The sequence below is a fragment of the Gorilla gorilla genome, chromosome 5 (assembly GCF_029281585.2).
Source record: "Gorilla gorilla gorilla isolate KB3781 chromosome 5, NHGRI_mGorGor1-v2.1_pri, whole genome shotgun sequence".
NCBI lineage: Eukaryota > Metazoa > Chordata > Mammalia > Primates > Hominidae > Gorilla > Gorilla gorilla.
In genome coordinates, this window is record NC_073229.2 from 3,762,436 (window position 1) to 3,906,614 (window position 144,179).

Consider the following 144,179-nt stretch of genomic DNA (forward strand, 5'->3'; position numbering starts at 1 on the left):
ATATGTATGAACATGGAAATATCTACACCGCTATCTGTATGAACATGGAAATATCTACACCGCTATCTGTATGAACATGGAAATATCTACACCGCTATCTGTATGAACATGGAAATATCTACACCGCTATCTGTTTGAACATGGAAATATCTACACCGCTGTCTGCATGGAAATGGAAATATCTACACAGCTATCTGCATATACATGGAAATATCTACACAGCTACCTCTTTACACATGGAAATAACTACACCGCTATCCCTATAAACTTGGAAATATCTACACCTCCATCTGTGTGCACATGGAAATATCTGCACCGCCATCTGTACGAACATATAAACATCTACACCGCCATCTGTATTAAGTAGGAGATATCTACACCGCTATCTGTATAAACATGGAAATATCTACACCGCTACCTGTATAAACATGGAAATATCACCACCGCTATCTGTATGAACATGGAAATATCTACACCGCTATCTCTATGAACATGGAAATATCTACACCGCTATCTGTTTGAACATGGAAATATCTAAACCGCTATCTGCATGAAAATGGAAATATGTAAACAGCTAACTGCATATATATGGAAATATCTACACAGCTATCTCTTTACACATGGAAATAACTACACCGCTATCTGTATGAACATGGAAATATCTTCACCGCCATCTGTATGAAGATGGATATATATACACAGCCATCTGGATTAACATGGTAATATCTACACCGCTATCTGTATGAACATGGAAATATCTACTCCGCTATCTGTGTAAACATGCATACATCTTCACCGCCATCTGTATAAACATGGAAATATCTACACTGCTATCTGCATGAACATGGAAATATCTACACCGCTATCTGTTTGAACATGGAAATATCTACACCGCTATCGGCATGAAAATGGAAATATCTACACAGCGATCTGCACATACATGGAAATATCTACACAGCTATCTCTTTACACATGGAAATAACTACAGCGCTATCTCTATAAACATGCAAATATCTACACAACCATCTGTATGAACATGGAAATATATGCACCGCCAACTGTATCAACATATAAATAACTACACCGCCATCTGTATTAAGATGGAGATATCTACACCGCTATCTGTATAAACATGGAAATATCTACACCGCTATCTGTATAAACATGGAAATATCTACACCTCTACCTGTATAAACAAGGAAATATCAGCACCGCTATATGTATGAATCTGGAAATATCTACACCGCTATCTGTATGAACATGGAAATATCTACACCGCTATCTGTATGAACATGGAAATATCTACACCGCTATCTGAAGGAACATGGAAATATCTACACCGCTATCTGTTTGAACATGGAAATATCTACACCGCTGTCTGCATGGAAATGGAAATATCAACACAGCTATCTGCATATACATGGAAATATCTACACAGCTACCTCTTTACACATGGAAATAACTACACCGCTATCCCTATAAACTTGGAAATATCTACACCGCCATCTGTATGCACATGGAAATATCTGCACCGCCATCTGTATGAACATATAAACATCTACACTGCCATCTGAATTAAGAAGGAGATATCTACACCGCTATCTGTATAAACATGGAAATATCTATACCGCTATCTGTATAAACATGGAAATTTCTACACCGCTATCTGTATAAACATGGAAATATCTACAACGCTACCTGTATAAACATGGAAATATCAGCACCGCTATCGGTATGAACATGGAAATATCTACACCGCTATCTGTATGAACATGGAAACATCAACACCGCTATCTGTATGAACATGGAAATATCTTCACCGTCATCTGTATGAACATGGATATATCTACACAGCCATCTGTATGAACATGGAAATATCTACACCGCTATCTGTATGAACATGGAAATATCTATACCGCTGTCTGTATGAACATGGAAATATCTTCACCGCCATCTGTATGAACATGGATATGTCTACACAGCCATCTGGATGAACATGGAAATGTCTTCACCGCGATCTGTATGAACATGGAAATATCTACACCGCTATCTGTTTGAACATGGAAATATCTAAACCCCTATCTGCATGAAAATAGAAATATCTACACAGCTATCTGCATATACATGGAAATATCTACAAAGCTATCTCTATACACATGGAAATAACTGCACCACTATCTCTATAAACATGGAAATATCTACTGCGCCATCTGTATGAACATGGAAATATCTGCACCGCCATCTGTATGAACATTAAAATATCTACACCGCCATTTGCTTTAAGATGGAGATATCTTCACCGCTATCTGTATAAACTTGGAAATATCTACACCGCTACCTGTATAAACATGGAAATATCAGCACCGCTATCTGTATGAACATGGAAATATCTACACCGCTATGTCTATGAACATGGAAATATCTACACCGCTATCTGTTTAAACATGGAAATATCTAAACCGCTATCTGCATGAAAATGGAAATATCTACACAGCTATCTGCATATACATGGAAATATCTACACAGCTATCTCTTTACACATGGAAATAACTACACCGCTATCTGTATGAACATGGAAATATCTTCACCGCCATCTGTGTGAACATGGATATATCTACACAGCCATCTGGATGAACATGGAAATATCTACACCGCTATCTGTATGAACATGGAAATATCTACACCGCTATCTGTGTAAATATGCATACATCTTCACCGCAATCTGTATAAACATGGAAATATCTACACCGCTATCTGTATTAACATGGAAATATCTACACCGCTGTTTGAACATGGAAATATCTACACCGCTATCTGTGTAAACATGCATACATCTTCACCGCTATCTGTATAAACATGGAAATATCTACACTGCTATCTGTATGAACATGGAAATATCTACACCGCTACCTGTATGAACATGGAAATATCTACACTGCTATCTGTTTGAACATGGAAATATCTACACCGCTATCTGCATGAAAATGGAAATATCTACACTGCTATCTGCATATTCATGGAAATATCTACACAGCTATCTCTTTACACATGGAAATAACTACAGCGCTATCTGTATGAACATGGAAATAACTACACCGCCATCTGTATGAACATGGAAATATCTGCACCGCCAACTGTATGAACATATAAATATCTACACCGCCATCTGTATTAAGATGGAGATATCTACACCGCTATCTGTATAAACATGGAAATATCTACACCGCTATCTGTATAAACATGGAAATATCTACACCGCTACCTGTATAAAGATGGAAATATCAGCACCGCTATCAGTATGAACATGGAAATATCTACACCGCTATCTGTATGAACATGGAAATATCTACACCGCTATCTGTATGAACATGGAAATAACTTCACCGCCATCAGTATGAACATGGATATATCTACACCGCTATCTGTATAAACATGGATATATCTACACCGCTCTCTGTATAAACATGAAAATATCTACACTGCTACCTGTATAAACATGGAAATATCTAAACCGCTACCTGTATAAACATGGAAATAGCACCGCTATCTGTATGAACATGGAAATATCAGCCCCTCTATCTGTATGAACATGGAAATATCTACACCGCTATCTCTATGAACATGTAAATATCTACACCGCTATCTGTTTGAACATGGAAATATCTAAACCGCTATCTGCATGAAAATGGAAATATCCACACAGCTATCTGCATATACATGGAAATATCTACACAGCTATCTCTTTACACATGGAAATAACTACACCGCTATCTGTATAAACATGGAAATATCTACACCGCTATCTGTATGAACATAGAAAAATCTACACCGCTACCTGTATGAACATGGAAATATCTAAACCGCTATCTGTATGAACATGGAAATATCTACACCGCTATCTGTATGAACATGGAAATATCTACACCGCTATCTGAACATGGAAATATCTACACCGCCATCTGTATGAACATGGAAATATCTGCACCGCCATCTGTATGAACATATAAATATCTATACCAACATCTGTTTTAAGATGGAGATATCTATACCGCTATCTGAATAAACATGGAAATATCTAGACCGCTATCTGTATAAACATGGAAATATCTGCACCGCCATCTGTATGAACATATAAATATCTACACCGCCATCTGTATTAAGAAGGAGATATCTACACCGCTATCTGTATAATCATGGAAATATCTACACCGCTGCCTGTATAAACATGGAAATATCAGCACCGCTATCTGTATGAACATGGAAATATCTACACCGCTACCTGTATGAACATGGAAATATCTACACCGCTATCTGTATGAACATGGAATTATCTACACCACTATCTGTATGAACATGGAAATATCTACACCGCTATCTGTATGAACATGGAAATATCTACACCGCTATCTGTATGAACAAGGATATAACTACACAGCCATCTGGATGAACATGGAAATATCTACACCGCTATCTGTATGAACATGGAAATATCTTCACCACCATCTGTATGAACATGGATATGTCTACACAGCCATCTGGATGAACATGGAAATATCTACACCGCTATCTGTATGAACATGGAAATATCTACACCGCTATCTGTGTAAACATGCATACATCTTCAACACTATCTGTATAAACATGGAAATATCTACACCGCTCTCTCTATGAACATGGAAATATCTACACCGCTATCTGTTTGAACATGGAAATATCTAAAACGCTATCTGCATGAAAATGGAAATATCTACACAGCTATCTGCATATACATGGAAATATCTACACAGCTATCTCTTTACACACGGAAATAACTACACCGCTATCTGTATGAACATGGAAATATCTTCACCGCCATCTGTATGAACATGGATATATCAACACAGCCATCTGGATGAACATGGAAATATCTACACCGCTATCTGTATAAACATGCATACATCTTCACCGCTATCTGTATAAACATGGAAATATCTACACTGCTACCTGCATGAACATGGAAATATCTACACCGCTATCTGAACATGGAAATATCTACACTGCTATCTGCATGAAAATGGAAATATCTACCCAGCGATCTGCATATACATGGAAATATCTACAAAGCTATCTCTTTACACATGGAAATAACTACAGCGCTATCTCTATATACATGCAAATATCTACACTGCCATCTGTATGAACATGGAAATATCTGCACCGACATCTGTATGAACATATAAATATCTACACCAACATCTGTATTAAGATGGAGATATCTACACCGCTATATGTATAAACATGGAAATATCTACACCGCTATCTGTATAAACATGGAAATATCTACACCGCTATCTGTATAAACATGGAAATATCTACACCGCTACCTGTATAAACATGGAAATATCAGCACCGCTATCTGTATGAACACGGAAATATCTACACCGCTATCTCTATGAACATGGAAATATCTACACCGCTATCTGTATGAACATGGAAATAGCTACACCGCTATCTGTATGAACATGGAAATATCTACACCACTACCTGTATGAACATGGAAATATCTACACCGCTATCTGTATGATCATGGATATATCTACACAGCCATCTGGATGACCATGGAAATATCTACACCGCTATCTGTATGAACATGGAAATATCTACACCGCTATCTGTGTAAATATGCATACATCTTCACCGCAATCTGTATAAACATGGAAATATCTTCACCGCTATCTGAATGAACATGGAAATGTCTACACCGCTATCTGTTTGAACATGGAAATATCTACACCGCTATCTGCATGAAAATGGAAATATCTACAGAGCTATCTGCATATACATGGAAATATCTACACAGCTATCTCTTTACACATTGAAATAACTACACCGCTATCTGTATGAACATGGAAATATCTACACCGCCATCTGTATGAACATGGAAATATCTGCACCGCCATCTGTATGAACATATAAATATCTACACGGCCATCTGTATTAAAATGGAGATATCTACACCGCTATCAGTATAAACATGGAAATTTCTACACCGCTATCTGTATAAACATGGAAATAACTACACCGCTATCTGTATAAACATGGAAATATCTACACCGCTACCTGTATAAACATGGAAATATCAGCACCGCTATCTGTATGAACATGGAAATATCAGCCCCTCTATCTGTAGGAACATGGAAATACCTACACCGCTATCTGTATGAACATGGAAATATCTACACCGCTATCCGTATGAACATGGAAATATCTACAATGCCATCTGTGTGAACATGGATATATCTACACAGCCATCTGGATGAACATGGAAATATCTACACCGCTATCTGTATGAACATGGAAATAGCTACACCGCTATCTGTATGAAAATGGAAATATCTACACCACTATCTGTATGAACATGGAAATATCTACACCGCTATCTGTATGAACATGGAATTATCTTCACCGCCATCTGTATGAACATGGATATATCTGTACAGCCATCTGGATGAACATGGATATATCCACACACCCATCTGGATGAACATGGAAATATCTACAACGCTATCTGTATGAACATAGAAATATCTACACCGCTACCTGTATAAACATGGAAATATCAGCACAGCTATCTGTATGAACATGGAAATATCTACACTGCCTTGTGTACGAAGATGGAAATATCTACAACGCTATCTGTATCAACATGGAAATAGCTACACCGCTATCTGTATGAACATGGAAATATCTACACCACTATGTGTGTAAACATGCGTACATCTTCACCGCTATCTGTATAAACATGGAAATATCTACACCGCTATCTGTTTGAACATGGAAATATCTAAACCGCTATCTGCATGAAAATGGAAATATCTACACAGCTATCTGCATATACATGGAAATATCTACACAGCTATCTCTTTACACATGGAAATAACTACACCGCTATCTGTATGAACATGGAAATATCTGCACGGCCATCTGTATGATCATATAAATATCTACACCGCCATCTGTATTAAGATGGAGATATCTACACCGCTATCTGTATAAACATGGAAATATCTACACCGCTATCTGTATAACCATGGAAATATCTTCACCGCTACCTGTATAAACATGGAAATAACAGCACCGCTACCTGTATAAACATGGAAATATCAGCACCACTATCTGTATGAACATGGATATATCTACACCACTATCTGTATGAACATGGAATTATCTACACCGCTAGATGTATAAACATGGAATTATCTTCACTGCCATCTGTATGAACATGGATATGTCTACACAGCCATCTGGATGAACATGGAAATATCTACACCGCTATCTGTATGAACATGGAAATAGCTACACCGCTATCTGTATGAACATGGAAATATCTGCACCGCCATCTTTATAAACATATAAATATCTACACCGCCATCTGTATTAACATGGAGATATCTACACCGCTATCTGTATAAACATGGAAATATCTACACCGCTATCTGTATAAACATGGAAATATCTACACCGCTATCTGTATAAACATGGAAATATCTACACCGCTACCTGTATAAACATGGAAATAACAGCACCGCTATCTGTATGAACATGGAAATATCTACACCGCTATCTGTATGAACATGGAAATATCTACACCGCTTTATGTATGAACATGGAAATATCTACTCCGCTATCTGTTTGAACATGGAAATATCTATACCGCTGTCTGCATGAAAATGGAAATATCTACACAGCTATCTGCATATACATGGAAATATCTACACAGCAATCTCTTTACACATGGATATAACCTCACCGCTATCTCTATAAACATGGAAATATCTACACCGCTATCTGTATGAACATGGAAATATCTGCACCGCCATCTGTATGAACATATAAATATCTACACCGCAATCTGTATTAAGAAGCAGATATCTACACCTCTATCTGTATAAACCTGGAAATATCTACACCGCTATCTGTATAAACATGGAAACATCTACACCGCTATCTGTATAAACATGGAAATATCTACACCGCTACCTGTATAAACATGGAAATATCAGCACAGCTATCTGTATGAACATGGAAATATATACACCGCTATCTGTACGAACATTGAAATATCTACACCGCTATCTTTATGAACATGGAAATAGCTACACCGCTATCTGTATGAACATGGAAATATCCACACCACTATCTGTACGAATATGGAAATAACTACACCGCTATCTGCATGAACATGGATATATCTACACAGCCATCTGGATGAACATGGAAATATCTACACCGCTATCTGTATGAACATGGAAATATCTACACTGATATCTGTTTGAACATGGAAATATCTAAACCGCTATCTGCATGAAAATTGAAATATCTACACAGCTATCTGCATATACATGGAAATATCTACACAGCTATCTCTTTACACATGGAAATAACTACACCGCTATCTGTATGAACATGGAAATATCTGCACCGCCATCTGCATGTACATAGAAATATCTACTCCGCCATCTGTATTAAGATGGAGATATCTACACCGCTATCTGTATAAACATGGAAATATCTACAACGCTATCTGTATAAACATGGAAATATCTACACCGCTATTTGTATAAACATGGAAATATCTACACCGCTACCTGTATAAACTTGGAAATATCAGCACCGCTATCTGTGTGAACATGGAAATATCTACACCGCAATCTGTATTAACATGGAAATATCTTCACCGCTATCTGTATGAACATGGATATATATACACCGCTATCTGTATGAACATGGAAATATCTACACCGCTATCTGTTTGAACATGGAAATATCTACACCGCTGTCTGCATGAAAATGGAAATATCTACTCAGCTATCTGCATATACATGGAAATATCTACACAGCTATCTCTTTACACATGGAAATAACTACACCGCTATCTCTATAAACATGGAAATATCTACACCGCCATCTGTATGAACCTGGAAATATCTTCACAGCCATCTGTATGAACATATAAATATGTACACCACCATCTGTATTAAGAAGGAGATATCTACACCGCTATCTGTATAAACATGGAAATATCTACATCGCTATCTGTATAAACATGGAAATATCAGCACCGCTATCTGTATGAACATGGAAATATCTACACCGCTATCTGTATGAACATGGAAATATCTACACCGCCATCTGTATGAACATGGAAATATATTCACCGCCATCTGTATGAACATGGATATATCTACACAGCCATCTGTATGAACATGGAAATATCTACACCGCTATCTGTATGAACATGGAAATATCTACACCGCTATCTGTATGAACATGGAAATATCTTCACCGCCATCTGTATGAACATGGATATGTCTACACAGCCATCTGGATGAACATGGAAATATCTACACCACGATCTGTATGAACATGGAAATATCTACACCGCTACCTGTGTAAACTTGCATACGTTTCACCGCTATCTGTATAAACATGGAAATATCCACACCGCTATCTGTATGAGCAAGGAAATATCTACACCGCTATCTGTTTGAACATGGAAATATCTAAACCGCTATCTGCATGAAAATAGAAATATCTACACAGCCATCTGTATATACATGGAAATATCAACAAACCTATCTCTTTACACATGGAAATAACTGAACCGCTATCTCTATAAACATGGAAATATCTGCACCGCCATCTGTATGAACATGGAAATATCTGCACTGCCATCTGTATGAACATATAAATAACTTCACCGCCATCTGTATTAAGATGGAGATATCTTCACTGCTATCTGTATAAACTTGAAAATATCTACACCGCTATCTTTATAAACCTGGAAATATCTACACCGCTATCTGTATAAACATGGAAATATCTACACCGCTACCTGTATAAACATGGATATATCAGCACCGCTATCTGTATGAACATGGAAATATCTACACCGCTATCTCTATGAACATGGAAGTATCTACACCGCTATCTGCATAAACATGGAAATAGCTACACCGCTATCTGTACGAACATGGAAATATCTACACTTCTATCTGTATGAACATGGAAATATCTACACCGCTCTCTGTATGAACATGGATATATCTACACAGCCATCTGGATGAACATGGAAATATCTACAGCGCTATCTGCATGAACATGGGAATATCTACACCGCTATCTGTGTAAACATGCATACATCTTCACTGCAATCTGTATAAGCATGGAAATATCTACAACGTTATCTGTATGAACATGGAAATATCTACACCGCTATATGTTTGAACATGAAAATATCTAAACCGCTATCAGCATGAAAATAGAAATATCTACACAGCTATCTGCATATACATGGAAATATCTACACAGCTATCTCTTTACACATGGAAATAACTACACCGCTATCTGTATGAACATGGAAATATCTACACCGCCATCTGTATGAACATGGAAATATCTACACCGCTATCTGTATGAACTTGGAAATATCTACACCGCTATCTGTTTGAACATGGAAATATCTACACCGCTGTATGCATGAAAATGGAAATATCTACACAGCTATCTGCATATACATGGAAATATCTACACAGCTATCTCTTTACACATGGAAATAACTACACCGCTATCTCTATTAACATGGAAGTATCTACACCGCCATCTGTATGAACATGGAAATATCTGCACCGCCATCTGTATGAACATATAAATATCTACACCGCCCTCTGTATTAAGAAGGAGATATCTACACCGCTATCTTTATAAACATATAAATATCAACACCGCTATCTGTATAAACATGGAAATATCTACACCGCTATCTGTATAAACATGGAAATATCTACACCGCTACCTGTATAAACATGGAAATATCAGCACCGCTCTCGGTATGAACATGGAAATATCAGCACCGCTATCTCTATGAACATGGAAATATCTACACCGCTATGTGTGAACATGGAAATATCTTCACCGCCATCCGTATGAACATGGAAATATCTACACCACTACCTGTATGAAAATGGAAGTATCTACACCGCTCTCTGTATGAACATGGATATATCTACACAGCCATCTGGATGAACATGGAAATATATACACCGCTATCTGTATGAACATGGAAATATCTACACCGCTATCTGTTTAAACATGGAAATATCTACACCGCTATCTGTGTAAACATGCATACATCTTCACCGCTATCTGTATAAACATGGAAGTATCTACACTGCTATCTGTATGCAAATGGATATATCTACACCGCTATCTGTATGAACATGGAAATATGTACACGGCTATCTATATGAACATGGAAATATCTACACCGCTATCTGTATGAACATGGATATATCTACACAGCCATCTGGATGAACATGGAAATATCTACACCGCTATCTGTATGAACATGGAAATATCTACACCGTTATCTGTATGAACATGGATATATCTACACAGCCATCTGGATGAACATGGAAATATCTACACCGCTATCTGTGTAAACATGCATACATCTTCACCGCTATCTGTATAAACATGGAAATATCTACACCACTACCTGTATGAACATGGAAATAACTACACCGCTATCTGTATGAACATGGAAATATCTACACTGCTATCTGTTTGAACATGGAAATATCTACACCACTATCTGCATGAAAATGGAAATATCTACACTGCTATCTGCATATACATGGAAATAACTACTCAGCTATCTCTTTACACATGGAAATAACTACACCGCTATCTGTATGAACATGGAAATATCTACACCGCCATCTGTATGAACATGGAAATATCTGCACCGCCAACTGTATGAACATATAACTATCTACACCGCCATCTTTATTAAGATGGAGATATCTACACCGCTATCTGTATAAACATGGAAATATCTACACCGCTATCTGTATAAACATGGAAATATCTACACCGCTATCTGTATAAACATGGAAATATCTACACCGCTACCTGTATAAACATGGAAATATCAGCACCGCTATCTGAATGAACATGGAAATATCTACACCGCTATCTGTATGAACATGGAAATATCTACACCGCTATCTGTATGAACATGGAAATATCTACACCGCTATCTGTGTAAATATGCATACATCTTCACCGCAATCTGTATAAAGATGGAAATATCTACACCGCTACCTGTATGAACATGGAAATATCTACACTGCTATCTGTTTGAACATGGAAATATCTACACCGCTATCTGTGTAAACATGCATACATCTTCACCGCTATCTGTATAAACATGGAAATATCTACACCGCTATCTGTATGAACGTGGAAATATCTACACCGCTATCTGTTTGAACATGGAAATATCTACACCGCTGTCTGCATGAAAATGGAAATATCTACACACCTATCTGCATATACATGGAAATATCTACACAGCTACCTCTTTACACATGCAAATAACTACACCGCAATCTCTATAAACTTGGAAATATCTACACTGCCATCTGTATGCACATGGAAATATCTGCACCGCCATCTGTATGAACATATAAACATCTACACAGCCATCTGTATTAAGGAGATATCTACACCGCTATCTGTATAAACATGGAATTATCTACACCGCTATCTGTATAAACATGGAAATATCTACACCGCTATCTGTGTAAACATGCATACATCTTCACCGCTATCTGTATAAACATGGAAATATCTACACTGCTATCTGTATGAAAATGGAAATATCTACACCGCTATCTGTATGAACATGGAAATATGTACACGGCTATCTGTATGAACATGGAAATATCTACACCGCTATCTGCATGAACATGGATATATCTACACAGCCATCTGGATGAACATGGAAATATCTACACCGCAATCTGTATGAACATGGAAATATCTACACCGTTATCTGTAAGAACATGGATATATCTACACAGCCATCTGGATGAACATGGAAATATCTACACCGCTATCTGTGTAAACATGCATACATCTTCACCGTTATCTGTATAAACATGGAAATATCTACACCGCTATCTGAACATGGAAATATCTACACCGCTATCTGTATGAACATGGAAATATCTACACTGCTATCTGTTTGAACATGTAAATATCTACACCGCTATCTGCATGAAAATGGAAATATCTATACTGCTATCTGCATATACATGGAAATATCTCCTCAGCTATCTCTTTGCACATGGAAATAACTACACCGCTATCTGTATGAACATGGAAATATCTACACCGCTATCTGTTTGAACATGGAAATATCTACACCGCTATCTGTATAAACATGGAAATATCTACACCGCTATCTGTATGAACATGGAAATAGCTTCACCGCTATCTGTATGAACATGGAAATATCTACACCATTACCTGTATGAAAATGGAAATATGTACACCGCTATCTGTATGATCATGGATATATCTACACAGCCATCTGGATGAACATGGAAATATCTACACCGCTATCTGTATGAACATGGAAATATCTACACCGCTATCTGTGTAAATATGCATACATCTTCACCGCAATCTGGATAAACATGGAAATATCTACACCGCTATCTGTATAAACATTGAAATATCTACACCGCTATCTGTATAAACATGGAAATATCTACACCGCTACCTGTATAAACATGGAAATATCAGCACCGCAATCTGTATGAACTTGGAAATATCTACACCGCTATCTGTATGAACATGGAAATATCTACACCGCTATCTGTATGAACATTGAAATATCTACACCGCTATCTGTGTAAATATGCATACATCTTCACCGCAATCTGTATAAACATGGAAATATCTACACCGCTACCTGTATGAACATGGAAATATCTACACTGCTATCTGTTTGAACATGGAAATATCTACACCGCTATCTGTGTAAACATGCATACATCTTCACCGCTATCTGTATAAACATGGAAATATCTACACTGCTATCTGTATGAAAATGGAAATATCTACACCGCTATCTGTATGAACATGGAAATATGTACACGGCTATCTGTATGAACATGGAAATATCTACACCGCTATCTATATGAACATGGATATATCTACACAGCCATCGGGATGAACATGGAAATATCTACACCGCCATCTGTATGAACATGGAAATATCTACACCGTTATCTGTAAGAACATGGATATATCTACACAGCCATCTGGATGAACATGGAAATATCTACACCGATATCTGCATGAAAATGGAAATATCTACACAGCGATCTGCATATACATGGAAATATCTACAAAGCTATCTCTTTGCACATGGAAATAACTATAGCGCTATCTCTATAAACATGGAAATATCTACACCGCCATCTGTATGAACATGGAAATATCTGCACCACCATCTGTATGAAGATATAAATATATACACCCCCATCTATATTAAGATGGAGATATCTACACCGCTATCTGTATAACTTGGAAATATCTACACCGCTATATGTATAAACATGGAAATATCTACACCGCTATCTGTATAAACATGGAAATATCTACACCGCTACCTGTATAAACATGGAAATATCAGCACCGCTATCTGTTTGAACATGGGAATATCTACACCGCTATCTCTATGAACATGGAAATATCTACACCGCTATCTGTATGAACATGGAAATAGCTACACCGCTATCTGTATGAACATGGAAATATCTACACCACTACCTGTATGAAAATGGAAATATGTACACCGCTATCTGTATGATCATGGATATATCTACACAGCCATCTGGATGAACATAGAAATATCTACACCGCTATCTGTATGAACATGGAAATATCTACACCGCTATCTGTGTAAATATGCATACATCTTCACCGCAATCTGTATAAACATGGAAATATCTACACCTTTATCTGTATGAACATGGAAATATCTACACCGCTATCTGTTTGAACATGGAAATATCTACACCGCTATCTGTGTAAACATGCATACATCTTCACCGCTATCTGTATAAACATGGAAATAGCTACACTGCTATCTGTATGAACATGGAGATATCTACACCGCTATCTGTATGAACGTGGAAATATCTACACCGCAATCTGTTTGAACATGGAAATATCTACACCGCTATCTGCATGAAAATGGAAATATCTACACTACTATCTGCATATAGATGGAAATATCTACACAGCTATATCTTTACACATGGAAATAACTACACCGCTATCTGTATGAACATGGAAATATCTACACCGCCATCTGTATGAACATGGAAATATATGCACTGCCAACTGTATGAACATATAAATAACTAAACCGCCATCTGTATTAAGATGGAGATATCTACACCGCTATCTGTATAAACATGGAAATATCTACACCGCTATCTGTATAAACATGGAAATATCTACACCGCTACCTGTATAAACAAGGAAATATCAGCACCGCTATATGTATGAACATGGAAATATCTACACCGCTATCTGTATGAACATGGAAATATCTGCACCGCCAACTGTATGAACATGGAAATATCTGCACCGCCAACTGTATGAACATATAACTATCTACACCGCCATCTTTATTAAGATGGAGATATCTACACCGCTATCTGTATAAACATGGAAATATCTACACCGCTATCTGTATAAACATGGAAATATCTACACCGCTATCTGTATAAACATGGAAATATCTACACCGCTACCTGTATAAACATGGAAATATCAGCACCGCAATCTGTATGAACATGGAAATATCTACACCGCTATCTGTATGAACATGGAAATATCTACACCGCTATCTGTATAAACATGGAAATATCTACACAGCTATCTCTTTACACATGGAAATAACTACACCGCTATCTGTATGAACATGGAAATATCTACACCGCTATCTGTATGAACATAGAAAAATATACACCGCTACCTGTATGAACATGGAATTATCTACACCGCTATCTGTATGAACATGGAAATATCTACACCGCTATCTGTATGAACATGGAAATGTCTACACCGCTATCTGAACATGGAAATATCTACACTGCCATCTGTATGAACATGGAAATATCTGCACCGCCATCTGTATGAACATATAAATATCTACAACAACATCTGTATTAAGATGGAGATATCTATACCGCTATCTGAATAAACATGGAAATATCTACACCGCTATCTGTATAAACATGGAAATATCTACACCGCTAACTGTATAAACATGGAAATATCTACACCGCTACCTGTATAAACATGGAAATATCAGCACCGCTATCTGTATGAACATGGAAATATCTACACCGCTATCTCTATGAACATGGAAATATCTGCACCGCTATCTGTATGAAAATGGAAATAGCTACACCGCTATCTGTATGAACATGGAAATATCTACACCACTAAATGTATGAAAATGGAAGTATCTACACCGCTATCTGTATGAATATGGATATATCTACACAGCCATCTGGATGAACATGGAAATATAAACACCGCTATCTGTATGAACATGGAAATATCTACACCGCTATCTGTGTAAATATGCATACATCTTCACCGCAATCTGTATAAACATGGAAATATCTACACCGCTATCTGTATGAACATGGAAATATCTACACCGCTATCTGTTTAAACATGGAAATATCTACACCGCTATCTGTGTAAACATGCATACATCTTCACCGCTATCTGTATAAAAATGGAAATATCTACACTGCTATCTGTATGCAAATGGAAATATCTACACCGCTATCTGTGTGAACATGGAAATATGTACACGGTTATCTGTATGAACATGGAAATATCTACACCGCTATCTGTATGATAATGGATATATCTACACAGCCATCTGGATGAACATGGAAATATCTACACCGCTATCTGTATGAACATGGAAATATCTACACCGTTATCTGTATGAACATGGATATATCTACACAGCCATCTGGATGAACATGGAAATATCTACACCGCTATCTGTGTAAACATGCATACATCTTCACCGCTATCTGTATAAACATGGAAATATCTACACCGCTATCTGTATGAACATGGAAATAACCACACCGCTATCTGTATGAACATGGAAATATCTACACTGCTATCTGTTTGAACATGGAAATATCTACACCGCTATCTGCATGAAAATGTAAATATCTACACTGCTATCTGCATATACATGGAAATAACTACTCAGCTATCTCTTTACACATGGAAATAACTACACCGCTATCTGTATGAACATGGAAATATCTACACCGCCATCTGTATGAACATGGAAATATCTGCACCGCCAACTGTAAGAACATATAACTATCTACACCGCCATCTTTATTAAGATGGAGATATCTACACCGCTATCTGTATAAACATGGAAATATCTACACCGCTATCTGTATAAACATGGAAATATCTACACCGCTATCTGTATAAACATGGAAATATCTACACCGCTACCTGTATAAACATGGCAGTATCAGCACCGCAATCTGTATGAACATGGAAATATCTACACCGCTATCTGTATGAACATGGAAATATCTACACCGCTATCTGTATGAACATGGAAATATCTACACCGCTATCTGTGTAAATATGCATACATCTTCACCGCAATCTGTATAAACATGGAAATATCTACACCGCTACCTGTATGAACATGGAAATATCTACACCACTATCTGTTTGAACATGGAAATATCTACACCGCTATCTGTGTAAACATGCATACATCTTCACTGCTATCTGTATAAAAATGGAAATATCTACACTGCTATCTGTATGAAAATGGAAATATCTACACCGCTATCTGTATGAACATGGAAATACGTACACGGCTATCTGTATGAACATGGAAATATCTACACCGCTTTCTGTATGAACATGGATATATCTACGCAGCCATCTGGATGAACATGGAATTATCTACAACGCTATCTGTATGAACATGGAAATATCTACACCGTTATCTGTAAGAACATGGATATATCTACACAGCCATCTGGATGAACATGGAAATATCTACACCGCTATCTGTGTAAACATGCATACATCTTCACCGCTATCTGTATAAACATTTAAATATCTACACCGCTATCTGAACATGGAAATATCTACACCGCTATCTGTATGAACATGGAAATATCTACACTGCTATCTGTTTGAACATGGAAATATCTACACCGCTATCTGCATGAAAATGGAAATATCTATAATGCTATCTGCATATACATGGAAATATCTACTCAGCTATCTCTTTGCACTTGGAAATAACTACACAGCTATCTGTATGAACATGGAAATATCTACACCGCCATCTGTATGAACATGGAAATATCTGCACCGCCAACTGTATGAACATATAACTATCTACACCGCCATCTTTATTAAGATGGAGATATCTACACCGCTATCTGTATAAACATGAAAATATCTACACCGCTATCTGTATAAACATGGAAATATCTACACCGCTATCTGTATAAACATGGAAATATCTACACCGCTACCTGTATAAACATGGAAATATCAGCACCGCAATCTGTATGAACATGGAAATATCTACACCACTATCTGTATGAACATGGAAATATCTACACCGCTATCTGTATGAACATGGAAATATCTACACCGCTATCCGTGTAAATATGCATACATCTTCACCGCAATCTGTATAAACATGGAAATATCTACACCGCTACCTGTATGAACATGGAAATATCTACACCGCTATCTGTTTGAAGATGGAAATATCTATACCGCTATCTGTTTAAACATGCATACATCTTCACCGCTATCTGTATAAACATGGAAATATCTACACTGCTATCTGTATGAAAATGGAAATATCTACACCGCTATCTGTATGAACATGGAAATATGTACACGGCTATCTGTATGAACATGGAAATATCTACACCGCTATCTGTATGAACATGGATATATCTACACAGCCATCTGGATGAACATGGAAATATCTACACCGCTATCTGCATGAACATCGAAATATCTACACCACTATTTGTGTAAACATGCATACATCTTCAACGCAATCTGCAAAAGCATGGAAATAGCTACACCGCTATCTAAATGAACATGGAAATATCTACACCGCTATCTGTATGAACATGGAAATATATACACGGCTATCTGTATGAACATGGAAATATCTACACCGCTATCTGTATGAACATGGATATATCTACACAGCCATCTGGATGAACATGGAAATATCTACACCGCTATCTGTATGAACATGGAAATATCTACACCGTTATCTGTAAGAACATGGATATATCTACACAGCCATCTGGATGAACATGGAAATATCTACACCGCTATCTGTGTAAACATGCAAACACCTTCACCGCTACCTGTATAAACATGGAAATATCTACACCGCTATCTGAACATGGAAATATCTACACCGCTATCTGTATGAACATGGAAATACCTACACTGCTATCTGTTTGAACATGGAAATATCTACACCGCTATCTGCATGAAAATGGAAATATCTATACTGCTATCTGCATATACATGGAAATATCTACTCAGCTATCTCTTTGCACATGGAAATAACTACACTGCTATCTGTATGAACATGGAAATATCTACACCGCCATCTGTATGAACATGGAAATATCTGCACCGCCAACTTTATGAACATATAAATAACTACACCGCCATCTTTATTAACATGGAGATATCTACACCGCTATCTGTATAAACATTTAAATATCTACACCGCTATCTGTATAAACATGGAAATATCTACACCGCTATCTGTATAAACATGGAAATATCTACACCACTACCTGTATAAACATGGAAATATCAGCACCGCTATCTGTATGAACATGGAAATATCTTCACCGCTATCTGAATGAACGTGGAAATATCTACACCGCTATCTGTTTGAACATGGAAATATCTACACCGCTGTCTGCATGAAAATGGAAATATCTACACACCTATCTGCATATACATGGAAATATCTACACAGATACCTCTTTACACATGCAAATAACTACACCGCAATCTCTATAAACTTGGAAATATCTACACTGCCATCTGTATGCACATGGAAATATCTGCACCGCCATCTGTATGAACATATAAACATCTACACAGCCATCTGTATTAAGAAGGAGATATCTACACCGCTATCTGTATAAACATGGAAATATCTACACCGCTATCTGTATAAACATGGAAATATCTACACCGCTATCTGTGTAAACATGCATACATCTTCACCGCTATCTGTATAAACATGGAAATATCTACACTGCTATCTGTATGAAAATGGAAATATCTACACCGCTATCTGTATGAACATGGAAATATCTACACCGCTATCTGCATGAACATGGATATATCTACACAGCCATCTGGATGAACATGGAAATATCCACACCGCTATCTGTATGAACATGGAAATATCTACACCGTTATCTGCAAGAACATGGATGTATCTACACAGCCATCTGGATGAACATGGAAATATCTACACCGCTATCTGTGTAAACATGCATACATCTTCACCGCTATCTGTATAAACATGGAAATATCTACACCGCTATCTGAACATGGAAATATCTACACCGCTATCTGTATGAACATGGAAATATTTACACTGCTATCTGTTTGAACATGGAAATATCTACACCGCTATCTGCATGAAAATGGAAATATCTATACTTCTATCTGCATATACATGGAAATATCTACTCAGCTATCTCTTTGCACATGGAAATAACTACACCGCTATCTGTATGAACATGGAAATATCTACACCGCCATCTGTATGAACATGGAAATATCTGCACCGCCAACTGTATGAACATATAACTATCTACACCGCCATCTTTATTAAGATGGAGATATCTACACCGCTATCTGTATAAACATGGAAATATCTACACCGCTATCTGTATAAACATGGAAATATCTACACCGCTATCTGTATAAACATGGAAATATCTACACCGCTACCTGTATAAACATGGAAATAGCAGCACCGCAATCTGTATGAACATGGAAATATCTACACCGCTATCTGTATGAACATGGAAATACCTACACCGCTATCTGTATGAACATGGAAATATCTACACCGCTATCTGTGTAAATATGCATACATCTTCACCGCAATCTGTATAAACATGGAAATATCTACACCGCTACCTGTATGAACATGGAAATATCTACACCGCTATCTGTTTGAACATGGAAATATCTACACCGCTATCTGTGTAAACATGCATACATCTTCACCGCTATCTGTATAAACATGGAAATATCTACACTGCTATCTGTATGAAAATGGAAATATCTACACCGCTATCTGTATGAACATGGAAATATGTACACGGCTATCTGTATGAACATAGAAATATCTACACCGCTATCTGTATGAACATGGATATATCTACACAGCCATCTGGATGAACATGGAAATATCTACACCGCCACCTGTATGAACATGGAAATATCTACACCGTTATCTGTAAGAACATGGATATATCTACACAGCCATCTGGATGAACATGGAAATATCTACACCGATATCTGCATGAAAATGGAAATATCTACACAGCGATCTGCATATACATGGAAATATCTACAAAGCTATCTCTTTGCACATGGAAATAACTATAGCGCTATCTCTATAAACATGGAAATATCTACACCGCCATCTGTATGAACATGGAAATATCTGCACCACCATCTGTATGAAGATATAAATATCTACACCCCCATCTATATTAAGATGGAGATATCTACACCGCTATCTGTATAACTTGGAAATATCTACACCGCTACCTGTATAAACATGGAAATATCAGCACCGCTATCTGTTATAACATGGGAATATCTACACCGCTATCTCTATGAACATGGAAACATCTACACCGCTATCTGTATGAACATGGAAATAGCTACACCGCTATCTGTATGAACATGGAAATAACTACACCACTACCTGTATGAAAATGGAAATATGTACACCGCTATCTGTATGATCATTGATATATCTACACAGCCATCTGGATGAACATGGAAATATCTACACCGCTATCTGTATGAACATGGAAATATCTACACCGCTATCTGTATAAACATGGAAATATCTACACCGCTACCTGTATAAACATGGAAATATCAGCACCGCTATCTGTTATAACATGGGAATATCTACACCGCTATCTCTATGAACATGGAAACATCTACACCGCTATCTGTATGAACATGGAAATAGCTACACCGCTATCTGTATGAACATGGAAATAACTACACCACTACCTGTATGAAAATGGAAATATGTACACCGCTATCTGTATGATCATGGATATATCTACACAGCCATCTGGATGAACATGGAAATATCTACACCGCTATCTGTATGAACATGGAAATATCTACACCGCTATCTGTGTAAATATGCATACATCTTCACCGCAATCTGTATAAACATGGAAATATGTACACCTCTATCTGTATGAACATGAAAATATCTACACCGCTATCTGTTTGAACATGGAAATATCTACACCGCTATCTGTGTAAACATGCATACATCTTCACCGCTATCTGTATAAACATGGAAAAATCTACACTGCTATCTGTATGAACATGGAAATATCTACACCGCTATCTGTATGAAGGTGGAAATATCTACACCGCTATCTGTTTGAACATGTAAATATCTACACCGCTATCTGCATGAAAATGGAAATATCTACACTGCTATCTGCATATACATGGAAATATCTACACAGCTATCTCTTTACACATGGAAATAACTACACCGCTATCTCTATGAACATGGAAATATCTACACCGCCATCTGTATGAACATGGAAATATATGCACCGCCAACTGTATGAACATATAAATAACTAAACCACCATCTGTATTAAGATGGAGATATCTACACCGCTATCTGTATAAACATGGAAATATCTACACCGCTATCTGTATAAACATGGAAATATCTACACCGCTACCTGTATAAACAAGGAAATATCAGCACCGCTATATGTATGAACATGGAAATATCTACACCGCTATCTGTATGAACATGGAAATATCTACACCGCTATCTGTATGAACATGGAAATATCTACACCGCTATCTGTATGAACATGGAAATATCTACACCGCTATCTGTTTGAACATGGAAATATCTACACCGCTGTCTGCATGGAAATGGAAATATCTACACAGCTATCTGCATATACATGGAAATATCTACACAGCTACCTCTTTACACATGGAAATAACTACACTGCTTTCCCTATAAACTTGGAAATATCTACACCGCTATCTGTATGAACATGGAAATATCTACACCGCCATCTGTATGAACATGGAAATATCTGCACCGCCATCTGTATGAACATATAAATATCTGCACCGCCATCTGTATTAAGAAGGAGATATCTACACCGCTATCTGTATAAACATGGATATATCTACACCGCTCTCTGTATAAACATGGAAATATCTACACTGCTACCTGTATAAACATGGAAATATCTAAACCGCTACCTGTATAAACATGGAAATAGCACCGCTATCTGTATGAACATGGAAATAACAGCCCCTCTATCTGTATGAACATGGAAATATCTACACCGCTATCTCTATGAACATGGAAATAACTACACCGCTATCTGTTTGAACATGGAAATATCTAAACCGCTATCTGCATGAAAATGGAAATATCCACACAGCTATCTGCATATACATGGAAATATCTACACAGCTATCTCTTTACACATGGAAATAACTACACCGCTATCTGTATGAACATGGAAATATCTACACCGCTATCTGTATGAACATAGAAAAATATACACCGCTACCTGTAAGAACATGGAATTATCTACACCGCTATCTGTATGAACATGGAAATATCTACACCGCTATCTGTATGAACATGGAAATATCTACACCGCTATCTGAACATGGAAATATCTACACTGCCATCTGTATGAACATGGAAATATCTGCACCGCCATCTGTATGAACATATAAATATCTACACCAACATCTGTATTAAGATGGAGATATCTATACCGCTATCTGAATAAACATGGAAATATCTACACCGCTATCTGTATAAACATGGAAATATCTACACCGCTAACTGTATAAACATGGAAATATCTACACCGCTACCTGTATAAACATGGAAATATCAGCACCGCTATCTGTATGAACATGGAAATATCTACACCGCTATCTCTATGAACATGGAAATATCTGCACCTCTATCTGTATGAACATGGAAATAGCTACACCGCTATCTGTATGAACATGGAAATATCTACACCGCTATCTGTATGAACATGGAAATAACTTCACCGCCATCTGTATGAACATGGATATATCTACACAGCCATCTGTATCATCATGGAAATATCTACACCGCTATATGTATGAACATGGAAATATCTACACCGCTATCTGTATGAACATGGAAATATCTTCACCGCCATCTGTATGAACATGGATATGTCTACACAGCCTTCTGGATGAACATCTAAATATCTACACCGCCATCTGTATGAACATGGAAATATCTGCACTGCCATCTGTATGAACATATAAATATCTACACCGCCATCTGTATTAAGATGGAGATACCTTCCCCGCTATCTGTATAAACTTGGAAATATCTACACCGCTATCTGTATAAACATGGAAATACCTACACCGCTACCTTTATAAACATGGAAATATCTACACCGCTGTCTGTATGAACATGGAAATATCTACACCGCTATCTGTATGAACATGGATATATCTACACAGCCATCTGGATGAACATGCAAATATCTACACCGCTATCTGCATGAACATGGAAATATCTACACCGCTATTTGTGTAAACATGCATACATCTTCAGCGCAATCTGCAAAAGCATGGAAATAGCTACACCGCTATCTGAATGAACATGGAAATATCTACACCGCTATCTGTTTGATCATGGAAATATCTAAACCGCTATCAGCATGAAAATGGAAATATCTACACCGCTATCTGCATATACATGGAAATATCTACACAGCTATCTCTTTACACATGGAAATAACTACACCGCTATCTGTATGAACATGGAAATATCTACACAGCCATCTGTATGAACATGGAAATATCTGCACTGCCATCTGTATGAACATATAAATACCTACACCGCCATCTGTATTAAGAAGGAGATATCTACAAAGCTATCTGTATAAACATGGATATATCTACACCGCTCTCTGTATTAACATGGAAATATCTACACTGCTACCTGTATAAACATGGAAATATCTAAACCGCTACCTGTATAAACATGGAAATAGCACCGCTATCTGTATGAACATGGAAATAACAGCCCCTCTATCTTTATGAACATGGAAATATCTACACCGCTATCTCTATGAACATGGAAATAACTACACCGCTATCTGTTTGAACATGGAAATATCTAAACCGCTATCTGCATGAAAATGGAAATATCCACACAGCTATCTGCATATAAATGGAAATATCTACACAGCTATCTCTTTACACATGGAAATAACTACACCGCTATCTGTATGAACATGGAAATATCTACACCGCTATCTGTATGAACATAGAAAAATATACACCGCTACCTGTATGAACATGGAATTATCTACACCGCTATCTGTATGAACATGGAAATATCTACACCGCTATCTGTATGAACATGGAAATGTCTACACCGCTATCTGAACATGGAAATATCTACACTGCCATCTGTATGAACATGGAAATATCTGCACCGCCATCTGTATGAACATATAAATATCTACACCAACATCTGTATTAAGATGGAGATATCTATACCGCTATCTGAATAAACATGGAAATATCTACACCGCTATCTGTATAAACATGGAAATATCTACACCGCTAACTGTATAAACATGGAAATATCTACACCGCTACCTGTATAAACATGGAAATATCAGCACCGCTATCTGTATTAACATGGAAATATCTACACCGCTATCTCTATGAACATGGAAATATCTGCACCGCTATCTGTATGAAAATGGAAATAGCTACACCGCTATCTGTATGAACATGGAAATATCTACACCACTAAATGTATGAAAATGGAAGTATCTACACCGCTATCTGTATGAATATGGATATATCTACACAGCCATCTGGATGAACATGGAAATATAAACACCGCTATCTGTATGAACATGGAAATATCTACACCGCTATCTGTGTAAATATGCATACATCTTCACCGCAATCTGTATAAACATGGAAATATCTACACCGCTATCTGTATGAACATGGAAATATCTACACCGCTATCTGTTTAAACATGGAAATATCTACACCGCTATCTGTGTAAACATGCATACATCTTCACCGCTATCTGTATAAAAATGGAAATATCTACACTGCTATCTGTATGCAAATGGAAATATCTACACCGCTATCTGTGTGAACATGGAAATATGTACACGGCTATCTGTATGAACATGGAAATATCTACACCGCTATCTGTATGAGCATGGATATATCTACACAGCCATCTGGATGAACATGGAAATATCTACACCGCTATCTGTATGAACATGGAAATATCTACACCGTTATCTGTATGAACATGGATATATCTACACAGCCATCTGGATGAACATGGAAATATCTACACCGCTATCTGTGTAAACATGCATACATCTTCACCGCTATCTGTATAAACATGGAAATATCTACACCGCTATCTGTATGAACATGGAAATAACTACACCGCTATCTGTATGAACATGGAAATATCTACACTGCTATCTGTTTGAACATGGAAATATCTACACCGCTATCTGCATGAAAATGGAAATATCTACACTGCTATCTGCATATACATGGAAATAACTACTCAGCTATCTCTTTACACATGGAAATAACTACACCGCTATCTGTATGAACATGGAAATATCTACACCGCCATCTGTATGAACATGGAAATATCTGCACCGCCAACTGTAAGAACATATAACTATCTACACCGCCATCTTTATTAAGATGGAGATATCTACACCGCTATCTGTATAAACATGGAAATATCTACACCGCTATCTGTATAAACATGGAAATATCTACACCGCTATCTGTATAAACATGGAAATATCTACACCGCTACCTGTATAAACATGGAAATATCAGCACCGCAATCTGTATGAACATGGAAATATCTACACCGCTATCTGTATGAACATGGAAATATCTACACCGCTATCTGTATGAACATGGAAATATCTACACCGCTATCTGTGTAAATATGCATACATCTTCACCGCAATCTGTATAAACATGGAAATATCTACACCGCTACCTGTATGAACATGGAAATATCTACACCGCTATCTGTTTGAACATGGAAATATCTACACCGCTATCTGTGTAAACATGCATACATCTTCACTGCTATCTGTATAAACATGGAAATATCTACACTGCTATCTGTATGAAAATGGAAATATCTACACCGCTATCTGTATGAACATGGAAATACGTACACGGCTATCTGTATGAACATGGAAATATCTACACCGCTTTCTGTATGAACATGGATATATCTACGCAGCCATCTGGATGAACATGGAATTATCTACAACGCTATCTGTATGAACATGGAAATATCTACACCGTTATCTGTAAGAACATGGATATATCTACACAGCCATCTGGATGAACATGGAAATATCTACACCGCTATCTGTGTAAACATGCATACATCTTCACCGCTATCTGTATAAACATGGAAATATCTACACCGCTATCTGAACATGGAAATATCTACACCGCTATCTGTATGAAGATGGAAATATCTACACTGCTATCTGTTTGAACATGGAAATATCTACACCGCTATCTGCATGAAAATGGAAATATCTATAATGCTATCTGCATATACATGGAAATATCTACTCAGCTATCTCTTTGCACTTGGAAATAACTACACAGCTATCTGTATGAACATGGAAATATCTACACCGCCATCTGTATGAACATGGAAATATCTGCACCGCCAACTGTATGAACATATAACTATCTACACCGCCATCTTTATTAAGATGGAGATATCTACACCGCTATCTGTATAAACATGAAAATATCTACACCGCTATCTGTATAAACATGGAAATATCTACACCGCTATCTGTATAAACATGGAAATATCTACAACGCTACCTGTATAAACATGGAAATATCAGCACCGCAATCTGTATGAACATGGAAATATCTACACCACTATCTGTATGAACATGGAAATATCTACACCGCTATCTGTATGAACATGGAAATATCTACACCGCTATCTGTGTAAATATGCATACATCTTCACCGCAATCTGTATAAACATGGAAATATCTACACCGCTACCTGTATGAACATGGAAATATCTACACCGCTATCTGTTTGAAGATGGAAATATCTATACCGCTATCTGTTTAAACATGCATACATCTTCACCGCTATCTGTATAAACATGGAAATATCTACACTGCTATCTGTATGAAAATGGAAATATCTACACCGCTATCTGTATGAACATGGAAATATGTACACGGCTATCTGTATGAACATGGAAATATCTACACCGCTATCTGTATGAACATGGATATATCTACACAGCCATCTGGATGAACATGGAAATATCTACACCGCTATCTGTATGAACATGGAAATATCTACACCGTTATCTGTAAGAACATGGATATATCTACACAGCCATCTGGATGAACATGGAAACATCTACACCGCTATCTGTGTAAACATGCATACATCTTCACCGCTATCTGTATAAACATGGAAATATCTACACCGCTATCTGAACATGGAAATATCTACACCGCTATCTGTATGAACATGGAAATATCTACACTGCTATCTGTTTGAACATGGAAATATCTACACCGCTATCTGCATGAAAATGGAAATATCTATACTGCTATCTGCATATACATGGAAATATCTACTCAGCTATCTCTTTGCACATGGAAATAACTCCACCGCTATCTGTATGAACATGGAAATATCTACACCGCTATCTGTATGAACATGGAAATATCTACACCGCTATCTGTTTAAACATGGAAATATCTACACCGCTATCTGTGTAAACATGCATACATCTTCACCGCTATCTGTATAAAAATGGAAATATCTACACTGCTATCTGTATGCAAATGGAAATATCTACACCGCTATCTGTGTGAACATGGAAATATGTACACGGCTATCTGTATGAACATGGAAATATCTACACCGCTATCTGTATGAGCATGGATATATCTACACAGCCATCTGGATGAACATGGAAATATCTACACCGCTATCTGTATGAACATGGAAATATCTACACCGTTATCTGTATGAACATGGATATATCTACACAGCCATCTGGATGAACATGGAAATATCTACACCGCTATGTGTGTAAACATGCATACATCTTCACCGCTATCTGTATAAACATGGAAATATCTACACCGCTATCTGTATGAACATGGAAATAACTACACCGCTATCTGTATGAACATGGAAATATCTACACTGCTATCTGTTTGAACATGGAAATATCTACACCGCTATCTGCATGAAAATGGAAATATCTACACTGCTATCTGCATATACATGGAAATAACTACTCAGCTATCTCTTTACACATGGAAATAACTACACCGCTATCTGTATGAACATGGAAATATCTACACCGCCATCTGTATGAACATGGAAATATCTGCACCGCCAACTGTAAGAACATATAACTATCTACACCGCCATCTTTATTAAGATGGAGATATCTACACCGCTATCTGTATAAACATGGAAATATCTACACCGCTATCTGTATAAACATGGAAATATCTACACCGCTATCTGTATAAACATGGAAATATCTACACCGCTACCTGTATAAACATGGAAATATCAGCACCGCAATCTGTATGAACATGGAAATATCTACACCGCTATCTGTATGAACATGGAAATATCTACACCGCTATCTGTATGAACATGGAAATATCTACACCGCTATCTGTGTAAATATGCATACATCTTCACCGCAATCTGTATAAACATGGAAATATCTACACCGCTACCTGTATGAACATGGAAATATCTACACCGCTATCTGTTTGAACATGGAAATATCTACACCGCTATCTGTGTAAACATGCATACATCTTCACTGCTATCTGTATAAACATGGAAATATCTACACTGCTATCTGTATGAAAATGGAAATATCTACACCGCTATCTGTATGAACATGGAAATACGTACACGGCTATCTGTATGAACATGGAAATATCTACACCGCTTTCTGTATGAACATGGATATATCTACGCAGCCATCTGGATGAACATGGAATTATCTACAACGCTATCTGTATGAACATGGAAATATCTACACCGTTATCTGTAAGAACATGGATATATCTACACAGCCATCTGGATGAACATGGAAATATCTACACCGCTATCTGTGTAAACATGCATACATCTTCACCGCTATCTGTATAAACATGGAAATATCTACACCGCTATCTGAACATGGAAATATCTACACCGCTATCTGTATGAAGATGGAAATATCTACACTGCTATCTGTTTGAACATGGAAATATCTACACCGCTATCTGCATGAAAATGGAAATATCTATAATGCTATCTGCATATACATGGAAATATCTACTCAGCTATCTCTTTGCACTTGGAAATAACTACACAGCTATCTGTATGAACATGGAAATATCTACACCGCCATCTGTATGAACATGGAAATATCTGCACCGCCAACTGTATGAACATATAACTATCTACACCGCCATCTTTATTAAGATGGAGATATCTACACCGCTATCTGTATAAACATGAAAATATCTACACCGCTATCTGTATAAACATGGAAATATCTACACCGCTATCTGTATAAACATGGAAATATCTACACCGCTACCTGTATAAACATGGAAATATCAGCACCGCAATCTGTATGAACATGGAAATATCTACACCACTATCTGTATGAACATGGAAATATCTACACCGCTATCTGTATGAACATGGAAATATCTACACCGCTATCTGTGTAAATATGCATACATCTTCACCGCAATCTGTATAAACATGGAAATATCTACACCGCTACCTGTATGAACATGGAAATATCTACACCGCTATCTGTTTGAAGATGGAAATATCTATACCGCTATCTGTTTAAACATGCATACATCTTCACCGCTATCTGTATAAACATGGAAATATCTACACTGCTATCTGTATGAAAATGGAAATATCTACACCGCTATCTGTATGAACATGGAAATATGTACACGGCTATCTGTATGAACATGGAAATATCTACACCGCTATCTGTATGAACATGGATATATCTACACAGCCATCTGGATGAACATGGAAATATCTACACCGCTATCTGTATGAACATGGAAATATCTACACCGTTATCTGTAAGAACATGGATATATCTACACAGCCATCTGGATGAACATGGAAACATCTACACCGCTATCTGTGTAAACATGCATACATCTTCACCGCTATCTGTATAAACATGGAAATATCTACACCGCTATCTGAACATGGAAATATCTACACCGCTATCTGTATGAACATGGAAATATCTACACTGCTATCTGTTTGAACATGGAAATATCTACACCGCTATCTGCATGAAAATGGAAATATCTATACTGCTATCTGCATATACATGGAAATATCTACTCAGCTATCTCTTTGCACATGGAAATAACTCCACCGCTATCTGTATGAACATGGAAATATCTACACCGCCATCTGTATGAACATGGAAATATCTGCACCGCCAACTTTATGATCATATAAATAACTACACCGCCATCTTTATTAACATGGAGATATCTACATCGCTATCTGTATAAACATTTAAATATCTACACCGCTATCTGTATAAACATGGAAATATCTACACCGCTATCTGTATAAACATGGAAATATCTACACCGCTACCTGTATAAACATGGAAATATCAGCACCGCTATCTGTATTAACATGGAAATATCTACACCGCTATCTGTATGAACATGGAAATATCTACACCGCTATCTTTATGAACATGGAAATATCTACACCGCTATCTGTATGAACATGGAAATATCTACACCGCTATCTGTTTGAACATGGAAATATCTACACCGCTATGTGCATGAAAATGGAAATATCTACACACCTATCTGCATATACATGGAAATATCGACACAGCTACCTCTTTACACATGCAAATAACTACACCGCAATCTCTATAAACTTGGAAATATCTACATTGCCATCTGTATGCACATGGAAATATCTGCACCGCCATCTGTATGAACATATAAACATCTACACAGCCATCCGTATTAAGAAGGAGAAATCTACACCGCTATCTGTATAAACATGGAAATATCTACAACGCTATCTGTATAAACATGGAAATATCTACACCGCTATCTGTGTAAACATGCATACATCTTCACCGCTATCTGTATAAACATGGAAATATCTACACTGCTATCTGTATGAAAATGGAAATATCTACACCGCTATCTGTATGAACATGGAAATATGTACACGGCTATCTGTATGAACATGGAAATATCTACACCGCTATCTGTATGAACATGGATATATCTACACAGCCATCTGGATGAACATGGAAATATCTACACCGCTATCTGTATGAACATGGAAATATCTACACCGTTATCTGTAAGAACATGGATATATCTACACAGCCATCTGGATGAACATGGAAATATCTACACCGCTATCTGTGTAAACATGCATACATCTTCACCGCTATCTGTATAAACATGGAAATATCTACACCGCTATCTGAACATGGAAATATCTACACCGCTATCTGTATGAACATGGAAATATCTACAATGCTATCTGTTTGAACATGGAAATATCTACACCGCTATCTGCATGAAAATGGAAATATCTATACTGCTATCTGCATATACATGGAAATATCTACTCAGCTATCTCTTTGCACATGGAAATAACTCCACCGCTATCTGTATGAACATGGAAATATCTACACCGCCATCTGTATGAACATGGAAATATCTGCACCGCCAACTTTATGAACATATAAATAACTACACCGCCATCTTTATTAACATGGAGATATCTACACCGCTATCTGTATAAACATTTAAATATCTACACCGCTATCTGCATAAACATGGAAATATCTACACCGCTATCTGTATAAACATGGAAATATCTACACCGCTACCTGTAAAAACATGGAAATATCAGCACCGCTATCTGTTTGAACATGGAAATATCTACACCGCTGTCTGCATGAAAATGGAAATATCTACACACCTATCTGCATATACATGGAAATATCTACACAGCTACCTCTTTACACATGCAAATAACTACACCGCAATCTCTATAAACTTGGAAATATCTACACTGCCATCTGTATGCACATGGAAATATCTGCACCGCCATCTGTATGAACATATAAACATCTACACAGCCATCTGTATTAAGAAGGAGAAATCTACACCGCTATCTGTATAAACATGGAAATATCTACAACGCTATCTGTATAAACATGGAAATATCTACACCGCTATCTGTGTAAACATGCATACATCTTCACCGCTATCTGTATAAACATGGAAATATCTACACTGCTATCTGTATGAAAATGGAAATATCTACACCGCTATATGTATGAACATGGAAATATGTACACGGCTATCTGTATGAACATGGAAATATCTACACCGCTATCTGTATGAACATGGATATATCTACACAGCCATCTGGATGAACATGGAAATATCTACACCGCTATCTGTATGAACATGGAAATATCTACACCGTTATCTGTAAGAACATGGATATATCTACACAGCCATCTGGATGAACATGGAAATATCTACACCGCTATCTGTGTAAACATGCATATATATTCACCGCTATCTGTATAAACATGGAAATATCTACACCGCTATCTGAACATGGAAATATCTACACCGCTATCTGTATGAACATGGAAATATCTACACTGCTATCTGTTTGAACATGGAAATATCTACACCGCTATCTGCATGAAAATGGAAATATCTATACTGCTATCTGCATATACATGGAAATATCTACTCAGCTATCTCTTTGCACATGGAAATAACTACACCGCTATCTGTATGAACATGGAAATATCTACACCGCCATCTGTATGAACATGGAAATATCTGCACCGCCAACTGTATGAACATATAACTATCTACACCGCCATCTTTATTAAGATGGAGATATCTACACCGCTATCAGTATAAACATGGAAATATCTACACCGCTACCTGTATAAACATGGAAATATCAGCACCGCAATCTGTATGAACATGGAAATATCTACACCGCTATCTGTATGAACATGGAAATATCTACACCGCTATCTGTATAAACATGGAAATATCTACACCGCTACCTGTGTAAACATGGAAATATCAGCACCGCAATCTGTATGAACATGGAAATATCTACACCGCTATCTGTATGAAGATGGAAATATCTACACCGCTATCTGTATGAACATGGAAATATCTACACCGCTATCTGTGTAAATATGCATACATCTTCACCGCAATCTGTATAAACATGGAAATATCTACACCGCTATCTGTGTAAATATGCATACATCTTCACCGCAATCTGAATAAACATGGAAATATCTACACCGCTACCTGTATGAACATGGAAATATCTACACCGCTATCTGTTTGAACATGGAAATATCTACACCGCTATCTGTGTAAACATGCATACATCTTCACCGCTATCTGTATAAACATGGAAATATCTACACTGCTATCTGTATGAAAATGGAAATATCTACACCGCTATCTGTATGAACATGGAAATATGTACACGGCTATCTGTATGAACATGGAAATATCTACACCGCTATCTGTATGAACATGGATATATCTACACAGCCATCTAAATGAACATGGAAATATCTACACCGCTATCTGTATGAACATGGAAATATCTACACCGTTATCTGTAAGAACATGGATATATCTACACAGCCATCTGGATGAACATGGAAATATCTACACCGCTATCTGTGTAAACATGCATACATCTTCACCGCTATCTGTATAAACATGGAAATATCTACACCGCTATCTGAACATGGAAATATCTACACCGCTATCTGTATGAACATGGAAATATCTACACTGCTATCTGTTTGAACATGGAAATATCTACACCGCTATCTGCATGAAAATGGAAATACCTATACTGCTATCTGCATATACATGGAAATATCTACTCAGCTATCTCTTTGCACATGGAAATAACTACACCGCTATCTGTATGAACATGGAAATATCTACACCGCCATCTGTATGAACATGGAAATATCTGCACCGCCAACTTTATGAACATATAAATACACCGCCATCTTTATTAACATGGAGATATCTACACCGCTATCTGTATAAACATTTAAATATCTACACCGCTATCTGTATAAACATGGAAATATCTACACCGCTATCTGTATAAACATGGAAATATCTACACCGCTACCTGTATAAACATGGGAATATCAGCACCGCTATCTGTATGAACATGGAAATATCTACACCGCTATCTGTATGAACATGGAAATATCTACACCACTATCTGTATGAACATGGAAATATCTACACCGCTATCTGTATAAACGTGGAAATATCTACACCGCTATCTGAACATGGAAATATCTACACCGCCATCTGTATGAACATGGAAATATCTGCACCGCCATCTGTATGAACATATAAATATCTACACCAACATCTGTATTAAGATGGAGATATCTATACCGCTATCTCAATAAACATGGAAATATCTACACTGCTACCTGTATAAACATGGAAATATCAGCACCGCTATCTGTATGAACATGGAAATATCTACACCGCTATCTGTATGAACATGGAAATATCTATAACGCTATCTGTATGAACATGGAAATATATACAAAGCTATCTGAATGAACATGGAAATACATACACCGCTATCTGCTTGAACATGTAAATATCTACACCGCTAACTGCATGAAAATGGAAATATCTACAAAGCTATCTGCATATACATGGAAATATATACACAGCTATCTCTTTACACATGGAAATAACTACACCGCTATATCTATAAACATGGAAATATCTACACCACCATCTGTATGAACATGGAAATATCTGCACCGCCATCTGTATGAACATATAAATATCTACACCGCCATCTGTATTAAGAAGGAGATATCTACACCGCTATCTGTATAAACATGGAAATATCTACACCGCTGCCTGTATAAACATGGAAATGTCAGCACCGCTATCTGTATGAACATGGAAATATCTACACCGCTACCTGTATGAACATGGAAATATCTACACCGCTATCAGTATGAACATGGAAATATCTACACCGCTATCTGTATGAACATGGAAATATCTACACCGCTATCTGTATGAACATGGAAATATCTACACCGCTATCTGTATGAACATGGATATAAGTAAACAGCCATCTGGATGAACATGGAAATATCTACACCGCTATCTGTATGAACATGGAAATATCTTCACCGCCATCTGTATGAACATGGATATGTCTACACAGCCATCTGGATGAACATGGAAATATCTACACCGCTATCTGTATGAACATGGAAATATCTACACCGCTATCTGTGTAAACATGCATACATCTTCACCACTATCTGCAAAAACATGGAAATATCTACACCGCTATCTGTATGAACATGGAAATATCTACACCGCTCTCTGTATGAACATGGAAATATCTACACCGCTATCTGTTTGAACATGGAAATATCTGCACCGCCAACTTTATGAACATATAAATAACTACACCGCCATCTTTATTAACATGGAGATATCTACACCGCTATCTGTATAAACATTTAAATATCTACACCGCTATCTGTATAAACATGGAAATATCTACACCGCTATCTGTATAAACATGGAAATATCTACACCGCTACCTGTATAAACATGGAAATATCAGCACCGCTATCTGTATTAACATGGAAATATCTACACCGCTATCTGTATGAACATGGAAATATCTACACCGCTATCTGTATGAACATGGAAATATCTACACCGCTATCTGTATGAACGTGGAAATATCTACACCGCTATCTGTTTGAACATGGAAATATCTACACCGCTGTCTGCATGAAAATGGAAATATCTACACACCTATCTGCATATACATGGAAATATCTACACAGCTACCTCTTTACACATGCAAATAACTACACCGCAATCTCTATAAACTTGGAAATATCTACACTGCCATCTGTATGCACATGGAAATATCTGCACCGCCATCTGTATGAACATATAAACATCTACACAGCCATCTGTATTAAGAAGGAGAAATCTACACCGCTATCTGTATAAACATGGAAATATCTACAACGCTATCTGTATAAACATGGAAATATCTACACCGCTATCTGTGTAAACATGCATACATCTTCACCGCTATCTGTATAAACATGGAAATATCTACACTGCTATCTGTATGAAAATGGAAATGTCTACACCGCTATCTGTATGAACATGGAAATATGTACACGGCTATCTGTATGAACATGGAAATATCTACACCGCTATCTGTATGAACATGGATATATCTACACAGCCATCTGGATGAACATGGAAATATCTACACCGCTATCTGTATGAACATGGAAATATCTACACCGTTATCTGTAAGAACATGGATATATCTACACAGCCATCTGGATGAACATGGAAATATCTACACCGCTATCTGTGTAAACATGCATTCATCTTCACCGCTATCTGTATAAACATGGAAATATCTACACCGCTATCTGAACATGGAAATATCTACACCGCTATCTGTATGAACATGGAAATATCTACACTGCTATCTGTTTGAACATGGAAATATCTACACCGCTATCTGCATGAAAATGGAAATATCTATACTGCTATCTGCATATACATGGAAATATCTACTCAGCTATCTCTTTGCACATGGAAATAACTCCACCGCTATCTGTATGAACATGGAAATATCTACACCGCCATCTGTATGAACATGGAAATATCTGCACCGCCAACTTTATGAACATATAAATAACTACACCGCCATCTTTATTAACATGGAGATATCTACACCGCTATCTGTATAAACATTTAAATATCTACACCGCTATCTGTATAAACATGGAAATATCTACACCGCTATCTGTATAAACATGGAAATATCTACACCGCTACCTGTATAAACATGGAAATATCAGCACCGCTATCTGTATGAACATGGAAATATCTACACCGCTATCTGTATGAACATGGAAATATCTACACCGCTATCTGTATGAACATGGAAATATCTACACCGCTATCTGTATGAACGTGGAAATATCTACACCGCTATCTGTTTGAACATGGAAATATCTACACCGCTGTCTGCATGAAAATGGAAATATCTACACACCTATCTGCATATACATGGAAATATCTACATAGCTACGTCTTTACACATGCAAATAACTACACCGCAATCTCTATAAACTTGGAAATATCTACACTGCCATCTGTATGCACATGGAAATATCTGCACCGCCATCTGTATGAACATATAAACATCTACACAGCCATCTGTATTAAGGAGAAATCTACACCGCTATCTGTATAAACATGGAAATATCTACAACGCTATCTGTATAAACATGGAAATATCTACACCGCTATCTGTGTAAACATGCATACATCTTCACCGCTATCTGTATAAACATGGAAATATCTACACTGCTATCTGTATGAAAATGGAAATATCTACACCGCTATCTGTATGAACATGGAAATATGTACACGGCTATCTGTATGAACATGGAAATATCTACAACGCTATCTGTATGAACATGGATATATCTACACAGCCATCTGGATGAACATGGAAATATCTACACCGCTATCTGTATGAACATGGAAATATCTACACCGTTATCTGTAAGAACATGGATATATCTACACAGCCATCTGGATGAACATGGAAATATCTACACCGCTATCTGTGTAAACATGCATATATATATACCGCTATCTGTATAAACATGGAAATATCTACACCGCTATCTGAACATGGAAATATCTACACCGCTATCTGTATGAACATGGAAATATCTACACTGCTATCTGTTTGAACATGGAAATATCTACACCGCTATCTGCATGAAAATGGAAATATCTATACTGCTATCTGCATATACATGGAAATATCTACTCAGCTATCTCTTTGCACATGGAAATAACTACACCGCTATCTGTATGAACATGGAAATATCTACACCGCCATCTGTATGAACATGGAAATATCTGCACCGCCAACTGTATGAACATATAACTATCTACACCGCCATCTTTATTAAGATGGAGATATCTACACCGCTATCTGTATAAACATGGAAATATCTACACCGCTACCTGTATAAACATGGAAATATCAGCACCGCAATCTGTATGAACATGGAAATATCTACACCGCTATCTGTATGAACATGGAAATATCTACACCGCTATCTGTATAAACATGGAAATATCTACACCGCTACCTGTATAAACATGGAAATATCAGCACCGCAATCTGTATGAACATGGAAATATCTACACCGCTATCTGTATGAAGATGGAAATATCTACACCGCTATCTGTATGAACATGGAAATATCTACACCGCTATCTGTGTAAATATGCATACATCTTCACCGCAATCTGTATAAACATGGAAATATCTACACCGCTATCTGTGTAAATATGCATACATCTTCACCGCAATCTGTATAAAAATGGAAATATCTACACCGCTACCTGTATGAACATGGAAATATCTACACCGCTATCTGTTTGAACATGGAAATATCTACACCGCTATCTGTGTAAACATGCATACATCTTCACCGCTATCTGTATAAACATGGAAATATCTACACTGCTATCTGTATGAAAATGGAAATATCTACACCGCTATCTGTATGAACATGGAAATATGTACACGGCTATCTGTATGAACATGGAAATATCTACACCGCTATCTGTATGAACATGGATATATCTACACAGCCATCTAAATGAACATGGAAATATCTACACCGCTATCTGTATGAACATGGAAATATCTACACCGTTATCTGTAAGAACATGGATATATCTACACAGCCATCTGGATGAACATGGAAATATCTACACCGCTATCTGTGTAAACATGCATACATCTTCACCGCTATCTGTATAAACATGGAAATATCTACACCGCTATCTGAACATGGAAATATCTACACCGCTATCTGTATGAACATGGAAATATCTACACTGCTATCTGTTTGAACATGGAAATATCTACACCGCTATCTGCATGAAAATGGAAATACCTATACTGCTATCTGCATATACATGGAAATATCTACTCAGCTATCTCTTTGCACATGGAAATAACTACACCGCTATCTGTATGAACATGGAAATATCTACACCGCCATCTGTATGAACATGGAAATATCTGCACCGCCAACTTTATGAACATATAAATACACCGCCATCTTTATTAACATGGAGATATCTACACCGCTATCTGTATAAACATTTAAATATCTACACCGCTATCTGTATAAACATGGAAATATCTACACCGCTATCTGTATAAACATGGAAATATCTACACCGCTACCTGTATGAACATGGGAATATCAGCACCGCTATCTGTATGAACATGGAAATATCTACACCGCTATCTGTATGAACATGGAAATATCTACACCACTATCTGTATGAACATGGAAATATCTACACCGCTATCTGTATGAACGTGGAAATATCTACACCGCTATCTGAAAATGGAAATATCTACACCGCCATCTGTATGAACATGGAAATATCTGCACCGCCATCTGTATGAACATATAAATATCTACACCAACATCTGTATTAAGATGGAGATATCTATACCGCTATCTCAATAAACATGGAAATATCTACACCGCTACCTGTATAAACATGGAAATATCTACAACGCTATCTGTATGAACATGGAAATATATACAAAGCTATCTGAATGAACATGGAAATACCTACACCGCTATCTGTTTGAACATGTAAATATCTACACCGCTAACTGCATGAAAATGGAAATATCTACAAAGCTATCTGCATATACATGGAAATATATACACAGCTATCTCTTTACACATGGAAATAACTACACCGCTATATCTATAAACATGGAAATATCTACACCACCATCTGTATGAACATGGAAATATCTGCACCGCCATCTGTATGAACATATAAATATCTACACCGCCATCTGTATTCAGAAGCAGATATCTACACCTCTATCTGTATAAACCTTTAAATATCTACACCGGTATCTGTATAAACATGGAAATATCTACACCGCTACCTGTATAAACATGGAAATATCAGCACAGCTATCTGTATGAACATGGAAATATATACACCGCTATCTGTACGAACATTGAAATATCTACACCGCTAACTTTATGAACATGGAAATAGCTACACCGCTATCTGTATGAACATGGAAATATCTACACCACTATCTGTATGAATATGGAAATAACTACACCGCTATCTGTATGAACATGGATATACCTACACAGCCATCTGGATGAACATGGAAATATCTACACCGTTATCTGTATGAACATGGAAATATCTACACCGATATCTGTTTGAACATGGAAATATCTAAACCGCTATCTGCATGAAAATGGAAATATCTACACAGCTATCTGCATATACATGGGAATATCTACACAGCTATCTCTTTACACATGGAAAAAACTACACCGCTATCTGTATGAACATGGAAATATCTGCACCGCCATCTGCATGTACATAGAAATATCTACTCCGCCATCTGTATTAAGATGGGGATATCTACACCGCTATCTGTATAAACATGGAAATATCTACAACGCTATCTGTATAAACATGGAAATATCTACACTGCTATTTGTATAAACATGGAAATATCTACACCGCTACCTGTATAAACTTGGAAATATCAGCACCGCTATCTGTATGAACATGGAAATATCTACACCGCAATCTGTATTAACATGGAAATATCTACACCGCTATCTGTTTGAACATGGAAATATCTACACCGCTGTCTGCATGAAAATGGAAATATCTACACAGCTATCTGCATATACATGGAAATATCTACACAGCTATCTCTTTACACATGGAAATAACTACACCGCTATCTCTATAAACATGGAAATATCTACACCGCCATCTGTATGAACATGGAAATATCTTCAAAGCCATCTGTATGAACATATAAATATGTACACCGCCATCTGTATTAAGAAGGAGATATCTACACCGCTATCTGTATAAACATGGAAATACCTACATCGCTATCTGTATATACATGGAAATATCAGCACCGCTATCTGTATGAACATGGAAATATCTGCACCGCTATCTGTATGAACATGGAAATATCTACACCGCTATCTGTATGAACATGGAAATATATTCACCGCCATCTGTATGAACATGGATATATCTACACAGCCATCTGTATGAACATGGAAATATCTACACCGCTATCTGTATGAACATGGAAATATCTACACCGCTATCTGAATGAACATGGAAATATCTTCACCGCCATCTGTATGAACATGGATATGTCTACACAGCCATCTGGATGAACATGGAAATATCTACACCACGATCTGTATGAACATGGAAATTTCTACACCGCTATCTGTTTGAACATGGAAATATCTAAACCGCTATCTGCATGAAAATAGAAATATCTACACAGCTATCTGCATATACATGGAAATATCTACAAACCTATCTCTTTACACATGGATATAACTAAACCGCTATCTCTATAAACATGGAAATATCTGCACCGCCATCTGTATGAACATGGAAATATCTGCACTGCCATCTGTATGAACATATAAATATCTTCACCGCCATCTGCATTAAGATGGAGATATCTTCACTGCTATCTGTATAAACTTGGAAATATCTACACCGCTATCTTTATAAACCTGGAAATATCTACACCGCTATCTGTATAAACATGGAAATATCTACACCGCTACCTGTATAAACATGGAAATATCAGCACCGCTATCTGTATGAACATGGAAATATCTACACCGCTATCTCTATGAACATGGAAGTATCTACACCGCTATCTGCATGAACATGGAAATAGCTACACCGCTATCTGTACGAACATGGAAATATCTACACTTCTATCTGTATGAACATGGAAATATCTACACCGCTCTCTGTATGAACATGGATATATCTACACAGCCATCTGGATGAACATGGAAATATCTACAGCGCTATCTGCATGAACATGGAAATATCTACACCGCTATCTGTGTAAACATGCATACATCTTCACTGCAATCTGTATAAGCATGGAAATATCTACAACGTTATCTGTATGAACATGGAAATATCTACACCGCTATATGTTTGAACATGGAAATATCTAAACCGCTATCAGCATGAAAATAGAAATATCTACACAGCTATCTGCATATACATGGAAATATCTACACAGCTATCTCTTTACACATGGAAATAACTACACCGCTATCTGTATGAACATGGAAATATCTACACCGCCATCTGTATGAACATGGAAATATCTGCACCGCCATCTGAATGAACATATAAATATCTACACCGCCATCTGTATTAAGTTGGAGATATCTACACCGCTATCTGTATAAAAATGGAAATATCCACACCGCTATCTGTATAAACATGGAAATATCTACACTGCTACCTGTATAAACATGGAAATATCTACACCACTACCTGTATAAACATGGAAATATCAGCACCGCTATCTGTATGAACATGGAAATATCAGCCCCTCTATCTGTATGAACATGGAAATATCTACACCGCTATCTCTATGAACATGGAAATATCTACACCGCCATCTGTATGAACATGGATATATCTACACAGCCATCTGGATGAACATGGAAATATCTACACCGCTATCTGTATGAACTTGGAAATACATACACCGCTATCTGTATGAACATGGAAATAGCTACACCGCTATCTGTATGGACATGGAAATTTCTTCACCGCCATCTGTATGAACATGGATATATCTACACAGCCATCTGGATGAACATGGAAATATCTACACCGCTATCTGTATGAACATGGAAATATCTACACCGCTATCTGCATGAACATGGAAATAGCTACACCGCTATCTGTACGAACATGGAAATATCTACACCTCTATCTGTATGAACATGGAAATATCAACACCGCTATCTGTATGAACATGGATATGTCTACACAGCCATCAGGATGAACATGGAAATATCTACACCGCTATCTGTATGAACATGGAAATATCTACACAGCTATCTGTGTAAATATGCATACATTTTCACCGCAATATGTATAAACATGGAAATATCTTCACCGCTATCTGAGTGAACATGGAAATGTCTACACCGCTATCTGTTTGAACATGGAAATATCTACACCGCTATCTGCATGAAAATGGAAATATCTACAGAGCTATCTGCATATACATGGAAATATCTACACAGCTATCTCTTTACACATGGAAATAACTACACCGCTATCTGTATGAACATGGAAATATCTACACCGCCATCTGTATGAACATGGAAATATCTGCACCGCCATCTGTATGAACATATAAATATCTAAACGGCCATCTGTATTAAGATGGAGATATCTACACCGCTATCTGTATAAACATGGAAATATCTACACCGCTATCTGTATAAACATGGAAATATCTACACCGCTATCTGTATAAACATGGAAATATCTACACCGCTACCTGTATAAACATGGAAATATCGGTACCGCTATCTGTATGAAGATGGAAATATCTACACCGCTATCTGTATGAACATGGAAATACCTACACCGCTATCTGCATGAACATGGAAATATCTACACCGCTATCTGTATGAACATGTAAATATCTACACCACTATCTGTTTGAACATGGAAATATCTACACCGCTGTATGCATGAAAATGGAAATATCTACACAGCTATCTGCATATACATGGAAATATCTACACAGCTATCTCTTTACACATGGAAATAACTACAACGTTATCTCTATTAACATGGAAGTATCTACACCGCCATCTGTATGAACATGGAAATATCTGCACCGCCATCTGTATGAACATATGAATATCAACACCGCTATCTGTATAAACATGGAAATATCTTCACCGCTATCTGAATAAACATGGAAATATCTACACCGCTACCTGTATAAACATGGAAATATCAGCACCGCTCTCGGTATGAACATGGAAATATCAGCACCCCTATCTCTATGAACATGGAAATATGTACACCGCTATCTGTATGAACATGGAAATATCTTCACCGCCATCTGTATGAACATGGATATATCTACACAGCCATCTGTATGAACATGGAAATATCTACACCGATATCTGTATGAACATGGGAATATCTACACCGCTATCTGTATGAACGTGGAAATATCTTCACCGCCATCTGTATGAACATGGATATGTCTACACAGCCATCTGAATGAACATGGAAATATCTACACCGCGATCTGTATGAACATGGAAATATCTACACCGCAATCTGTATAAACATGGAAATATCTACACCGCTATCTGTATAAACACGGAAATATCTACGCCGCTACCTGTATGAACATGGAAATATCAGCACCGCTATCTGTATGAACATGGAAACACCTACACAGCTATATGTATGAACATGGAAATATGTACACCGCCATCTGTAAAACATGGAAATATCTTCACCGCCATCTGTATGAACATGGATATATCTACACAGCCATCTGGATGAACATGGAAATATAAGCACCGCTATCTGTATGAACATGGAAATAGCTAAACCGCTATCTCTATGAACGTGGAAATACCTACACCGCTATCTGTATGAACATATAAATAGCTACACCGCTATCTGTATGAACATGGAAATATCTACACCACTATCTGTAGGAACATGGAAATATCTACACCGCCAGCTGTATGAACATGGAAATATCTGCACCGCCATCTGTATGAACATATAAATATCTACACCACCATCTGTACTAAGATGGAGATATCTACACCGCTATCTGTATAAACATGGAAATATCTACACCGCTACCTGTATAAACATGGAAATATCAGCACCGCTATCTGTATGAACATGGAAATATCTACACCGCTATCTCTATGAACGTGGAAATACCTACACCGCTATCTGTATGAACATATAAATAGCTACACCGCTATCTGTATGAACATGGAAATATCTACACCACTATCTGTATAAACATGGAAATATCTACACCGCTATCTGTATGAACATGGATATATCTACACAGCCATCTGGATGAACATGGAAATATCTACACCGCTATCTGCATGAACATGGAAATATCTACACCGCTATCTGTGTAAAGAAGCCTACATCTTCACCGCAATCTGTATAAGCATGGAAATATCAACACAGCTTTCTGTATGAACGTGGAAATATCTACACCGCTATCTGTTTGAACATGGAAATATCTTCACCGCTATCTGCATGAAAATGGAAATATCTACACTGCTATCTGCATATACATGGAAATATCTACACAGCCATCCCTTTACACATGGAAATTACTACACCGCTATCTGTATGAACATGGAAATATCTACACCGCCATCTGTATGAACATGGAAATATCTGCACCGCCATCTGTATGAACATATAAATATCTACACGGCCATCTGTATTAAGATGGAGATATCTACACCGCTATCTGTATAAACATGGAAATATCTACACCGCTATCTTTATAAACATGGAAATATCTACACTGCTATCTGTATAAACATGGAAATATCTACACCGCTACCTGTATAAACATGGAAATATCACCACCGCTATCTGTATGAAGATGGAAATATCTACACCGCTATCTGTATGTACATGGAAATACCTACACCGCTATCTGCATGAACATGGAAATATCTACACCGCTATCTGTATGAACATGTAAATATCTACACCGCTATCTGTTTGAACATGGAAATATCTACACCGCTGTATGCATGAAAATGGAAATATCTACACAGCTATCTGCATATACATGGAAATATCTACACAGCTATCTCTTTACACATGGAAATAACTACACCGCTATCTCTATTAACATGGAAGTATCTACACCGCCATCTGTATGAACATGGAAATATCTGCACCGCCATCTGTATGAACATATAAATATCTACACCGCCATCTGTATTAAGAAGGAGATATCTACACCGCTATCTGTATAAACATATAAATATCAACACCGCTATCTGTATAAACATGGAAATATCTACACCGCTACCTGTATAAACATGGAAATATCAGCACCGCTCTCGGTATGAACATGGAAATATCAGCACCGCTATCTCTATGAACATGGAAATATCTACACCGCTATGTGTGAACATGGAAATATCTTCACCGCCATCTGTATGAACATGGATATATCTACACAGCCATCTGTATGAACTTGGAAATATCTACACCTGTATCTATATGAACATGGAAACATCTACACCGCGATCTGTATGAACATGGAAATATCTACACCGCAATCTGTGTAAACATGCATACATCTTCACCGCTATCTGCATAAACTTGGAAATATCGACACAGCTATCTGTATAAACAAGGAAATATCTACACCGCTATCTGTATAAACATGGAAATATCTATGCCTCTACCTGTATGAACACGGAAATATCAGCACCGCTATCTGTATGAACATGGAAACACCTACACAGCTATATGTATGAACATGGAAATATGTACAGCGCCATCTGTATGAACATGGAAATATCTTCACCGCCATCTGTATGAACATGGATATATCTACACAGCCATCTGGATGAACATGGAAATATCAGCACCGCCATCTGTATTAAGATGGAGATATCTACACCGCTATCTGTATAAACATGGAAATATCTACACCGCTACCTGTATAAACATGGAAATATCAGCACCGCTATCTGTATGAACATGGAAATATCTACACCGCTATCTCTATGAACGTGGAAATACCTACACCGCTATCTGTATGAACATATAAATAGCTACACCGCTATCTGTATGAACATGGAAATATCTACACCACTATCTGTATAAACATGGAAATATCTACACCGGTATCTGTATGAACATGGATATATCTACACAGCCATCTGGATGAACATGGAAATATCTACACCGCTATCTGCATGAACATGGAAATATCTACACCGCTATCTGTGTAAAGAAGCATACATCTTCACCGCAATCTGTATAAGCATGGAAATATCAACACCGCTTTCTGTATGAACGTGGAAATATCTACACCGCTATCTGTTTGAACATGGAAATATCTAAACCGCTATCAGCATGAAAATGGAAATATCTACACAGCTATCTGCATATACATGGAAATATCTACACAGCTATCTCTTTACACATGGAAATAACTACACCGCTATCTGTATGAACATGGAAATATCTACACCGCCATCTGTAAGAACATGGAAATATATGCACAACCATTTGTATGAACATATAAATATCTACACCGCGAACTGTTTTAAGATGGAGATATCTACACCGCTATCTGTATAAATATGGAAATATCTACACCCCTATCTGTATAAACATGGAAATATCTACACCGCTATCTGTATAAACATGGAAATATCCACACCGCTATCTGTATAAACATGGAAATATCAGCACCGCTATCTGTATGAAGATGGAAATATCAGCCCCTCTATCTGTATGAACATGGAAATATCTACACCACTATCTGTACGAACATTGAAATATCTACACCGCTATCTGTATGAACATGGAATTATCTTCACCGCCATCTGTATGAACATAGATATGTCTACACACCCATCTGGATGAACATGGAAATATCAACACCACTATCTGTATGAACATGGAAATAGCTACACCGCTATCTCTATGAACATGGAAATATCTACACCACTATCTGTATGAACAAGGAAATATCTACACTGCTATCTGTATGAACATGCAAATATCCTCACCGCCATCTGTATGAACATGGAAATATCTACACCGCTACCTGTATAAACATGGAAATATCAGCACCGCTATCTGTATGAACATGGAAATATCTACACCGCTATCTCTATGAACATGGAAATTTCTACACCGCTATCTGTATGAACATGGAAATAGCTCCACCGCTATCTGTATGAACATGGAAATATCTACACCACTACCTGTATGAACATGGAAATATCTACACCGCTATCTGTATGAACATGGATATATCTACACAGCCATCTGGATGAACACGGAAATATCTACACTGCTATCTGTGTGAACATGGAAATATCTACACCGCTATCTGTGTAAATATGCATACATCTTCACCGCAATCTGTATAAACATGGAAATATCTACACCGCTATCTGTATGAACATGGAAATATCTACAACGCTATCTGTATGAACATGGAAGTATCTACACCGCTATCTGTATGAACATGGAAATACCTTCACCGCCATCTGTTTGAACATGGATATATCCACACACCCATCTGGATGAACATGGAAATATCTACACCGCTATCTGTATGAACATGGAAATATCTACAGTGCTATCTGTGTAAACATGCATACATCTTCACCGCTATCTGCATGAAAATGGAAATATCTACACAGCTAGATGCATATACATGGAAATATCTACAAAGCTATCTATTTACACATGGAAATAAATACACTGCTATCTCTATAAACATGGAAATATCTACACCGCCATCTGTATGAACATGGAAATATCTGCACCACCATCTGTATGAACATACAAATATCTACACCGCCATCTCTATTAAGATGGAGATATTTACACCGCTATCTGTATAAACTTGGAAATATCTACACCGCTATCTGTATAAACATGGAAATATCTACACCGCTATCTGTATGAACATGGAAATATCTTCACCGCTATCTGTATGAACATGGATATATCTACACAGCCATCTGGATGAACACGGAAATATCTGCACCGCTATCTGTATGAACATGGAAATATCTACACCGCTATCTGTGTAAATATGCATACATCTTCACCGCAATCTGTATAAACATGGAAATATCTACACCGCTATCTGTATGAACACGGAAATATCTACACCGCCATCTGTATGAACATGGAAATATCTGCACCGACATCTGTATGAACGTATGCATATCTACACGGCCACCTATATTAAGATGGAGATATCTACACCGATATCTGTATAAACATGGAAATATCTACACCGCTAACTGTATAATCATGGAAATATCTACACCGCTATCTGTATAAACATGGAAATATCTACACCGCTACCTGTATAAACATGGAAATATCAGCACCGCTATCTGTATGAACATGGAAATATCAGCCCCTCTATCTGTATGAACATGGAAATATCTACACCACTATATGTATGAACATGGAAATATCTACACCACTATCCATATGAGCATGGAAATATCTTCACCGCCATCTGTATGAACATGGATATATCTACACAGCCATCTGGATGAACATGGAAATATCTACAAGGCTATCTGTATGAACATGGAAATAGCTACACCGCTATCTGTATGAACATGGAAATATCTACACCACTATCTGTATAAACATGGAAATATCTACACCGCTATCTGTATGAACATGGAAATATCTTCACCGCCATCTGTATGAAAATGGATATATCTACACAGCCATATGGATGAACATCGAAATATCTCCACCGCTATCTGTATGAACATGGAAATAGCTACACCGCTATCTGTATGAACATGGAAATAGCTACACCGCCATCTGTATGAACATGGAAATATCTACACCGCCATCTGTATGAACATATAAATATCTACACCGCCATCTGTATTAAGATGGAGATATCTACACCGCTATCTGTATAAACCTGGAAATATCTACACCGCTATCTGTATAAACATGGAAATATCCACACCGCTATCTGTATAAACATGGAAATATCCACACCGCTACCTGTATAAACATGGAAATATCAGCACCGCTATCTGTATGAACATGGAAATATCTACACCGCTATCTGTACGAACATGGAAATATCTACACCGCTATCTGTATGAACATGGAAATATCTACACCGCTATCTGTATGAACATGGAAATATCTACACCGCTATCTGTATGAACATGGATATATCTTCACAGCCATCTGGATGAACATTTAAATATCTACACCACTATCTGTATTTACATGGAAATATCTTCACCGCTATCTGTGTAAACTTGCATACATCTTCACCGCTATCTGAATAAACATGGAAATATCTACACCGCTATCTGTATGAACATGGAAACATCTACACCGCAATCTGTTTGAACATGGAAATATCTAAACCGCTATCTGCAAGAAAATGGAAATATCTACACAGCTATCTGCATATACATGGAAATATCTACACAGCTATCTCTTTACACATGGAAATAACTAAACCGCTATCTGTATGAACATGGAAATATCTACACCGTCATCTGTATGAACATGGAAATATCTGCACGGCCATCTGTATGGACATATAAATATCTACACCGCCATCTGTATTAAGATGGATATGTCTACACCGCTATCTGTATAAACATGGAAATATCTACACCGCTATCTGTATAAACATGGAAATATCTACACCGCTATCTGTATAAACATGGAAATATCTACTCCTCTACCTGTGTAAACGTGGAAATATCAGCACCGATCTCTGTATGAACATGGAAATATCAGCCCCTCTATCTGTATGGACATGGAAATATCTACACCACTATCTGTATGAACATGGAAATATCTACACCGCTTTCTGTATGAACATGGAAATATCTTCACCGCCATCTGTATGAACATGGATATATCAACACAGCCATATGGATGAACATGGAAATATCTACACCGCTATCTGCATGAACATGGAAATAGCTACACCGCTATCTGTATGAACATGGAAATAGCTACACCGCCATCTGTATGAACATGGAAATATCTGCACCGCCATCTGTATGAACATATAAATATCTACACCGCCATCAGTATTAAGATCGAGATATCTACACCGCTATCTGTATAAACCTGCAAATATCTACACAGCTATCTGTATAAACATGGAAATATCCACACTGCTATCTGTATAAACATGGAAATATCTACACCGCTACCTGTATAAACATGTAAATATCAGCACCGCTATCTGTATGAACATGGAAATATCAGCCCCTCTATCTGTATGAACATGGAAATATCTACACCACTATATGTATGAACATGGAAATATCTACACCGCTATCCATATGAGCATGGAAATATCTTCACCGCCATCTGTATGAACATGGATATATCTACACAGCCATCTGGATGAACATGGAAATATCTACACGGCTATCTGTATGAACATAGAAATAGCTACACCGCTATCTCTATGAACATGGAAATATCTACAGCACTATCTGTATGAATATGGAAATATCTACACCGCTATCTGTAAGAACATGGAAATATCTACACCACCATCTGTATTAAAATGGATATGTATACACAGCCATATGGATGAACATGGAAATATCTACACCGCTATCTGAGAGAACATGGAAATAGCTACACCGCCATCTGTATGAACATGGAAATATCTGCACCGCCATCTTTATGAACATACAAATATCTACACCGCCATCTGTATTAAGATGGAGATATCTACACCGCTATCTGTATAAACCTGGAAATATCTACACCGCTATCCGTACAAACATGGAAATATCCACACCGCTATCTGTATAAACATGGAAATATCCACACCGCTACCTGTATAAACATGGAAATATCAGCACCGCTATCTGTATGAACTTGGAAATATCTACACCGCTATCTGTACGAACATGGAAATATCTACACCGCTATCTGTATGAACATGGAAATAGCTACACCGCTATCTGTATGAACATGGAAATATCTACACCACTATCTGTATGAACAAGGAAATATCTACACAGCTATCTGTATGAACATGGATATATCTACACAGCCATCTGGATGAACATTTAAATATCTACACCGCTATCTGTATGAACATGGAAATATCTTCACCGCTATCTGTGTAAACTTGCATACACCTTCACCGCTATCTGTATAAACATGGAAATATCTAAACCGCTATCTGCCAGAAAATGGAAATATCTACTCAGCTATCTGCATATACATGGAAATATCTACACAGCTATCTCTTTACATATGGAAATAACTACACCGCTATCTGTATGAACATGGAAATATCTACACCGCCGTCTGTATGAACATGGAAATATCTGCACCGCCATCAGTATGAACATATAAATATCTACACCGCCATGTGTATTAAGATGGAGATATCTAAACAGCTATCAGTATAAACATGGAAATATCTACACTGCTGTCTGTATAAACATGGAAATATCTACACCGCTATCTGTATAAACATGGAAATATCTACACCGCTACCTGTATAAACGTGGAAATATCAGCACCGCTATCTGTATGAACATGGAAATATCAGCCCCTCTATCTGTATGAACATGGAAATATCTACACCTCTATCTGTATGAACATGGAAATATCTACACCGCTATCTGTATGAACATGGAAATATCTACACCGCTATCTGTATGAACATGGAAATATCTACACCGCTATCTGTATGAACATGGATATATCTTCACAGCCATCTGGATGAACATTTAAATATCTACACCGCTATCTGTATGAACATGGAAATATCTTCACCGCTATCTGTGTAAACTTGCATACATCTTCACCGCTATCTGAATAAACATGGAAATATCTACACCGCTATCTGTATGAACATGGAAACATCTACACCGCAATCTGTTTGAACATGGAAATATCTAAACCGCTATCTGCAAGAAAATGGAAATATCTACACAGCTATCTGCATACACATGGAAATATCTACACAGCTATCTCTTTACACATGGAAATAACTACACCGCTATCTGTATGAACATGGAAATATCTACACCGCCATCTGTATGAACATGGAAATATCTGCACGGCCATCTGTATGGACATATAAATATCTACACCGCCATCTGTATTGAGATGGATATGTCTACACCGCTATCTGTATAAACATGGAAATAACTACACCGCTATCTGTATAAACATGGAAATATCTACACCGCTATCTGTATAAACATGGAAATATGTACTCCGCTACCTGTGTAAACGTGGAAATATCAGCACCGCTCTCTGTATGAACATGGAAATATCAGCCCCTCTATCTGTATGGACATGGAAATATCTACACCACTATCTGTATGAACATGGAAATATCTACACCGCTTTCTGTATGAACATAGAAATATCTTCACCGCCATCTGTATGAACATGGATATATCAACACAGCCATATGGATGAACATGGAAATATCTACACCGCTATCTGCATGAACATGGAAATAGCTACACCGCTATCTGTATGAACATGGAAATAGCTACACCGCCATCTGTATGAACATGGAAATATCTGCACCGCCATCTGTATGAACATATAAATATCTACACCACCATCAGTATTAAGATCGAGATATCGACACCACTATCTGTATAAACCTGGAAATATCTACACCGCTATCTGTATAAACATGGAAATATCCACACTGCTATCTGTATAAACATGGAAATATCCACACCGCTACCTATATAAACATGGAAATATCAGCACCGCTATCTGTATGAACATGGAAATATCTACACCGCCATCTGTATGAACATGGAAATATCTGCACGGCCATCTGTATGAACATATAAATATCTACACCGCCATCTGTATTAAGATGGAGAAATCTACACCGCTATCTGTATAAACATGGAAATATCTACACCGCTATCTGTATAAACATGGAAATATCCACACCGCTATCTGTATAAACATGGAAATATCTACACCGTTACCTGTATAAACATGTAAATATCAGCACCGCTATCTGTATGAACATAGAAATATCAGCCCCTCTATCTGTATGAACATGGAAATATCTACACCACTATATGTATGAACATGGAAATATCTACACCGCTATCCATATGAGCATGGAAATATCTTCACCGCCATCTGTATGAACATGGATATATCTACACAGCCATCTGGATGAACATGGAAATATCTACACGGCTTTCTGTATGAACATGGAAATAGCTACACCGCTATCTCTATGAACATGGAAATATCTACAGCACTATCTGTATGAATATGGAAATATCTACACCGCTATCTGTAAGAACATGGAAATATCTTCACCACCATCTGTATGAAAATGGATATGTATACACAGCCATATGGATGAACATGGAAATATCTACACCGCTATCTGCGAGAACATGGAAATAGCTACACCGCCATCTGTATGAACATGGAAATATCTGCACCGCCATCTTTATGAACATACAAATATCTACACCGCCATCTGTATTAAGATGGAGATATCTACACCGCTATCTGTATAAACCTGGAAATATCTACACCGCTATCTGTATAAACATGGAAATATCCACACCGCTATCTGTATAAACATGGAAATATCCACACCGCTACCTGTATAAACATGGAAATATCAGCACCGCTATCTGTATGAACTTGGAAATATCTACACCGCTATCTGTACGAACATGGAAATATCTACACCGCTATCTGTATGAACATGGAAATAGCTACACCGCTATCTGTATGAACATGGAAATATCTACACCACTATCTGTATGAACATGGAAATATCTACACCGCTATCTGTATGAACATGGATATATCTACACAGCCATCTGGATGAACATTCAAATATCTACACCGCTATCTGTATGAACATGGAAATATCTTCACCGCTATCTGTGTAAACCTGCATACACCTTCACCGCTATCTGTATAAACATGGAAATATCTACACCGCTATCTGTATGAACATGGAAATATCTACACCGCTATCTGTTTGAACATGGAAGTATCTAAACCGCTATCTGCCAGAAAATGGAAATATCTACTCAGCTATATGCATATACATGGAAATAGCTACACAGCTATCTCTTTACATATGGAAATAACTACACCGCTATCTGTATGAACATGGAAATATCTACACCGCCGTCCGTATGAACATGGAAATATCTGCACCGCCATCAGTATCAACATATAAATATCTACACCGCCATGTGTATTAAGATGGAGATATCTACACCGCTATCAGTATAAACATGGAAATATCTACACTGCTGTCTGTATAAACATGGAAATATCTACACCGCTATCTGTATAAACATGGAAATATCTACACCGCTACCTGTATAAACGTGGAAATATCAGCACCGCTATCTGTATGAACATGGAAATATCAGCCCCTCTATCTGTATGAACATGGAAATATCTACACCTCTATCTGTATGAACATGGAAATATCTACACCGCTATCCGTATGAACATAGAAATATCTTCACCGCTATCTGTATGAACATGGATATATCTACACAGCCATCTGGATGAACATGGAAATATCTACACCGCTATCTGTATGAACATGGAAATAGCTACACCGCCATCTGTATGAACATGGAAATATCTACAACACTATCTGAATGAACATGGAAATATCTACACCACTTTCTGTATGAACATGGAAATATCTTCACTGCCATCTGTATGAACATGGATATATCTACACAGCCATATGGATGAACATGGGAATATCTACACCGCTATCTGCATGAACATGGAAATAGCTACACCGCTATCTGTATGAACATGGAAATAGCTACACCGCCATCTGTATGAACATGGAATTATCTGCACCGCCATCTGTGTGAACATATAAATATCTACACCGCCATCTGTATTAAGATCGAGATATCTACACCGCTATCTGTATAAACCTGGAAATATCTACACCGCTATCTGTATAAACATGGAAATATCCACACTGCTATCTGTATAAACATGAAAATATCCACACCGCTACCTATATAAACATGGAAATATCAGCACAGCTATCTGTATGAACATGGAAATATCTACACCACCATCTGTAAAACATGGAAATATCTGCACGGCCATCTGTATGAACATATAAATATCTGCACCGAAATCTGTATTAAGATGGAGAAATCTACACCGCTATCTGTATAAACATGGAAATATCTACACCGCTTTCTGTAGAAACATGGAAATATCTACACCGCTACCTGTATAAACATGTAAATATCAGCACCGCTATCTGTATGAACATGGAAATATCAGCCCCTCTATCTGTATGAACATGGAAATATCTACACCACTATATGTATGAACATGGAAATATCTACACCACTATCCATATGAACATGGAAATATCTTCACCGCCATCTGTATGAACATGGATATATCTACACAGCCATCTGGATGAACATGGAAATATCTACAAGGCTATCTGTATGAACATGGAGATAGCTACACCGCTATCTGTATGAACATGGAAATATCTACACCACTATCTGTATGAACATGGAAATATCTACACCGCTATCTGTATGAACATGGAAATATCTTCACCGCCATCTGTATGAAAATGGATATATCTACACAGCCATATGGATGAACATGGAAATATCTACACCGCTATCTGTATGAACATGGAAATAGCTACACCGCTATCTGTATGAACATGGAAATAGCTACACCGCCATCTGTATGAACATGGAAATATCTGCACCGCCATCTGTATGAACATATAAATACCTACACCGCCATCTGTATTAAGATGGAGATATCTACACCGCTATCTGTATAAACCTGGAAATATCTACACCGCTATCTGTATAAACATGGAAATATCCGCACCGCTATCTGTATAAACATGGAAATATCCACACCGCTACCTGTATAAACATGGAAATATCAGCACCGCTATCTGTATGAACATGGAAATATCTTCACCGCTATCTGTACGAACATGGAAATATCTACACCGCTATCTGTATGAACATGGAAATAGCTACACCGCTATCTGTATGAACATGGAAATATCTACACCGCTATCTGTATGAACATGGAAATATCTTCACCGCTATCTGTGTAAACTTGCATACATCTTCAAAGCTATCTGAATAAACATGGAAATATATACACCGCTATCTGTATGAACATGGAAACATCTACACCGCAATCTGTTTGAACATGGAAATATCTAAACCGCTATCTGCAAGAAAATGGAAATATCTACACAGCTATCTGCATATACATGGAAATATCTACACAGCTATCTCTTTACACATGGAAATAACGACACTGCTATCTGTATGAACATGGAAATATCTACACCGCCATCTGTATGAACATGGAAATATCTGCACGGCCATCTGTATGGACATATAAATATCTACACCGCCATCTGTATTAAGATGGATATATCTGCACCGCTATCTGTATAAACATGGAAATATCTACACCGCTATCTGTATAAACATGGAAATATCTACACCGCAATCTGTATAAACATGGAAATATCTACTCCGCTACCTGTGTAAATGTGGAAATATCAGCACCGCTCTCTGTATGAACATGGAAATATCAGCCCCTCTATCTGTATGGACATGGAAATATCTACACCACTATCTGTATGAACATGGAAATATCTACACCGCTTTCTGTATGAACATGGAAATATCTTCACCGCCATCTGTATGAACATGGATATATCAACACAGCCAAATGGATGAACATGGAAATATCTACACCGCTATCTGCATGAACATGGAAATAGCTACACCGCTATCTGTATGAACATGGAAATAGCTACACCGCCATCTGTATGAACATGGAAATATCTGCACCGCCATCTGTATGAACATATAAATATCTACACCGCCATCAGTATTAAGATCGAGATATCTACACCGCTATCTGTATAAACCTGGAAATATCTACACCGCTATCTGTATAAACATGGAAATATCCACACTGCTATCTGTATAAACATGGAAATATCCACACCGCTACCTATATAAACATGGAAATATCAGCACCGCTATCTGTATGAACATGGAAATATCTACACCGCCATCTGTATGAACATGGAAATATCTGCACGGCCATCTGTATGAACATATAAATATCTACACCGCCATCTGTATTAAGATGGAGAAATCTACACCGCTATCTGTATAAACATGGAAATATCTACACCGCTATCTGTATAAACATGGAAATATCTACACCGCTATCTGTATAAACATGGAAATATCTACACCGCTACCTATATAAACATGTAAATATCAGCACCGCTATCTGTATGAACATGGAAATATCAGCCCCTCTATCTGTATGAACATGGAAATATCTACACCACTATATGTATGAACATGGAAATATCTACACCGCTATCCATATGAGCATGGAAATATCTTCACCGCCATCTGTATGAACATGGATATATCTACACAGCCATCTGGATGAACATGGAAATATCTACACGGCTATCTGTATGAACATGGAAATAGCTACACCGCTATCTGTATGAACATGGAAATATCTACAGCACTATCTGTATGAACATGGAAATATCTACACCGCTATCTGTAAGAACATGGAAATATCTTCACCACCATCTGTATGAAAATGGATATGTATACACAGCCATATGGATGAACATGGAAATATATACACCGCTATCTGCGTGAACATGGAAATAGCTACACCGCCATCTGTATGAACATGGAAATATCTGCACCGCCATCTGTATGAACATATAAATATCTACACCGCCATCTGTATTAAGATGGAGATATCTACACCGCTATCTGTATAAACCTGGAAATATCTACACCGCTATCTGTATAAACATGGAAATATCCACACCACTATCTGTATAAACATGGAAATATCCACACCGCTACCTGTATAAACATGGAAATATCAGCACCGCTATCTGTATGAACTTGGAAATATCTACACCGCTATCTGTACGAACATGGAAATATCTACACCGCTATCTCTATGAACATGGAAATAGCTACACCGCTATCTGTATGAACATGGAAATATCTACACCGCTATCTGTATGAACATGGAAATATCTACACCGCTATCTGTTTGAACATGGAAATATCTACACCGCTATCTGTTTGAACATGGAAATATCTAAACCGCTATCTGCCAGAAAATGGAAATATCTACTCAGCTATCTGCATATACATGGAGATATCTACACAGCTATCTCTTTACACATGGAAATAACTACACCGCTATCTGTATGAACATGGAAATAGCTACACCGCTATCTGTATGAACATGGAAATAGCTACACCGCTATCTGTATGAACATGGAAATATCTACACCGCTATCTGTATGAACATGGATATATCTACACAGCCATCTAGATGAACATTCAAATATCTACACCGCTATCTGTATGAACATGGAAATATCTTCACCGCTATCTGTTTAAACTTGCATACATCTTCACCACTATCTGTATAAACATGGAAATATCTACACTGCTATCTGTATGAACAGGGAAATATCTACACCGCTATCTGTTTGAACATGGAAATATCTAAACCGCTATCTGCCAGAAAATGGAAATATCTACTCAGCTATCTGCATATACATGGAAATATCTACACAGCTATCTCTTTACACATGGAAATAACTACACCACTATCTGTATGAACATGGAAATATCTACACCGCCGTCTGTATGTACATGGAAATATCTGCACCGCCATCAGTATTAACATATAAATATCTACACCGCCATGTGTATTAAGATGGAGATATCTACACCGCTATCAGTATAAACATGGAAATATCTACACTGCTGTCTGTATAAACATGGAAATATCTACACCGCTATCTGTATAAACATGGAAATATCTACACCGCTACCTGTATAAACGTGGAAATATCAGCACCGCTATCTGTATGAACATGGAAATATCAGCCCCTCTATCTGTATGAACATGGAAATATCTACACCACTATGTGTATGAACATGGAAATATCTACACCGCTATCCGTATGAACATGGAAATATCTTCACCGCCATCTGTATGAACATGGATATATCTACACAGCCATCTGGATGAACATGGAAATATCTACACCGCTATCTGTATGAACATGGAAATAGCTACACCGCCATCTGTATGAACATGGAAATATCTACAACACTATCTGTATGAACATGGAAATATCTACACCACTTTCTGTATGAACATGGAAATATCTTCACTGCCATCTGTATGAACATGGATATATCTACACAGCCATATGGATGAACATGGAAATATCTACACCGCTATCTGCATGAACATGGAAATAGCTACACCGCTATCTGTATGAACATGGAAATAGCTACACCGCCATCTGTATGAACATGGAAATATCTGCACCGCCATCTGTACGAACATATAAATATCTACACCGCCATCTGTATTAAGATCCGGATATCTACACCGCTATTTGTACAAACCTGGAAATATCTACACCGCTATCTGTATAAACATGGAAATATCCATACTGCTATCTGTATAAACATGGAAATATCCACACCGCTACCTATATAAACATGGAAATATCAGCACAGCTATCTGTATGAACATGGAAATATCTACACCGCCATCTGTATGAACATGGAAATATCTGCACGGCCATCTGTATGAACATATAAATATCTGCACCGAAATCTGTATTAAGATGGACAAATCTACACCGCTATCTGTATAAACATGGAAATATCTACACCGCTATCTGTAGAAACATGGAAATATCTACACCGCTACCTGTATAAACATGTAAATATCAGCACCGCTATCTGTATGAACATGGAAATATCAGCCCCTATATCTGTATGAACATGGAAATATCTACACCACTATATGTATGAACATGGAAATATCTACACCGCTATCCGTATGAGTATGGAAATATCTTCACCGCCATCTGTATGAACCTGCATATATCTACACAGCTATCTGGATGAACATGGAAATATCTACACGGCTATCCATGAATATGGAAATACCTACACCGCTATCTGTATGAACATGGAAATATCTACACCCCTATCTGTATGAACATGGAAATATCTACACCGCTATCTGTATGAAGATGGAAATATCTTCAACGCCATCTGTATGAAAATGGATATATATACACAGCCATATGGATGAACATGGAAATATCTACACCGCTATCTGCATGAACATGGAAATAGCTACACCGCCATCTGTATGAACATGGAAATATCTGCACCGCCATCTGTATGAACATATAAATATCTACACCGCCATCTGTATTAAGACGGAGAAATCTACACCGCTATCTGTATAAACCTGGAAATATCTACACCGCTATCTGAATAAACATGGAAATATCCACACCGCTATCTGTATAAAAATGGAAATATCCACACCGCTACCTGTATAAACATGGAAATATCAGCACCGCTATCTGTATGAACATGGAAATATCTACACCGCTATCTGTACGAACATGGAAATATCTACACCGCTATCTGTATGAACATGGAAATAGCTACACCGCTATCTGTATGAACATGGAAATAGCTACACCGCTATCTGTATGAACATGGAAATATCTACACCGCTATCTGTATGAACATGGATATATCTACACAGCCATCTGGATGAACATTTAAATATCTACACCGCTATCTGTATGAACATGGTAATATCTTCACCGCTATCTGTGTAAACTTGCATACATCTTCACCGCTATCTGTATAAACATGGAAATATCTACACCGCTATCTGTATGAACATGGAAATATCTACACCGCTATCTGTTTGAACATGGAAATATCTCAACAGCTATCTGCAAGAAGATGGAAATATCTACACAGCTATCTGCAAGTACATGGAAATATCTACACATCTATCTCTTTACACATGGAAATAACTACACCGCTATCTGTATGAACATGGAAATATCTACACCGCCATCTGTATGAACATGGAAGTATCTGCACGGCCATCAGTATGAACATATAAATATCTACACCGCCATGAGTATTAAGATGCAGATATCTACACCGCTATCAGTATAAACATGGAAAAATCTACACCGCTATCTGTATGAACATGGAAATATCTACACCGCTATCTGTATAAACATGGAAATATCTACACCGCTACCTGTATAAACGTGGAAATATCAGCACCGCTCTCTGTATGAACATGGAAATATCAGCCCCTCTGTCTGTATGAACATGGAAATATCTACAGCACTATCTGTATGAACATGGAAAAATCTACACCGCTTTCTGTATGAACATGGAAATATATTCACCACCATCTGTATGAACATGGATAAATCTACACAGTCCTATGGATGAACATGGAAATATCTACACCGCTATCTGCATGAACATGGAAATAGCTACACCGCTATCTGTACGAACATGGAAATAGCTACACCGCCATCTGTATGAACATGGAAATATCTACACCGCCGTCTGTATGAACATATAAATATCTACACCGCCATCTGTATTAAGATCGAGATATCTACACCGCTATCTGTATAAACCTGGAAATATCTACACCGCTATCTGTATAAACATGGAAATATCCACACTGCTATCTGTATAAACATGGAAATATCCATTCCGCTACCTATATAAACATGGAAATATCAGCACCGCTATCTGTATGAACATGGAAATATCTACACCGCTATCTGTGTGAACACGGAAATAGCTACACCGCTATCTGTATGAACATGGAAATATCTACACCACTATCTGTATGAACATGGAAATATCTACACCGCTATCTGTATGAACATGGATATATCTACACAGCCATCTGGATGAACATTTAAATATCTACACCGCTATCTGTATGAACATGGAAATATCTTCACCGCTATCTGTGTAAACTTGCATATATCTTCACCGCTATCTGTATAAACATGGAAATATCTACACCGCTATCTGTATGAACATGGAAATATCTAAACCTCTATCTGTTTGAACATGGAAATATCTAAAGAGCTATCTGCATGAAAATGGAGATATCTACACAGCTATCTCCATGGACATGGAAATATCTACACCGCTATCTGTGTAAACATGGAAATATCTACACCGCCATCTGTATGAACATGGAAATATCTTCAACGCCATCTGTATGAACATGGAAATATCTAAACCGCTGTCTGCATGAAAATGGAGATATCTACACAGCTATCTGCATATACATGGAAATATCTACACCGCTATCTCTTTACACATGGAAATAACTACACCGCTATCTGTATGACCATGGAAATATCTCCACCGCCCTTTGTATGTACATGGAAATATCTGCACGGCCATCTGTATGAACATATAAATATCTACACCGCCATCTGTATTAAGATGGAGATATCTACACCGCTATCTCTATAAACATGGAAATATCTACATCGCTATCTGTATGAACATGGAAATATCTACACCGCTACCTGTATAAACATGGAAATATCTACACCGCTACCTGTATAAACGTGGAAATATCAGCACCGCTATCTGTATGAACATTGAAATATCAGCCCCTCTATCTGTATGAACATTGAAATATCTACACCACTATCTGTATGAACATGGAAATATCTACACCGCTATCTGTATGAACATGGAATTATCTTCACCGCCATCTGTATGAACATGGATATGTCTACACAGCCATCTGGATGAACATGGAAATATCTAGACCGCTATCTGAATGAACATGGAAATAGCTACACCGCTATCTGAATGAACATGGAAATATCTACACCACTATCTGTATAAACATGGAAATATCTACACCGCTATCTGTATGAACATGGAAATATCTTCACCGCCATCTGTAGGAACATGGATATATCTGCACAGCCATCTGGATGAACATGGAAATATCTACACCGCTATCTCCATGAATATGGAAATAGCTACACCGCTATCTGTATGGACATGGGAATATCTACACCAATATCTCTATGAACATGGAAATATCTACACCGCTATCTGTATGAACATGGAAATATCTTCACCGCCATCTGTATGAACATGGATATATCTACACAGCCGTCTGGATGTACATGGAAATATCTACACTGCTATCTGTATGAACATGGAAATATCTACACTGCTACCTGTATAAACATGGAAATATAAGCACCGCTATCTGTATGAACATGGAAATATCTACACCGCTATCTGTACGAACATGGAAATATCTACACCGCTATCTGTATGAACATGGAAATAGCTGCACCGCTATCTGTATGAACATGGAAATATCTACAGCACTACCTGTATGAACATGGAAATATCTACACCGCTATCTGTATGAACATGGATATATCTACACAGCCATCTGGATGAACATGGAAATATCTACACCGCTATCTGTATGAACATGGAAATATCTACACCGCTATCTGTGTAAACATGCATACATCTTCACCGCTATCTGTATAAACATGGATATACCTACACCGCTATCTGTATGAACATGGAAATATCTACACCGCTATCTGTTTCAGCATGGAAATATCTAAACCGCTATCTGCATGAAAATGGAAATATCTACACAGCTATCTCTTTTCACATGGAAATAACTACACTGCTATCTCTATAAACATGGAAATATCTACACTGCCATCTGTATGAACATGGAAATATCTGCACCACCATCTGTATGAACATACAAATATCTACACCGCCATCTGTATTAAGATGGAGATATTTACACCGCTATCTGTATAAACTTGGAAATATCTACACCGCTATCTGTATAAACATGGAAATATCTACACCGCTATCTGCATGAACATGGAAATATCTACACCGCTATCTGTATGAACATGGATATATCTACACAGCCATCTGGATGAACACGGAAATATCTGCACCGCTATCTGTATGAACATGGAAATATCTACACCGCTATCTGTGTAAATATGCATACATCTTCACCGCAATCTGTATAAACATGGAAATATCTACACCGCTATCTGTATGAACACGGAAATATCTACACTGCCATCTGTATGAACATGGAAATATCTGCACCGACATCTGTATGAACGTATGCATATCTACACGACCACCTATATTAAGATGGAGATATCTACACCGATATCTGTATAAACATGGAAATATCTACACCGCTAACTGTATAATCATGGAAATATCTACACCGCTATCTGTATAAACATGGAAATATCTACACCGCTACCTGTATAAACATGGAAATATCAGCACCGCTATCTGTATGAACATGGAAATATCAGCCCCTCTATCTGTATGAACATGGAAATATCTACACCACTATATGTATGAACATGGAAATATCTACACCACTATCCATATGAGCATGGAAATATCTTCACCGCCATCTGTATGAACATGGATATATCTACACAGCCATCTGGATGAACATGGAAATATCTACAAGGCTATCTGTATGAACATGGAAATAGCTACACCGCTATCTGTATGAACATGGAAATATCTACACCACTATCTGTATGAACATGGAAATATCTACACCGCTATCTGTATGAACATGGAAATATCTTCACCGCCATCTGTATGAAAATGGATATATCTACACAGCCATATGGATGAACATGGAAATATCTCCACCGCTATCTGTATGAACATGGAAATAGCTACACCGCTATCTGTATGAACATGGAAATAGCTACACCGCCATCTGTATGAACATGGAAATATCTGCACCGCCATCTGTATGAACATATAAATATCTACACCGCCATCTGTATTAAGATGGAGATATCTACACCGCTATCTGTATAAACCTGGAAATATCTACACCGCTATCTGTATAAACATGGAAATATCCACACCGCTATCTGTATAAACATGGAAATATCCACACCGCTACCTGTATAAACATGGAAATATCAGCACCGCTATCTGTATGAACATGGAAATACCTACACCGCTATCTGTACGAACATGGAAATATCTACACCGCTATCTGTATGAACATGGAAATATCTACACCGCTATCTGTATGAACATGGAAATATCTACACCGCTATCTGTATGAACATGGATATATCTTCACAGCCATCTGGATGAACATTTAAATATCTACACCACTATCTGTATGAACATGGAAATATCTTCACCGCTATCTGTGTAAACTTGCATACATCTTCACCGCTATCTGAATAAACATGGAAATATCTACACCGCTATCTGTATGAACATGGAAACATCTACACCGCAATCTGTTTGAACATGGAAATATCTAAACCGCTATCTGCAAGAAAATGGAAATATCTACACAGCTATCTGCATATACATGGAAATATCTACACAGCTATCTCTTTACACATGGAAATAACTACACCGCTATCTGTATGAACATGGAAATATCTACACCGTCATCTGTATGAACATGGAAATATCTGCACGGCCATCTGTATGGACATATAAATATCTACACCGCCATCTGTATTAAGATGGATATGTCTACACCGCTATCTGTATAAACATGGAAATATCTACACCGCTATCTGTATAAACATGGAAATATCTACACCGCTATCTGTATAAACATGGAAATATCTACTCCTCTACCTGTGTAAACGTGGAAATATCAGCACCGCTCTCTGTATGAACATGGAAATATCAGCCCCTCTATCTGTATGGACATGGAAATATATACACCACTATCTGTATGAACATGGAAATATCTACACCGCTTTCTGTATGAACATGGAAATATCTTCACCGCCATCTGTATGAACATGGATATATCAACACAGCCATATGGATGAACATGGAAATATCTACACCGCTATCTGCATGAACATGGAAATAGCTACACCGCTATCTGTATGAACATGGAAATAGCTACACCGCCATCTGTATGAACATGGAAATATCTGCACCGCCATCTGTATGAACATATAAATATCTACACCGCCATCAGTATTAAGATCGAGATATCTACACCGCTATCTGTATAAACCTGGAAATATCTACACCGCTATCTGTATAAACATGGAAATATCCACACTGCTATCTGTATAAACATGGAAATATCTACACCGCTACCTGTATAAACATGTAAATATCAGCACCGCTATCTGTATGAACATGGAAATATCAGCCCCTCTATCTGTATGAACATGGAAATATCTACACCACTATATGTATGAACATGGAAATATCTACACCGCTATCCATATGAGCATGGAAATATCTTCACCGCCATCTGTATGAACATGGATATATCTACACAGCCATCTGGATGAACATGGAAATATCTACACGGCTATCTGTATGAACATAGAAATAGCTACACCGCTATCTCTATGAACATGGAAATATCTACAGCACTATCTGTATGAATATGGAAATATCTACACCGCAATCTGTAAGAACATGGAAATATCTACACCACCATCTGTATGAAAATGGATATGTATACACAGCCATATGGATGAACATGGAAATATCTACACCGCTATCTGAGAGAACATGGAAATAGCTACACCGCCATCTGTATGAACATGGAAATATCTGCACCGCCATCTTTATGAACATACAAATATCTACACCGCCATCTGTATTAAGATGGAGATATCTACACCGCTATCTGTATAAACCTGGAAATATCTACACCGCTATCTGAACAAACATGGAAATATCCACACCGCTATCTGTATAAACATGGAAATATCCACACCGCTACCTGTATAAACATGGAAATATCAGCACCGCTATCTGTATGAACTTGGCAATATCTACACCGCTATCTGTACGAACATGGAAATATCTACACCGCTATCTGTATGAACATGGAAATAGCTACACCGCTATCTGTATGAACATGGAAATATCTACACCACTATCTGTATGAACATGGAAATATCTACAGAGCTATCTGTATGAACATGGATATATCTACACAGCCATCTGGATGAACATTTAAATATCTACACCGCTATCTGTATGAACATGGAAATATCTTCACCGCTATCTGTGTAAACTTGCATACACCTTCACCGCTATCTGTATAAACATGGAAATATCTACACCGCTATCTGTATGAACATGGAAATATCTACACCGCTATCTGTTTGAACATGGAAATATCTAAACCGCTATCTGCCAGAAAATGGAAATATCTACTCAGCTATCTGCATATACATGGAAATATCTACACAGCTATCTCTTTACATATGGAAATAACTACACCGCTATCTGTATGAACATGGAAATATCTACACCGCCGTCTGTATGAACATGGAAATATCTGCACCGCCATCAGTATGAACATATAAATATCTACACCGCCATGTGTATTAAGATGGAGATATCTAAACAGCTATCAGTATAAACATGGAAATATCTACACTGCTGTCTGTATAAACATGGAAATATCTACACCGCTATCTGTATAAACATGGAAATATCTACACCGCTACCTGTATAAACGTGGAAATATCAGCACCGCTATCTGTATGAACATGGAAATATCAGCCCCTCTATCTGTATGAACATGGAAATATCTACACCTCTATCTGTATGAACATGGAAATATCTACACCGCTATCTGTATGAACATGGAAATATCTACACCGCTATCTGTGTAAACTTGCATACATCTTCACCGCTATCTGAATAAACATGGAAATATCTACACCGCTATCTGTATGAACATGGAAACATCTACACCGCAATCTGTTTGAACATGGAAATATCTAAACCGCTATCTGCAAGAAAATGGAAATATCTACACAGCTATCTGCATACACATGGAAATATCTACACAGCTATCTCTTTACACATGGAAATAACTACACCGCTATCTGTATGAACATGGAAATATCTACACCGCCATCTGAATGAACATGGAAATATCTGCACGGCCATCTGTGTGGACATATAAATATCTACACGGCCATCTGTATTGAGATGGATATGTCTACACCGCTATCTGTATAAACATGGAAATATCTACACCGCTATCTGTATAAACATGGAAATATCTACACCGCTATCTGTATAAACATGGAAATATGTACTCCGCTACCTGTGTAAACGTGGAAATATCAGCACCGCTCTCTGTATGAACATGGAAATATCAGCCCCTCTATCTGTATGGACATGGAAATATCTACACCACTATCTGTATGAACATGGAAATATCTACACCGCTTTCTGTATGAACATGGAAATATCTTCACCGCCATCTGTATGAACATGGATATATCAACACAGACATATGGATGAACATGGAAATATCTACACCGCTATCTGCATGAACATGGAAATAGCTACACCGCTATCTGTATGAACATGGAAATAGCTACACCGCCATCTGTATGAACATGGAAATATCTGCACCGCCATCTGTATGAACATATAAATATCTACACCGCCATCAGTATTAAGATCGAGATATCTACACCGCTATCTGTATAAACCTGGAAATATCTACACCGCTATCTGTATAAACATGGAAATATCAGCACCGCTATCTGTATGAACATGGAAATATCTACACCGCCATCTGTATGAACATGGAAATATCTGCACGGCCATCTGTATGAACATATAAATATCTACACCGCCATCTGTATTAAGATGGAGAAATCTACACCGCTATCTGTATAAACATGGAAATATCTACACCGCTATCTGTATAAACATGGAAATATCCACACCGCTATCTGTATAAACATGGAAATATCTACACCGTTACCTGTATAAACATGTAAATATCAGCACCGCTATCTGTATGAACATGGAAATATCAGCCCCTCTATCTGTATGAACATGGAAATATCTACAACACTATATGTATGAACATGGAAATATCTACACCGCTATCCATATGAGCATGGAAATATCTTCACCGCCATCTGTATGAACATGGATATATCTACACAGCCATCTGGATGAACATGGAAATATCTACACGGCTATCTGTATGAACATGGAAATAGCTACACCGCTATCTCTATGAACATGGAAATATCTACAGCACTATCTGTATGAATATGGAAATATCTACACCGCTATCTGTAAGAACATGGAAATATCTTCACCACCATCTGTATGAAAATGGATATGTATACACAGCCATATGGATGAACATGGAAATATCTACACCGCTATCTGCGAGAACATGGAAATAGCTACACCGCCATCTGTATGAACATGGAAATATCTGCACCGCCATCTTTATGAACATACAAATATCTACACCGCCATCTGTATTAAGATGGAGATATCTACACCGCTATCTGTATAAACCTGGAAATATCTACACCGCTATCTGTATAAACATGGAAATATCCACACCGCTATCTGTATAAACATGGAAATATCCACACCGCTACCTGTATAAACATGGAAATATCAGCACCGCTATCTGTATGAACTTGGAAATATCTACACCGCTATCTGTACGAAGATGGAAATATCTACACCGCTATCTGTATGAACATGGAAATAGCTACACCGCTATCTGTATGAACATGGAAATATCTACACCACTATCTGTATGAACATGGAAATATCTACACCGCTATCTGTATGAACATGGATATATCTACACAGCCATCTGGATGAACATTCAAATATCTACACCGCTATCTGTATGAACATGGAAATATCTTCACCGCTATCTGTGTAAACTTGCATACACCTTCACCGCTATCTGTATAAACATGGAAATATCTACACCGCTATCTGTATGAACATGGAAATATCTACACCGCTATCTGTTTGAACATGGAAATATCTAAACCGCTATCTGCCAGAAAATGGAAATATCTACTCAGCTATCTGCATATACATGGAAATAGCTACACAGCTATCTCTTTACATATGGAAATAACTACACCGCTATCTGTATGAACATGGAAATATCTACACCGCCGTCTGTATGAACATGGAAATATCTGCACCGCCATCAGTATGAACATATAAATATCTACACCGCCATGTGTATTAAGATGGAGATATCTACACCGCTATCAGTATAAACATGGAAATATCTACACTGCTGTCTGTATAAACATGGAAATATCTACACCGCTATCTGTATAAACATGGAAATATCTACACCGCTACCTGTATAAACGTGGAAATATCAGCACCGCTATCTGTATGAACATGGAAATATCAGCCCCTCTATCTGTATGAACATGGAAATATCTACACCTCTATCTGTATGAACATGGAAATATCTACACCGCTATCCGTATGAACATAGAAATATCTTCACCGCCATCTGTATGAACATGGATATATCTACAAAGCCATCTGGATGAACATGGAAATATCTACACCGCTATCTGTATGAACATGGAAATAGCTACACCGCCATCTGTATGAACATGGAAATATCTACAACACTATCTGAATGAACATGGAAATATCTACACCACTTTCTGTATGAACATGGAAATATCTTCACTGCCATCTGTATGAACATGGATATATCTACACAGCCAAATGGATGAACATGGAAATATCTACACCGCTATCTGCATGAACATGGAAATAGCTACACCGCTATCTGTATGAACATGGAAATAGCTACACCGCCATCTGTATGAACATGGAATTATCTGCACCGCCATCTGTATGAACATATAAATATCTACACCGCCATCTATATTAAGATCGAGATATCTACACCGCTATCTGTATAAACCTGGAAATATCTACACCGCTATCTGTATAAACATGGAAATATCCACACTGCTATCTGTATAAACATGGAAATATCCACACCGCTACCTATATAAACATGGAAATATCAGCACAGCTATCTGTATGAACATGGAAATATCTACACCGCCATCTGTAAAACATGGAAATATCTGCACGGCCATCTGTATGAACATATAAATATCTGCACCGAAATCTGTATTAAGATGGAGAAATCTACACCGCTATCTGTATAAACATGGAAATATCTACACCGCTTTCTGTAGAAACATGGAAATATCTACACCGCTACCTGTATAAATATGTAAATATCAGCACCGCTATCTGTATGAACATTGAAATATCAGCCCCTCTATCTGTATGAACATGGAAATATCTACACCACTATATGTATGAACATGGAAATATCTACACCACTATCCATATGAGCATGGAAATATCTTCAACGCCATCTGTATGAACATGGATATATCTACACAGCCATCTGGATGAACATGGAAATATCTACAAGGCTATCTGTATGAACATGGAAATAGCTACACCGCTATCTGTATGAACATGGAAATATCTACACCACTATCTGTATGAACATGGAAATATCTACACCGCTATCTGTATGAACATGGAAATATCTTCACCGCCATCTGTATGAAAATGGATATATCTACACAGCCATATGGATGAACATGGAAATATCTACACCGCTATCTGTATGAACATGGAAATAGCTACACCGCTATCTGTATGAACATGGAAATAGCTACACCGCCATCTGTATGAACATGGAAATATCTGCACCGCCATCTGTATGAACATATAAATATCTACACCGCCATCTCTATTAAGATGGAGATATCTACACCGCTATCTGTATAAACCTGGAAATATCTACACCGCTATCTGTATAAACATGGAAATATCCGCACCGCTATCTGTATAAACATGGAAATATCCACACCGCTACCTGTATAAACATGGAAATATCAGCACCGCTATCTGTATGAACATGGAAATATCTTCACCGCTATCTGTACGAACATGGAAATATCTACACCGCTATCTGTATGAACATGGAAATAGCTACACCGCTATCTGTATGAACATGGAAATATCTACACCGCTATCTGTATGAACATGGAAATATCTACACCGCTATCTGTATGAACATGGATATATCTACACAGCCATCTGGATGAACATTTAAATATCTACACCGCTATCTGTATGAACATGGAAATATCTTCACCGCTATCTGTGTAAACTTGCATACATCTTCAAAGCTATCTGAATAAACATGGAAATATATACACCGCTATCTGTATGAACATGGAAACATCTACACCGCAATCTGTTTGAACATGGAAATATCTTAACCGCTATCTGCAAGAAAATGGAAATATCTACACAGCTATCTGCATATACATGGAAATATCTACACAGCTATCTCTTTACACATGGAAATAACTACACCGCTATCTGTATGAACATGGAAATATCTACACCGCCATCTGTATGAACATGGAAATATCTGCACGGCCATCTGTATGGACATATAAATATCGACACTGCCATCTGTATTAAGATGGATATATCTACACCGCTATCTGTATAAACATGGAAATATCTACACCGCTATCTGTATAAACATGGAAATATCTACACCGCTATCTGTATAAACATGGAAATATCTACTCCGCTACCTGTGTAAACGTGGAAATATCAGCACCGCTCTCTGTATGAACATGGAAATATCAGCCCCTCTATCTGTATGGACATGGAAATATCTACACCACTATCTGTATGAACATGGAAATATCTACACCGCTTTCTGTATGAACATGGAAATATCTTCACCGCCATCTGTATGAACATGGATATATCAACACAGCCATATGGATGAACATGGAAATATCTACACCGCTATCTGCATGAACATGGAAATAGCTACACCGCTATCTGTATGAACATGGAAATAGCTACACCGCCATCTGTATGAACATGGAAATATCTGCACCGCCATCTGTATGAACATATAAATATCTACACCGCCATCAGTATTAAGATCGAGATATCTACACCGCTATCTGTATAAACCTGGAAATATCTACACCGCTATCTGTATAAACATGGAAATATCCACACTGCTATCTGTATAAACATGGAAATATCCACACCGCTACCTATATAAACATGGAAATATCAGCACAGCTATCTGTATGAACTTGGAAATATCTACACCGCCATCTGTATGAATATGGAAATATCTGCACGGCCATCTGTATGAACATATAAATATCTACACCGCCATCTGTATTAAGATGGAGAAATCTACACCGCTATCTGTATAAACATGGAAATATCTACACCGCTATCTGTATAAACATGGAAATATCTACACCGCTATCTGTATAAACATGGAAATATCTACACCGCTACCTATATAAACATGTAAATATCAGCACCGCTATCTGTATGAACATGGAAATATCAGCCCCTCTATCTGTATGAACATGGAAATATCTACACCACTATATGTATGAACATGGAAATATCTACACCGCTATGCATATGAGCATGGAAATATCTTCACCGCCATCTGTATGAACATGGATATATCTACACAGCCATCTGGATGAACATGGAAATATCTACACGGCTATCTGTATGAACATGGAAATAGCTACACCGGTATCTGTATGAACATGGAAATATCTACAGCACTATCTGTATGAACATGGAAATATCTACACCGCTATCTGTAAGAACATGGAAATATCTTCACCACCATCTGTATGAAAATGGATATGTATACACAGCCATATGGATGAACATGGAAATATCTACACCGCTATCTGCGTGAACATGGAAATAGCTACACCGCCATCTGTATGAACATGGAAATATCTGCACCGCCATCTGTATGAACATACAAATATCTACACCGCCATCTGTATTAAGATGGAGATATCTACACCGCTATCTGTATAAACCTGGAAATATCTACACCGCTATCTGTATAAACATGGAAATATCCACACCACTATCTGTATAAACATGGAAATATGCACACCGCTACCTGTATAAACATGGAAATATCAGCACCGCTATCTGTATGAACTTGGAAATATCTACACCGCTATCTGTACGAACATGGAAATATCTACACCGCTATCTGTATGAACATGGAAATAGCTACACCGCTATCTGTATGAACATGGAAATATCTACACCGCTATCTGTATGAACATGGAAATATCTACACCGCTATCTGTTTGAACATGGAAATATCTACACCGCTATGTGTTTGAACATGGAAATATCTAAACCGCTATCTGCCAGAAAATGGAAATATCTACTCAGCTATCTGCATATACAAGGAGATATCTACACAGCTATCTCTTTACACATGGAAATAACTACACCGCTATCTGCATGAACATGGAAATAGCTACACCGCTATCTGTATGAACATGGAAATAGCTACACCGCTATCTGTATGAACATGGAAATATCTACACCGCTATCTGTATGAACATGGAAATAGCTACACCGCCATCTGTATGAACATGGAAATATCTACAGCACTATCTGTATGAACATGGAAAAATCTACACCGCTTTCTGTATGAACATGGAAATATATTCACCACCATCTGTATGAACATGGATATATCTACACAGCCCTATGGATGAACATGGAAATATCTACACCGCTATCTGCATGAACATGGAAATAGCTACACCGCTATCTGTACGAACATGGAAATAGCTACACCGCCATCTGTATGAACATGGAAATATCTGCACCGCCGTCTGTATGAACATATAAATATCTACACCGCCATCTGTATTAAGATCGAGATATCTACACCGCTATCTGTATAAACCTGGAAATATCTACACCGCTATCTGTATAAACATGGAAATATCCACACTGCTATCTGTATAAACATGGAAATATCCATTCCGCTACCTATATAAACATGGAAATATCAGCACCGCTATCTGTATGAACATGGAAATATCTACACCGCTATCTGTGTGAACACGGAAATAGCTACACCGCTATCTGTATGAACATGGAAATATCTACACCACTATCTGTATGAACATGGAAATATCTACACCGCTATCTGTATGAACATGGATATATCTACACAGCCATCTGGATGAACATTTAAATATCTACACCGCTATCTGTATGAACATGGAAATATCTTCACCGCTATCTGTGTAAACTTGCATATATCTTCACCGCTATCTGTATAAACATGGAAATATCTACACCGCTATCTGTATGAACATGGAAATATCTAAACCTCTATCTGTTTGAACATGGAAATATCTAAACAGCTATCTGCATGAAAATGGAGTAATCTACACAGCTATCTCCATGGACATGGAAATATCTACACCGCTATCTGTGTAAACATGGAAATATCTACACCGCCATCTGTATGAACATGGAAATATCTTCAACGCCATCTGTATGAACATGGAAATATCTAAACCGCTGTCTGCATGAAAATGGAGATATCTACACAGCTATCTGCATATACATGGAAATATCTACACCGCTATCTCTTTACACATGGAAATAACTACACCGCTATCTGTATGACCATGGAAATATCTCCACCGCCCTTTGTATGTACATGGAAATATCTGCACGGCCATCTGTATGAACATATAAATATCTACACCGCCATCTGTATTAAGATGGAGATATCTACACCGCTATCTCTATAAACATGGAAATATCTACATCGCTATCTGTATGAACATGGAAATATCTACACCGCTACCTGTATAAACATGGAAATATCAGCACCGCTATCTGTATGAACATTGAAATATCAGCCCCTCTATCTGTATGAACATTGAAATATCTACACCACTATCTGTATGAACATGGAAATATCTACACCGCTATCTGTATGAACATGGAATTATCTTCACCGCCATCTGTATGAACATGGATATGTCTACACAGCCATCTGGATGAACATGGAAATATCTAGACCGCTATCTGAATGAACATGGAAATAGCTACACCGCTATCTGAATGAACATGGAAATATCTACACCGCTATCTGTATAAACATGGAAATATCTACACCGCTATCTGTATGAACATGGAAATATCTTCACCGCCATCTGTAGGAACATGGATATATCTGCACAGCCATCTGGATGAACATGGAAATATCTACACCGCTATCTCCATGAACATGGAAATAGCTACACCGCTATCTGTATGAACATCTGAATATCTACACCAATATCTCTATGAACATGGAAATATCTACACCGCTATCTGTATGAACATGGAAATATCTTCACCGCCATCTGTATGAACATGGATATATCTACACAGCCGTCTGGATGTACATGGAAATATCTACACTGCTATCTGTATGAACATGGAAATATCTACACTGCTACCTGTATAAACATGGAAATATAAGCACCGCTATCTGTATGAACATGGAAATATCTACACCGCTATCTGTACGAACATGGAAATATCTACACCGCTATCTGTATGAACATGGAAATAGCTGCACCGCTATCTGTATGAACATGGAAATATCTACAGCACTACCTGTATGAAGATGGAAATATCTACACCGCTATCTGTATGAACATGGATATATCTACACAGCCATCTGGATGAACATGGAAATATCTACACCACTACCTGTATAAACGTGGAAATATCAGCACCGCTATCTGTATGAACATGGAAATATCAGCCCCTCTAACTGTAAGAACATGGAAATAGCTACACCGCTATCTGTGTAAACATGGAAATATCTACACCGCCATCTGTTAAAACTTGGAAATATCTTCACCGTTATGTGAATAAACATGGAAATATCTTCACCGTCATCTGTATGAACATGGAATTATCTACACTGCCATATATATAAACATGGAAATATCTACACCGCCATCAGTTTGAACATGAAAATATCTACACCGCCAACTCTATAAACATTGAAATATCTTCACCACTATCTGTATAAACATGGAAATATGTACACTGCTATCTGTGTAAACATGGAAATATCTACACCGCTATCTGTGTAAACATGGAAGTATCTACACGGCTATCTCTATAAACATGGAAATATCTTCACCGACATCTGTATGAACATGGAAATATCTACATCGCCATGTGTATAAACATGGAAATATCTACACTGCTGTCTCTATAAACATGGAAATATCTACAACGCTATCTGTATAAACATGGAAATATCTACACCGCCTTCTGTATAAACATGGAAATATCTACACCACCATCTGTATGAACATGGAAATGCCCAAACCGCCAACTCTAAAAACATGGTAATATCTGCAGAGCCTTGTGTAGGAACATGGAAATATCTACACCGCTTTCTGTTTAAACATGGAAATATCTACACCGCTATCTGCATAAAAGTGGAAATATCTACACCGCTATCAGCATAAACTTGGAAACATCTACACCGCTATCTGTGTAAACATGGAAATATCTACCACACCAACTGTAGGAACATGGAAATACCTACACCGCTATCTCCGTAATCATCGGAATATCTACACCGCTATCTGTATAAACATGGAAATACCTACACAGCCATCTGTAGGAACATGTAAATATCTACACCATTATCTGTATACACATGTAAATATCTACACCGCTATCTGTATACACATGGAAATATCTACACCGCTATCTCTTAAAACTTGGAAGTATCTACACCGTTATGTGAATAAACATGGAAATATCTTCACCGCCATCTGTATGAACATGGAAATATCTCCGCTGCCAACTATATAAACATGGAAATATCTACACCCCCAACTCTATAAACATGGAAATATCTACACCACTATCTGTATAAACATGGAAACATCTACACCGCTATCTGTGTAAACATGGAAATATCTACACCGCTATCTGTGTAAACATGGAAATGTCTACACCGCTATCTGTGTAAACATGGAAATATCTACACCACCAATTGTAGGAACATGGAAATATCTACACCGCTATCTCGGTAAACATGGAAATATCTACACTGCTCTCTGTATAAACATGGAAATATCTACACAGCCACATGTAGGAATATGTAAATATCTACACCGTTATCTGTGTACACATGGAATTATCTACACTGCTATCTGTATAAACATGGAAATATCTACAATGCTATCTGTGTAAACATGGAAATATCTACACCGCTATCACTTAAAACTTGGAAATATTTACACCGTTATGTGTATAAAGATGGACATATCTTTACCACCTTCTGCATGAACATGGTAATATTTCCACTGCCAACTCTATAAACATGGAAATATCTACACCGCTATCTATATATACATGCAAATATGTACACCGCTATCTGTGTAAACATGGAAATATCTACATCGATATCTGTGTAAACATGGAAATATCTACACCACAATTTCTGTAAACATGGAAATATCTACAGAGTCATCTGTATACATCTGTATAAACATGGAAATATCTACACCGTTATCTGTGTAAACATGGAAATATCTACACTGCTATCTCTAAAAACATGGAAAGACCTACACCATTATGTGTATAAAGACGGAAATATCTACACCGCTATCTGTATAAACTTGGAAATATCTACACCGCCATCAGTATGAACGTGGAAATGTCTAAACCGCCATCTCTTTAAACATGTAAATATCTACACCTCCATCTGAAGGAACATGGAAATATCTACAATGCTATCTGTTTAAACATTGAAATATCTACACCGCTATCTGCCTAAAAGTGGAAATATCTACACCGCTATCTGCATAAACTTGGAAATATCTACACCGCTGTCTGTGTAAACATGGAAATATCTAAACCACAAACTGTAGGAACATGGAAATATCTACACGACTATCTCCATAAACATGGAAATATCTACACCGCTATCTGTATAAACATGGAAATATCTACACAGCCATCTGTAGGAAGATGTAAATATCTACACCATTATCTCTATAAACATGGAAATATCTACACAGCTATCTGTATAAACATGGAAATATCTACACCGCTATCTGTGTAAACATGGAAAGATCTACACCGCTATCTCTGAAAACATGGAAAGATCTACAACATTATGTGTTTAAAGACGTAAATATCTACACCGCTATCTGTAAAAACATGGAAATATCTACGCAGCCATCTGTAGGAACATGTAAATATCTACACAGTTATCTGTATACACATGGAAATATCTACACCGCTATCTGTATAAACATGGAAATATCTACACTGCTATCTGTGTAAACATGGAAATATCTACACCGCCATCTCTTAAAACTTGGAAATATCTTCACCGTTATGTGTATAAACATGGAAATATCTTCACCATCGTCTGTATGAACATGGAAATATCTACTCTGCCATCTATATAAACAAGGAAATATCTACACCGCCACCTGTTTGAACATGAAAATATCTACACCGCCAACTCTATAAACATTGAAATATCTACACCGCTATCTGTATAAGCATGGAAATATCTACACCACTATCTGTGTAAACATGGAAATATCTACACCGCTATCTGTGTAAACATGGAAGTATCTACAGGGCTATCTCTATAAACATGGAAATATCTTCACCGCCATCTGTATGAACACGGAAATAACTACATCGCGATCTGTATAAACAAAGAAATATCTACACTGCTGTCTCTATAAACATGGAAATAACTACAATGCTATCTGTATAAACATGGAAATATCCACACTGCTATCTGTATAGACATGGAAATATCTACACCGCTATCTGTATAAACATGGAAATATCTACCCCGCTATCTGTGTAAACATGGAAATATCTACACCACTATCTGTGTAAACATGGAAATATCTACACCGCTATCTGTACAAACATGGAAATATCTACACAGCCATCCGTAGGAATATGTAAATATCTACACCGTTATCTGTATACACATGGAATTATCTACACCGCTATCTGTATGAACATGAAAATGTCTACACCGCTATCTGTGTAAACATGGAAATATCTACACTGCTATCTGTGTAAACATGGAGATATCAATACCGCTATCTCTATAAACATGGAAATATCCACAAAGCCATCTATATAAACATGGAAATATCTACACTACGCTCTGTATAAACCTGGAAATATCTACACTGATATCTCTATAAACATGGAAATAACTACACCGCTATGTCTATAAACATGGAAATATCTACAACGCCATCTGTATGGGTATGGAAATATCTACACCGCCATCTGTATAAACATGGAAATATCTACACCGTTATGTGTATAAAGATGGAAATATCTACACTGCTATCTGTAAAAACATGGAAATATCTACACCGCCATATGTATGAACATGGAAATGTCTAAACCGCCAACTCTATAAACATGGAAATATCTACAGCGCCATGTGTTGGAACATAGATATATCTACACCGCTTTCTGTATAAACTTGGAAATATCTACACCGCTATCTACATAAAAGTGGAAATCTCTTCACCACTATCTGCATAAACTTGGAAATATCTACACCACTCTCTTGTAAACATGGAAATATCTAAAAAAACAACTGTAGGAACATGGAAACATCTACACCGCTATCTCTATAAACATGGAAATATCTACACCGCTATCTGTATAAACATGGAAATATCTACACAGCCATCTCTAGGAACATGTAAATATCTACACAGTTATATGTATACACATGGAAATATCTACACCGCTATCTGTATAAATATGGAAATATCTACACCGCTATCTGTGTAAACTTGGAAATATCTACACCGCTATCTGTGTAAACATGGAAATATCTACACTGCTATCTCAAAAAACATGGAAAGATCCACACCATTATGTGCATAAAGATGGAAATAACTACACAGCTATCTGTATAAACATGGAAATATCTACACCGCCATCTGCATGAACGTGGAAATGTCTAAACCGCCATCTCTATAAACATGTAAATATCTACACCGCCTTCTGTAGGAACATGGAAATATCTACAACGCCATCTGTTTGAACATTGAAATATCTACACCGCTATCTGCCTAAAAGTGGAAATACCTACACCGCTATCTGCATAAACTTGGAAATATCTACACCGCTATCTGTGTAAACATGGAAATATCTAAACCACCAACTGTAGGAACATGGAAATATCTACACCAATATCTCCATAAACATGGACATATCTACACTGCTATCTGTATAAACATGGAAATATCTACACCGCTACTTGTATAAACATGGAAATATCAGCACCGCTATCTGTATGAACATGGAAATATCAGCCCCTCTATCTGTATGAACATGGAAATATCTACACCGCTATCTCTATGAACATGGAAATATCTACACCGCTATCTGTTTGAACATGGAAATATCTAAACCGCTATCTGCATGAAACTGGAAATATCTACACAGCTATCTGCATATACATGGAAATATCTACACAGCTATCTCTTTACACATGGAAATAACTACACCGCTATCTGTATGAACATGGAAATATCTTCACCGCTATCTGTATGAACATGGATATATCTACACAGCCATCTGGATGAACATGGAAATATCTACACCGCTATCTGTATGAACATGGAAATATCTACACCGCTATCTGTGTAAACATGCATTCATCTTCACCGCTATCTGTACAAACATGGAAATATCTACACTGCTATCTGTTTGAACATGGAAATATCTACACCGCTATCTGTTTGAACATGGAAATATCTACACCACTATCTGCATGAAAATGGAAATATCTACACAGCAATCTGCATATACATGGAAATATCTACAAAGCTATCTCTTTACACATGGAAATAACTACAGCGCTATCTCTATAATCATACAAATATCTACACCGCCATCTGTATGAACATGGAAATATCTGCACCGTGATCTGTATGAACATATAAATAACTACACCACCATCTATATTAAGATGGAGATATCTACACCGCTATCTGTATAAACTTGGAAATATCTACACCGCTATCTGTATAAACATGGAAATATCTACACCACAATCTGTATAAACATGGAAATATCTACACCGCTATCTGTATGAACATGGAAATATCTACAACGCTATCTGTATGAACATGGAAGTATCTACACCGCTATCTGTATGAACATGGAAATATCTTCACCGCCATCTGTATGAACATGGATATATCCACACACCCATCTGGATGAACATGGAAATATCTACAACGCTATCTGTATGAACATAGAAATATCTACAGCGCTATCTGTGTAAACATGCATACATCTTCACCGCTATCTGCATGAAAATGGAAATATCTACACAGCTATCTGCATATACATGGAAATATCTACAAAGCTATCTCTTTACACATGGAAATAAATACACTGCTATCTCTATAAACAAGGAAATATCTACACCGCCATCTGTATGAACATGGAAATATCTGCACCACCATCTGTATGAACATACAAATATCTACACCGCCATCTGTATTAAGATGGAGATATCTACACCGCTATCTGTATAAACTTGGAAATATCTACACCGCTATCTGTATAAACATGGAAATATCTACACCACTATCTGTATGAACATGGAAATATCCTCACCGCCATCTGTATGAACATGGATATATCTACACAGCCATCTGGATAAACATGGAAATATCTACACCGCTATCAGTATGAACATGGAAATATCTACACCGCTATCTGTATGAACATGGAAATATCTACACCGGTATCTGTAAGAACATGGATATATCTACACAGCCATCTGGATGAACATGGAAATATCTACACCGCTATCTGTGTAAACATGCATACATCTTCACCGCTATCTGTATAAACATGGAAATATCTACACCGCTATCTGAACATGGAAATATCTACACCGCTATCTGTATGAACATGGAAATATCTACAATGCTATCTGTTTGAACATGGAAATATCTACACCGCTATCTGCATGAAAATGGAAATATCTATACTGCTATCTGCATATACATGGAAATATCTACTCAGCTATCTCTTTACACATGGAAATAACTACACCGCTATCTGTATGAACATGGAAATATCTACACCGCCATCTGTATGAACATGGAAATATCTGCACCGTCAACTTTATGAACATATAAATAACTACACCGCCATCTTTATTAACATGGAGATATCTACACCGCTATCTGTATAAACATTTAAATATCTACACCGCTATCTGTATAAACATGGAAATATCTACACCGCTATCTGTATAAGCATGGAAATATCTACACCGCTACCTGTATAAACATGGAAATATCAGCACCGCTATCTGTATGAACATGGAAATATCTACACCGCTATCTGTATGAACATGGAAATATCTACACCGCTATCTGTATGACCATGGAAATATCTACACCGCTATCTGTATGAACGTGGAAATAACTACACCGCTATCTGTTTGATCATGGAAATATCTACACCGATATCTGTATGAAAATGGAAATATCTACACAGCGATCTGCTTATACATGGAAATATCTACAAAGCTATCTCTTTACACATGGAAATAACTACACCGCTATCTCTATAAACATGCAAATATGTACACCGCCATCTGTATGAACATGGAAATATCTGCACCGACATCTGTATGAAGATATAAATATTTACACCCCCATCTATATTAAGATGCAGATATCTACACCGCTATCTGTATAACTAGGAAATATCTTCACCGCTATATGTATAAACATGGAAATATCTACACCGCTATCCGTATAAACATGGAAATATCTACACCGCTACCTGTATAAACATGGAAATATCAGCACCGCTATCTGTATGAACATGGAAATATCTACACCACTACCTGTATGAAAATGGAAATATGTACACCGCTATCTGTATGATCATGGATATATCTACACAGCCATCTGGATGAACATGGAAATATCTACACCGCTATCTGTATGAACATGGAAATATCTACACAGCTATCTGTGTAAATATGCATACATCTTCACCGCAATCTGTATAAACATGGAAATATCTACACCTCTATCTGTATGAACATGGAAATATCTACACCGCTATCTGTTTGAACATGGAAATATCTACACCGCTATCTGTGTAAACATGCATACATCTTCACCGCTATCTGTATAAACATGGAAATATCTACACTGCTATCTGTATGAACATGGAAATAGCTACACCGCTATCTGTATGAACATGGAAATGGCTACACCGCCATCTGTATGTACATGGAATTATCTGCACCGCCATCTGTATGAACATATAAATATCTACACCGCCATCTGTATTAAGATCGAGATATCTACACCGCTATCTGTATAAACCTGGAAATATCTACACCGCTATCTGTATAAACATGGAAATATCCACACTGCTATCTGTATAAACATGGAAATATCCACACCGCTACCTATATAAACATGGAAATATCAGCACAGCTATCTGTATGAACATGGAAATATCTACACCGCCATCTGTAAAACATGGAAATATCTGCACGGCCATCTGTATGAACATATAAATATCTGCACCGAAATCTGTATTAAGATGGAGAAATCTAAACCGCTATCTGTATAAACATGGAAATATCTACACCGCTTTCTGTAGAAACATGGAAATATCTACACCGCTACCTGTATAAACATGTAAATATCAGCACCGCTATCTGTATGAACATGGAAATATCAGCCCCTATATCTGTATGAACATGGAAATATCTACACCACTATATGTATGAACATGGAAATATCTACACCACTATCCATATGAGCATGGAAATATCTTCACCGCCATCTGTATGAACATGGATATATCTACACAGCCATCTGGATGAACATGGAAATATCTACAAGGCTATATGTATGAACATGGAAATAGCTACACCGCTATCTGTATGAACATGGAAATATCTACACCACTATCTGTATGAACATGGAAATATCTACACCGCTATCTGTATGAACATGGAAATATCTTCACCGCCATCTGTATGAAAATGGATATATCTACACAGCCATATGGATGAACATGGAAATATCTACACCGCTATCTGTATGAACATGGAAATAGCTACACCGCTATCTGTATGAACATGGAAATAGCTACACCGCCATCTGTATGAACATGGAAATATCTGCACCGCCATCTGTATGAACATATAAATATCTACACCGCCATCTGTATTAAGATGGAGATATCTACACCGCTATCTGTATAAACCTGGAAATATCTACACCGCTATCTGTATAAACATGGAAATATCCGCACCGCTATCTGTATAAACATGGAAATATCCACACCGCTACCTGTATAAACATGGAAATATCAGCACCGCTATCTGTATGAACATGGAAATATCTTCACCGCTATCTGTACGAACATGGAAATATCTACACCTCTATCTGTATGAGCATGGAAATAGCTACACCGCTATCTGTATGAACATGGAAATATCTACACCGCTATCTGTATGAACATGGAAATATCTACACCGCTATCTGTATGAACATGGATATATCTACACAGCCATCTGGATGAACATTTAAATATCTACACCGCTATCTGTATGAACATGGAAATATCTTCACCGCTATCTGTGTAAACTTGCATACATCTTCAAATCTATCTGAATAAACATTGAAATATCTACACCGCTATCTGTATGAACATGGAAACATCTACACCGCAATCTGTTTGAACATGGAAATATCTAAACCGCTATCTGCAAGAAAATGGAAATATCTACACAGCTATCTGCATATACATGGAAATATCTACACAGCTATCTCTTTACACATGGAAATAACTACACCGCTATCTGTATGAACATGGAAATATCTACACCGCCATCTGTATGAACATGGAAATATCTGCACGGCCATCTGTATGGACATATAAATATCGACACCGCCATCTGTATTAAGATGGATATATCTACACCGCTATCTGTATAAACATGGAAATATCTACACCGCTATCTGTATAAACATGGAAATATCTACACCGCTATCTGTATAAACATGGAAATATCTACTCCGCTACCTGTGTAAACGTGGAAATATCAGCACCGCTCTCTGTATGAACATGGAAATATCAGCCCCTCTATCTGTATGGACATGGAAATATCTACACAACTATCTGTATGAACATGGAAATATCTACACCGCTTTCTGTATGAACATGGAAATATCTTCACCGCCATCTGTATGAACATGGATATATCAACACAGCCATATGGATGAACATGGAAATATCTACACCGCTATCTGCATGAACATGGAAATAGCTACACCGCTATCTGTATGAACATGGAAATAGCTACACCGCCATCTGTATGAACATGGAAATATCTGCACCGCCATCTGTATGAACATATAAATATCTACACCGCCATCAGTATTAAGATCGAGATATCTACACCGCTATCTGTATAAACCTGGAAATATCTACACCGCTATCTGTATAAACATGGAAATATCCACACTGCTATCTGTATAAACATGGAAATATCCACACCGCTACCTATATAAACATGGAAATATCAGCACCGCTATCTGTATGAACATGGAAATATCTACACCGCCATCTGTATGAACATGGAAATATCTGCACGGCCATCTGTATGAACATATAAATATCTACACCGCCATCTGTATTAAGATGGAGAAATCTACACCGCTATCTGTATAAACATGGAAATATCTACACCGCTATCTGTATAAACATGGAAATGTCTACACCGCTATCTGTATAAACATGGAAATATCTACACCGCTACCTATATAAACATGTAAATATCAGCACCGCTATCTGTATGAACATGGAAATATCAGCCCCTCTATCTGTATGAACATGGAAATATCTACACCACTATATGTATGAACATGGAAATATCTACACCGCTATCCATATGAGCATGGAAATATCTTCACCGCCATCTGTATGAACATGGATATATCTACACAGCCATCTGGATGAACATGGAAATATCTACACGGCTATCTGTATGAACATGGAAATAGCTACACCGCTATCTGTATGAACATGGAAATATCTACAGCACTATCTGTATGAACATGGAAATATCTACACCGCTATCTGTAAGAACATGGAAATATCTTCACCACCATCTGTATGAAAATGGATATGTATACACAGCCATATGGATGAACATGGAAATATCTACACCGCTATCTGCGTGAACATGGAAATAGCTACACCGCCATCTGTATGAACATGGAAATATCTGCACCGCCATCTGTATGAACATACAAATATCTACACCGCCATCTGTATTAAGATGGAGATATCTACACCGATATCTGTATAAACCTGGAAATATCTACACCGCTACTTGTATAAACATGGAAATATCAGCACCGCTATCTGTATGAACTTGGAAATATCTACACCGCTATCTGTACGAACATGGAAATATCTACACCGCTATCTGTATGAACATGGAAATAGCTACACCGCTATCTGTATGAACATGGAAATATCTACACCGCTATCTGTATGAACATGGAAATATCTACACCGCTATCTGAACATGGAAATATCTACACCGCTATCTGTTTGAACATGGAAATATCTAAACCGCTATCTGCCAGAAAATGGAAATATCTACTCAGCTATCTGCATATACATGGAGATATCTACACAGCTATCTCTTTACACATGGAAATAACTACACCGCTATCTGCATGAACATGGAAATAGCTACACCGCTATCTGTATGAACATGGAAATAGCTACACCGCTATCTGTATGAACATGGAAATATCTACACCGCTATCTGTATGAACATGGATATATCTACACAGCCATCTGGATGAACATTCAAATATCTACACCGCTATCTGTATGAACATGGAAATATCTTCACCGCTATCTGTTTAAACTTGCATACATCTTCACCGCTATCTGTATAAACATGGAAATATCTACACTGCTATCTGTATGAACAGGGAAATATCTACACCGCTATCTGTTTGAACATGGAAATATCTAAACCGCTATCTGCCAGAAAATGGAAATATCTACTCAGCTATCTGCATATACATGGAAATATCTACACAGCTATCTCTTTACACATGGAAATAACTACACCGCTATCTGTATGAACATGGAAATATCTACACCGCCGTCTGTATGTACATGGAAATATCTGCACCGCCATCAGTATGAACATATAAATATCTACACCGCCATGTGTATTAAGATGGAGATATCTACACCGCTATCAGTATAAACATGGAAATATCTACACTGCTGTCTGTATAAACATGGAAATATCTACACCGCTATCTGTATAAACATGGAAATATCTACACCGCTACCTGTATAAACGTGGAAATATCAGCACCGCTATCTGTATGAACATGGAAATATCAGCCCCTCTATCTGTATGAACATGGAAATATCTACACCACTATCTGTATGAACATGGAAATATCTACACCGCTATCCGTATGAACATGGAAATATCTTCACCGCCATCTGTATGAACATGGATATATGTACACAGCCATCTGGATGAACATGGAAATATCTACACCGCTATCTGTATGAACATGGAAATAGCTACACCGCCATCTGTATGAACATGGAAATATCTACAACACTATCTGTATGAACATGGAAATATCTACACCACTTTCTGTATGATCATGGAAATATCTTCACTGCCATCTGTATGAACATGGATATATCTACACAGCCATATGGATGAACATGGAAATATCTACACCGCTATCTGCATGAACATGGAAATAGCTACACCGCTATCTGTATGAACATGGAAATAGCTACACCGCCATCTGTATGAACATGGAAATATCTGCACCGCCATCTGTATGAACATATAAATATCTACACCGCCATCTGTATTAAGATCGAGATATCTACACCGCTGTTTGTATAAACCTGGAAATATCTACACCGCAATCTGTATAAACATGGAAATATCCATACTGCTATCTGTATAAACATGGAAATATCCACACCGCTACCTAAATAAACATGGAAATATCAGCACAGCTATCTGTATGAACATGGAAATATCTACACCGCCATCTGTATGAACATGGAAATATCTGCACGGCCATCTGTATGAACATATAAATATCTGCACCGAAATCTGTATTAAGATGGAGAAATCTAAACCGCTATCTGTATAAACATGGAAATATCTACACCGCTTTCTGTAGAAACATGGAAATATCTACACCGCTACCTGTATAAACATGTAAATATCAGCACCGCTATCTGTATGAACATGGAAATATCAGCCCCTATATCTGTATGAACATGGAAATATCTACACCACTATATGTATGAACATGGAAATATCTACACCACTATCCATATGAGCATGGAAATATCTTCACCGCCATCTGTATGAACATGGATATATCTACACAGCCATCTGGATGAACATGGAAATATCTACAAGGCTATATGTATGAACATGGAAATATCTACACCGCTATCTGTAAAACATGGAAATATCTACACCGCTATCTGTATGAACATGGAAATATCTACACCGCTATCTGTAAGAACATGGAAATATCTACACCGCTATCTGTATGAACATGGAAATATCTACACCGCTATCTGTATGAACATGGATATATCTACACAGCCATCTGGATGAACATTTAAATATCTACACCGCTATCTGTATGAACATGGAAATATCTTCACCGCTATCTGTGTAAACTTGCATACATCTTCAAATCTATCTGAATAAACATTGAAATATCTACACCGCTATCTGTATGAACATGGAAACATCTACACCGCAATCTGTTTGAACATGGAAATATCTAAACCGCTATCTGCAAGAAAATGGAAATATCTACACAGCTATCTGCATATACATGGAAATATCTACACAGCTATCTCTTTACACATGGAAATAACTACACCGCTATCTGTATGAACATGGAAATATCTACACCGCCATCTGTATGAACATGGAAATATCTGCACGGCCATCTGTATGGACATATAAATATCGACACCGCCATCTGTATTAAGATGGATATATCTACACCGCTATCTGTATAAACATGGAAATATCTACACCGCTATCTGTATAAACATGGAAATATCTACACCGCTATCTGTATAAACATGGAAATATCTACTCCGCTACCTGTGTAAACGTGGAAATATCAGCACCGCTCTCTGTATGAACATGGAAATATCAGCCCCTCTATCTGTATGGACATGGAAATATCTACACAACTATCTGTATGAACATGGAAATATCTACACCGCTTTCTGTATGAACATGGAAATATCTTCACCGCCATCTGTATGAACATGGATATATCAACACAGCCATATGGATGAACATGGAAATATCTACACCGCTATCTGCATGAACATGGAAATAGCTACACCGCTATCTGTATGAACATGGAAATAGCTACACCGCCATCTGTATGAACATGGAAATATCTGCACCGCCATCTGTATGAACATATAAATATCTACACCGCCATCAGTATTAAGATCGAGATATCTACACCGCTATCTGTATAAACCTGGAAATATCTACACCGCTATCTGTATAAACATGGAAATATCCACACTGCTATCTGTATAAACATGGAAATATCCACACCGCTACCTATATAAACATGGAAATATCAGCACCGCTATCTGTATGAACATGGAAATATCTACACCGCCATCTGTATGAACATGGAAATATCTGCACGGCCATCTGTATGAACATATAAATATCTACACCGCCATCTGTATTAAGATGGAGAAATCTACACCGCTATCTGTATAAACATGGAAATATCTACACCGCTATCTGTATAAACATGGAAATGTCTACACCGCTATCTGTATAAACATGGAAATATCTACACCGCTACCTATATAAACATGTAAATATCAGCACCGCTATCTGTATGAACATGGAAATATCAGCCCCTCTATCTGTATGAACATGGAAATATCTACACCACTATATGTATGAACATGGAAATATCTACACCGCTATCCATATGAGCATGGAAATATCTTCACCGCCATCTGTATGAACATGGATATATCTACACAGCCATCTGGATGAACATGGAAATATCTACACGGCTATCTGTATGAACATGGAAATAGCTACACCGCTATCTGTATGAACATGGAAATATCTACAGCACTATCTGTATGAACATGGAAATATCTACACCGCTATCTGTAAGAACATGGAAATATCTTCACCACCATCTGTATGAAAATGGATATGTATACACAGCCATATGGATGAACATGGAAATATCTACACCGCTATCTGCGTGAACATGGAAATAGCTACACCGCCATCTGTATGAACATGGAAATATCTGCACCGCCATCTGTATGAACATACAAATATCTACACCGCCATCTGTATTAAGATGGAGATATCTACACCGATATCTGTATAAACCTGGAAATATCTACACCGCTACTTGTATAAACATGGAAATATCAGCACCGCTATCTGTATGAACTTGGAAATATCTACACCGCTATCTGTACGAACATGGAAATATCTACACCGCTATCTGTATGAACATGGAAATAGCTACACCGCTATCTGTATGAACATGGAAATATCTACACCGCTATCTGTATGAACATGGAAATATCTACACCGCTATCTGAACATGGAAATATCTACACCGCTATCTGTTTGAACATGGAAATATCTAAACCGCTATCTGCCAGAAAATGGAAATATCTACTCAGCTATCTGCATATACATGGAGATATCTACACAGCTATCTCTTTACACATGGAAATAACTACACCGCTATCTGCATGAACATGGAAATAGCTACACCGCTATCTGTATGAACATGGAAATAGCTACACCGCTATCTGTATGAACATGGAAATATCTACACCGCTATCTGTATGAACATGGATATATCTACACAGCCATCTGGATGAACATTCAAATATCTACACCGCTATCTGTATGAACATGGAAATATCTTCACCGCTATCTGTTTAAACTTGCATACATCTTCACCGCTATCTGTATAAACATGGAAATATCTACACTGCTATCTGTATGAACAGGGAAATATCTACACCGCTATCTGTTTGAACATGGAAATATCTAAACCGCTATCTGCCAGAAAATGGAAATATCTACTCAGCTATCTGCATATACATGGAAATATCTACACAGCTATCTCTTTACACATGGAAATAACTACACCGCTATCTGTATGAACATGGAAATATCTACACCGCCGTCTGTATGTACATGGAAATATCTGCACCGCCATCAGTATGAACATATAAATATCTACACCGCCATGTGTATTAAGATGGAGATATCTACACCGCTATCAGTATAAACATGGAAATATCTACACTGCTGTCTGTATAAACATGGAAATATCTACACCGCTATCTGTATAAACATGGAAATATCTACACCGCTACCTGTATAAACGTGGAAATATCAGCACCGCTATCTGTATGAACATGGAAATATCAGCCCCTCTATCTGTATGAACATGGAAATATCTACACCACTATCTGTATGAACATGGAAATATCTACACCGCTATCCGTATGAACATGGAAATATCTTCACCGCCATCTGTATGAACATGGATATATGTACACAGCCATCTGGATGAACATGGAAATATCTACACCGCTATCTGTATGAACATGGAAATAGCTACACCGCCATCTGTATGAACATGGAAATATCTACAACACTATCTGTATGAACATGGAAATATCTACACCACTTTCTGTATGATCATGGAAATATCTTCACTGCCATCTGTATGAACATGGATATATCTACACAGCCATATGGATGAACATGGAAATATCTACACCGCTATCTGCATGAACATGGAAATAGCTACACCGCTATCTGTATGAACATGGAAATAGCTACACCGCCATCTGTATGAACATGGAAATATCTGCACCGCCATCTGTATGAACATATAAATATCTACACCGCCATCTGTATTAAGATCGAGATATCTACACCGCTGTTTGTATAAACCTGGAAATATCTACACCGCAATCTGTATAAACATGGAAATATCCATACTGCTATCTGTATAAACATGGAAATATCCACACCGCTACCTAAATAAACATGGAAATATCAGCACAGCTATCTGTATGAACATGGAAATATCTACACCGCCATCTGTATGAACATGGAAATATCTGCACGGCCATCTGTATGAACATATAAATATCTGCACCGAAATCTGTATTAAGATGGAGAAATCTAAACCGCTATCTGTATAAACATGGAAATATCTACACCGCTTTCTGTAGAAACATGGAAATATCTACACCGCTACCTGTATAAACATGTAAATATCAGCACCGCTATCTGTATGAACATGGAAATATCAGCCCCTATATCTGTATGAACATGGAAATATCTACACCACTATATGTATGAACATGGAAATATCTACACCACTATCCATATGAGCATGGAAATATCTTCACCGCCATCTGTATGAACATGGATATATCTACACAGCCATCTGGATGAACATGGAAATATCTACAAGGCTATATGTATGAACATGGAAATAGCTACACCGCTATCTGTATGAACATGGAAATATCTACACCACTATCTGTATGAACATGGAAATATCTACACCGCTATCTGTATGAACATGGAAATATCTTCACCGCCATCTGTATGAAAATGGATATATCTACACAGCCATATGGATGAACATGGAAATATCTACACCGCTATCTGTATGAACATGGAAATAGCTACACCGCTATCTGTATGAACATGGAAATAGCTACACCGCCATCTGTATGAACATGGAAATATCTGCACCGCCATCTGTATGAACATATAAATATCTACACCGCCATCTGTATTAAGATGGAGATATCTACACCGCTATCTGTATAAACCTGGAAATATCTACACCGCTATCTGTATAAACATGGAAATATCCGCACCGCTATCTGTATAAACATGGAAATATCCACACCGCTACCTGTATAAACATGGAAATATCAGCACCGCTATCTGTATGAACATGGAAATATCTTCACCGCTATCTGTACGAACATGGAAATATCTACACCTCTATCTGTATGAGCATGGAAATAGCTACACCGCTATCTGTATGAACATGGAAATATCTACACCGCTATCTGTATGAACATGGAAATATCTACACCGCTATCTGTATGAACATGGATATATCTACACAGCCATCTGGATGAACATTTAAATATCTACACCGCTATCTGTATGAACATGGAAATATCTTCACCGCTATCTGTGTAAACTTGCATACATCTTCAAATCTATCTGAATAAACATTGAAATATCTACACCGCTATCTGTATGAACATGGAAACATCTACACCGCAATCTGTTTGAACATGGAAATATCTAAACCGCTATCTGCAAGAAAATGGAAATATCTACACAGCTATCTGCATATACATGGAAATATCTACACAGCTATCTCTTTACACATGGAAATAACTACACCGCTATCTGTATGAACATGGAAATATCTACACCGCCATCTGTATGAACATGGAAATATCTGCACGGCCATCTGTATGGACATATAAATATCGACACCGCCATCTGTATTAAGATGGATATATCTACACCGCTATCTGTATAAACATGGAAATATCTACACCGCTATCTGTATAAACATGGAAATATCTACACCGCTATCTGTATAAACATGGAAATATCTACTCCGCTACCTGTGTAAACGTGGAAATATCAGCACCGCTCTCTGTATGAACATGGAAATATCAGCCCCTCTATCTGTATGGACATGGAAATATCTACACAACTATCTGTATGAACATGGAAATATCTACACCGCTTTCTGTATGAACATGGAAATATCTTCACCGCCATCTGTATGAACATGGATATATCAACACAGCCATATGGATGAACATGGAAATATCTACACCGCTATCTGCATGAACATGGAAATAGCTACACCGCTATCTGTATGAACATGGAAATAGCTACACCGCCATCTGTATGAACATGGAAATATCTGCACCGCCATCTGTATGAACATATAAATATCTACACCGCCATCAGTATTAAGATCGAGATATCTACACCGCTATCTGTATAAACCTGGAAATATCTACACCGCTATCTGTATAAACATGGAAATATCCACACTGCTATCTGTATAAACATGGAAATATCCACACCGCTACCTATATAAACATGGAAATATCAGCACCGCTATCTGTATGAACATGGAAATATCTACACCGCCATCTGTATGAACATGGAAATATCTGCACGGCCATCTGTATGAACATATAAATATCTACACCGCCATCTGTATTAAGATGGAGAAATCTACACCGCTATCTGTATAAACATGGAAATATCTACACCGCTATCTGTATAAACATGGAAATGTCTACACCGCTATCTGTATAAACATGGAAATATCTACACCGCTACCTATATAAACATGTAAATATCAGCACCGCTATCTGTATGAACATGGAAATATCAGCCCCTCTATCTGTATGAACATGGAAATATCTACACCACTATATGTATGAACATGGAAATATCTACACCGCTATCCATATGAGCATGGAAATATCTTCACCGCCATCTGTATGAACATGGATATATCTACACAGCCATCTGGATGAACATGGAAATATCTACACGGCTATCTGTATGAACATGGAAATAGCTACACCGCTATCTGTATGAACATGGAAATATCTACAGCACTATCTGTATGAACATGGAAATATCTACACCGCTATCTGTAAGAACATGGAAATATCTTCACCACCATCTGTATGAAAATGGATATGTATACACAGCCATATGGATGAACATGGAAATATCTACACCGCTATCTGCGTGAACATGGAAATAGCTACACCGCCATCTGTATGAACATGGAAATATCTGCACCGCCATCTGTATGAACATACAAATATCTACACCGCCATCTGTATTAAGATGGAGATATCTACACCGATATCTGTATAAACCTGGAAATATCTACACCGCTACTTGTATAAACATGGAAATATCAGCACCGCTATCTGTATGAACTTGGAAATATCTACACCGCTATCTGTACGAACATGGAAATATCTACACCGCTATCTGTATGAACATGGAAATAGCTACACCGCTATCTGTATGAACATGGAAATATCTACACCGCTATCTGTATGAACATGGAAATATCTACACCGCTATCTGTTTGAACATGGAAATATCTACACCGCTATCTGTTTGAACATGGAAATATCTAAACCGCTATCTGCCAGAAAATGGAAATATCTACTCAGCTATCTGCATATACATGGAGATATCTACACAGCTATCTCTTTACACATGGAAATAACTACACCGCTATCTGCATGAACATGGAAATAGCTACACCGCTATCTGTATGAACATGGAAATAGCTACACCGCTATCTGTATGAACATGGAAATATCTACACCGCTATCTGTATGAACATGGATATATCTACACAGCCATCTGGATGAACATTCAAATATCTACACCGCTATCTGTATGAACATGGAAATATCTTCACCGCTATCTGTTTAAACTTGCATACATCTTCACCGCTATCTGTATAAACATGGAAATATCTACACTGCTATCTGTATGAACAGGGAAATATCTACACCGCTATCTGTTTGAACATGGAAATATCTAAACCGCTATCTGCCAGAAAATGGAAATATCTACTCAGCTATCTGCATATACATGGAAATATCTACACAGCTATCTCTTTACACATGGAAATAACTACACCGCTATCTGTATGAACATGGAAATATCTACACCGCCGTCTGTATGTACATGGAAATATCTGCACCGCCATCAGTATGAACATATAAATATCTACACCGCCATGTGTATTAAGATGGAGATATCTACACCGCTATCAGTATAAACATGGAAATATCTACACTGCTGTCTGTATAAACATGGAAATATCTACACCGCTATCTGTATAAACATGGAAATATCTACACCGCTACCTGTATAATCGTGGAAATATCAGCACCGCTATCTGTATGAACATGGAAATATCAGCCCCTCTATCTGTATGAACATGGAAATATCTACACCACTATCTGTATGAACATGGAAATATCTACACCGCTATCCGTATGAACATGGAAATATCTTCACCGCCATCTGTATGAACATGGATATATGTACACAGCCATCTGGATGAACATGGAAATATCTACACCGCTATCTGTATGAACATGGAAATAGCTACACCGCCATCTGTATGAACATGGAAATATCTACAACACTATCTGTATGAACATGGAAATATCTACACCACTTTCTGTATGATCATGGAAATATCTTCACTGCCATCTGTATGAACATGGATATATCTACACAGCCATATGGATGAACATGGAAATATCTACACCGCTATCTGCATGAACATGGAAATAGCTACACCGCTATCTGTATGAACATGGAAATAGCTACACCGCCATCTGTATGAACATGGAAATATCTGCACCGCCATCTGTATGAACATATAAATATCTACACCGCCATCTGTATTAAGATCGAGATATCTACACCGCTGTTTGTATAAACCTGGAAATATCTACACCGCAATCTGTATAAACATGGAAATATCCATACTGCTATCTGTATAAACATGGAAATATCCACACCGCTACCTAAATAAACATGGAAATATCAGCACAGCTATCTGTATGAACATGGAAATATCTACACCGCCATCTGTATGAACATGGAAATATCTGCACGGCCATCTGTATGAACATATAAATATCTGCACCGAAATCTGTATTAAGATGGAGAAATCTACACCGCTATCTGTATAAACATGGAAATATCTACACCGCTATCTGTAGAAACATGGAAATATCTACACCGCTACCTGTATAAATGTAAATATCAGCACCGCTATCTGTATGAACATGGAAATATCAGCCCCTATATCTGTATGAACATGGAAATATCTACACCACTATATGTATGAACATGGAAATATCTACACCGCTATCCGTATGAGCATGGAAATATCTTCACCGCCATCTGTATGAACCTGCATATATCTACACAGCTATCTGGATGAACATGGAAATATCTACACGGCTATCCATGAACATGGAAATAGCTACACCGCTATCTGTATGAACATGGAAATATCTACACCCCTATCTGTATGAACATGGAAATATCTACACCGCTATCTGTATGAACATGGAAATATCTTCAACGCCATCTGTATGAAAATGGATATATATACACAGCCATATGGATGAACATGGAAATATCTACACCGCTATCTGCATGAACATGGAAATAGCTACACCGCCATCTGTATGAACATGGAAATATCTGCACCGCCATCTGTATGAACATATAAATATCTACACCGCCATCTGTATTAAGATGGAGAAATCTACACCGCTATGTGTATAAACCTGGAAATATCTACACCGCTATCTGAATAAACATGGAAATATCTACACCGCTATCTGTATGAACATGGAAATATCTACACCGCTATCTGTACGAACATGGAAATATCTACACCGCTATCTGTATGAACATGGAAATAGCTACACCGCTATCTGTATGAACATGGAAATAGCTACACCGCTATCTGTATGAACATGGAAATATCTACACCGCTATCTGTATGAACATGGATATATCTATACAGCCATCTGGATGAACATTTAAATATCTACACCGCTATCTGTATGAACATGGAAATATCTTCACCGCTATCTGTGTAAACTTGCATACATCTTCACCGCTATCTGTATAAACATGGAAATATGTACACCGCTATCTGTATGAACATGGAAATATCTACACCGCTATCTGTTTGAACATGGAAATATCTAAACAGCTATCTGCAAGAAGATGGAAATATCTACACAGCTATCTGCAAGTACATGGAAATATCTACACATCTATCTCTTTACACATGGAAATAACTACACCGCTATCTGTATGAACATGGAAATATCTACACCGCCATCTGTATGAACATGGAAGTATCTGCACGGCCATCAGTATGAACATATAAATATCTACACCGCCATCTGTATTAAGATGGAGATATCTACACCGCTATTTGTATAAACATGGAAATATCCACACTGCTATCTGTATAGACATGGAAATATCTACACCGCTATCTGTATAAACATGGAAATATCTACCCCGCTATCTGTGTAAACATGGAAATATCTACACCACTATCTGTGTAAACATGGAAATATCTACACCGCTATCTGTACAAACATGGAAATATCTACACAGCCATCTGTAGGAATATGTAAATATCTACACCGTTATCTGTATACACATGGAATTATCTACGCCGCTATCTGTATGAACATGAAAATGTCTACACCGCTATCTGTGGAAACATGGAAATATCTACACTGCTATCTGTGTAAACATGGAGATATCAATACCGCTATCTCTATAAACATGGAAATATCCACAAAGCCATCTATATAAACATGGAAATATCTACACTACGCTCTGTATAAACCTGGAAATATCTACACTGATATCTCTATAAACATGGAAATAACTACACCGCTATGTCTATAAACATGGAAATATCTACAACGCCATCTGTATGGGTATGGAAATATCTACACCGCCATCTGTATAAACATGGAAATATCTACACCGTTATGTGTATAAAGATGGAAATATCTACACTGCTATCTGTAAAAACATGGAAATATCTACACCGCCATATGTATGAACATGGAAATGTCTAAACCGCCAACTCTATAAACATGGAAATATCTACAGCGCCATGTGTTGGAGCATAGATATATCTACACCGCTTTCTGTATAAACTTGGAAATATCTACACCGCTATCTGCATAAAAGTGGAAATCTCTTCACCACTATCTGCATAAACTTGGAAATATCTACACCACTCTCTTGTAAACATGGAAATATCTAAAAAAACAACTGTAGGAACATGGAAACATCTACACCGCTATCTCTATAAACATGGAAATATCTACACCGCTATCTGTATAAACATGGAAATATCTACACAGCCATCTCTAGGAACATGTAAATATCTACACAGTTATATGTATACACATGGAAATATCTACACCGCTATCTGTATAAACATGGAAATATCTACACCGCTATCTGTGTAAACTTGGAAATATCTACACCGCTATCTGTGTAAACATGGAAATATCTACACTGCTATCTCTAAAAACATGGAAAGATCCACACCATTATGTGTATAAAGATGGAAATAACTACACAGCTATCTGTATAAACATGGAAATATCTACACCGCCATCTGCATGAACGTGGAAATGTCTAAACCGCCATCTCTATAAACATGTAAATATCTACACCGCCCTCTGTAGGAACATGGAAATATCTACAACGCTATCTGAACATTGAAATATCTACACCGCTATCTGCCTAAAAGTGGAAATACCTACACCGCTATCTGCATAAACTTGGAAATATCTACACCGCTATCTGTGTAAACATGGAAATATCTAAACCACCAACTGTAGGAACATGGAAATATCTACACCAATATCTCCATAAACATGGACATATCTACACTGCTATATGTATAAACATGGAAATATCTACACCGCTACCTGTATAAACATGGAAATATCAGCACCGCTATCTGTATGAACATGGAAATATCAGCCCCTCTATCTGTATGAACATGGAAATATCTACACCGCTATCTCTATGAACATGGAAATATCTACACCGCTTTCTGTTTGAACATGGAAATATCTAAACCGCTATCTGCATGAAACTGGAAATATCTACACAGCTATCTGCATATACATGGAAATATCTACACAGCTATCTCTTTACACATGGAAATAACTACACCGCTATCTGTATGAACATGGAAATATCTTCACCGCAATCTGTATGAACATGGATATATCTACACAGCCATCTGGATGAACATGGAAATATCTACACCGCTATCTGTATGAACATGGAAATATCTACACCGCTATCTGTGTAAACATGCATTCATCTTCACCGCTATCTGTACAAACATGGAAATATCTACACTGCTATCTGTTTGAACATGGAAATATCTACACCGCTATCTGTTTGAACATGGAAATATCTACACCGTTATCTGTATGAACATGGATATATCTACGCAGCCATATGGATGAACATGGAAATATCTACACCGCTATCTGTGTAAACATGCATACATCTTCACCGCTATCTGTATAAACATGGAAATATCTACACCGCTATCTGTATGAACATGGAAATATCTACACCGCTATCTGTATGAACATGGAAATATCTACACTGCTATCTGTTTGAACATGGAAATATCAACACCGCTATCTGCATGAAAATGGAAATATCTACACTGCTATCTGCATATACATGGAAATAACTACTCAGCTATCTCTTTACACATGGAAATATCTACACCGCCATCTGTACGAACATGGAAATATCTGCACCGCCAACTGTATGAACATATAACTATCTACACCGCCATCTTTATTAAGATGGAGATATCTACACCGCTATCTGTATAAACATGGAAATATCTACACCGCTATCTGTATAAACATGGAAATATCTACACCGCTATCTGTATAAACATGGAAATATCTACACCGCTACCTGTATAAACATGGAAATATAAGCACCGTAATCTGTAGGAACATGGAAATATCTACACCGCTATCTGTATGAACATGGAAATATCTACACCGCTATCTGAATGAACATGGAAATATCTACACTGCTATCTGTGTAAATATGCATACATCTTCACCGCAATCTGTATAAACATGGAAATATCTACACCGCTACCTGTATGAAAATGGAAATATCTACACCGCTATCTGTTTGAACATGGAAATATCTACACCGCTATCTGTGTAAACATGCATACATCTTCACCGCTATCTGTATAAACATGGAAATATCTACACTGCTATCTGTATGAAAATGGAAATATCTACACCGCTATCTGTATGAACATGGAAATATGTACACGGCTATCTGTATGAACATGGAAATATCTACACCGCTATCTGTATGAACATGGATATATCTACACAGCCATCTGGATGAACATGGAAATATCTACACCGCTATCTGTATGAACATGGAAATATCTACACCGTTATCTGTAAGAACATGGATATATCTACACAGCCATCTGGATGAACATGGAAATATCTACACCGCTATCTGTGTAAACATGCATACATCTTCACCGCTATCTGTATAAACATGGAAATATCTACACCGCTATCTGAACATGGAAATATCTACACCGCTATCTGTATGAACATGGAAATATCTACACTGCTATCTGTTTGAACATGGAAAAATCTACACCGCTATCTGCATGAAAATGGAAATATCTATACTGCTATCTGCATATACATGGAAATATCTACTCAGTTATCTCTTTGCACTTGGAAATAACAACACCGCTATCTGTATGAACATGGAAATATGTACACCGCCATCTGTATGAACATGGAAATATCTGCACCGCCAACTGTATGAACATATAACTATCTACACCGCCATCTTTATTAAGATGGAGATATCTACACCGCTATCTGTATAAACATGGAAATATCTACACCGCTATCTGTATAAACATGGAAATATCTACACCGCTATCTGTATAAACATGGAAATATCTACACCTCTTCCTGTATAAACATGGAAATATCAGCACCGCAATCTGTATGAACATGGAAATATCTACACCGCTATCTGTATGAACATAGAAATATCTACACCGCTATCTGTATGAACATGGAAATATCTACACCGCTATCTGTGTAAATATGCATACATCTTCACTGCAATCTGTATAAACATGGAAATATCTACACCGCTACCTGTATGAACATGGAAATATCTACACCGCTATCTGTTTGAACATGGAAATATCTACACCGCTATCTGTGTAAACATGCATACATCTTCACCGCTTTCTGTATAAACATGGAAATATCTACACTGCTATCTGAATGAAAATGGAAATATCTACACCGCTATCTGTATGAACATGGAAATATGTACACGGCTATCTGTATGAACATGGAAATATCTACACCGCTATCTGTATGAACATGGATATATCTACACAGCCATCTGGATGAACATGGAAATATCTACACCGCTATCTGTATGAACATGGAAATATCTACACCGTTATCTGTAAGAACATGGATATATCTACACAGCCATCTGGATGAACATGGAAATATCTACACCGCTATCTGTGTAAACATGCAAACATCTTCACCGCTATCTGTATAAACATGGAAATATCTACACCGCTATCTGAACATGGAAATATCTACACCGCTATCTGTATGAACATGGAAATATCTACACTGCTATCTGTTTGAACATGGAAATATCTACACCGCTATCTGCATGAAAATGGAAATATCTATACTGCTATCTGCATATACATGGAAATATCTACTCAGCTATCTCTTTGCACATGGAAATAACTACACCGCTATCTGTATGAACATGGAAATATCTACACCGCCATCTGTATGAACATGGAAATATCTGCACCGCCAACTTTATGAACATATAAATAACTACACCGCCATCTTTATTAACATGGAGATATCTACACCGCTATCTGTATAAACATGAAAATATCTACACCGCTATCTGTATAAACATGGAAATATCTACACCGCTACCTGTATAACCATGGAAATATCAGCACCGCTATCTGTATGAACATGGAAATATCTACACCGCTATCTGTATGAACATGGAAATATCTACACCGCTATCTGTATGAACATGGAAATATCTACACCGCTATCTGTATGAACGTGGAAATATCTACACCGCTATCTGTTTGAACATGGAAATATCTACAGCGCTGTCTGCATGAAAATGGAAATATCTACACACCTATCTGCATATACATGGAAATATCTATACAGCTACCTCTTTACACATGCAAATAACTACACCGCAATCTCTATAAACTTGGAAATATCTACACTGCCATCTGTATGCACATGGAAATATCTGCACCGCCATCTGTATGAACATATAAACATCTACACAGCCATCTGTATTAAGAAGGAGATATCTACACCGCTATCTGTATAAACATGGAAATATCTACACCGCTATCTGTATAAACATGGAAATATCTACACCGCTATCTGTGTAAACATGCATACATCTTCACCGCTATCTGTATAAACATGGAAACATCTACACTGATATCTGTATGAAAATGGAAATATCTACACCGCTATCTGTATGAACATGGAAATATCTACACCGTTATCTGTAAGAACATGGATATATCTACACAGCCATCTGGATGAACATGGAAATATCTACACCGCTATCTGTGTAAACATGCATACATCTTCACCGCTATCTGTATAAACATGGAAATATCTACACCGCTATCTGAACATGGAAATATCTACACCGCTATCTGTATGAACATGGAAATATCTACACTGCTATCTGTTTGAACATGGAAATATCTACACCGCTATCTGCATGAAAATGGAAATATCTATACTGCTATCTGCATATACATGGAAATATCTACTCAGCTATCCCTTTGCACATGGAAATAACTACACCGCTATCTGTATGAACATGGAAATATCTACACCGCCATCTGTATGAACATGGAAATATCTGCACTGCCACCTGTATGAACATATAACTATCTACACCGCCATCTTTATTAAGATGGAGATATCTACACCGCTATCTGTATAAACATGGAAATATCAGCACCGCAATCTGTATGAACATGGAAATATCTACACCGCTATCTGTATGAACATGGAAATATCTACACCGCTATCTGTATGAACATGGAAATATCTACACCGCTATCTGTGTAAATATGCATACATCTTCACCGCAATCTGTATAAACATGGAAATATCTACACCGCTACCTGTATGAACATGGAAATATCTACACCGCTATCTGTTTGAACATGGAAATATCTACACCGCTATCTGTGTAAACATGCATACATCTTCACCGCTATCTGTATAAACATGGAAATATCTACACTGCTATCTGTATGAAAATGGAAATATCTACACCGCTATCTGTATGAACATGGAAATATATACACGGCTATCTGTATGAACATGGAAATATCTACACCGCTATCTGTATGAACATGGATATATCTACACAGCCATCTGGATGAACATGGAAATATCTACACCGCCATCTGTATGAACATGGAAATATCTACACCGTTATCTGTAAGAACATGGATATATCTACACAGCCATCTGGATGAACATGGAAATATCTACACCGATATCTGCATGAAAATGGAAATATCTACACAGCGATCTGCATATACATGGAAATATCTACAAAGCTATCTCTTTGCACATGGAAATAACTATAGCGCTATCTCTATAAACATGCAAATATCTACACCGCCATTTGTATGAACATGGAAATATCTACACCGCTACCTGTATAAACATGGAAATATCAGCACCGCTATCTGTTTGAACATGGGAATATCTACACCGCTATCTCTATGAACATGGAAATATCTACACCGCTATCTGTATGAATATGGAAATAGCTACACCGCTATCTGTATGAACATGGAAATATCTACACCACTACCTGTATGAAAATGGAAATATGTACACCGCTATCTGTATGATCATGGATATATCTACACAGCCATCTTGATGAACATGGAAATATCTACACCGCTATCTGTATGAACATGGAAATATCTACACCGCTATCAGTGTAAATATGCATACATCTTCACCGCAATCTGTATAAACATGGAAATATCTACACCTCTATCTGTATGAACATGGAAATATCTACACCGCTATCTGTTTGAACATGGAAATATCTACACCGCTATCTCTGTAAACATGCATACATCTTCACCGCTATCTGTATAAACATGGAAATATCTACACTGCTATCTGTATGAACATGGAAATATCTACACCGCTATCTGTATGAACGTGGAAATATCTACACCGCTATCTGTTTGAACATGGAAATATCTACACCGCTATTTGCATGAAAATGGAAATATCTACACTGCTATCTACATATACATGGAAATATCTACACAGCTATCTCTTTACACATGGAAATAACTACACCGCTATCTGTATGAACATGGAAATATCTACACCGCCATCTGTATGAACATGGAAATATATGCACTGCCAACTGTGTGAACATATAAATAACTACACCGCCATCTGTATTAAGATGGAGATATCTACACCGCTATCTGTATAAACATGGATATATCTACAGCGCTATCTGTATAAACATGGAAATATCTACACCGCTACCTGTATAAACAAGGAAATATCAGCACCGCTATATGTATGAACATGGAAATATCTACACCGCTATCTGTATGAACATGGAAATATCTACACCGCTATCTGTATGAACATGGAAATATCTACACCGCTATCTGTATGAACATGGAAATATCTACACCGCTATCTGTTTGAACATGGAAATATCTACACCGCTGTCTGCATGGAAATGGAAATATCTACACAGCTATCAGCATATACATGGAAATATCTACACAGCTACCTCTTTACACATGGAAATAACTACACCGCTTTCCCTATAAACTTGGAAATATCTACACCGCTATCTGTATGAACATGGAAATATCTACACCGCCATCTGTATGAACATGGAAATATCTGCACCGCCATGTGTATGAACATATAAATATCTGCACCGCCATCTGTATTAAGAAGGAGATATCTACACCTCTATCTGTATAAACATGGAAATATCTACACTGCTATCTGTATAAACATGGAAATATCTACACCGCTATCTGTATAAACATGGAAATATCTACACCGCTACCTGTATAAACATGGAAATATCATCACCGCTATCTGTATGAACATGGAAATATCTACACCGCCATCTGTATGAACATGGAAATATCTACACCGCTATCTGTATGAACATGGAAATAACTTCACCGCCATCTGTATGAACATGGATATATCTACACAGCCATCTGTATGATCATGGAAATATCTACACCGCTATATGTATGAACATGGAAATATCTACACCGCTATCTGTATGAACATCGAAATATCTTCACCGCCATCTGTATGAACATGGATATGTCTACACAGCCTTCTGGATGAACATGGAAATATCTACACCGCCATCTGTATGAACATGGAAATATCTGCACTGCCATCTGTATGAACATATAAATATCTACAACGCCATCTGTATTAAGATGGAGATACCTTCCCCGCTCTCTGTATAAACTTGGAAATATCTACACCGCTATCTTTATAAACATGGAAATACCTACACCGCTACCTTTATAAACATGGAAATATCAGCACTGCTATCTGTATGAACATGGAAATATCTACACCGCAATCTCAATGAACATGGAAATATCTACACCGCTATCTGTATGAACATGGATATATCTACACATCCATCTGGATGAACATGGAAATATCTACACCGCTATCTGCATGAACATGGAAATATCTACACCGCTATTTGTGTAAACATGCATACATCTTCAACGCAATCTGCAAAAGCATGGAAATAGCTACACCGCTATCTGAATGAACATGGAAATATCTACACCGCTATCTGTTTGATCATGGAAATATCTAAACCGCTATCAGAATGAAAATGGAAATATCTACACCGCTATCTGCATATACGTGGAAATATCTACACAGCTATCTCTTTACACATGGAAATAACTACACCGCTATCTGTATGAACATGGAAATATCTACACAGCCATCTGTATGAACATGGAATTATCTGCACCGCCATCTGTATGAACATATAAATATCTACACCGCCATCTGTATTAAGAAGGAGATATCTACACCGCTATCTGTATAAACATGGATATATCTACACCGCTCTCTGTATAAACATGGAAATATCTACACTGCTACCTGTATAAACATGGAAATATCTAAACCGCTACCTGTAGAAACATGGAAATAGCACCGCTATCTGTATGAACATGGAAATATCATCCCCTCTATCTGTATGAACATGGAAATATCTACACCGCTATCTCTATGAACATGGAAATAACTACACCGCTATCTGTTTGAACATGGAAATACCTAAACCGCTATCTGCATGAAAATGGAAATATCCGCACAGCTATCTGCATATACATGGAAATATCTACACAGCTATCTCTTTACACATGGAAATAACTATACCGCTATCTGTATGAACATAGAAAAATATACACCACTACCTGTATGAACATGGAATTATCTACACCGCTATCTGTATGAAAATGGAAATATCTACACCGCTATCTGTATGAACATGGAAATATCTACACCGCTATCTGAACATGGAAATATCTACACTGCCATCTGTATGAACATGGAAATATCTGCACCGCCATCTGTATGAACATATAAATATCTACACCAACATCTGTATTAAGAAGGAGATATCTACACCGCTATCTGTATAAACATGGAAATATCTACACCGCTGCCTGTATAAACATGGAAATATCAGCACCGCTATCTGTATGAACATGGAAATATCTACACCGCTACCTGTATGAACATGGAAATATCTACACCGCTATCTGTATGAACATGGAAATATCTACACCGCTATCTGTATGAACATAGAAATATCTACACCGCTATCTGTATGAACATGGAAATATCTTCACCGCCATCTGTATGAACATGGATATGTCTACACAGCCATCTGGATGAAGATGGAAATATCTACACCGCTATCTCTATGAACATGTAAATATCTACACCGCTATCTGTGTAAACATGCATACATCTTCACCACTATCTGTATGAACATGGAAATATCTACACCGCTATCTGTATGAACATGGAAATATCTACACCGCTATCTGTATGAACATGGAAATATCTACACCGCTATCTGTATGAACGTGGAAATATCTACACCGCTATCTGTTTGAACATGGAAATATCTACAGCGCTGTCTGCATGAAAATGGAAATATCTACACACCTATCTGCATATACATGGAAATATCTATACAGCTACCTCTTTACACATGCAAATAACTACAACACAATCTCTATAAACTTGGAAATATCTACACTGCCATCTGAATGCACTTGGAAATATCTGCACCGCCATCTGTATGAACATATAAACATCTACACAGCCATCTGTATTAAGAAGGAGATATCTACACCGCTATCTGTATAAACATGGAAATATCTACACCGCTATCTGTATAAACATGGAAATATCTACACCGCTATCTGTGTAAACATGCATACATCTTCACCGCTATCTGTATAAACATTGAAATATCTACACTGCTATCTGTATGAAAATGGAAATATCTACACCGCTATCTGTATGAACATGGAAATATGTAAACGGCTATCTGTATGAACATGGAAATATCTACACCGCTATCTGCATGAACATGGATATATCTACACAGCCATCTGGATGAACATGAAAATATCTACACCGCTATCTGTATGAATATGGAAATATCTACACCGTTATCTGTAAGAACATGGATATATCTACACAGCCATCTGGATGAACATGGAAATATCTACACCGCTATCTGTGTAAACATGCATACATCTTCACCGCTATCTGTATAAACATGGAAATATCTACACCGCTATCTGAACATGGAAATATCTACACCGCTATCTGTATGAATATGGAAATATCTACACTGCTATCTGTTTGAACATGGAAATATCTACACCGCTATCTGCATGAAAATGGAGATATCTATACTGCTATCTGCATATACATGGAAATATCTACTCAGCTATCTCTTTGCACATGGAAATAACTACACCGCTATCTGTATGAACATGGAAATATCTACACCGCCATCTGTATGAACATGGTAATATCTGCACCGCCAGCTGTATGAACATATAACTATCTACACTGCCATCTTTATTAAGATGGAGATATCTACACCGCTATCTGTATAAACATGGAAATATCAGCACCGCAATCTGTATGAACATGGAAATATCTACACCGCTATCTGTATGAACATGGAAATATCTACACCGCTATCTGTATGAACATGGAAATATCTACACCGCTGTCTGTGTAAATATGCAATCATCTTCACCGCAATCTGTATAAACATGGAAATATCTACACCGCTACCTGTATGAACATGGAAATATCTACACCGCTATCTGTTTGAACATGGAAATATCTACACCGCTATCTGTGTAAACATGCATACATCTTCACCGCTATCTGTATAAACATGGAAATATCTACACTGCTATCTGTATGAAAATGGAAATATCTACACCGCTCTCTGTATGAACATGGAAATATATACACGGCTATCTGTATGAACATGGAAATATCTACACCGCTATCTGTATGAACATGGATATATCTACACAGCCATCTGGATGAACATGGAAATATCTTCACCGCCATCTGTATGAACATGGAAATATCTACACCGTTATCTGTAAGAACATGGATATATCTACACAGCCATCTGGATGAACATGGAAATATCTACACCGATATCTGCATGAAAATGGAAATATCTACACAGCGATCTGCATATACATGGAATTATCTACAAAGCTATCTCTTTGTACATGGAAATAACTATAGCGCTATCTCTATAAACATGCAAATATCTACACCGCCATTTGTATGAACATGGAAATATCTACACCGCTACCTGTATAAACATGGAAATATCAGCACCGCTATCTGAACATGGGAATATCTACACCGCTATCTCTATGAACATGGAAATATCTACACCGCTATCTGTATGAATATGGAAATAGCTACACCGCTATCTGTATGAACATGGAAATATCTACACCACTACCTGTATGAAAATGGAAATATGTACACCGCTATCTGTATGATCATGGATATATCTACACAGCCATCTGGATGAACATGGAAATATCTACACCGCTATCTGTATGAACATGGAAATATCTACACCGCTATCAGTGTAAATATGCATACATCTTCACCGCAATCTGTATAAACATGGAAATATCTACACCTCTATCTGTATGAACATGGAAATATCTACACCGCTATCTGTTTGAACATGGAAATATCTACACCGCTATCTCTGTAAACATGCATAAATCTTCACCGCTATCTGTAAAAACATGGAAATATCTACACTGCTATCTGTATGAACATGGAAATATCTACACCGCTATCTGTATGAACGTGGAAATATCTACACCGCTATCTGTTTGAACATGGAAATATCTACACCGCTATCTGCATGAAAATGGAAATATCTACACTGCTATCTACATATACATGGAAATATCTACACAGCTATCTCTTTACACATGGAAATAACTACACCGCTATCTGTATGAACATGGAAATATCTACACCGCCATCTGTATGAACATGGAAATATATGCACTGCCAACTGTATGAACATATAAATAACTACACCGCCATCTGTATTAAGATGGAGATATCTACACCGCTATCTGTATAAACATGGATATATCTACACCGCTATCTGTATAAACATGGAAATATCTACACCGCTACCTGTATAAACAAGGAAATATCAGCACCGCTATATGTATGAACATGGAAATATCTACACCGCTATCTGTATGAACATGGAAATATCTACACCGCTATCTGTATGAACATGGAAATATCTACACCGCTATCTGTATGAACATGGAAATATCTACACCGCTATCTGTTTGAACATGGAAATATCTACACCGCTGTCTGCATGGAAATGGAAATATCTACACAGCTATCAGCATATACATGGAAATATCTACACAGCTACCCCTTTACACATGGAAATAACTACACCGCTTTCCCTATAAACTTGGAAATATCTACACCGCTATCTGTATGAACATGGAAATATCTACACCGCCATCTGTATGAACATGGAAATATCTGCACCGCCATGTGTATGAACATATAAATATCTGCACCGCCATCTGTATTAAGAAGGAGATATCTACACCGCTATCTGTATAAACATGGAAATATCTACACTGCTATCTGTATAAACATGGAAATATCTACACCGCTATCTGTATAAACATGGAAATATCTACACCGCTACCTGTATAAAAATGGAAATATCAGCACCGCTATCAGTATGAACATGGAAATATCTACACCGCCATCTGTATGAACATGGAAATATCTACACCGCTATCTGTATGAACATGGAAATAACTTCACCACCATCTGTGTGAACATGGATATATCTACACAGCCATCTGTATGATCATGGAAATATCTACACCGCTATATGTATGAACATGGAAATATCTACACCGCTATCTGTATGAACATCGAAATATCTTCACCGCCATCTGTATGAACATGGATATGTCTACACAGCCTTCTGGATGAACATGGAAATATCTACACCGCCATCTGTATGAACATGGAAATATCTGCACTGCCATCTGTATGAACATATAAATATCTACACCGCCATCTGTATTAAGATGGAGATACCTTCCCCGCTCTCTGTATAAACTTGGAAATATCTACACCGCTATCTGTATAAACATGGAAATACCTACACCGCTACCTTTATAAACATGGAAATATCAGCACTGCTATCTGTATGAACATGGAAATATCTACACCGCAATCTCAATGAACATGGAAATATCTACACCGCTATCTGTATGAACATGGATATATCTACACAGCCATCTGGATGAACATGGAAATATCTACACCGCTATCTGCATGAACATGGAAATATCTACACCGCTATTTGTGTAAACATGCATACATCTTCAACGCAATCTGCAAAAGCATGGAAATAGCTACACCGCTATCTGAATGAACATGGAAATATCTACACCGCTATCTGTTTGATCATGGAAATATCTAAACCGCTATCAGAATGAAAATGGAAATATCTACACCGCTATCTGCATATACGTGGAAATATCTACACAGCTATCTCTTTACACATGGAAATAACTACACCGCTATCTGTATGAACATGGAAATATCTACACAGCCATCTGTATGAACATGGAAATATCTGCACCGCCATCTGTATGAACATATAAATATCTACACCGCCATCTGTATTAAGAAGGAGATATATACACCGCTATCTGTATAAACATGGATATATCTACACCGCTCTCTGTATAAACATGGAAATATCTACACTGCTACCTGTATAAACATGGAAATATCTAAACCGCTACCTGTATAAACATGGAAATAGCACCGCTATCTGTATGTACATGGAAATATCATCCCCTCTATCTGTATGAACATGGAAATATCTACACCGCTATCTCTATGAACATGGAAATAACTACACCGCTATCTGTTTGAACATGGAAATACCTAAACCGCTATCTGCATGAAAATGGAAATATCCGCACAGCTGTCTGCATATACATGGAAATATCTACACAGCTATCTCTTTACACATGGAAATAACTACACCGCTATCTGTATGAACATAGAAAAATATACACCACTACCTGTATGAACATGGAATTATCTACACCGCTATCTGTATGAAAATGGAAATATCTACACCGCTATCTGTATGAACATGGAAATATCTACACCGCTATCTGAACATGGAAATATCTACACTGCCATCTGTATGAACATGGAAATATCTACACCGCTATCTGTATAAACATGGAAATATCTACACCGCTATCTGTATGAACATGGAAATATCTTCACCGCTATCTGTTTGAACATGGAAATATCTAAAACGCTATCTGCATGAAAATGGAAATACCTACACAGCAATCTGCATATACATGGAAATATCTACACAGCTATCTCTTTACACACGGAAATAACTACACCGCTATCTGTATGAACATGGAAATATCTTCACCGCCATCTGTATGAACATGGATATATCAACACAGCCATCTGGATGAACATGGAAATATCTACACCGCTATCTGCATAAACATGCATACATCTTCACCGCTATCTGTATGAACATGGAAATATCTACACCGCTATCTGTATGAACATGGAAATATCTACACCGCTATCTGTATGAACATGGAAATATCTACAAAGCTATCTGAATGAACATGGGAATACCTACACCGCTATCTGTTTGAACATGTAAATATCTACACCGCTAACTGCATGAAAATGGAAATATCTACAAAGCTATCTGCATATACATGGAAATATATACACAGCTATCTCTTTACACATGGAAATAACTACACCGCTATATCTATAAACATGGAAATATCTACACCACCATCTGTATGAACATGGAAATATCTGCACCGCCATCTGTATGAACATATAAATATCTACACCGCCATATGTATTAAGAAGGAGATATCTACACCGCTATCTGTATAAACATGGAAATATCTACACCGCTGCCTGTATAAACATGGAAATATCAGCACCGCTATCTGTATGAACATGGAAATATCTACACCGCTACCTGTATGAACATGGAAATATCTACACCGCTATCTGTATGAACATGGAAATATCTACACCGCTATCTGTATGAACATGGAAATATCTACACCGCTATCTGTATGAACATGGAAATATCTTCACCGCCATCTGTATGAACATGGATATGTCTACACAGCCATCTGGATGAAGATGGAAATATCTACACCGCTATCTCTATGAACATGTAAATATCTACACCGCTATCTGTGTAAACATGCATACATCTTCACCACTATCTGTATAAACATGGAAATATCTACACCGCTATCTGTATGAACATGGAAATATCAACACCGCTCTCTCTATGAACATGGAAATATCTACACCGCTATCTGTTTGAACATGGAAATATCTAAAACACTATCTGCATGAAAATGGAAATATCTACACAGCAATCTGCATATACATGGAAATATCTACACAGCTATCTCTTTACACACGGAAATAACTACACCGCTATCTGTATGAACATGGAAATATCTTCACCGCCATCTGTATGAACATGGATATATCAACACAGCCATCTGGACGAACATGGAAATATCTACACCGCTATCTGCATAAACATGCATACATCTTCACCGCTATCTGTATAAACATGGAAATATCTACACTGCTATCTGCATGAACATGGAAATATCTACACCGCTATCTGAACATGGAAATATCTACACCGCTATCTGCATGAAAATGGAAATATCTACACAGCGATCTGCATATACATGGAAATATCTACCAAGCTATCTCTTTACACATGGAAATAACTACAGCGCTATCTCTATATACATGCAAATATCTACACTGCCATCTGTATGAACATGGAAATATCTGCACCGACATCTGTATGAAGATATAAATATCTACAACCCAATCTATATTAAGATGGAGATATCTACACCGCTATCTGTATAAACATTTAAATATCTACACCGCTATCTGTATAAACATGGAAATATCTACACCGCTATCTGTATAAACATGGAAATATCTACACCGCTACCTGTATAATCATGGAAATAGCAGCACCGCTATCTGTATGAACATGGAAATATCTACACCGCCATCTGTATGAACATGGAAATATCTACACCGCTATCTGTATGAACATGGAAATATCTACACCGCTATCTGTATGAACGTGGAAATATCTACACCGCTATCTGTTTGAACATGGAAATATCTACACCGCTGTCTGCATGAAAATGGAAATATCTACACAGCTATCTGCATATACATGGAAATATCTACACAGCTACCTCTTTACACATGCAAATAACTACACCGCAATCTCTATAAACTTGGAAATATCTACACTGCCATCTGTATGCACATGGAAATATCTGCACCGCCATCTGTATGAACATATAAACATCTACACAGCCATCTGTATTAAGAAGGAGATATCTACACAGCTATCTGTATAAACATGGAAATATCTACACCGCTATCTGTATAAACATGGAAATATCTACACCGCTATCTGTATAAACATGGAAATATCTACACCGCTACCTGTATAAACATGGAAATATCAGCACCGCTATCGGTATGAACATGGAAATATCTACACCGCTATCTGTATGAACATGGAAATATCTACACCGCTATCTGTATGAACATGGAAATATCTACACAGACATCTGGATGAACATGGAAATATCTACAAGGCTATCTGTATGAACATGGAAATATCTACACTGCTATCTGTGTAAACATGCATACATCTTCACCGCTATCTGTATAAACACGGAAATATCTACACCGCTATCTCTATGAACATGGAAATATCTACACCGCTATCTCTTCGAACATGGAAATATCTAAACCGCTATCTGCATGAAAATGGAAATATCTGCACAGCTATCTGCATATACATGGAAATATGTACACAGCTATCTCTTTACACATGGAAATAACTACACCGCTATCTGTATGAACATGGAAATATCTACACCGCCATCTGTATGAACATGGAAATATCTGCACCGCCAACTGTATGAACATATAAATATCTACACTGCCATCTTTATTAAGATGGAGATATCTACACCGCTATCTGTATAAACATGGAAATATCTACACCGCTATCTGTATAAACATGGAAATATCTACACCACTACCTTTATGAACATGGAAATATCAGCACCGCTATCTGTATGAACATGGAAATATCTACACCGCTATCTGTATGAACATGGAAATATCTACACCGCTATCTGTATGAACATGGAAATATCTACACCGCTATCTGTATGAACATGGAAATATCTACACCGCTATCTGTTTGAACATGGAAATATATACACCGCTGTCTGCATGAAAATGGAAATATCTACACAGCTATCTGCATATACATGGAAATATCTACACAGCTACCTCTTTACACATGCAAATAACTACACCGCTATCTCTATAAACTTGGAAATATCTACACCGCCATCTGTATGAACATGGAAATATCTGCACCGCCATCTGTATGAACATATAAACTTCTACACCGCCATCTGTATTAAGGAGATATCTACACCGCTATCTGTATAAACATGGAAATATCTACACCGCTATCTGTATAAACATGGAAATATCTACACCGCTATCTGTATAAACATGGAAATATCTACACCGCTATCTGTATAAACATGGAAATATCTACACCGCTACCTGTATGAACATGGAAATATCAGCACCGCTATCGGTATGAACATGGAAATATCTACACCGCTATCTGTATGAACATGGAAATATCTTCACCGTCATCTGTATGAACATGGATATATCTACACAGACATCTGTATGAACATGGAAATATCTACACCGCTATTTGTATGAACATGGAAATCTCCAAACCGCTGTCTGTATGAACATGGAAATATCTTCACCGCCATCTGTATGAACATGGATATGTCTACACAGCCATCTGGATGAACATGGAAATATCTACACCGCGATCTGTATGAACACGGAAATACCTACACCGCTATCTGTGTAAACATGCATACATCTTCACCGCTATCTGTATAAACATGGAAATATCTACACCGCTATCTGTATGAACATGGAAATATCTACACCACTATCTGTTTGAACATGGAAATATCTAAACCCCTATCTGCATGAAAATAGAAATATCTACACAGCTATCTGCATATACATGGAAATATCTACAAAGCTATCTCTATACACATGGAAATATTGACACCGCTATATCTATAAACATGCAAATATCTACAGCGCCATCTGTATGAACATGGAAATATCTGCACCGCCATCTGTATGAACATATATATATTTCTACACCGCCAACTGCTTTAAGATGGTGATATCTTCACCGCTCTCTGTATAAACTTGGAAATATCTACACCGCTATATGTATAAACATGGAAATATCTAAACCGCTACCTGTATAAACATGGAAATATCTACACCGCTACCTGTATAAACATGGAAATATCAGCACCGCTATCGGTATGAACATGGAAATATCTACACCGCTATCTGTATGAACATGGAAATAACTACACCGCTATCTGTATGAACATGGAAATATATTCACCGTCATCTGTATGAACATGGATATATCTACACAGCCATCTGTATGAACATGGAAATATCTACACCGCTATCTGTATGAACATGGAAATATCTACACCGCTGTCTGTATGAACATGGAAATATCTTCACCGCCATCTGTATGAACATGGATATGTCTACACAGCCATCTGGATGAACATGGAAATATCTACACCGCGATCTGTATGAACATGGATATGTCTACACAGCCATCTGGATGAACATGGAAATATCTACACCGCGATCTGTATGAACATGGAAATATCTACACCGCTATCTGTGTAAACATGCATACATCTTCACCGCTATCTGTATAAACATGTAAATATCTAAACCGCTATCTGTATGAACATGGAAATATCTACACCGCTATCTGTTTGAACATGGAAATATCTAAACCGCTATCTGCATGAAAATGGAAATATCCACACAGCTATCTGCATATACATGGAAATATCTACACAACTATCTCTTTACACATGGAAATAACTACACCGCTATCTGTATGAACATGGAAATATCTACACCGCTATCTGTATGAACATAGAAAAATCTACACCACTACCTGTATGAACATGGAATTATCTACACCGCTATCTGTATGAACATGGAAATATATACACCGCTATCTGTATGAACATGGAAATATCTACACCGCTATCTGAACATGGAAATATCTACACCGCCATCTGTATGAACATGGAAATATCTGCACCGCCATCTGTATGAACATATAAATATCTACACCAACATCTGTATTAAGATGGAGATATCTATACCGCTATCTCAATAAACATGGAAATATCTACACCGCTATCTGTATAAACATGGAAATATCTACACCGCTACCTGTATAAACATGGAAATATCAGCACCGCTATCTGTATGAACATGGAAATATCTACACCGCTATCTGTATGAACATGGAAATATCTACAACGCTATCTGTATGAACATGGAAATATATACAAAGCTATCTGAATGAACATGGGAATACCTACACCGCTATCTGTTTGAACATGTAAATATCTACACCGCTAACTGCATGAAAATGGAAATATCTACAAAGCTATCTGCATATACATGGAAATATATACACAGCTATCTCTTTACACATGGAAATAACTACACCGCTATATCTATAAACATGGAAATATCTACACCACCATCTGTATGAACATGGAAATATCTGCACCGCCATCTGTATGAACATATAAATATCTACACCGCCATATGTATTAAGAAGGAGATATCTACACCGCTATCTGTATAAACATGGAAATATCTACACCGCTGCCTGTATAAACATGGAAATATCAGCACCGCTATCTGTATGAACATGGAAATATCTACACCGCTACCTGTATGAACATGGAAATATCTACACCGCTATCTGTATGAACATGGAAATATCTACACCGCTATCTGTATGAACATGGAAATATCTACACCGCTATCTGTATGAACATGGAAATATCTTCACCGCCATCTGTATGAACATGGATATGTCTACACAGCCATCTGGATGAAGATGGAAATATCTACACCGCTATCTCTATGAACATGTAAATATCTACACCGCTATCTGTGTAAACATGCATACATCTTCACCACTATCTGTATAAACATGGAAATATCTACACCGCTATCTGTATGAACATGGAAATATCAACACCGCTCTCTCTATGAACATGGAAATATCTACACCGCTATCTGTTTGAACATGGAAATATCTAAAACACTATCTGCATGAAAATGGAAATATCTACACAGCAATCTGCATATACATGGAAATATCTACACAGCTATCTCTTTACACACGGAAATAACTACACCGCTATCTGTATGAACATGGAAATATCTTCACCGCCATCTGTATGAACATGGATATATCAACACAGCCATCTGGACGAACATGGAAATATCTACACCGCTATCTGCATAAACATGCATACATCTTCACCGCTATCTGTATAAACATGGAAATATCTACACTGCTATCTGCATGAACATGGAAATATCTACACCGCTATCTGAACATGGAAATATCTACACCGCTATCTGCATGAAAATGGAAATATCTACACAGCTATCTGCATATACATGGAAATATCTACCAAGCTATCTCTTTACACATGGAAATAACTACAGCGCTATCTCTATATACATGCAAATATCTACACTGCCATCTGTATGAACATGGAAATATCTGCACCGACATCTGTATGAAGATATAAATATCTACAACCCAATCTATATTAAGATGGAGATATCTACACCGCTATCTGTATAAACATTTAAATATCTACACCGCTATCTGTATAAACATGGAAATATCTACACCGCTATCTGTATAAACATGGAAATATCTACACCGCTACCTGTATAATCATGGAAACAGCAGCACCGCTATCTGTATGAACATGGAAATATCTACACCGCCATCTGTATGAACATGGAAATATCTACACCGCTATCTGTATGAACATGGAAATATCTACACCGCTATCTGTATGAACGTGGAAATATCTACACCGCTATCTGTTTGAACATGGAAATATCTACACCGCTGTCTGCATGAAAATGGAAATATCTACACAGCTATCTGCATATACATGGAAATATCTACACAGCTACCTCTTTACACATGCAAATAACTACACCGCAATCTCTATAAACTTGGAAATATCTACACTGCCATCTGTATGCACATGGAAATATCTGCACCGCCATCTGTATGAACATATAAACATCTACACAGCCATCTGTATTAAGAAGGAGATATCTACACAGCTATCTGTATAAACATGGAAATATCTACACCGCTATCTGTATAAACATGGAAATATCTACACCGCTATCTGTATAAACATGGAAATATCTACACAGCTACCTGTATAAACATGGAAATATCAGCACCGCTATCGGTATGAACATGGAAATATCTACACCGCTATCTGTATGAACATGGAAATATCTACACCGCTATCTGTATGAACATGGAAATATCTACACAGACATCTGGATGAACATGGAAATATCTACAAGGCTATCTGTATGAACATGGAAATATCTACACTGCTATCTGTGTAAACATGCATACATCTTCACCGCTATCTGTATAAACACGGAAATATCTACACCGCTATCTCTATGAACATGGAAATATCTACACCGCTATCTCTTCGAACATGGAAATATCTAAACCGCTATCTGCATGAAAATGGAAATATCTGCACAGCTATCTGCATATACATGGAAATATGTACACAGCTATCTCTTTACACATGGAAATAACTACACCGCTATCTGTATGAACATGGAAATATCTACACCGCCATCTGTATGAACATGGAAATATCTGCACCGCCAACTGTATGAACATATAAATATCTACACTGCCATCTTTATTAAGATGGAGATATCTACACCGCTATCTGTATAAACATGGAAATATCTACACCGCTATCTGTATAAACATGGAAATATCTACACCACTACCTGTATGAACATGGAAATATCAGCACCGCTATCTGTATGAACATGGAAATATCTACACCGCTATCTGTATGAACATGGAAATATCTACACCGCTATCTGTATGAACATGGAAATATCTACACCGCTATCTGTATGAACATGGAAATATCTACACCGCTATCTGTTTGAACATGGAAATATATACACCGCTGTCTGCATGAAAATGGAAATATCTACACAGCTATCTGCATATACATGGAAATATCTACACAGCTACCTCTTTACACATGCAAATAACTACACCGCTATCTCTATAAACTTGGAAATATCTACACCGCCATCTGTATGAACATGGAAATATCTGCACCGCCATCTGTATGAACATATAAACTTCTACACCGCCATCTGTATTAAGGAGATATCTACACCGCTATCTGTATAAACATGGAAATATCTACACCGCTATCTGTATAAACATGGAAATATCTACACCGCTATCTGTATAAACATGGAAATATCTACACCGCAATCTGTATAAACATGGAAATATCTACACCGCTACCTGTATGAACATGGAAATATCAGCACCGCTATCGGTATGAACATGGAAATATCTACACCGCTATCTGTATGAACATGGAAATATCTTCACCGTCATCTGTATGAACATGGATATATCTACACAGTCATCTGTATGAACATGGAAATATCTACACCGCTATTTGTATGAACATGGAAATATCTAAACCGCTGTCTGTATGAACATGGAAATATCTTCACCGCCATCTGTATGAACATGGATATGTCTACACAGCCATCTGGATGAACATGGAAATATCTACACCGCGATCTGTATGAACACGGAAATACCTACACCGCTATCTGTGTAAACATGCATACATCTTCACCGCTATCTGTATAAACATGGAAATATCTACACCGCTATCTGTATGAACATGGAAATATCTACACCACTATCTGTTTGAACATGGAAATATCTAAACCCCTATCTGCATGAAAATAGAAATATCTACACAGCTATCTGCATATACATGGAAATATCTACAAAGCTATCTCTATACACATGGAAATATTGACACCGCTATATCTATAAACATGCAAATATCTACAGCGCCATCTGTATGAACATGGAAATATCTGCACCGCCATCTGTATGAACATATATATATTTCTACACCGCCAACTGCTTTAAGATGGTGATATCTTCACCGCTCTCTGTATAAACTTGGAAATATCTACACCGCTATATGTATAAACATGGAAATATCTAAACCGCTACCTGTATAAACATGGAAATATCTACACCGCTACCTGTATAAACATGGAAATATCAGCACCGCTATCGGTATGAACATGGAAATATCTACACCGCTATCTGTATGAACATGGAAATAACTACACCGCTATCTGTATGAACATGGAAATATATTCACCGTCATCTGTATGAACATGGATATATCTACACAGCCATCTGTATGAACATGGAAATATCTACACCGCTATCTGTATGAACATGGAAATATCTACACCGCTGTCTGTATGAACATGGAAATATCTTCACCGCCATCTGTATGAACATGGATATGTCTACACAGCCATCTGGATGAACATGGAAATATCTACACCGCGATCTGTATGAACATGGATATGTCTACACAGCCATCTGGATGAACATGGAAATATCTACACCGCGATCTGTATGAACATGGAAATATCTACACCGCTATCTGTGTAAACATGCATACATCTTCACCGCTATCTGTATAAACATGTAAATATCTAAACCGCTATCTGTATGAACATGGAAATATCTACACCGCTATCTGTTTGAACATGGAAATATCTAAACCGCTATCTGCATGAAAATGGAAATATCCACACAGCTATCTGCATATACATGGAAATATCTACACAACTATCTCTTTACACATGGAAATAACTACACCGCTATCTGTATGAACATGGAAATATCTACACCGCTATCTGTATGAACATAGAAAAATCTACACCACTACCTGTATGAACATGGAATTATCTACACCGCTATCTGTATGAACATGGAAATATATACACCGCTATCTGTATGAACATGGAAATATCTACACAGCTATCTGAACATGGAAATATCTACACCGCCATCTGTATGAACATGGAAATATCTGCACCGCCATCTGTATGAACATATAAATATCTACACCAACATCTGTATTAAGATGGAGATATCTATACCGCTATCTCAATAAACATGGAAATATCTACACCGCTATCTGTATAAACATGGAAATATCTACACCGCTACCTGTATAAACATGGAAATATCAGCACCGCTATCTGTATGAACATGGAAATATCTACACCGCTATCTGTATGAACATGGAAATATCTACAACGCTATCTGTATGAACATGGAAATATATACAAAGCTATCTGAATGAACATGGAAATACCTACACCGCTATCTGTTTGAACATGTAAATATCTACACCGCTAACTGCATGAAAATGGAAATATCTACAAAGCTATCTGCATATACATGGAAATATATACACAGCTATCTCTTTACACATGGAAATAACTACACCGCTATATCTATAAACATGGAAATATCTACACCACCATCTGTATGAACATGGAAATATCTGCACCGCCATCTGTATGAACATATAAATATCTACACCGCCATCTGTATTAAGAAGGAGATATCTACACTGCTATCTGTATAAACATGGAAATATCTGCACCGCTGCCTGTATAAAAATGGAAATATCAGCACCGCTATCTGTATGAACATGGAAATATCTACACCGCTACCTGTATGAACATGGAAATATCTTCACCGCTATCTGTATGAACACGGAAATATCTATACCGCTATCTGTATGAACATGGAAATATCTACACCGCTATCTGTATGAACATGGAAATATCTACACCGCTATCTGTATGAACATGGATATAACTACACAGCCATCTGGATGAACATGGAAATATCTACACCGCTATCTGAATGAACATGGAAATACCTTCACCGCCATCTGTATGAACATGGATATGTCTACACAGCCATCTGGATGAACATGGAAATATCTACACCGCTATCTGTATGAACATGGAAATATATACACCGCTATCTGTGTAAACATGCATACATCTTCACCGCTATCTGTATAAACATGGAAATATCTACACCGCTATCTGTATGAACATGGAAATATCTACACCGCTCTCTCTATGAACATGGAAATATCTACACCGCTATCTGTTTGAACATGGAAATATCTAAAACGCTATCTGCGTGAAAATGGAAATATCTACACAGCTATCTGCATATACATGGAAATATCTACACAGCTACCTCTTTACACATGCAAATAACTACACCGCAATCTCTATAAACTTGGAAATATCTACACTGCCGTCTGTATGCACATGGAAATATCTGCACCGCCATCTGTATGAACATATAAACATCTACACAGCCATCTGTATTAAGAAGGAGATATCTACACCGCTATCTGTATAAACATGGAAATATCTACACCGCTATCTGTATAAACATGGAAATATCTACACCGCTATCTGTATAAACATGGAAATATCTACACCGCTACCTGTATAAACATGGAAATATCAGCACCGCTATCGGTATGAACATGGAAATATCTACACCGCTATCTGTATGAACATGGAAATATCTACACTGCTATTTGTATGAACATGGAAATCTATTCACCGTCATCTGTATGAACATGGATATATCTACACAGACATCTGTATGAACATGGAAATATCTACACCGCTATCTGTATGAACATGGAAATATCTACACCGCTGTCTGTATGAACATGGAAATAACTTCACCGCCATCTGTATGAACATGGATATGTCTACACAGCCATCTGGATGAACATGGAAATATCTACACCGCGATCTGTATGAACATGGAAATATCTACTCCGCTATCTGTGTAAACATGCATACATCTTCACCGCTATCTGTATAAACATGGAAATATCTGCACCGCTATCTCTATGAACATGGAAATATCTACACCGCTATCTGTTTGAACATGGAAATATCTAAACCGCTATCTGCATGAAAATGGAAATATCCACACAGCTATCTGCATATACATGGAAATATCTACAAAGCTATCTCTTTACACATGGAAATAACTACACCGCTATCTGTATGAACATGGAAATATCTACACCGCTATCTGTATGAACATAGAAAAATCTACACCGCTACCTGTATGAACATGGAATTATCTACACCGCTATCTGTATGAACATGGAAATATCTACACCGCTATCTGTATGAACATGGAAATATCTATACCGCTATCTGAACATGGAAATAACTACACCGCCATCTGTATGAACATGGAAATATCTGCACCGCCATCTGTATGAACATATAAATATCTACACCAACATCTGTATTAAGATGGAGATATCTATACCGCTATCTCAATAAACATGGAAATATCTACACCGCTATCTGTATAAACATGGAAATATCTACACCGCTATCTGTATAAAGATGGAAATATCTACACCTCTACCTGTATAAACATGGAAATATCAGCACCGCTATCTGTATGAACATGGAAATATCTACACCGCTATCTGTATGAACATGGAAATATCTACAACGCTATCTGTATGAACATGGAAATATCTACAAAGCTATCTGAATGAACATGGAAATACCTACACCGCTATCTGTTTGAACATGTAAATATCTACACCGCTAACTGCATGAAAATGGAAATATCTACAAAGCTATCTGCATATACATGGAAATATATACACAGCTATCTCTTTACACATGGAAATAACTACACCGCTATATCTATAAACATGGAAATATCTACACCACCATCTGTATGAACATGGAAATATCTGCACCGCCATCTGTATTAACATATAAATATCTACACCGCCATCTGTATTAAGAAGGAGATATCTACACCGCTATCTGTATAAACATGGAAATATCTACACCGCTGCCTGTATAAACATGGAAATATCAGCACCGCTATCTGTATGAACATGGAAATAACAGCCCCTCTATCTTTACGAACATGGAAATATCTACACCGCTATCTGTATGAACATGGAAATATCTACACCGCTATCTGTATGAACATGGAAATATCTACACCGCTATCTGTATGAACATGGAAATATCTACACCGCTATCTGTATGAACATGGATATAACTACACAGCCATCTGGATGAACATGGAAATATCTACACCGCTATCTGTATGAACATGGAAATATCTTCACCGCCATCTGTATGAACATGGATATGTCTACACAGCCATCTGGATGAACATGGAAATATCTACACCGCTATCTGTATGAACATGGAAATATCTACACCGCTATCTGTGTAAACATGCATACATCTTCACCACTATCTGTATAAACATGGAAATATCTACACCGCTATCTGTATGAACATGGAAATATCTACACCGCTCTATGAACATGGAAATATCTACACCGCTATCTGTTTGAACATGGAAATATCTAAAACGCTATCTGCATGAAAATGGAAATATCTACACAGCTATCTGCATATACATGGAAATATCTACACAGCTATCTCTTTACACACGGAAATAACTACACCGCTATCTGTATGAACATGGAAATATCTTCACCGCCATCTGTATGAACATTGATATATCAACACAGCCATCTGGATGAACATGGAAATATCTACACTGCTATCTGCATAAACATGCATACATCTTCACCGCTATCACTATAAACATGGAAATATCTACACTGCTATCTGCATGAACATGGAAATATCTACACCGCTATCTGAACATGGAAATATCTACACCGCTATCTGCATGAAAATGGAAATATCTACACAGCGATCTGCATATACATGGAAATATCTACCAAGCTATCTCTTTACAAATGGAAATAACTACAGCGCTATCTCTATATACATGCAAATATCTACACTGCCATCTGTATGAACATGGAAATATCTGCACCGACATCTGTATGAAGATATAAATATCTACAACCCAATCTATATTAAGATGGAGATATCTACACCGCTATCTGTGTAAACATGCATACATCCTCACCGCTATCTGTATAAACATGGAAATATCTACACCGCTATCTGAACATGGAAATATCTACACCGCTCTCTGTATGAACATGGAAATATCTACACTGCTATCTGTTTGAACATGGAAATATCTACACCGCTATCTGCATGAAAATGGAAATATCTATACTGCTATCTGCATATACATGGAAATATCTACTCAGCTATCTCTTTGCACATGGAAATAACTACACCGCTATCTGTATGAACATGGAAATATCTACACCGCCATCTGTATGAACATGGAAATATCTGCACCGCCAACTGTATGAACATATAACTATCTACACCGCCATCTTTATTAAGATGGAGATATCTACACCGCTATCTGTATAAACATGGAAATATCTACACCGCTATCTGTATAAACATGGAAATATCTACACCGCTGTCTGTATAAACATGGAAATATCTACACCGCTACCTTTATAAACATGGAAATATCAGCACCGCAATCTGTATGAACATGGAAATATCTACACCGCTATCTGTATGAACATGGAAATATCTACACCGCTATCTGTATGAACATGGAAATATCTACACCGCTATCTGTGTAAATATGCATACATCTTCACCGCAATCTGTATAAACATGGAAATATCTACACCGCTACCTGTATGAACATGGAAATATCTACACCACTATCTGTTTGAACATGGAAATATCTACACCGCTCTCTGTGTAAACATGCATACATCTTCACCGCTATCTGTATAAACATGGAAATATCTACACTGCTATCTGTATGAAAATAAAAATATCTACACCGCTATCTGTATGAACATGGAAATATATACACGGCTATCTGTATGAACATGGAAATATCTACACCGCTATCTGTATGAACATGGATATATCTACACAGCCATCTTGATGAACATGGAAATATCTACACCGCCATCTGTATGAACATGGAAATATCTACACCGTTATCTGTAAGAACATGGATATATCTACACAGCCATCTGGATGAACATGGAAATATCTACACCGATATCTGCATGAAAATGGAAATATCTACACAGCGATCTGCATATACATGGAAATATCTACAAAGCTATCTCTTTGCACATGGAAATAACTATAGCGCTATCTCTATAAACATGCAAATATCTACACCGCCATTTGTATGAACATGGAAATATCTACACCGCTACCTGTATAAACATGGAAATATCAGCACCGCTATCTTATTGAACATGGGAATATCTACACCGCTATCTCTATGAACATGGAAATATCTACACCGCTATCTGTATGAATATGGAAATAGCTACACCGCTATCTGTATGAACATGGAAATATCTACACCACTACCTGTATGAAAATGGAAATATGTACACCGCTATCTGTATGATCATGGATATATCTACACAGCCATCTGGATGAACATGGAAATATCTACACCGCTATCTGTATGAACATGGAAATATCTACACCGCTATCAGTGTAAATATGCATACATCTTCACCGCAATCTGTATAAACATGGAAATATCTACACCTCTATCTGTATGAACATGGAAATATCTACACCGCTATCTGTTTGAACATGGAAATATCTACACCGCTATCTCTGTAAACATGCATACATCTTCACCGCTATCTGTATAAACATGGAAATATCTACACTGCTATCTGTATGAACATGGAAATATCTACACCGCTATCTGTATGAACGTGGAAATATCTACACCGCTATCTGTTTGAACATGGAAATATCTACACCGCTATCTGCATGAAAATGGAAATATCTACACTGGTATCTGCATATACATGGAAATATCTACACAGCTATCTCTTTACACATGGAAATAACTACACCGCTATCTGTATGAACATGGAAATATCTACACCGCCATCTGTATGAACATGGAAATATATGCACTGCCAACTGTATGAACATATAAATAACTACACCGCCATCTGTATTAAGATGGAGATATCTACACCGCTATCTGTATAAACATGGAAATATCTACACCGCTATCTGTATAAACATGGAAATATCTACACCGCTACCTGTATAAACAAGGAAATATCAGCACCCCTATATGTATGAACATGGAAATATCTACACCGCTATCTGTATGAACATGGAAATATCTACACCGCTATCTGTATGAACATGGAAATATCTACACTGCTATCTGTATGAACATGGAAATATCTACACCGCTATCTGTTTGAACATGGAAATATCTACACCGCTGTCTGCATGGAAATGGAAATATCTACACAGCTATCTGCATATACATGGAAATATCTACACAGCTACCTCTTTACACATGGAAATAACTACACCGCTTTCCCTATAAACTTGGAAATATCTACACCGCTATCTGTATGAACATGGAAATATCTACACCGCCATCTGTATGAACATGGAAATATCTGCACCGCCATGTGTATGAACATATAAATATCTGCACCGCCATCTGTATTAAGAAGGAGATATCTACACCGCTATCTGTATAAACATGGAAATATCTACACTGCTATCTGTATAAACATGGAAATATCTACACCGCTATCTGTATAAAAATGGAAATATCTACACCGCTACCTGTATAAACATGGAAATATCATCACCGCTATCAGTATGAACATGGAAATATCTACACCGCCATCTGTATGAACATGGAAATATCTACACCGCTATCTGTATGAACATGGAAATAACTTCACCGCCATCTGTATGAACATGGATATATCTACTCAGCCATCTGTATGATCATGGAAATATCTACACCGCTATATGTATGAACATGGAAATATCTACACCGCTATCTGTATGAACATGGAAATATCTTCACCGCCATCTGTATGAACATGGATATGTCTACACAGCCTTCTGGATGAACATGGAAATATCTACACCGCCATCTGTATGAACATGGAAATATCTGCACGACCATCTGTATGAACATATAAATATCTACACCGCCATCTGTATTAAGATGGAGATACCTTCCCCGCTATCTGTATAAACTTGGAAATATCTACACCGCTATCTGTATAAACATGGAAATACCTACACCGCTACCTTTATAAACATGGAAATATCAGCACTGCTATCTGTATGAACATGGAAATATCTACACCGCAATCTCAATGAACATGGAAATATCTACACCGCTATCTGTATGAACATGGATATATCTACACAGCCATCTGGATGAACATGGAAATATCTACACCGCTATTTGTGTAAACATGCATACATCTTCAACGCAATCTGCAAAAGCATGGAAATAGCTACACCGCTATCTGAATGAACATGGAAATATCTACACCGCTATCTGTATGAACATGGAAATATCTTCACCGCCATCTGTATGAACATGGATATGTCTACACAGCCTTCTGGATGAACATGGAAATATCTACACCGCCATCTGTATGAACATGGAAATATCTGCACGACCATCTGTATGAACATATAAATATCTACACCGCCATCTGTATTAAGATGGAGATACCTTCCCCGCTATCTGTATAAACTTGGAAATATCTACACCGCTATCTGTATAAACATGGAAATACCTACACCGCTACCTTTATAAACATGGAAATATCAGCACTGCTATCTGTATGAACATGGAAATATCTACACCGCAATCTCAATGAACATGGAAATATCTACACCGCTATCTGTATGTACATGGATATATCTACACAGCCATCTGGATGAACATGGAAATATCTACACCGCTATTTGTGTAAACATGCATACATCTTCAACGCAATCTGCAAAAGAATGGAAATAGCTACACCGCTATCTGAATGAACATGGAAATATCTACACCGCTATCTGTTTGATCATGGAAATATCTAAACCGCTATCAGAATGAAAATGGAAATATCTACACCGCTATCTGCATATACATGGAAATATCTACACAGCTATCTCTTTACACAAGGAAATAACTACACCGCTATCTGTATGAACATGGAAATATCTACACAGCCATCTGTATGAACATGGAAATATCTGCACCGCCATCTGTATGAACATATAAATATCTACACCACCATCTGTATTAAGAAGGAGATATCTACACCGCTATCTGTATAAACATGGATATATCTACACCGCTCTCTGTATAAACATGGAAATATCTACACTGCTACCTGTATAAACATGGAAATATCTAAACCGCTACCTGTATAAACATGGAAATAGCACCGCTATCTGTATGAACATGGAAATATCATCCCCTCTATCTGTATGAACATGGAAATATCTACACCGCTATCTCTATGAACATGGAAATAACTACACCGCTATCTGTTTGAACATGGAAATACCTAAACCGCTATCTGCATGAAAATAGAAATATCCGCACAGCTATCTGCATATACATGGAAATATCTACACAGCTATCTCTTTACACATGGAAATAACTACACCGCTATCTGTATGAACATAGAAAAATATACACCGCTACCTGTATGAACATGGAATTATCTACACCGCTATCTGTATGAAAATGGAAATATCTACACCGCTATCTGTATGAACATGGAAATATCTACACCGCTATCTGAACATGGAAATATCTACACTGCCATCTGTATGAACATGGAAATATCTGCACCGCCATCTGTATGAACATATAAATATCTACACCAACATCTGTATTAAGATGGAGATATCTATACCGCTATCTGAATAAACATGGAAATATCTACACCGCTATCTGTATAAACATGGAAATATCTACACCGCTAACTGTATAAACATGGAAATATCTACACCGCTACCTGTATAAACATGGAAATATCAGCACCGCTATCTGTATGAACATGGAAATATCTACACCGCTATCTGTATGAACATGGAAATATCTACAACGCTATCTGTATGAACATGGAAATATCTACAAAGCTATCTGAATGAACATGGGAATACCTACACCGCTATCTGTTTGAACATGTAAATATCTACACCGCTAACTGCATGAAAATGGAAATATCTACAAAGCTATCTGCATATACATGGAAATATATACACAGCTATCTCTTTACACATGGAAATAACTACACCGCTATATCTATAAACATGGAAATATCTACACCACCATCTGTATGAACATGGAAATATCTGCACCGCCATCTGTATGAACATATAAATATCTACACCGCCATCTGTATTAAGAAGGAGATATCTACACCGCTATCTGTATAAACATGGAAATATCTACACCGCTGCCTGTATAAACATGGAAATATCAGCACCGCTATCTGTATGAACATGGAAATATCTACACCGCTACCTGTATGAACATGGAAATATCTACACCGCTATCTGTATGAACATGGAAATATCTACACCGCTATCTGTATGAACATGGAAATATCTACACCGCTATCTGTATGAACATGGAAATATCTTCACCGCCATCTGTATGAACATGGATATGTCTACACAGCCATCTGGATGAAGATGGAAATATCTACACCGCTATCTCTATGAACATGTAAATATCTACACCGCTATCTGTGTAAACATGCATACATCTTCACCACTATCTGTATAAACATGGAAATATCTACACCGCTATCTGTATGAACATGGAAATATCAACACCGCTCTCTCTATGAACATGGAAATATCTACACTGCTATCTGTTTGAACATGGAAATATCTAAAACGCTATCTGCATGAAAATGGAAATATCTACACAGCAATCTGCATATACATGGAAATATCTAAACAGCTATCTCTTTACACACGGAAATAACTACACCGCTATCTGTATGAACATGGAAATATCTTCACCGCCATCTGTATGAACATGGATATATCAACACAGCCATCTGGATGAACATGGAAATATCTACACCGCTATCTGCATAAACATGCATACATCTTCACCGCTATCTGTATGAACATGGAAATATCTACACCGCTATCTGTATGAACATGGAAATATCTACAACGCTATCTGTATGAACATGGAAATATCTACAAAGCTATCTGAATGAACATGGGAATACCTACACCGCTATCTGTTTGAACATGTAAATATCTACACCGCTAACTGCATGAAAATGGAAATATCTACAAAGCTATCTGCATATACATGGAAATATATACACAGCTATCTCTTTACACATGGAAATAACTACACCGCTATATCTATAAACATGGAAATACCTCCACCACCATCTGTATGAACATGGAAATATCTGCACCGCCATCTGTATGAACATATAAATATCTACACCGCCATATGTATTAAGAAGGAGATATCTACACCGCTATCTGTATAAACATGGAAATATCTACACCGCTGCCTGTATAAACATGGAAATATCAGCACTGCTATCTGTATGAACATGGAAATATCTACACCGCTACCTGTATGAACATGGAAATATCTACACCTCTATCTGTATGAACATGGAAATATCTACACCGCTATCTGTATGAACATGGAAATATCTACACCGCTATCTGTATGAACATGGAAATATCTTCACCGCCATCTGTATGAACATGGATATGTCTACACAGCCATCTGGATGAAGATGGAAATATCTACACCGCTATCTCTATGAACATGTAAATATCTACACCGCTATCTGTGTAAACATGCATACATCTTCACCACTATCTGTATAAACATGGAAATATCTACACCGCTATCTGTATGAACATGGAAATATCAACACCGCTCTCTCTATGAACATGGAAATATCTACACCGCTATCTGTTTGAACATGGAAATATCTAAAACGCTATCTGCATGAAAATGGAAATATCTACACAGCAATCTGCATATACATGGAAATATCTACACAGCTATCTCTTTACACACGGAAATAACTACACCGCTATCTGTATGAACATGGAAATATCTTCACCGCCATCTGTATGAACATGGATATATCAACACAGCCATCTGGATGAACATGGAAATATCTTCACCGTCATCTGTATGAACATGGATATATCTACACAGACATCTGTATGAACATGGAAATATCTACACCGCTATCTGTATGAACATGGAAATATCTACACCGCTGTCTGTATGAACATGGAAATATCTTCACCGCCATCAGTATGAACATGGATATGTCTACACAGCCATCTGGATGAACATGGAAATATCTACACCGCGATCTGTATGAACACGGAAATATCTACACCGCTATCTGTGTAAACATGCATACATCTTCACCGCTATCTGTATAAACATGGAAATATCTACACCGCTATCTGTATGAACATGGAAATATCTACACCACTATCTGTTTGAATATGGAAATATCTAAACCCCTATCTGCATGAAAATAGAAATATCTACACAGCTATCTGCATATACATGGAAATATCTACAAAGCTATCTCTATACACATGGAAATATTGACACCGCTATATCTATAAACATGCAAATATCTACAGCGCCATCTGTATGAACATGGAAATATCTGCACCGCCATCTGTATGAACATATATATATTTCTACACCGCCAACTGCTTTAAGTTGGTGATATCTTCACCGCTCTCTGTATAAACTTGGAAATATCTACACCGCTATATGTATAAACATGGAAATATCTAAACCGCTACCTGTATAAACATGGAAATATCTACACCGCTACCTGTATAAACATGGAAATATCAGCACCGCTATCGGTATGAACATGGAAATATCTACACCGCTATCTGTATGAACATGGAAATAACTACACCGCTATCTGTATGAACATGGAAATATATTCACCGTCATCTGTATGAACATGGATATATCTACACAGCCATCTGTATGAACATGGAAATATCTACACCGCTATCTGTATGAACATGGAAATATCTACACCGCTGTCTGTATGAACATGGAAATATCTTCACCGCCATCTGTATGAACATGGATATGTCTACACAGCCATCTGGATGAACATGGAAATATCTACACCGCGATCTGTATGAACATGGAAATATCTACACCGCTGTCTGTGTAAACATGCATACATCTTCACCGCTATCTGTATAAACATGTAAATATCTAAACCGCTACCTGTATAAACATGGAAATAGCACCGCTATCTTTATGAACATGGAAATATCAGCCCCTCTACCTGTATGAACATGGAAATATCTACACCGCTATCTCTATGAACATGGAAATATCTACACCGCTATCTGTTTGAACATGGAAATATCTAAACCGCTATCTGCATGAAAATGGAAATATCCACACAGATATCTGCATATACATGGAAATATCTACACAGCTATCTCTTTACACATGGAAATAACTACACCGCTATCTGTATGAACATGGAAATATCTACACCGCTATCTGTATGAACATAGAAAAATCTACACCGCTACCTGTATGAACATGGAAATATCTACACCGCTATCTGTATGAACATAGAAATATCTACACCGCTATCTGTATGAACATGGAAATATCTACACCGCTATCTGAACATGGAAATATCTACACCGCCATCTGTATGAACATGGAAATATCTGCACCGCCATCTGTATGAACATATAAATATCTACACCAACATCTGTATTAAGATGGAGATATCTATACCGCTATCTGAATAAACATGGAAATATCTACACCGCTATCTGTATAAACATGCAAATATCTACACCGCTATCTGTATAAACATGGAAATATCTACACCGCTACCTGTATAAACATGGAAATATCAGCACCGCTATCTGTATGAACATGGAAATATCTACACCGCTATCTGTATGAACATGGAAATATCTACACCGCTATCTGTATGAACATGGAAATATCTACACCGCTATCTGTGTAAACATGCATACATCTTCACCACTATCTGTATAAACATGGAAATATCTACACCGCTATCTCTATGAACATGGAAATATCTACACCGCTCTCTCTATGAACATGGAAATATCTACACCGCTATCTGTATGAACATGGAAATAGCTACACCGCTATCTGTATGAACATGGAAATATCTACACCACTACCTGTATGAACATGGAAATATCTACACCGCTCTCTGTATGAACATGGATATTTCTACACAGCCATCTGGATGACCATGGAAATATCTACACCGCTATCTGTAGGAACATGGAAATATCTACACCGCTATCTGTGTAAATATGCATATATCTTCACCGCAATCTGTATAAACATGGAAATATCTTCACCGCTATCTGAATGAACTTGGAAATGTCTACACCGCTATCTGTTTGAACATGGAAATATCTACACCGCTATCTGCATGAAAATGGAAATATCTACAGAGCTATATGCATATACATGGAAATATCTACACAGCTATCTCTTTACACATGGAAATAACTACACCGCTATCTGTATGAACATGGAAATATCTACACCGCCATCTGTATGAACATGGAAATATCTGCACCGCCATCTTTATGAACATATAAATATCTACACGGCCATCTGTATTAAGATGGAGATATCTACACCGCTATCAGTATAAACATGGAAATATCTACACCGCTATCTGTATAAACATGGAAATAACTACACCGCTATCTGTATAAACATGGAAATATCTACACCGCTACCTGTATAAACATGGAAATATCAGCACCGCTATCTGTATGAACATGGAAATATCTACACCGATACCTGTATGAACATGGAAATATCTACACCGCTATCTTTATGAACATGGAATTATCTACACCGCTATCTGTATGAACATGGAAATATCTACACCGCTATCTGTATGAACATGGAAATATCTACACCGCTATCTGTATGAACATGGATATAACTACACAGCCATCTGGAGGAACATGGAAATATCTACACCGCTATCTGTATGATCATGGAAATATCTTCACCGCCATCTGTATGAACATGGATATGTCTACACAGCCATCTGCATGAACATGGAAATATCTACACCACTATCTGTATGAACATGGAAATATCTACACCGCTATCTGTGTAAACATGCATACATCTTCACCACTATCTGTATAAACATGGAAATATCTACACCGCTCACTGCATGAAAATGGAAATATCTACAAAGCTATCTGCATATACATGGAAATATATACACAGCTATCTCTTTACACACGGAAATAACTACACCGCTATATTTATAAACATGGAAATATCTACACCACCATCTGTATGAACATGGAAATATCTGCACCGCCATCTGTATGAACATATAAATATCTACACCGCCATCTGTATTAAGAAGGAGATATCTACACCGCTATCTGTATAATCATGGAAATATCTACACCGCTGCCTGTATAAACATGGAAATATCAGCACCGCTATCTGTATGAACATGGAAATATCTACACCGATACCTGTATGAACATGGAAATATCTACACCGCTATCTTTATGAACATGGAATTATCTACACTGCTATCTGTATGAACATGGAAATATCTACACCGCTATCTGTATGAACATGGAAATATCTACACCGCTATCTGTATGAACATGGATATAACTACACAGCCATCTGGATGAACATGGAAATATCTACACCGCTATCTGTATGATCATGGAAATATCTTCACCGCCATCTGTATGAACATGGATATGTCTACACAGCCATCTGGATGAACATGGAAATATCTACACCGCTATCTGTATGAACATGGAAATATCTACACCGCTATCTGTGTAAACATGCATACATCTTCACCACTATCTGTATAAACATGGAAATATCTACACCGCTATCTCTATGAACATGGAAATATCTACACCGCTCTCTCTATGAACATGGAAATATCTACACCGCTATCTGTATGAACATGGAAATAGCTACACCGCTATCTGTATGAACATGGAAATATCTACACCACTACCTGTATGAACATGGAAATATCTACACCGCTCTCTGTATGAACATGGATATTTCTACACAGCCATCTGGATGACCATGGAAATATCTACACCGCTATCTGTAGGAACATGGAAATATCTACACCGCTATCTGTGTAAATATGCATACATCTTCACCGCAACCTGTATAAACATGGAAATATCTTCACCGCTATCTGAATGAACTTGGAAATGTCTACACCGCTATCTGTTTGAACATGGAAATATCTACACCGCTATCTGCATGAAAATGGAAATATCTACAGAGCTATCTGCATATACATGGAAATATCTACACAGCTATCTCTTTACACATGGAAATAACTACACCGCTATCTGTATGAACATGGAAATATCTTCACCGCCATCAGTATAAACATGGAAATATCTACACCGCTATCTGTATAAACATGGAAATAACTACACCGCTATCTGTATAAACATGGAAATAACTACACCGCTACCTGTATAAACATGGAAATATCAGCACCGCTATCTGTATGAACATGGAAATATCAGCCCCTCTATCTGTATGAACATGGAAATAACTACACCGCTATCTGTATGAACATGGAAATATCTACAACGCCATCTGTTTGAACATGGATATATCTACACAGCCATCTGGATGAACATGGAAATATCTACACCGCTATCTGTATGAACATGGAAATAGCTACACCGCTATCTGTATGAACATGGAAATATCTACACCACTATCTGTATGAACTTGGAAATATCTACACCGCTATCTGTATGAACATGGAATTATCTTCACCGCCATCTGTATGAACATGGATATGTCTACACAGCCATCTGGATGAAGATGGAAATATCTACACCGCTATCTGTATGAACATGGAAATATCTACACAGCTATCTGTACGAACATGGAAATATCTACACCGCTACCTGTATAAACATGGAAATATCAGCACAGCTATCTGTATGAACATGGAAATATCTACACCGCTATGTGTACGAAGATGGAAATATCTACACCGCTATCTGTATCAACATGGAAATAGCTACACCGCTATCTGTATGAACATGGAAATATCTAAACCACTATCTGTATGAACATGGAAATAACTACACCGCTATCTGTATGAACATGGATATATCTACACAGCCATCTGGATGAACATGGAAATATCTACTCCGCTATCTGTATGAACATGGAAATATCTACACCACTATGTGTGTAAACAAGCGTACATCTTCACCGCTATCTGTATAAACATGGAAATATCTACACCGCTATCTGTTTGAACATGGAAATATCTAAACCGCTATCTGCATGAAAATGGAAATATCTACACAGCTATCTGCATATACATGGAAATATCTACACAGCTATCTCTTTACACATGGAAATAACTACACCGCTATCTGTATGAACATGGAAATATCTGCACGGCCATCTGTATGAACATATAAATATCTACACCGCCATCTGTATTAAGATGGAGATATCTACACCGCTATCTGTATAAACATGGAAATATCTACACCGCTATCTGTATAAACATGGAAATATCTACACCGCTACCTGTATAAACATGAAAATAACAGCACCGCTACCTGTATAAACATGGAAATATCAGCACCACTATCTGTATGAACATGGATATATCTACACCACTATCTGTATGAACATGGAAATATCTACACCGCTAGATGTATAAACATGGAATTATCTTCACTGCCATTTGTATGAACATGGATATGTCTACACAGCCATCTGGATGAACATGGAAATATCTACACCGCTATCTGTATGAACATGGAAATATCTACACTGCTATCTGTGTAAACATGCATACATCTTCACCGCTATCTGTATAAACATGGAAATATCAGCACCACTATCTGTATGAACATGGATATATCTACACCACTATCTGTATGAACATGGAAATATCTACACCGCTAGATGTATAAACATGGAATTATCTTCACTGCCATCTGTATGAACATGGATATGTCTACACAGCCATCTGGATGAACATGGAAATATCTACTCCGCCATCTGTATTAAGATGGAGATATCTACACCGCTATCTGTATAAACATGGAAATATCTACACCGCTACCTGTATAAACATGGAAATAACAGCACCGCTATCTGTATGAACATGGAAATATCTACACCGCTATCTGTATGAACATGGAAATATCTACACCGCTATCTGTATGAACCTGGAAATATCTACACCGCTATATGTATGAACATGGAAATATCTACACCGCTATCTGTTTGAACATGGAAATATCTACACCGCTGTCTGCATGAAAATGGAAATATCTACACAGCTGTCTGCATATACATGGAAATATCTACCAAGCTATCTCTTTACACATGGATATAACCTCACCGCTATCTCTATAAACATGGAAATATCTACACCGCTATCTGTATGAACATGGAAATATCTGCACCGCCATCTGTATGAACATATAAATATCTACACCGCCATCTGTATTAAGAAGCAGATATCTATACCTCTATATGTATAAACCTGGAAATATCTACACCGCTATCTGTATAAACATGGAAATATCTACACCGCTACCTGTATAAACATGGAAATATCAGCACAGCTATCTGTATGAACATGGAAATAACTACACCGCTATCTGTATGAACATGGAAATATCTACACCACTATCTGTACGAATATGGAAATAACTACACCGCTATCTGTATGAACATGGATATATCTACACAGCCATCTGGATGAACATGGAAATATCTACACCGCTATCTGTATGAACATGGAAATATCTACACCGCTATCTGTGTAAACATGCATACATCTTCAGCGCTACCTGTATAAACATGGAAATATCTACACCGCTATCTGTATGAACATGGAAATATCTACACCGATATCTGTTTGAACATGGAAATATCTAAACCGCTATCTGCATGAAAATGGAAATATCTACACAGCTATCTGCATATACATGGTAATATCTACACAGCTATCTCTTTACACATGGAAATAACTACACCGCTATCTGTATGAACATGGAAATATCTGCACCGCCATCTGTATGTACATAGAAATATCTACTCCGCCATCTGTATTAAGATGGAGATATCTACACCGCTATCTGTATAAACATGGAAATATCTACAACGCGATCTGTACAAACATGGAAATATCTACACCGCTATTTGTATAAACATGGAAATATCTACACCGCTACCTGTATAAACTTGGAAATATCAGCACCGCTATCTGTATGAACATGGAAATATCTACACCGCAATCTGTATTAACATGGAAATATCTACACCACTATCTGTATGAACATGGATATATATACACCGCTATCTGTATGAACA